The sequence below is a fragment of the Carcharhinus amblyrhynchos genome, chromosome 28 (genome assembly GCF_965287045.1).
Source record: "Carcharhinus amblyrhynchos chromosome 28, sCarAmb.v2.hapA, whole genome shotgun sequence".
NCBI classification, from domain to species: Eukaryota; Metazoa; Chordata; class Chondrichthyes; order Carcharhiniformes; family Carcharhinidae; genus Carcharhinus; species Carcharhinus amblyrhynchos.
Window position 1 is genome coordinate 31489868 of NC_137351.1, and position 111889 is coordinate 31601756.

The following is a 111889-nucleotide window of genomic DNA, read 5'->3' on the forward strand; positions in this document are numbered from 1 at the left end:
GGAGACAATGTCTATGGTAATTGCTGACCCTTTATGGGTCACCTGGCCTCTAAAATGACTTGAACAAGGTGGACCTGTTAGAATACGAGCTCCCTGATTGAGACAGTTAATGTTGACAATCCTGGAGCCCTGCAGAGGTATATAATGTGGAGTGTTGGGGTTACTGACACTCAGGGTGTATATTTCTGTACTGGTAAGTACTTGGCTGACTATGACTAGCTATTGTAAATAAATCTGGATTTGGTGAAGGGACACATGCATCAAAAAAGATCATCCATTTTAGTTGGATCTGAGTTCAATTCCGGCCTCAGGTCACTGTCTGTGTGGAGTTTGCTTGTTCTCCCCGTGTCTGAGTGGGTTTCCTCCGGGTGCTCCGGTTTCCTCCCACAGTCCGAAGATAAGCAGGTTAGGTTGTTTAGCCATGCTAAATTGACCCTTAGTGTCAGGAGGATTAGCAGGGTAAATAGGATTAGCAGGTTGTGAGATAGGACCTGGCAGGGAATGTGGTTGGTGCAGACTCGATGGCATGGTGGAACAATGGTTAGTACTCATGGCGCCAGGGACCCGGGTTTGATTCCTGGCTCGGGTCACTGTCTGTGTGGAGTTTGCACGTTCTCCCTGTGCCTGCGTGGGTTTCCTCCCACAGTCCAAAGATGTGTGAGTTAGGTGACCAGCCATGCTAAAGTGATCCTAGTATCAAGGGATTAGCAGAGTAAATACATGGGGTTCCTGAGTGGGATTGTGGTCGGTACAGAGTCGATGGGCCGAATGGCCTCCTTGTGCACTGTAGGGATTCTCTGTCTCAATGACCCCGGCCTCGTGGGAGTTATTTCAGTCACACCTTTTGATACATTCCGCCAAATAAATGAATACCCTACCTTGTGGAGCAAGTGCCTTTCTCCAGGATTAAGCATCATGATTTGTAGAACAGTATTCTGTGATTTGAACTGAGATTTTGTATTGGCCTGCTGAACCCATTCACTGCCCCTCGCAATATTTCTGATGTTCACTTGTCACTTGCAGAAGAGATACTCTCCCTATCCTTCTGGGAGTACAAGGTTGGCCATATTTCCATGCTGCTCTGTTCATTCAATCAAACTTTTGAAATGATGCAATTTGTACGATGTGTGGATGTAACTGAGTGCAGAGAAGTCAGTGTTGTTCCGTGTTTTCAGAGGCCCAGTGGGCTATCAGATTGCCAGGAGAACTGAGGCAAGAATAATTCCATTTCCGATTTTATTTCACTTCATTGAATTTTTGTTACCCCGCATTTCCGTTTTCAAATGGAATTATTTCTTGTTTATTATGTAACACGATACCTGATCTTCACAGTTGAGAAAACAAGCTAAGTGTACGTTACATTATGATCTGGCCTTGCACAGTCCAGTTCCGACCACACCAGTTTGAGGATATATTTTCACTCTGCCTTCGTTGGTTCTGTTTGCCAAACCTGTTTGAAATGACAGAAGTGGCATCAAAAAAGATCATCATTTGCAGTTGGACAATTCCATGATGCGGCATTCCCAATTGCATCCGCAAAGGATTCAACTTGGGAACTTTTGCCAAAGCTGCTCACTAATGGAGGACAATCAATTTACAGAAATCCGACAGTGCAGAAGAAGGCCACTCAGCCCACTCAGTCTGCACTGACCACTATCCCACCCAGGCCCCATTCCCCCAACCCCACACATTTACCCTGCTAATCCCCTGACACCAGGGCCAATTTAGCACAACCAATCAACCTATTTGATGAATCACCTAAGTGATTCATTTTGGTAGGACAAGCTTGAATGCGGATTACAGGGTCAAAGGCAGGGTTCTGAGGAATGGGAAGGAATAAAGAGATCTTGGGGTTTATACCTACAGATCTCTGAAGGTTGTCACTCAAGTAGACAGAGCCGTGAAGAAGCTTATAGTGCGTTAGTGTTTATTAACAGGGGGTTTGAGTTTAAGAGCCGTGGGGTTATGCAGGACTTATACAGGACCTTGGTGAGGCCACATTTGGAATATTGTGTACAATTCTGGTCACCTCACTATAAGAAGGATGTGGAAGCATTGGAGAGAGTGCAGAGGAGATTTACCAGGCTGCTGCCTGGTTTGGAGGGTAGGTCTTATCAGGAAAGATTGAGGGAGCTGGGGCTTTTTTCTTTAGAGCGGACGGGGATGACAGGTGACTTAATAGAAGTTTATAAGATGATGTGGAGGATAGATAGAGTGGACGTGCAGAGACTATTTCCTCGGGTGGATGTAGCTGTTACTAGGGGGCATAACTATAAGGTTCATGGTGGGAGATGTAGGAGGGATGTCCGAGGGAGATTCTTTACTCAGAGAGTGGTTGGGGTGTGGAATGCACTGCCTTCTGTGATAGTGGAGTCAGACACTTTAGGAACTTTCACGTGGTTATTGGATAGGCACATGGAGCACACCAGAATGATAGGGAGTGGGATAGCTTGATCTTGGGTTTGGACATAGCTCGGCACAACACTGAGGGCCGAAGGGCCTGTACTGTGCTGAACTGTTCTATGTTTCTATGTAACCAGCACTTCTTTGGACTGTGGGACGAAACCAGAGCACCGGAGAAAACCCACAGGGAGAACGTGCAGATTTCACACAGACAGTGACCCGAGGCCGGCATTGAACCCGGGTCCCTGGCATTGTGAGGCAGCAGTGCTAATCACTGTGCCATCGTGCCACCTGGGGTGGGATTTTCCAGCCACTCTCGCCCCAAGGCCGGAAAATCTCCCCCAGGTCAACAGACATTTGAATGGTCTGTGTTTTGCCCATGTCTTGCCTGCTACAATTCTTGTGGTGGACAGGATGGTAAAATTCTGCCCAAGGTGTCAGTTTCTGTTCAACGTTGACATCCTCATTCCTGACACAAAAGGCCGTGGGTTCAGCCCTGAGCACCATATTCAGATTGACACTCCAGCGTAGTACTGAGGGAGTGCTGCACTGTTGGAGGTGCCTTTTTTTTCAAATGAGGTGTTAAAAAAATAGTCCAGCTGGCCTTACAGATGGATTCATGGCACTATTTGAAGAAAAACAGGGAGTTCCTCCACAGTACCTTGAGCAATATTTATCCCTCGATCAACAGCTCAAAGCAGATTATCTGGCCATTGCTGGGCGCTAGCTGTGGGTAAGCTAATTGTGGTGTTTTCTCAGTTACAACAGAGGCCACACTTTGAAAGTGCTTAATTTGCTGTTTTGTGACAAGCTGAGGTCATGAAAGGGGTTATAAAACTGCAAATCTTTCTTTCTTTACACACAAAATGATTCTGTGACCCAGAATTCTCACCGAGATGCACTCACAGACCATCTTACTGACTGATGGAGGTCACACAACTTTGGCACAAAACCAGGCTGAATATCCACAGCAAAATAATCATTCCACAAACATCCTAGTCAAGGAGAAAAGATCTAGAAGATACCATAATGAATCATCAACAAGGGTAACCTCATTTAAGTTTAATTTAAATTAGACCTAAATGAGGTTGCTATTTAAATTTAAGAGAGGGGGGATAAAGCAATCTGTGTCCAAATGCAGCAAGACCTGGACAATATCCAGGGAGAGTAGTAGGAGAGATTAGAATCTGAGGGCACAGACTCAGAGTAAAGGACTGACCTTTTGGGACTGGGATGAGGAGGAATTTCTTCAGCCAGAGAGTGGTGAATCAGTGTGAATCATTGCCACAGAAGGCTGGGGAGATCAGTCGTTGAGTGTATTTAAGACAAAGATAATAAGGTTCTTGACTGGGGATCAGACGTCACAGGGAAAAGGCGAGAGAATGGAGTTGAGCAACATATCATCCGTGATTGAATGGTGGGGCAGACTCAATGGGCTGAATGGCCTAATTCTGCTCCTATATCTTATGGTCTTATAGCCTGACCAAACTTAGTGTTCTCCAAATTAATCACCAGATTTGCCCATTGAAACCTAACCAGTTGTTAGCACTGCTACCTCACAGCGCCAGGGACCTGGGTTCGATTCCTGACTTGGGTAACTGTGGAGTTTGTATGTTCTCCCCGTGTCTGTGTGGGTTTTCTCCAAGCACGCCAGTTTCCAACCACATTCCAAAGATGTAAGAACATAAGAAATAGGAGCAGGAATCGGCCATCTAGCCCTTCGCGCCTGCTCCGCCATTCAATAAGATCATGGCTGATCTGAAGTGGATCATTTCCACTTTCCCGCTTTCTCCCCATAACCCTTAATTCCCTTGTCTATCAAAAACCTATCTACCCGTGACTTAAATATATTTAGCGAGGTAGCCTCCACCACTTCATCGTGCAGAGAATTCCAGAGATTCACCACCCTTTGAGTGAAGAAGTTCCTCCTCAACTCTGATCTAAACTGCACCCCCCCCCCCTTATCTTGAGGCTGTGTCCTCTAGTCCTGCTATCCTTTCTAAGCGGGAAGAATCTCTCTACCTCTACCCTATCCATCCCCTTCATTATCTTATACGTCTCTATAAGGTCCCCCCTCATCCTTCTAAACTCCAACAAGTACAGACCTAGCCTATTTAGTCTCTCTTCATAGTCCAACCCCGTCATCTCCGGTATCAGCCTAGTGAACCTTCTCTGTACTCCCTCCAAGGCCAATATATCCTTCTGCAAGTGCAGCGACCAAAACTGCACACAGTACTCCAGCTGCGGCCTCACCAGTACCCTGTACAGTTGCAGCAAGACCTCCCTGCTTTTATATTCTATCCCCCTCGCTATAAAGCCCAACATTCATTTGCCTTCTTGATCACCTGCTGCACCTGCAGACTGGGTTTTTGCGACTCATGCACAAGGACCCCCAGGTCCCTCTGCACCGTAGCATGCTGCAGCTTTTCGCCTTTTAAATAATAATCCCTCCTACTATTATTTCTGCCAAAGTGGATAACCTCACACTTGCTAATATTATACTCCATTATGTGAAAGTTTTTGTCCCTAAGTGTCCCAAAAATGTTTAGGTTAGGGAAATTAGGAGGAGTAAATATGTTGTTTACAGAGATAAGATAAGATGCCCTGTTGGAGTTAGTGCAAACACAATGGGCCGAATGGTCTCATGTAGCGATTCTATAGTTCTATGAATAGGGTATCTAGGTGTTGTCTACAGGTGTTACTATAGATCAACAGATTATCAATATAGACCACACAATTATGTAATCTATCAATTACTCTATTGGTTCAGCCTTGAAGCATAGAGAGAGCACTTCTCATCCGAAATGGTGCGATTTTGCATTCATACAGGCCATCCCGTGTTACCAACTTAGGGATTTATTTTACCTGACTGGTTAACGGAACTTGTAAATACACTCTAAGCAGATCAATTGTGCTCACACAGCTTGAGCTTCCCACTTTATCAATGCAATCATCCAGTCAAGAAATTGGATATGAGTCAGCTTTCTTTCTCACATTAATCTTTCAATAGTCAATATAGAAGCTAAATGGCCCATTAGGTTTCAGCACCAAGGCAATTGGAGAGCTCCAATTGTCCTAAATGGGCTCAATCATGTCACTATCCAGCACAGGTCGAATTCCTTCTCTCACCTGAGACAATTGTTCAGTTCTGAGTCGATAAGGATCTCGTTTGATGGGAATAGTATTTCCCCAGCTCCACATCTAAACTATTGAACTAAAGGCCTTTGCCCTAGTTTATCACTACCCATCAACCTATACTTTGTGAACAGTTCGAATGTGTCACTTCAGACTTCTAAAGTTTATTTATTAGTCACAGATAAGGCTTACATTAACACTGCAATGAAGTTACTATGAAATTCCCCTAATCGCCACACTCTGGCGCCTGTTCGGGCTATTCCACCTAGCCAGCACATTGCTCGGACTGTTGGAGGAAACTGGAACACCCAGAGGAAATCTGCACAGGCACAGGGGAGAAAGTGCAAACGCCCCACAGTGACCCAAGTCGGGAATCGAACCTGCATCCCTGGCACTGTGAGGCAGCAGTGCTAACCACCGTGCCACCTTTCTGCCCTATAGTACTATAAGACTCTGTTATCGGACAACAAATTTTATGAAATTGGGCACACAAAATGGAAGCAAACTAAAGCTATCCTCAGAGCCTCTCCACTAAAATCACAAAGTAACAGACACTGATCAGTAGGCAAGAGCATGCTTTTAGAATGCAAATGAGGGCTCGCACATAAGGGAAATTGGACAGGATGGCACCTACAGCAACTAAATTAAAGAACACATCCCCACCCCATCCAAATCAGCACTTCTAAACCAGTCAAACAACCCATGGAGACACCTAAAATTAACACAGCTAAGGAAACATCTCTGGCCCTTCAAGCCTCTTGAGATCAATGATACACCTATGGTTCAATCCCCAGAGATTCTAGACCATTGATAACCAACCAGACAAAAACGATTAACGCACACTTAAAACAATTGCTCCAACACTCAAAAACATCGAAACAGGATGGCTGAAGTCAAATACTGTAAATAGAGGATTAGCATTTGAAACGCGAAGTTCGGGTATAACTGTAGCCCGTTGTGGGGGAGTCTTTAGAGCGCTTTCAGGACAGTCCAATTGTATGTCCTGACTGTGCTTCTCCGTCGACGTAAAGAAAATAAAGCTGTGCCGCTATTGAACTTCACCCTGAGTCCGTAGTGGTCGTTTCGCCCACTCGCGCTAACAACTCCACACAGACAGTGACCTAAACCGGGAATCGAATCCAGATCCCTAACACTGTGGGGCAGCAGTGCTAACCACGGTGCCACCGTGCTGCCCCACTTATGTTATGCTTAAGTTTTTCAAGACTTGATAGAATCTCTCTTGGGACTTGGTGTGAGCAGCAGCTGAATGAATCTATTTCACTCCCAGACTATGCATTGGCTCCTTGAATACAGACAACATGATGTTTGATCCTTGATCGTATTGAATTCCTTTGGGCAACCAATATCTGGTAAAGAAACCAATCAACTTATCAGTTATCCCCGTTGCAATTTTCCTTGAGGTTAAAGTTTCACAAGTAGGCTTACATTAACACTGCAATGAAGTTACTGAGAAAATCCCCTAATCGCCACACTCTGGCAACTGTTCAGGTACACTGAGGGAGAATTTAGAAAGTCTTTCACACTGTGGAAGGAAACCAGAGCACCCGGAGGATATCCACACAGACACAGAGCGAAGGTGCAGTGACCCAAGCCGGGATTCAAACTTTGGTCCCAGGTGCAGTGAGGCAGCAGTGCTAACCACTGTGTCATTGTACCACAGGAGATTATCTCCAGAAATCTGGTGAATAATCCACAAAATCTAAAAAGTATTGATGCCTGGTTTTAGTCTTGTGTAGAGGTCCCACACAATCCATTGGAATCCTACTAAATGGTTAATCACTAGCACAGAAAGAAGTCCCACAACGCCAGGTTAAAGTCCAACAGGTTTAAACCCATTGGACTTTAACCTGATGTTGTGAGACTTCCTACTGTGCTTACCCCAGTGCAACGCCAGCATCTCCACATCATAATCAGAAGCAGTCATGGGGATTAACGGATGCCCAAGACTTCTGAACTAACTGAAAGATGTGACAGGTCTCACATTTTTCCATGACATCTCCCTGCATTGCTGGCCAATAAAAATACTCATTATCTTAGCCCAAGGTTCTTCTATTCCGAGGTGGCCTGTTGCTGGAATCTCATGGGCAATTTTTCCTGCAGTGACCAGGAGGGACCACAATTTACTGGACCACTGCCCACTCATCAGCTGCAGGTCTCTGAGGAGGTCTACACTTCCTCACTCCCTTTCTGATAATAACATTGAGGAACTCTGTCATATTTCAGCTAAATAATTTTGCCTTAATAAGGTCTAAATTTTTATCCTTTCAACTTTGACAATGGGTCACCTGGACTCAAAACATCAGCTCTTCTCCCTCCTTACAGATGCTGCCAAACCTGTTGAGATTTTCCAGCATGTTCTCTTTTGGTAGGAATGGGATTTGATTCCTACTACTGGATTCTCCAAACTACAAGACTCACTTTTACTCCATACCCAGAGCTTTTCCCAAGCCAGTTTTCATTTCCAATTCTTTCTCCGTCTCAAATTACTTCATTTTTTTTTCCTTTTCAGTTCCAATCTGCTTTACCAGAATTCTGGCCAATTCAAGTGAGTTGCTATCTGGGTTGGCGTTTTCTTCTTCCAGTCCCAGATGCTGTGTTATTACATCTATTATTTTTATTTGCAATTCTAACTCTGCCCTTTCCTGCTGATGCCATTAACCCAGCCTTGGTTAACTCTGGCAAATCACTCGAGTGATAAATTTCCCCCCTCCAGATAAGTCTTAGCAAGTGATAAAAGTTTTCAATCGGCATTGTAAAATTCACCGGGGAAATCTGATGAAGCTTAACCTCAACAACTACCAACACTCGTACCTATCTGAGGATCTGAGATCCCACAAGAACCCCACAAGAAGGTCCAGTTAGGAACCAATAATGTTTTCTTTAAAGTAGATAATAGTTGAAAGTCAGAACATCTGCTGTTGGAATAAAGCCACAATATTTCATGGGTTTTAAATAAATGAAAAATAAAATTTACCCTGCAAATTCAGAATACTAAAACAATTTACAATATGTATCTTATATTCTAACATACAGGAGTTTTTTTTATTCATTCATTGGACATGGGTGTCACTGGCTGGCCAGCATTTATTGCCCATTCCCTTGAACTGAATGGCTTGCCCAGCCATTTCAGAGGGTACATGAGAGTCAATCATATTGCTGTGGTTCGGAGTCAGGTTTAGACCAGACCAGGTAAGGTTGGCAGATTTCCTTCCCTAAAGGACATTCGGGAACCAGATGGGTTTTCCGACAATTGACAACGGTTTCCTGGTCATCAGTAGACTCTTAATTCCAGGCAATGTTTGATTGAATTCCAATTCAATAAAAGTAAATATGAGATTAGTGTGAATGAACTGATGAATTATAGTTGCACGCGTCATGTAGTTCTCACTAAGTTTCTGTTCAATCGCACAGAAACATGACATGGACATATAGGGCCTGATTTTTACCATCGCGTTGCACCCATTTCCGGGCACGAAAACTTGATAAAGTTGGACGTGAGGTGGTTAGCACAAACCATAACTGCCTCCATGCTGGTTCCTTCTTTACCAAAAATAGCCACGATCAGGACTGTACCCGAAATGGGCGCGACGGCCGTTTAAATGCATTTGCATGTATTTAAATTGACTTAATGGGCTGCACACCCAACCTGATCAGCACTTCCCCCTTTACCACCACATTCGCCCATCTAGAAACGGACATGCTCCACAAAACTCTGACTCAGGCACTCCGGTTAGTGTTAAGTGCTGAGTGTCCGACAGCTCTCTGCTTGAGATTGGTGGGGGAGGAGGTGGGTCCACTGCCACTCTGCTTAAGATCGTGGTGGGGTGGCGGCGGGGGACTCCACTGCCACTCTGCCTGAGATCGGTGGGGGAGAAGAGTGGGGAGGGGCTCACGATTGGTCTGGGTGGCGGAGTGGGTGGGGGAATAAGGGGATCAGTAATGTTGTGGGGGGGGTTGGAGCAATATCTGTGGGGCCCAGGGAGGCATTTTTTGGCCCAGAAGCGAAGTGGCAGGGGAGGCGCATTACATTTTTTTTGCTGTGCGTGCACATTTGGAGACGCCAATCGGAGCTGTAGGGTTTCGGGTGCGTTAAGCCCCACCCACAGGCTTGTGCAACGCAATTCAGAATCGCTGATATTTTTTTCAGGTATGGGGATGCCTCAGGACAGGTCTGAAAGTCAGATCTGAAACAGTTTCAAGTCCACCCAGCACTCAGAATCAAAATGGTAAAATAGGGCCTATCCTTCATTGGCACTGGGTCAAGTTCCCAGAACACCCTGCCGCAAAGTATTGTGGGAGAAATTCCACCAGATTGACTGAATGGTTCAAGTAGGAGGTTCACCTTCTCCAGGGGAGCTAGAGATGAGCAATATATTTTGCCACCGACATCCACACTTGAAGAATTATTTTTAAAACTGGAGGTAATGCCAGAATGAGAGTGATCTCAAGAATAGGAGCGATGTTGGCAGTAGAAGTGATGACAGAACTCGGGGTAATGCCACGCATAGGAATGACATCAAAATGTAATACCACCAATGGAAATAAGGCCTGCAATGGATGTAACACCTGTAATGGCCCCCTATTGACCACCCTAAACATTCACTCCCTCCACCATCAACTCAACATATATGAAATGCACTGCAGCAACTTGCCAAGGCTCATTCAACAGCACCTTTCAAACCGGTGAGGGCAAGGGAAGCATGGGAACGCTGCCATTTTCCTTCCCGAGCCACACACCACCTGCCTTGGGAATATATCACCGCTCCTTCACTGGGTCAGGATCCTGTAACAGTCTTCCTAACAGCACGGTGGGTGTACCTATGCCACACGGCTCACCACCACCTTCCCAGGGGCAATTCGGAATGGATAATAAATACTGGCCCAGCCTGCAATGCTCATATCCTGTAAAAGAGTTTAAAAAATGGAGTAACACCCAAAACGGAAGCAATGCAAACAAAGACGCAATGGGAATGACTCTTGAAAGATGAGTAATGACAGTAATGGGAGTAACACAAGTATGGGAGTAACAGCAACAATACGAATAATGCTCACAATAGGAACAACGCCTGCAGTTGAAGTAATACCTACAATGGGAGCCTTATCTGTCTTGTTCAACACTCCTGGTATGTTCTTTATGTGATTCTTAAACAAGTAAAAGAGAAGGCCTGGGAGAATGCTCTTCTGGAGAGTCTGTGCAGACTCGATGGGCTGAATGGCCTCTTTGTGCCCTATAGGCATCCTACGTGGGGATTCTATCGAATGACAAGAGATACAGGGGAAAATTGTAAATCCAAAAAGAGTGGGGTTGTGTTAGATGGCGTGTAAAAATATTAAACACCTGAAAGCTGCCTCCCACCCATTAACATCCTGTTTTAATGGAGGTGGGACAATGTGACGGATTGTGGAAGGGGCAACCTTACTGTCAGGAAGCAGAACGGTCAATTGGATATTATAATGAGGCTGAATAACTCAGAATTAACCATCACTTTAAGTATTGCACTGCTGCACCGGGTTCCTTGAGCTTTGGAAACTTAGAAGTTAAAGTTTTTTGAAGTTTATTTATTAGTGTCAGAAGTAGGCTTACATTAATACTGCAACGAAGTTACTGTGAAAATCCCCTAGTCGCCGCATTCCGGTGCCTGTTCGGGTACACAGAGGGAGAGCTTAGCATGGCCGATGCACCCTAACCAGCACGTCCCTCAGACTGTGGGAGGAAACCGGAGTAACTGGAGGAAACCCACGTAGACACAAACTCCACACAGTGACCCAAGCCGGGAATCGAACCCAGGTCCCTGGCATTGTGAGGCCGCACTGCCAACTGAGATGAGGACTGCTGAGTCCAGGAGGCTAGCATCTTTCTACCCACCACCTGGATCCGGCTTAGATGCTTTATTCATTCCTCTCCCCCGGCTTCCTCCCACAGTCTGAAAGACGTGCTGGTTAGGGTGCATTGGCCATGCTAAATTCTCCCTCCGTGTAACTGAACAGGCACCAGAGTGACTAGGGAATTTTCACAGTTACTTCATTGCAGTGTTAATGCAAGCCTACCTGCGACACTAATAAATAAACTTAAAAAAGCTTAAAAACCTACCCAGACGCCCAGCCAACCCTACCAATCGATCCGTGTCCCTTCCGATCTGCTCTCTCAACCCTTGTGACTCCTGCCCCCCAACCCTCACAATTGCCCTCCCCTCCCAACCCTTCCAATCTCTCCTCTAGTCTGGGGTCTTCCCTCCGCCCTCTGATTGCTTCCTCCTCGGCACTGCAGGGCTGAAAGCCTGGCGATGAAGAGAATCCGCCCAGCGGTCAGTGAGCTTCTCAATCTCGTTGGCTGCAGCTCGGAAAGCAAGAGAGAGAAACAAAAGCAACAGCTTTGCCATGAAGTTTGGCAGCAGTTGCTGGAATCCCAGCCGCAGGTGCCGCCATCCCCACTCCCTGCCCATTCTGAGATAAGGCTCGGGCCGGGATATTGTTACAGTGCGTGAATGGAACACGCAGTTTGAGTTTATCTGATTCAGCAACCCCTGTACTGCAGCGCAGAGTGAAAAGATTACAGCTATTCCCATGCAGTGAGTGTGGTACACTCTTAGAGTAATCAGCAAATCCAAAGAGTGGGAAAGAGTTTTTATCTGGCGGATAATGATCTTGCGCTCCAGCTGCCACATTAACATATCTCAATTGGCCAAGGAAACCAACATAATAAACATTAATAGCATCGGTTACACCAAACAGCAAAAGATTTTAATTTACTGTAGTGCCTCTGACTATTAATCAGGCTATAGCTTTTACAGTGCAAAGCTTGAGTGTACATTTAAGCTAATGTGAAGTCATAAAGATCTTGTCATTATACTGAAATTTAGTTACAGAGATTCTATGCATATTTTTTGTTGGAGATTAGAACATAGAAAAACTACAGCACAATACAGGCCCTTCGGCCCACAAAGTTGCACCGAACATGTCCCTACCTTTAAGATTACTAGACTTACCTGTAACCCTCTATCTTACTAAGTTCCATGTACTTATCTAAAAGTCTCTTAAAAGACCCTATCGAATCCGCCTCCACCACCGACGGCAGCCCATTCCACTCACCCACCACCCTCTGAGTGAAAAACTTACCCCTGACATCTCCTCTGTACCTACTCCCCAGCACCTTAAACCTGTGTCCTGTTGTGGCAATCATTTCAGTCCTGGGAAAAAGCCTCTGAGAATCCACTCAATCAATACCTCTCATCATCTTGTACACCACTATCAGGTCACCCCCTCATCCTTCGTCTCTCTAAGGAGAAAAGGCCAAGCTCCCTCAACCTATCCTCATAAGGCATGCCACCCAATCCAGGCGACATCCTTGTAAATCTCCTCTGCACCCTTTCTATGGCTTCCACATCCCTCCTGTAATGAGGCGACCAGAACTGAGCACAGTACTTTGCCCAGAGGGTGGTTGGGGAATGGAATGCCCTGCCTGCTGCAGTTGTAGATGCGCCTAGTTTGGGAGCGTTTAAGAGGTCCATGGATAGGTTTATGGATGGAAAGGGATTGGTTTAGGTTAGAGGGTCATTGCTTTTACTCAATTGGTCGGCGCAACATTGTGGGCCGAAGGGCCTGTTCTGCGCTGTAATGTTCTATGTTCTATGTACTCCAAGTGGGGCCTGACCAGGGTCCTATATAGATGCAACGTTATCTCTCGACTCCTAAACTCAATTCCTTGATTGATGTAGGCCAGTACACCATACACCTTCTTAACCACAACTTCAGCCTGCGCAGCTCCTTTGAGCGTCCTATGAACTCATACCCCAAGATCCTTCTGATCTTCCACACTGCCAAGAGTCCTACCATTAATATTATATTCTGCCATCCTATTTGACCTGCCAAAATGAGTCACTTCACACTTATCTGGGTTGAAGTCCATCTGCCACCCAGCCTCGCACCCTATCACTGTCTCACTGCAACTTCTGACATCCCTCCACACTATCGACAACACCTCCAAGATTCACGTCATCAGATTGTATGGCTAATTAATAGAACTAGAAATATTATACGACAGAGACTATTCTCTAACCTGTACTTATGTAATGTGATGTGTAGCTAGCTGACCTGAGTTAAACTGCTATGTTGTACTTGGCATTCAGTTAAGCCACAAAATAATACTCTGTTCCCCCACTGCCTAAAGAAGAGGGAAGGCTGGAGATGGATTATATATTAAATAAGGAAGAGATTTTGGTGTACAGATCACTAAAACCATCAGCACAATAGGGTGGCATGGTGGCACAGTGGTTAACACTGCTGCCTCACAGCGCCAAGGACCCGGGTTCAATTCCAGCCTCGGGTCACTGTCTGTGTGGAGTTTGCACATTCTCCCTATGTCTGCGTGGGTTTCCTCCGAGCTCTCCAATTTCCTCTCACAGTCCAAAGATGCGCAGGTTAGATTAATTGGCCATGCTAAACTCTCCCTAGTATCAGGGGGATTAAAAAGATAAATATATGGGATTAGAGGGATAGGGCCTAGGTGGGACTGTAGTTGGTGCAGACTTGATGGGCCAAATGGCCTCCTTCTGCATTGTAGGGATTCTATGAATGTTTCCAGGGTGTTAGAGAAGCCAACAGAATTCTAGGGAGTATATCAAGATGCATTGGGAATTGGGATTAAACATTGAGCAAGGGTTGTTCCTTGATTGTGAAGTAGAAAGCAGAGATTAATGATAAAGGAAATATCCTCTGATTGGGGAATGTGACTTGTTAGGGCACTGGACCAGAACCCCAAATTCATTAGGAAGCCAGACTGCACCCCAACAATATTTCTGCTTTGGCTCCAATGTGAGGATGGAATGCTTCACTCCAAGAGTAATTCCACTTCGGGATCTTTTATAGAGAAACAAACTATTTAATAGCACAATTTAAGTGTAACTCCAACAAAATGAAGTGGCTTGAGGGAGAAAGACAATCCTTTCATGATGCTGAGGGACTAGAAACCATGGAGGAGCAAAAGAACTTGACAGCCCACATACACAAATCATCAAAAATGATCACATTGATACAAAAGGGCAATAAGAAAAATGCCCGTGAAATGTTGGCCTGTATTTGGGTTGGAGGACAAAGTGAAGGAAGTTCTGCTTCATTTGTAGGAAACTTTGGTCGAGTTCAGTTTTAGGCCTCAGGCCTAACATTATTGGCCTTGGGCCTTGGTTAATGGGAACAGCTCAGACTTATCAGAATTATACCAGGGCATAAAGAGTTAAATTATGGAGAGAGTTTCATGAAATTGAATTGCGTTCTGCTGTGCTCATAAGGCTAAAGGAGGGTCTAATTGAAATCTTTAAAATGATGAATGGATTCGATCAGGTTATTTTTAATGCATTGTATCACAGGATGTGGGAATTGCTGGTATGTAGCCATGAGAAGGTAGTGATAAGCTTCCTTCTTTAACTACTGCAGTCTTAGTGCTGAGGTATTCCCAAGCGCTATCAGAGTTCCAGAACTTTGAACCAAAGGTGGTGAAGGAATGTCAAGGTAGATTGTCAGAACAAGAGGGTATGTAACGTGGAAATTATGTTTTTTATTGATTCAGTCACAGATTATAGTCCTCACTGTTAAGACCAGCATTTATTGCCCATCCCTAACTGTGTTGGAGAAGGTGGTGATGAGAGATCTTTTGAATGACTGAATGGTTGGCTTGACCATTTCAGACGACAGCTAAGAGTCATTCTCATTGCTGTGAACCTGGAGTCACATATAGACCAGGCTGGATAAGCACAACAGATTGCCTTCCTGAAAGAACATCAGAGAACCAAATTAATATTTACAACAATCCATTAAGTTACATGGTCAGCGTTTGCAGCTTTTTTGATTAGCTGTTACATCAGAGCCATACTGTCCCATCAAAAGGAGGCCTGGCCCATCAACCATGTTTCCAGAACATTCTCCCAGGCTGAAAAGGAGGTAGAGGCACTGTCAGTAGCCATAAGCCACTGACAGGCTTGTTCAGTGAAGGCAGAGCTATCCCACCCATAGGTTCAGTGAGAATCCAGCATTGGGCCCTGATGGTCATGAGGACACATTCATGTCCTACTCTGATCACGTTTAACCAATACAGACCCACTTAGTCATCTTGTTGCTGGGCAGTCCCACACCCCCATTCCACACAAGTTAGTGTTGCTGTTGAATTCATCACCTGTATGAGCCAAACACAGTAAGAAGTCTCACAGCACCAGGTTACAGTCCATCCAGTTTATTTGATAGTAATCCCACAAGCTTTCGGAAAAGGTGTCCCTTCGTCAGGTGTGTGGAAGGTTCCGATCAGAGAAGGACATATAAAGACACCCAGTTTACAGAATACTGATTAGAATGCAAGTCTTTACAGAATCACAAGATTCCACACTTACTTGCTTGGTCAGTGGTTCATTGTAGAAACCGATCACAAGCCAGTGGAGATGATCTAAACCACCGACAAGTGCACCACTCGGGCTACAACTCCTCGTAAATGCACAGGGTACAACTTCCACTACAAACCTTGTACCAAAATGGTCACCAAAAGCACCCTGAGCCGTGTGCTGAATCTGAGCAAGAATGCAGATCTGGATCTACAAGTAGACAGTGTGGACTCTGAGATGGAAGAGGTCGGAACTGAACTACTACAGTCTGGTCAGCACAAGTGCAATCAACTCCAATCAGAGACAGCCAATGACCCACACTGAAGGCACGGAACAGTTATCACTGGAGGATGACCCGAGAAGATGAAAGAGGCGCCAGGTATCTGGCTGTACGGGAATTAACTCCATATTTCTAGAGCCATAATTTCAAAAGGAAACAAATACTTGTGCCCAAAATTCTCCGACAGAACGTATTGTCAGAACTACACCAAGGCATATGGGCATAGAGTAGAATGAAATGGCCGGCATGTGATAGGATCTATTGGCCAGGGATTACTGATGACATTGAGAAGTTAGTGAGAATGTGTTAGGCACAGCAACATGAAGAACATCTACACCCTCACAAGGCCCCGTCATTCCTTGGCCCAAAATCGCCACCTATCTATTTACCATAAATGGAGACGACTTTATGTTAGTCACCGATTACTTCTTCAAATTTCCAATCGTCAAACAGGTAAGGGGACTCCTTGTGCATCTGCAGCAGGCATCTTGGATACAATACTCAGTCTGTTTGGTGTGCCAGATGAAATCATTTTGGACAATGGGATGCAGTGCACAGGAAGGCCATGAGTGTCAAATGAGGTGTGAACCATGTGACATCCTCACCACGCTACCCCTGATCTATGGCCCTGCCAAGCAGATGGTCCATCAAATCATTTATCCTGTAGTGTAGGGGAACAAAGAAGATTTTTGCATCACCAATACTGCATCCCGACCTCTGGATATGGGTTTATCATCGCCAGCAGAGGTTGTGTTTGGAAGGCAAGTGAAAACAATCTTGACAAGACATCCCCTATCCAAATGCTCTGAGACACAGAACGCACTTCTCATAAAAAACAGGAGAGGATGGAGATGGTGCAGGCACAGAAATATCTCACCTACACATAGGGCTAAAGATCAGGGTCACACACCTCACAGTGTGAAGATGGTTTCCTGCAGATGTACCGAAGTCTCAACAAATGGCAACAGTCAATGGTGCAATGTTGGGGATAAACAGAAGCAAAACAATCGGTGCATTAGGTGGATTGCCGTGATAAATTGCCCCTTAGTGTCAGAGGGATTGATTAGGGTAAATGCACAGGGATACAGGAATAGGGCCTGGGTGGGATTGTGGTTGATGCAGACACGATGGGCCAAGTGACCTCCTTCTGCACTGTAGATTCTATAAATGGAAATTACGACACACCACACCAACTGTGCACAGCCAACAGGAAAGAACAATCCCAGACGATGACAATGAGACGAAACATCAGGGCCAACAAGCAACACATCACCAGCATATTTGTAAATTGAAACTATCCAAGGACAAAAGTGCGCCACTCCAACAGGTTCCACCGTCACAAGATCTGAAAGAGTTTCACACCATCAAAATGATAAGCTGATGTCTAGACTTCCAAACTTGTACACTTTACAATCACCATTTCTGATTGTAAAGTTTACGATCCTGATCGCTGTGTGACTCAGTTAGCTATAACTCACTGGGTCCAATTTTACCATTTTGATTCTAAGTGCTGAATCTGGGAGTGTTTCAGATCCGACTTTTAGACCCATTCTCCAGCACCCCCATACACATTCCGCCTGGGAAAATATCAACAAGTATCCGAATCGCTCTGCACAAGCCTGTGAGCGGGGCTTATCGCACCCGAAGCTTTGATTGAAGCCTTCAACTGCGCATGCGCAGTGACAAAATAGGCAAACGCTCCCCTGCCACGTCGCTCCCAGGCCGGATAATGCCTCCCCCCCCAGCCCCCACAGACATTGCTCCCCCCCGTACAACATTACTGTCCCCCTTATTCCAACCCCCACCCCAAAATTCTGCTAACCTGACCGATCATGGACCCCTGCTCCCCCTTGCCCCCCCCACTGATCGCACACCAGAGAGCAAAATGGCCTGCCTCCCCACCCACAGGCTTGTACAGAGCGATTTGGATACTCGCTGATATTTTTGCAGGCAGAGTGTGTATGGGGGTGCCGGAGAACGGGTCTAAAAGTCGGACCTGAAACACTCCCAGATTCAACACATTTATGGGCATCAAACAAAGAGCAGAGAGAACAAAGAAAATTACAGCACAGGAACAGGCTCCTAAACCCTCCAAGCTTGGAGGGCCAAAGAGCCTGTTCATAACCTATATAAACAAAGGTGGGAAAAAAGTTGGTGAGGGTTTGGGGGGTTGTGGGGTGTAGGGGGAGTACCTATCAGTGGGTGTTCCGCATGCATCAGTGTCCCACCACCTCCAAGTTGCCATCTCTCCTTCTCTGTGCCATATGTCCAACAGAACATGCCCCCCCCCCCCCCCCACCAACCCCATGCCCCTCTTCTGCCTGCCAGGGCTCTAGGATCTCTCCTCACCCTGATACCCTGAATTTACCTTCCCGGTAAGAAGCCTCACAACACCAGGTTAAAAGCAGCTTTGGCCTCCTCACTGCGGTGCCAGCAGTGCTCACTACTGAGCTCCTACACCGCTGCGAGTGATGGAGGTGCCAGCCTGTTAATCGAGACCCTTGCTGAGTTAGTTGATAGACACAATAAATTTATCTTCAAATCAAATCATGCCTTTATTAGGAAAATAAACCTTCAATATTTATGACAGCTACAAGACTGATTCTCTTACATTGTATCACAAGTAAATGCTCCTATTCCGCTGCAAATCTACTATAATAAGTTTATAAGCATAGATTTTAACTACTAATATAACGGACCTGTAAGGGTGTCTCTATTCTCTTGTGCTGGACAGGCGTGGAGAGAGGTCGGATTTCATGAAGCTTAGAGTTTGAAGTTTTCTTCTTCTTCCAGCCCTGCTTTCAAAACTTCAATATTTATCCTCTGAGCCTGGCTGAAAGACATACATTCCCACACGGAGGGGTATATTGTTCAAATTAGTTTATTGCAGCCTGCCTGACTTTAGCGCTGTCGTCCTCAGCCTTTCTGACTCCATTTTGTATCTGGTTCCTGTCCATTAAATCGATTGGAATGAATTTATTATCAGGAATATGTGTTGCTTTCAATCCTGCTGATTTGTCATGGCCAGACTCTCCCTTGGAAACAACCATTATCCAGTATCCTGCTGACTTTATTGCCATTAAGTAAACACAGGTCACTTCTTATTGTTAGAGGTCACAATCTGAAGTTAAGATCTGTTTCGTTCTGAAGTTAACCATATTTCCCACAGGCCACAGTATTGACCTTTCTTTGCTTAGCCATGTTGTATCAAACAACGTCGTCGCTACGAGAGGACACAGGTTTAAGGTGCTGGGGAGCAGGTACAGAGGAGATAGCAGGGGTAAGTTTTTCACTCAGAGGGTGGTGAGTGAGTGGAATCGGCTGCTGTCGGTGGTGGTGGAGGCGAACTCGTTGGGGTCTTTTAAGAGAATTCTGGATGAGTACATGGGATTTATTGGGATTGAGGGTTATAGATAGGCCTGGTAGGTAGGGATATGATCAGCACAACTTGTGGGCCGAAGGGCCTGTTTGTGCTGTAGTGTTCTATGTTAAACTGTAGCTCATCAGCGACAAGCCAATCAGATTGATCAGCAGATCCTGAGGATGGAACTTCTTCCTGAGTGAGGGGTGTTAAGTCCCAACATTTAACAAGTTAACTCACACTTAGCATGTTATGGTTACTGGCCAGACTTGCATGGAGTGCATTGGTTTCCAGCCAGCTTTACTTCTGGGGTGCGGGGGTGAGAGACAGAGGGCCCACTTTTACCATTTTGATTCTAAGTGCTGGGCAGACTTGAAACTGGGAGTGTTTCAGATCCGGGTTTTAGACCCGTTCTCAGGCACCCCCATACACACACTGCCTGAAAATATATCAGCGAATACAAACCGCGCTGCACCAGCCTGTGGGCCGGAGGTTAGCGCGCCCGAAATCCTGCAGCTCCAATCAACGCCTCCAAATCAGCGCGAGCAAAAAATGTTAGAACGCAGCTCCCCTGCCACATCCCTCCTGGGCGGAACGGTGCCTCCCCCTGGCTGCCACAGACATTACCCCACCCTCACAACATTGCTGACCCCCTTATCCCCCACCCCGCCGCCACCCAGACTGATCTTGGGCCCATTCCCTCCTTCTCCAGCAACCCCCCACCCTCCCCATCTCAGGCAGAGACACAGCAGACCCCCCCCTTGTCCCCCACCCCTCCTCCCACTGAGCTCAAGCAGAGAGCCACCAGACGCTCAGCACTTACCTCCTCACCAACCGGAGTGTCCGTATCGGACTTCTCTGGAGTATGTCTCCTTCGCAGCGATTCTGGATGGGTGGACATGGTGATAAGGGGGGAAGTGCCGGTAAAGTTGGATGTGCAGCTCATTAAGTCAGTTTAAACACATGCAAATACATTTAAATGACTGTCGCGCCCAATTCAGATGCGGTCCTGAGCGTGGCCATTTTTGGGCCTGGGTATCGGCACGGAGGCAGGAGCGGGTCACGCTACTCACCTCACACCCGACTTTACCAAGTTTTCACACCCGAAAACAGGCGCAACTTGATGGTAAAATCGGGCCCAGAGTGTAAAGAGAGACTGGAGAGAGAGAGAGGGGGGGAGAGGGATAGAGAGACAGAGAAAGAGAGAGAGATTGGAGAGAGAGGGAAAGAAAGAGAGAGGCAGAGAGAGAGACTGGAGAAAGACGGAGAGACTGGAGAAAGAGAGAGAGGAATAGACAGACAGAGAGAGAGAGAGAGATTGGAAAGAGAGAGAAGGAGAGAGAGACTGGAGAGAGAGAGAGAAAGAGAGACTGGATAGAGAAAGAGAGAGAGACAGGAGAGAGGAGGAAGTAAATCTGAGGTGAGAAACTGGAGTTTGGGGAGGGGGGAGAGACTGAAATGGGGAATGGGGAATGGGGAATGGGGAATGGGGAATGGGGAATGGGGGGGCAGGGGGGATCTCCATTGATAATAACGTGTAGCAATGGTTAACATGTTACACTTAGTGAGGTTGAATCACAGGTTGATTTACCGTGATTCTTGTTGCTATCAAAAAAATTGCCTGCAGAATCTAATTTAATGTCGCCCATTGAAATGATTAACTGCACTTCATTTCGTCTAGGAGTTCCATAATAAAGTGATTAAAACTCCTCCTCTGAATTGATAATTACATTTTTTGAATTAATTATCCGCTCAGTTCCATGATTTTGATATATGAGTGTGGAGATCCAGCCTCTGTTAATACAGCAGACAGGCTGAAAAGTCACTGCTGGAGAAATCGGCCGTGTGCGTTGTATGGTGATTTTTTTAAATGATCCGTACCAAATTAAATCATCCAAGTGATCTATATTTAAAAGCTTTCAAAAGTGGAAACAATTCCCCTGTTGGAAAGTACCTGGGTAATAGTGTGAGGTAATCCAGCAGAGTCGAGAGTCTGTGGTTCATAGCTGTATATTGTTGAGAGTTGGAACCAGTGCCAGCTGGAGAGTGGGGAATTCTGGTTTAAAAATAATTCTGATGGACCAAAACAAGCCTTTTCACAGTTCATATATTCTTATATTCCTCTGATGAATTTGTTAAGTAACTTACTCAGAGAAATGAACTTTAAATAGTTGCATTCGAAACATCTGTCTGATACAATAATACAGCATTGAAGAATCATAGAATCCGTGCAATGCAGAAGGAGGCCATTTGGCCCATTGAATCTGCACTGACTCTCTGACAGAGCATCTTATCTAGGCCCTAACCTCATAATCCCACATATTTGCCCCACTAATCCCCTAACCTACACACTTAGACCATCTACATCCCTTTGTAGATTTTCAGTGTCCTCTGTACAGTGTGCTCTGCCACCCATCGTAGTACCATCTGTGAATTTTGACACACTACACTTGGTCCCCAACTCCAAATCATCAATGTAAATTGTAAACAATTACAGTCCCAACTCTGATCCCTGAGGCACACCACTAATCACTGATTGCCAACCAGAAAAAACACCCATTTAACTCCACTCTTTGCTTTCTGTTCGTTAACCAATCCTCTATCCATGCTAATACATTACCCGTAACACCCTGCACCTTTATCTTATGTAGCAGTCTTTGGTGCGGCACTTTATCAAATGCCTTCTGGAAATCCAGATACAGCACCTCCACAGGTTCCCCAATGTCCATTGCACATGTAATGTTCTCAAAGAATTCCACCAAATTGATCAAACATGACCTTCTCTTCATGAATCCATGCTGCATCTTACGCAATGGGACAATTTATGTCCAGATGTCTCGCTATTTCTTCCTTGATGATGGATTCAACATTTCCTCTACTACAGAAGTTAAGCTAACCAGCCTATAGTTAGTTACTTGCCTTTTGTCCACCTCCTTTTTTAAACAGTGGCGTCACATCTGCTGTTTTCCAATCTGCAGGAACCACCCCAAAGTCCAGTAAATTTTGATAAATTACCACTAGTGCATTTGCTATTTCTCCTGCCATCTCTTTGACACCACCGCAGTGGCTTGGATCTCAAACAATGATGAAACAGAGTATGAGATAGAGAATCTGGTGAACTGGTGCAGTGACAATAATCTGTCTCTCAATGTTAACAAAATGAAGGAGACCTCAGGAAGCATAGTGGAGAACATGCACCTGTCTACATCAATGGAGACGAAGTAGAAATGGTTGAGAGCTTCAAGATTTTAGGCATCCAGACAACCAACATCCTGTCCTGGTCCCCTAATGCCTATAATTAAGAAAGTCCATCAATGCCTCTACTTTTTCAGAAGGCTACAAAAATCTGGCATATCAGCTACAATTCTCACCAACATTTATAGACGCATCATAGAAAGCATTCTTTCTGGTTGTATTACAGCTTGGTATGGCTCCTGCTCTGTCCAAGACTGCAAAAAAAGCTACAATTGGTAGTAAACTTCAAAAGCTTTTGGGAGATACACCTGGTACCTAACAGCGGTTCCCCAGGCTTTTCTCCAAACACAACTTAGGAGCGTATATTTCTACCCCACCCTGAGTCACGTACGCATCTTCTCAGCCTCAGCAGATCCCCAGGTTGTGGATTGTCCTCCATCGGGGGAACATGGCTGCCTCGGCGTTTCTTCATGGTTATCCCAAGGCCGCAATTGTCGTGTGTGATTAACCCTTAGCTAACACACAGGCCAACAAGACAAGTTAAAATTAACGGGGCCGGTGTAACAATTTATGTTCATAAGTTGTATAGCATATAATATGTATAATATGTTGGTACATGACACTTAAGCAGTACACAACGAACATACATGAATATATGTTTAGGGCATCCAAGCTTCACCATATTAGGCAAAAGTCCACAAAATTAAAGACACAAACATAGATACGAGCTGGGTCGTACATTGCTAAACAGACTATCATAAACTTGTGTGCAACAGCAAGGGCACTGCAGTCTCCTTGTCTGGGGCACACGAAAACAAATCTTGCATTTATCTGAGATACAGGAAAACAAGCCGGATACAAGTTGCACAATACTTTTTACCATTCTCCAAGTAATACAAAGTTCATTAACCCATTCCCTACTGCACTCTCAACTGGCCTTAGGCAACTAGGGGTGGGCATTAACTGTTGGCCAGTCCTTGCCCCACGAATGAAAATAAAGAAAAATGAATTAAAGGTGCTTTAGAAACTGTCAAAATAGTGGCAGATTCTATTGGTGCAGGCTCTTCACATCATTTTTTTAATTCATTCATGGGATGTGATCATCATTGGCTGCACCAACATTTATTGTGCCATCCCTGAGACAATTAAAAGTCAGCCATATTGCTGTGGGCCTGGAGTCACTTGTAGGCCAGACCAGGTAAGGACGGCAGATTTCCTTCCCTAAAGCACGGTAGTTAATATGAGAGGTTTTTTACAACAATGAATAATGCTTTCGTGCTCATTGTTAGACTTTATTGATTTTTTATTGAATTCAAATTTCACCATCTGCCATGGTGGGATTCGAACAGTTGTTCCCAGAACATTGCCCTGGATTCCTAATGTGGTGACAATACCACTACACCACTATCTCCACCTCCCCCTCCCACCCCACCATAATAAGCAGGTTATATTACATTATGTTGATATCATTTATGGGTTGTACCCCTTAGCAAGCGAACAGAAGAACTTAAGAAATAGGAACTGGAATAGACCATTCAGCCCCTTGAACCATTCTATAAAGTTATAGCTGATTTTCTACCTTAACTCAGACACTTCCTGCACCTTTATTCCCTTAATGCCCACGCGTCTATCAATCCACAACCCTCTGAGGTAGAGAATTCCGAAGATCCTGAGGGAAAATTCAGTCTTAAATAAATGATCCTGTCCAGGCGGTTCCTAGTTCTCTACCCACCAGCCAATGGACACAACTGCTTACTCTGTAAAACTTGAAGACATTTCAATGAAATCATCCCTTATTCTTCTACACTACAGCGAGAGCACGTTCTACTCAATAAAAGTGCAAAATTCCACCTGTCCAATGAATTTTAACAAGCAGTAATTTCAGTTTACCCCAGCCGTAGTGTAACCACAGTCCCTGCAAAGCCATTACTTCCAACATTATTCTTACAGAGTTTATTATTCAAATTGTGAGGGCAAACCCACAGCCAACTCATTAATGTTAAATATTCTGCTGACGCCCCAACGAGAATGAGTGGGATTGCTGTCCCTGTGTTTACACAGGGAAAAGAGCAGAACAAGCACAGTTTTGAACCGTTATTGCAGCCGAGACCATGTGTTTGTGAGCATAAATAATTTGCTGAGAGTCAGAGCTGATAAATACGAGTGTAGTAAACAGAAAGTGGTTTGGAGAAAAGCTCTTTTGGCAGCAGCACTGTGCTGTAAGAAAGCTTAGGTTTTCACGTGGCAATAGACCAAAACGTTTTTTAAAATGATCTGTCCCGTTGTATGTGTTGGCTGGGGTAATTGTTTGTACTGCAATGGTCTGACCCTAAATTCTTCAAAGGCTGGATACATACCTAGCATTGTCAGAGACCAAAACAGAAAGGTATGGTTAATATTTATTTTTCATCAGAAGCAGTTGTAATCTTGTGACAGGCATCAAAGGGCCTGTACTGTGCTGTACTGTTCTATGTTCTATTAGCTGAAGCATTGATCTGTTTTGATCTCAAGTAATTTTGTTATCCCTGTGCATGGTCATATTGCTGCCTTGAGTGCCTAAAGTTGTACCCATTTTTTTAAATTCATTTATTTTTTCATTTTTTTATTCATTCACGTGATGTGGGCATCGTTGGCCGGACCAGCATTGAGTGTCCATCCCTGGGGAGGCGACGGCATTATCGTTAGACTATTAATCTGCAAACTCAGCTGATTCCCTGGGGACACGAATTCGAATCCCGCCAAGGCAGATGGTGGAATTTGAATTCAATGCAAAAAAATCTGGAATTAAGAATCTACTGATGACCACGAATCCATTGTCGATTGTTGGTCTGCAGAAGGATCTAGATAGGCTGGGCGAATGGGCCAGGAAATGGCAAATGGAATTTAATGTTGGCAAGTGTGAGGTGGTCCACTTTGGTAGGAAGAATGGTAGGAAGGACTATTACTTGCGTGGCGAAAAACTGCAGCAGGCAACGGTGCAGAGGGACCTCGGGGTCCTTGTGCATGAGTCGCAAAAACCCAGCTTGCAGGTGCAGCAGGTGGTCAGGAAGGCGAATGGGATGCTGGCCTTCATAGCGAGGGGGATTGAATATAAAAGTAAGGAGGTCTTGCTGCAGCTGTATAGGGCATTGGTGAGGCCGCAGCTGGAGTACTGTGTGCAGTTTTGGGCGCCGCACCTGCGCAAGGATATATTGGCCCTGGAGGGAGTGCAGAGGAGGTTTACTAGGCTGATACCGGAGTTGAGGGGATTGAGCTATGAGGAGAGGCTGAATAAACTAGGCTTGTACTCGTTAGAGTTTAGAAGAATGAGGGGAGATCTCATTGAGACGTATAAGATGATGAATGGGATGGATAGGATAGAGGTGGAGAGACTCTTCCCGCTCAAAAAAGACAGTAGGACTAGGGGGCACAGCCTCAAGATAAGGGGGGGGCGGTTTAGAACGGAGTTGAGGAGGAACTTCTTCACTCAAAGGGTGGTGAATCTCTGGAATTCTCTGCCCGTTGAAGTGGTGGAGGCTGCCTCGCTAAATATTTTTAAGAAGCGGGTTGATAGGTTTTTGATAAGAGAGGGGATTAAGGGTTATGGGGAGAAAGCGGGAAAGTGGAACTGATCCACTTCAGATCAGCCATGATCTTATTGAATGGCGGGGCAGGCTCGAAGGGCTAGATGGCCTACTCCTGCTCCTATTTCTTATGTTCTTATGTTGGAAAAATCCGTTTCAACGCAAGTGAATTTTTTAAAAAACTGCCCTCCATTTCAGAGGGCTCTTTAAGAGCTGTGGGTCTGGAATCACATGTAGACCAGACTGGGAGATGACGGCAGATTTCCTTCCCCAAAGGACATTAATGAACTAGATGGGTTTTTACAATAATCAATTCAAATTTATTCAATTCAAATTTCACTATCTGTCTTGGTGGAATTTGAACCCAGATCTTGCCCTAGGTCTCTGGATTACTAGTACCAGTGACAATGCCACTCTGCCACTGCCTCCCATCATTCTGGGTTCAAGTCCCACTCCAGGTCAAGGAAGATGGGACCCAAATGAATTGAGTTTCAAGCTGCCAACCCTTCCAAAACACATTGGCGGGAAGAGTGGGAGAGATTTCTGACCAGCTGGAGAGAAATTTGGAGCCTCTACCATCACTATCCGTAGCTCCAGGCAGAAACACGCATGGAAAAGTGCATGATGCCACAGCAACTTGGATTCCCTGAGCGAGCGATGTCACGGGATTCACAATTTAACAATGAATTTTACGCTGATACTTCATCAAATTTGAAGTCAGTGCATTATGATCCCAACACGTACCCACCTAACCTCTTCTCTGTTTTTCAAAGTGGTTTATTAGAGCCCAAAGCCTGAAAATATCTCCTGCTGATCTGTGCAGGCAAAGATTTAGTACACATGTGCGACATTCCCAACTTTTCTAATTTAATACAAGAATTAATCCAGCTTAATAACTCTAAATTAACAGGAGACCCATCAGTTGGTTCCATCGAGTGTTGTCCGCCAATCTCGCCTGTATCAATTTATTAACTGGAATAAAGAGTCAGAATTTAATGCCAAAATATCATTTCACAGTTTGTTACATTAATACATCGGTGAATCGGACTGATGGAAGATTGCAAAGTGACCCTAGTGACCCTTCAGGCTGTTGCCAATCACCCACCCCCTTCCACCACCCCCTCCTCCCCTCCCAAACCTGTCTGATTCAAATGAACTTTCCAAGATGAATGCACCAGCATGAATAAAAATTCAGCATTTATATTTCCAGATTTCCCTCGCATGGAAAAGAATATTATGTTATTGATTACACATTCTCTTTGCTCTTTCTGCAGGATATGTATGACAGGAAATAGCGACATGATGTAATACCATGTGCTCCTGCAGTTGCTGCTCGAAGATTTCGCACAGAGTTTACACAATCAATAATCATTACGATAGAGTGTGCTAAATTAAATTACACTCTGTGGTATTATTCGCTGTTTGGTTGTTCTTGGAATAGTCACGTAGATGTACGAATTTGTCAAACTGTCGCATAAACAGTGGGAAATGTTAGGTGGAATTTTGGAAATATCTGCAATGGAAACCTATCTGAATGTCAGAACATGTGGATGTGTGCCAGTAGATTTAAACCTTTCATTTCCACTGCTGAAGCCTGCTTGTTCATTTACGTAGATTCATGTATAGTTAATTCAGTCTTTTTCCCTCCTGCCCCAAGTCTTCTGCTCTGGGTGATCATCTAGTTTATCTGGTTGGTTACAGCAGACCTGCAGTGAAGCAATTGTACCTGGCACGGGTACCGATTACTATCGTACAGATTCATCTATTTTTTATAGTATCTAAGCTAGAAATGCAATCCCCAACCCCACAGCCCCTGCCCCCTCCACTGAAGTGTACTAAAATCCAACAATTAGCTGGTAACAATTGTCCACAATGACTTTCTCAGAGATTGTAGAATTAAACTGCAGAGTCGTGAGCTTGTCAATTAATAGCCTTATTCTCCATTTGCAAAATATTGGACTATGAAGAGAGACCAAATAGACTGGGTCTGTACTTGTTGGAGTTTAGAAGGATGAGGGGGGATCTTATAGAGACGTATAAGATAATGAAGGGGATGGATAGGGTAGAGGTAGAGAGATTCTTCCCGCTTAGAAAGGACAGCAGGACTAGAGGGCACAGCCTCAAGGTAAGAGGAGGGGTGCAGTTTAGATCAGAGTTGAGGAGGAACTTCTTCACTCAAAAGGTGGAGAATCTCTGGAATTCTCTGCCCGTTGAACTGGTGGAGGCTACCTCGCTGAATATATTTAAGTCACGGGTAGATAGGTTTCTGATAGACAGGGGAATTAAGGGTTATGGGGAGAAAGCAGGAAAGTGGAACTGATCCACTTCAGATCAGCCATGATCTTATTGAATGGCGGGGCAGGCTCGAAGGGCTAGATGGCCTACTCCTGCTCCTATTTCTTATGCTCTTATGTTCTTATAAGAGTTAGGATAAACTACTGAAAATTGAATACGGCCTTACTTGGCCCACAACTTTTGATTTAACAAATAATAACACTTAGAAATAAATGCTGCCAAAGTTGTGGGGAAAATGGACCCACAGTTAAAGTTTATTTATTAGTGTCACAAGTCGGCTTACATTAACACTGCGATGAAGTTACTGTGAAAACCCCCTAGTCACCACACTCCAGCGCCTGTTCGGGGTACACTGAGGGAGAATTTAGCATGGCCAATGCACCCATTTCAGATTGTGGGAGGAAACTGGAACACCCAGAGGAAACCCACGCAGACACGGGGAGAACGTGCAAACTCCACACACAGTGACCCAAGCCAGGATGGAGCCCAGGTCCCTGGCACTGTGAGGCAGCAGTGCTAACCACTGTGCTACCGTGCCGCCCCAGTGTCAAACTGGGTTTATTGTGAAAAGGATTTTGACATCGGTGCCTTATTTTTTTTTAACCAGATTCTTAAAGGGGGAAGTTAATCTATGCTGTCTGTCTCTGTGGTTTGTTGGTCAGTGGCTGTGCCCACGTAGTTGTAAGTCAGTAGCAGTTGTGTTTATTTTTGATTGGGCCGGTGATATCTTCGATATTGGGGACTAGGGAATTGAATGAAACTTCTTGTCTTTAAATGCTTTATTTGTGTATGAAACAGTTTAACTGACTGATTAGTTGAATGCAGCAATACAAAGAGCCTCCTGAGACTCATACCTTACACTGGCTGCCTTCCTCCCAGTGACAGACTCTGCTTTACGTCCAGAAACTCACTGCCTCTTTCCAATTTTAATCCGACTTGCGGTCACGGTGCCGCACTGTTCAAAGATGGCCGTGCGATACGGTGGGGTAGTGCCCCCACCTCTGGGTTCAAACCCCAGTTCAAGATTTGGTGGCTGTGGAAGGTGTGTTTGAAATGTGGCTGAATCGGTTGACTGTCAGCATGTAAACCTGCCCAATAGGTCTGGCAGTAGGTGGTGAGAGTGGGAGGGTCTCCTGGTCAGTCACACTTCAGGAGGTAATGTCAAACCACCGCACTAGTTGCCCAGTGAAATCATGGACCAATCCAATGGAAGAAAGAGGCCCTTCAGCCCATCGTATCTGCACTGGTCATCAACCACCTATCTATTCTTATCCCATTTTCCAACACTTGTATGCAATGACATTTCAAGTGCTCATCTAAATGCTTCTTAAGTGTTGTCAGGGTTCTTGCCTCTACCAGTCTTTCAGGCAACGAGAAACCCACCACACTCAAATCCCCTCTAAATCTCTGATCATAGAATCCCTACAGTACGGAAGGAGGCCATTTGGCCCATTGAGCCTGCACTGACAACAAATCCCCCCCCTATCCCTGTAACCTCAAATATTTACCCTGCTAATCAGAAACTAGGAACAATTTGACATGGTCAATCAACCTAACCTGCACATCTTTGGACTGCGGGAGGAAACCGGAGCACCCGGAGGAAACCCACGCAGACACAGGAAGAATGTGTTTATAGTGAAAAGGATTTTAACATTTAACATTCTTGCCAGATTCTGAAACAGGGAAGTTAAGCCATGCCATCTGTCTCTCTCTGGTTTGTTGGTCAGTGGCTGTATCCAAGTAGTTGTAAATCAGTGGCAGTTTTTAACTCTTTGTGTTTATTTTTGATTAGGTCAGTGCTATCCTTACACGTCCCTTACCTTAATTCAGTGCCCTCTGGTTATTGACTCCTCTGCTAAGCAGAAATGCTTCTTCCTATCTACCCTAACTATGTCCTTTATCATTCTGTACCCCTCAATCAGGTTCCCCCTCAGCCCTCTCTGCTCTAAGGAAAACAGCTCCAGCCTAACCAGCCTCCCTCTATAGCTGAAATGCTCCAGCCCAGGTAACAACCCGGCAAATCTCCGTTGCACCCTCTCGAGTGCAATCACATTTTTGTCTAAGTGCTTTGAAATGAATATTAAAAAGAAGGCCATAAAAAGAAGAGAACTCCTGAGAATGACATCTTGATTTACTTTCTGAGGTTTATTTTTTGTGTTTTATTTTAGGTACAGTACCCCAGCAGGGGGGCTGGCACCCCTGTGTGTTTTATTCAATTTACTGATTGTTGTTTTCTTTACGAGGAGAGTATGACGAAGAGAAGAAAAGTAGAAAGTCTTGATAGAACAGACCTGAAATGTGAACTCTGCTTCTCTCTCCACACGTGACTACGACTCGCATCAATTTTTGCAGATGCAGCATAGAAAGCATTCTTTCTGGATGTATCACAGCTTGGTATGGGCTCCTGCTCTGCCCAAGACTAAAAGAACAAAGCCCAGTCCATCGCTCAAACCAGCCTCCCATCCATTGACTCGGTCTACACTTCCTGCTGTTTTGGGAAAGCAGCCAGCATAATTAAGGAACCCACACATCTTGGACATTCTCTCTTCCACCATCTTCTGTCAGGGAAAAGATGTAAAATTCTAAGGTCACGTACCAGTTGACTCAAGAGCAGTTTCTTCCCTGCTGCCATCAGACTTTTGAATGGACCTATCACATATTAAGCTAATCTTTTTCTACACCCTAATTACAACTGTAACATTACGTTCTGCACCCTTTCCTTGCCTTCTGTCTATATACTCTATGTACAGTATGCTTTGTATAGCCGGCAAGAAACAATACTTTTCACTGTATGCTAATAGATGTGACAATAATAAATCAAATCAAAAAACTCAACTCTGTCTACACTTCCCACTGTGGGAAAGCAGCCAGCATAATTAAGGACCCCCTCACCCCAGACATACTCTCTTCCACCTTCTTCCATTGAGAAAAAGATATAAAAGCCTGAGGTCACGTACTAACTGATTCAAGAACAGCTTCTTCCCTGCCACTGTCAGACTTTTGAATGTCTCACATTGAAGTGATCTTTCTCAACACCCAGCAGGGTAGCACAGTGGTTAGCACTGCTGCCTCACATCTCCAGGGACCTGGGTTCAATTCCTGGCTTGGGTCACTGTCTGTGTGGAGTTTGCACGTTCCCCTCGTGTCTGTGTGGGTTTGCTCCCACAGTCCAAAGATGTGTGGGTTAGGTTGATTGGTCATGTTAAAATTGCCCTGAGGTGCATGGGATTAGTGGGTAAATAGATGGGGATAGGGCTTGGTTGGGATTGTGATTGGTGCAGACTTGATGGGCTGAATGGCCTCTTTCTGTACGGTTTCTCTGATTCTACTTCTACCCTAGCTCTGACTGTAAAACTACATTCTGCACTGTCCCCCTTCCTTCTCTATGTATGGCATAGAGCGCAGGAAACAATACATGTGACAATAATAAATCAAATCAGTTCAGTCCAATTACTTGCTGAGTATTTGCACCACTTTGTGTTTCAATTTCACCAGTGTTTTGCTCTGGATTGGATCAGAGATATCCTCCATGTGTGTGTCATCTGGGGGGGAGCTGAATGAATGGAAGGGGGTGTCCAGCTGTAGGGGACATCCCCTTTAAGGGGCGGTCGCTGAGGTTTCTCTCTCCTTTGCTGTTTCACCCGATGGGGGGGGGAGGTGTTTGAGGGATTTCTCGAAGCAGCGGCTGGTGCGAGTGGTTTTACGGAGCGCTGCGCCAGCAGGTTTTGGGTGTTCCCTGTCTGAAGACTGGGACAGCGAGTGCACAGACACACACCACACACACACACACACACAGGCAGCATCAATGAGTGAGACAGCCAACAGCAAACCCTCAAAAGCCTCGCAACGGATGAAGAACATCCGCAAGAACTCCATCAACCGCAGGATTTATTCTGCAGTTTATGAAGAACATGAGAACAGGTGAAATTGAGCCCAGGAGCTTGTGTTCTGCGCGGGTTGGAGGCGAAAAGTCTTATTGTTTTAATAAAAAAAGTGGTCTCTGTGGCTTTATTGGGTTTAATTCCAATTTCAGTATTTTGGGAGTTTCTCATTTTTCATCTTAACAGCGGATAAGGTTTTGTTCCAAATGCACTGCTAATTTAATGGGTATTTCACTCCAGTTGTGTCAAAAATATGCTAGTGATTAAATATATGGGTAAATAATTATTTCAATGTGTTTCACATCGGGATTTTGTGATGGGGAATGATTATCGCGTGTTTACTTCTGTACAAAGTCCAGCTCTGCAGTTTTGTTTCAGTCCCCTTCTGAAGTGTGCTTGTGGCCAGTTGTTGCTTCCTGAACTGAGAGCTCCTTGTCTGCTCCACTCGCAGTAACTCAGAGGACGATGGACGGGAAGGCGACAAGGCAGATTACAAAGATCCAGAAGAAATCTTTCAGAACATTCAGATCCAGAAGGAGATGATATCCAGCATTCGCTGCAGAGCGTGGCCAATGGGGCAAAAGCTGAAAGTGCTCAGGTACAGTGGCACACTGATGGTTAAGGGGGAGAAGGAAGGATGGGGGAGAAAAGAGGGGGGAAGGGGGGATTGGACTTCTGTTGCTATCTCCCTTCAAAGATCCCTCAGGGGGTCATTCCATCCAAGGATGGCACGGTGGTTGGCGCTGCTGCCTCAGGGCACCCGGGTTCGACTGTCTGTGGGGCAAATTTCCCCCCTTCTGCCTGCCACAGGAATCGTAGCGGGTCAATGGAAAGGTCCATTGACTTTGGTGGGATTTTCCAGTTCCCGGGGCGAGCACAGACGGAATATCCCACCCCACCCCCGTAGAATTTGCACGTTCTCCCCGTGTCTCTGTGGGTTTCCTCCGGTTTTCTCCAAAGATGTGTGGGCCAGGTGGATTGGCCATGCCCCATTGACCCCTAGTGTTAGGTGGAATAACAGAGGAAACATGTGGGAAGACCTGGGCGGGATTATTGGCAGCACAGGCTTAATGGGACAAGTGGCCTCCTTCTGCACTGTAGGGATTCTACGCAACTGTTATCTGAAAGGGAAGAATTTGCACGGTTAGGGAGAGAAGGTGGAGGAATGAGAACAGGCAAATTGCTCATTTGGACAGTCAGTCCAGACAGGATGGGCTGAGTGGCCTTCTTCTGCATTGTAGGGATTCTATCGCTGCTGATGAAATTTACTACAAGGTTAACTGGACCCATTGTGTCTCAATATCTTGATGGACACCAGTTGGATACAATTCTTCTCCTTTTAGTTGTTCATTTTTGGGTCAGTTTCATCTGGTCTGTAGATGCCCCAAACAAACACTGAGAGGGATGTCTGAAAAGAGACAGGATCAGTTCATCTCTATCTGGAACCCTACAGATCCTGCATCCAGATGTATACTTTCCCAGCTTGCTGCTGTTTAACTCTGTGTCTAAAATCGGGTATGTAACAAACTGATAATGTTGGCAATATTCCTGCAGTTTGTGTCTCTCCCAGGGGATTATATGACTGATGATGGGAGGGAGGATGGATGTAGGTATCCAGTTGTGATATTCCAATCATTGAGGGTATGTGGAATAGTTTTATGGATCAGTTAGTCTCCCCATATTTTGATATGTTCCGATGATTTTCATTCTCTCGGTCACTGTTACATTGCAGATAGCACTGTGATGCCATTTGTTAAACAGTACAAGTGTCCAGCTGTAGGTGATCAATGGTCACTCAACGCAGGCACATTTTAAAAAATCATTTGAAAACTGCAGTGCTGGGAATCTGAAACTAAAACATGTTGGAAACAGTCAACAGGTCAGTAAACATCCATCAAGATATAATACAATCCCGACAAGTGCAGAAGGAGGCCATTCAGCCCATTGAGACTGCATCAACTTCAACCCCACCCAGACCCTATCCCCTTGGCCAATCAACCTAATCCACACATCTTTGAACTGTGGGAGGAAATCAGAGCAAAAGATGATAGAACCTCTACAGTAGAGAAGGAGGCCATTTGACCAGTCGAGTCTGCACCAGTCACAATCCCACCCAGGCCCTATCCCCGTAATCCCACATATTAACCCTGCTAATCCCCCTGACGCTAAGCGGCAATTTAGCATGGCCAATCCACTTAACCGGCACATCTTTGGAGTGTGGGAGGAGACTGGAGTACCCGGAGGAAACCCACACAGTGACCTGACGCCAGAATTGAACCCGGGTCCCTGGCGTTGGGAGGCAGCAGTGCTGATCACTGTGCCACGCAATATCAATATATAAATGTGAAATAAGTAAGTATAAAAGTTGGCAAGTCATGCTGCAGCTGTATAGGACTTTAATTAAGCCACATTTGGAACATTGTGTACAGTTCTGGTTGCCGTACTACCAAAAAGATGTGGAGACTTTGGAGAGGGTACAGAAAAGATTTAGCAGAATGTTGCCTGGTTTGGAGGGTATTAGGTAGGAGGAGAGATTGGACAAATTTTTGGTTTGTTTTCACTTGAAAACCAGATGCTGAGGAGTGACCTGATAGAAGTCTACAAAATTATGAAAGGTGTGGATAGAATGGACAGTCAGTCTTTTCTCCCAGGGTAAAAATGTCAGTTACTAAGGGACACGGGGAAAGTTTAAAGGAGATGTGAGAGGCAGTTTTTTTATACAGAGGGTGCTAAGTGCCTGGAAAATGCTGCCAGAGGAGGTGGTAGAAGCAGATACAATAACAATGTTTAAGAGGCATCTTGACAGATGCATGAATAGGCAGCGGATAGAGGGATACAGATCACGTAGAGGCAAAAGATCTTTAGAAAGGCGTCATGTGTTGGCACAAGCTTGAAGGGTCTGTTCCTATGATGTACTTTTCTTTGAGATGTCAGTGAGTGAAAGGCATCAATGGCATTTACCGCCATTAAAAAATGCCACAGAAGGATAAGGGCGAATGTTATTGAAACTTACAGGATCCTGCGAGGCTTGGATAGAGTGAACGTGCAGAGGGTGTTTCCACGAGTAGGAAAAACTAGTGCCAGAGGGCAAAACCTCCGGCTGAAAGGAATTTCCTTTAAAACAGAGATGAGAAGGAATTTCTCCGGCCAGAGAATGGTGAATCTGTGGAACTCTTTGCCGCAGAGGGCTACGGAAGTGTCATTGAGTGTCTTTAAGACAGAGATAGATCGGTTCTTGATTAATAAGGGGATCAGGGGTTATGGGGAAAAGGCAGGAGAATGGGGATGAGAAAAATTGACGGAGCACACTCAAAGGGCTGAGAGGTCTAATTCTGCTCCTATATCTTATAAATCTTATGGTCTCAATGACAATGCTTTCAATGCATTGTCAGTTTAGATCGGAGTTGAGGAGGAACTTCTTCACTCAAAGGGTGGTGAATCTCTGGAATTCTCTGCCCGTTGAAGTGGTGGAGGCTACCTCGTTAAATATATTTAAGTCACGGGTAGATGGGTTTCTGATAGACAGGGGAATTAAGGGTTATGGGGAGAAAGCGGGAAAGTGGAACTGATCCACTTCAGATCAGCCATGATCTTATTGAATGGCGGGGCAGGCTCGAAGGGCTAGATGGCCTACTCCTGCTCCTATTTCTTATGTTCTTAATGCAAGTGAGATCTGGCAAGGTGTAAAATGGGAAGCCCACACACCACCTCTGGCACGATAGGCAAAAACTGATCTCTGTCCGACAGCTCTTTGGGATCCAGATTTTTCCCAGACAGGAAGGGTAAGATGAGCAAGCATTTCTATAAAATCGGACCAATGGGGAGTGGATGGGAGAAGTTGAGAGACGTGGAGAAACAAATCTGTGCAGTGACCCTCTGAGAGGCTGAAAAGAAAGGGGAAATTTTCAGATGATTAGTTTGATATTTAATTCAGAAATGAATGATTGAAGAAAATGAAAGTATTAGGTCACCAAATGATTAGTTTGTGCTGGCGCAGGGTACGTAGAGATGGGAGGAGGCTATTCTGTCCCTCAGATGTATTTTGCCATTCAAAGAGGTGGGAGCAATTCTCCCAAAAAAAAAACGAAGTTCCCCCTGTCCCCATTGCTGCCCTCCTGATTGCCAGCCTCCGGATATCTTCCCAGGCCCCTCCACTGATCGCTGGCCTCCTCGACCCACCCTGGGCATGGACACCCTGGCAGTGCCAGCCTATGCCCGTCTGTGCCCCCGGCACTGCCCAAGGAGCAAACTGCCCCATTGGGCATTGGACAGTGTCAAGGGGGTGGGATCTGTTGTGGGCGGGACCTAGTGGGGCCATCAGTGGGAATGGGGGGGGGTCCCGCTACACTCTGCATAGGGATCAGTCTGAGCTGGAGGGAGGCCAGTGATTGGGGCGGGCTGGGGTTTGGCGGGGGTGGGGGGGGGTGCTGGGTAAATGGCCTGCGGGGGTCTGGGGGGGCCAGTAAACGCGAAGACTGACAGATTGGGACCGTAGCGCGTGCACAGAGTTCCAGAACTGGGAGACTTCAGCGTGAATCCATTATTCACTCCCCGCTCCGAGTTTATAATGAGATTCACGATTGGGACCTCTGCATTGCGTAGAGTGCGGAGATTCAGGTCTGAAGGTGCATTGAAAAAATCTGTCATGATCTCAACCAGTTTTCTCGCCAACTCAGCACTGTTGGGAGAATCACCCGTTGTTTGTAAAATTTTTTCCTGGTTTCACTCAAATAGCCTCGTTCTAATTTTTAAGATTATTAAAGCTTAATAACCTCATCTTCTCCCATCCACTCCCCATTGGTCCGATTTTATAGAAATGCTTGCTCGTCTTACCTTTCCTGTCTGGGAAAAACCTGGATCCCAAAGAGCTGTCGGACAGAGATCGGTTTTTGCCTATGGTGCCAGAGGTGGTGTGTGGGCTTCCCATTTTACACCTTGCCAGATCTCACTTGCATTGAAAGCATTGTCATTAAGACCATAAGATCATAAGATACAGGAGCAGAATTAGACCACTCGGCCCATCGAGTCTGCTCCGTCATTCAATCATGGCTGATATTCTTCTCATCCCCATAGGCAGAAACAGAGAAATGATTGGATTCTTTGACAGTCCTCGATTTACAATCTGATAGTTGCCAATCAGGTCATGCTGGTTCTTTGCGTTTTGGCACTGCACCCAAATGGATAAAGTTTATTAAACTGTCATTAATCCCAGTAAAGCAACTGGTTTCTCAACCAGTGTGCTGAAGAAATAGGGATTTGGATCCCAATTATTGCCAGTAAAAATGGGAAAGACTTTTATTTCTAGCCCACATCAGATTTTAGAATATCCCAGAGCGTATTTCAGCTAATGGAGTGCTTTCCAAGTATGATTGTTCTTGTAATGTATCAATCCCAGCAGCCAGTTTGTGTGGATCAAGGGGAACATGTAGATGTGGTGTATTTGGAGTTCCAATAGGCATTTGATAAGATGTCATATCAAAGATAAGATAAGATTACATGGTGTAGGGGATAACATATTGGCATAGATAATGAATTAGTTAGCTAACAAGAAGCAGCGATTCAGGATAAAAGGGTCTTTTCCAGGATAGCAAGCAGTAACTAGTGAAGTGAAACGATGAACAGTGCTGGGTCAAGTTTTACAATCTACGTTATTGACTTGGATGAAGGGACTAAACGTACAGAGGCTACGTTTGCTGATGACACCAAGATAGTCGAAAAGTCGTCAAGAAGAGGTAGTGAGTTAGCAAGGAACATTGACAGGTTAAGGGAGTGGGAAAACATTTGGCAGCTGGAGTGTAATGTGGGAAAATGTGAACTTATCCACTTTGACAGGAGGAATAGAAAAGCAGTCTGATATTTAAATGAAAAGGGATTTCAGAGCTTACTGGTACAGAGGAATCTGGGTGCCCTGGTAAATGAATCACAAAGTATTAGTACGCAGGTACAGACAGGGAAGAGGAGTTGAGAGTACAACCAAATGGCCATGTTCTTAATGAATGGCGGAGTAGGCTCGAAGGGCTGAATGGCCTACTCCTGCCCCTAAATCCTATGTTCTCTTCCTCCCTGGCATTCTGAAGCCCACTGGCCTGAATAATTACTTCACGATGGAGGTAATGCCTGCCAATGTGAAGAAAATCTTCTGATATCTTGAGACAATTCGTGCAGAGACTCCCCCATCCTCTTCTGAATTTGCTACTGGTATATTTGTATTTTGCTTTCATTTCATTACTTCCTCAAAAAACTCTAATCAATGAGTTAATCATGATTTCCCTTTCACGAAGCCATGTTGACTCTGCCTAACCGCATTATAATTTTCTAAGTATCCTGCTACTTAATAATGGATTCTAACAATTTCCCTATCACAGATGTTAACTGGCCTATGGTTTCCTGCTTTCTGTCTCCCTCCTTTCTTGAATATAGGCATTACATTTGCTATTTTCCAATCCATTAGAATCCTTCCAGAATCCCGGGTATCCTTTCAGAACGGAAGGAATTTTGGAAGATTATAACCTATGCATCCACTATCCGAGCGACCATCTCTATTGAGACTCTAGGTTGCAGGCCATCTAGTCCAGGAGACGTGTCAGCCTTTAGGTCTACTAGCTTTCACAGCACCTTTTTCCCTAGTGATCGTGATGATTTTAAATTCCTCCTTCCCATTCGCCTCTTGATTTCCCAGTATTGTTGGGAAGTTTTCTAGCTCTTTCACAATGGAGACAAATGCAAAATGCTTCTGCCATTCCCTTGTTTCCATCAACTGCCCCGACTCATTCTCTTGGGAATGAACACCAGCTTTAGTTACTCCATTTCTATATAAATACTTGTAGAAACTTTTGCTATTTCTTTTTTCTATTATTAACCAACTTTTGTATCCGACTTTCCCCCCCTTTTATTTTAGTCATTCTTTGTTGGTTTTTAAAATTTGTCCAACATCCTGACCTACACTAATATCTGCAGATTTGAACAATCGATACAATCCTTAACTTCTTCATCCAGCCCTGGATGGTGCATCCTTCCCAGAGTCTTTCCTACCAAGATAGATCTTTGCTGAGAGTTACCAAACATCTCCCTAAAAGTCTGCCACGGCATTTCCGTTGTCCTATCTCTTTAGCTAGTTTCCCAGTTACTGTTAGCTAGCTCAGCTTTAATTCTCTTATACTTACCTTTATTCATGTTTAAAACACTAGCTTCTCCCTTTCAAACTCAAGTTGAAATTCTATTATGTTATGATCGCTGTCACCTAAAGGCTCCTTTACCCTGAGATTATTGAGCAATCCTGTCTCATTGTTCAATACCACTTCTAGAATACTTTAGGAGCTTTTTAAAGTCTTCCATAGTGAACAGAGTTTGAAGTTTCACGACACCAGGTTAAAGCCCAATAAGTTTATTTGGAACCACAAGCTTTTGGAGCCAGGTTCCGTTCCAGCCTCACTCGTTTGCACATTCTCCCCGTGTCTGCATGGGTTTCCTCCAGGTGCTCTGGTTTCCTCCAAAGATGTGTAGGTTAGGTTGATTGGCCATGATAAATTGCCCCATCGCGTCAGGGGATTAGCAGGGTAAATGACTGGGGTTGCGGGAATTGGGCCTGGGTGGGTTTGTGGTCGGTACAGACTCGATGGGCCGAATGACCTCCTTCTGTACTGTAGAGATTCTATCATTCCATGATAAAGAACAGCTCAAAGAGATGTTGTGTTCATGAGGGTGTGACTAAATTCTTATTAATTGGGAACAACTTTGTTTTTTTTAATGGAAGCATTTTTAAAAGTTGGCTGTTTCACTTTACAAAGTGGAATTTGAAAAGATACTCATTAACTGGTTAAGTGCCCCTATGTGAATATTAGTACAGAATGGGTTATTTGAGGTTGGAGTTATTTATTAGTAACAGGAGTCACATTTAACAATTCCAATTTGTAGCCATCTGCTTGTAGTCAGCCGAGTTATATTGGCTCTTGGTTTAGGGAACGTCTATAGTTGTATCATGCTTTATCTAGGTATTAAAAATTCTTGTCCGAACCACACTAGCTTGTCCTAAAACCTTGCATCCAGTTGTCAGAATGTTTGGATGGTATCTTTTCCATCAACATTTGTAATTCAAACTTGTCCCACGAATGTTTGACACCACTGGCAATTTTCCTATGTCAACACGGACCTGTCACAATGTGGCATAAAGAAGAGATTGATCAGGCAATAGGGACCAGATTCATTCTCGCCCATGCCGCACTGTGACAAAGAACAATTTCACCACCTCCTGCCTCCCCCAGCACATCCTTCCAAATGAGCCTGCTGAAAAGGTGAAATATTAAAACATTATTGGAGAGCGAGCAGAATAAAATGAGGCATGCTGGCTCACACAGAGGGAAACATTGAGCAGTGTCGATAGCCTAAACGGGTCTGCCTCTGTGTTATAATATTCTCTAATACGGCAGCAGGGAAGTGACTTTGGAACTATAACGAGATATTGATCAAAGCAAGCAGGGAAAAGCTGCTTCCTTTGGTGAGTGGATCAATGACAAGCGGTTATTAATTTTAACATAATTGGCAAAAGGAAACGGAAGGGGAATGAGGTGATATTTCCCCACGTAGGATTGTTAAGATCTGGAATGTACTACCTGAAAGTGTGGTGATGATTCAGTTGTAGCCTTCAGAAGGGATTTGGATAAACGTTTGGAAAATGGAAGTAAAACTGAGATGTGGGATTAAATTGGACATCTCTTTCCAATAGGTATAGCGGACAAAGTGGCTGCCTTCTGTGTTGCACTGTTCTATCATCCTTGCCTATTTGACTCATGCCATCTTTGCCCAGTGATACATCGACAGAATAAATATCAACACCAGTGCATCAGGCATTAATTTGAGGGAGGGGTGGGAGGGGAATTGAGAGTTTCCAAACTCAGGAGGTTTAATGATATTAAAATAATATTATTTAGTAATATTAAAACTAGCATTTTAATTTTTAAAATACTAAAATATTAAAACAATAAAATTAAAAGCTCTTTATCTCAATGACCAAAGGATTACAGTGATTAGCACTGTTGCCTCACAGCACCAGGGACCTGGATTCAATTCTAGCCTCTGTTGTGGAGTTTGCACATTCTCCCCATACCTGCATGGGTTTCCTCCGGGTGCTCCAGTTTCCTTCCGCAGATGTGAGGGTTAGGTTGGTTGGCTATGCTAAAATTGACCCCAGTGTCAGGGGGATTGGCAGGATAAATATGTGGGGTTACAGGAACAGGGCCGGAGTGGGATTGTGGTCGGTACAGACTCAATGGGCTGAATGGCCTCCTTCTGCACTGTCAGGATTCTATGAATTCAGGTAAACGGTCCAAATCTTCTCCACTAGCCAACTGATGGGCAAGTAGCCCACAAACTGCTTCAGCAACAATAAAGCCACAGGCAAAATACTGCGGATGCTGGAAATCTGAAAGGAATACAGAAAATGCTGGAAAAAACTCAGCAGGTATGCCGCACAGCATCTTTGGAGAAACATAATTAATGTTTCATCGGATGAAGGTCACAATCTAAAACTGTGTTTCTCTCTCCACAGGTGCTGATGGACCCGCTGAGTATTTCCAGCATTCTCTGGATGTGCAAAGGTCCATTGACCTCGAGTGGAATTTTCCACCTTTTGTTAGTTTTTTGGGAAGATCGAGGCCCTTGACTCTGTGACAGTATGAGTGCTGCAATATTACACAGTGTGCAATGGTGCTGACTCTTGGCTCCTTTTGTTACAGACAGGCCAAAGAGATTGTGTTGAAGTACGAAGGCAGATTAACAAGGACAAGAGGCTACCAGGCTGCAGGGGCAGAGGTAAGTTAGTTCCAGCACTGGGTAATCCAGAGCTTAATGGGAAGGAACATCCTATGAACAACCTTTAAGATATGCCCATAGGAGTTTACGGTAATTAAGCTTCTCCTGTCCTTTGAATATTTATAGCAAGGTTTAATTAAGATGTTTCAGGATTGTATCATAAAGCTGTCTCTTATCAGAAGTGTAAATTATATTTTTTCTCGCTGTAATAAGTCCACGGAAGTGGACTTCATCAGAATTCCTTTATTTACAAGATCCTGCTATACTATACAAAGTTCTCTCAAGATGCAGTTTCCATCCAGAGTTATGATGTGGAGATGCCGGCATTGGACTGGGGCAAAACAGAAAGAAATCTCTCAACACCAGCTTAAAGTCCAACAGGTTTATTTGTAGCAAATGCCCCAAGCTTTCGGAACAGGCTGCCCCTTCGTCAGGCGGGTGGGAGTTCTGATCACAAACAGGGCACAAAGATACAAACTCAATTTATGTGCATAGTGATTGGAATGTTAGTCTTTACATCATCAATTCTTAAAGATACAGACAATGTGAGTGGAGAGAGCTTTAAGCACAGGTTAAAAGGGTGTGTATTGGTGATGAGTGGAGTGCCGCAGGGATCGGTGCTGGGAACTCAGCTGTTTACCATTTACATAGATGATCTGGAGGAGGGGGGCTGAGTGTAGGGTAACGAAATTTGCGGATGACATGAAGATGAGTGGAAAAGCAAATTGTGCGGAGGGTGTGGAAAGTCTGCAGAGAGATCTGGATAGGCTGAGCAAGTGGGCGAGGACCTGGCAGATGGAGTATAATGTTAGCAAATGTGAGGTTATCCACTTTGGTAGAAATAATAGTAGGAGGGATTATTATTTAAAGGGTGAAAAGCTGCAGCATGCTACGGTGCAGAGGGACCTGGGGGTCCTTGTGCACGAATCGCAAAAACCCAGTCTGCAGGTGCAGCAGGTGATCAAGAAGGCAAATGGGATGCTGGCCTTTATAGTGAGGGGGATAGAATATAAAAGTAGGGAGGTCTTGCTGCAACTGTACAGGGTACTGGTGAGGCCGCAGCTGGAGTACTGTGTGCAGTTTTGGTCGCCGCACTTGCGGAAGGATATATTGGCCTTGGAGGGAGTGCAGAGAAGGTTCACCAGGCTGATACCAGAGTTGAGGGGGTTGGACTATGAAGAGAGACTAAATAGACTGGGTCTGTACTCATTGGAGTTTAGAAGGCTGAGGGGGGATCTTATAGAGACGTATAAGATAATGAAAGGGATAGATAGGGTAGAGGTAGAGAGATTCTTCCCGCTTAGAAAGGATAGCAGGACCAGAGGGCACAGCCTCAAGATAAGAGGGGGGCAGTTTAGATCGGAGTTGAGGAGAAACTTCTTCACTCAAAGGGTGGTGAGTCTCTGGAATTCTCTGCCCGTTGAAGTGGTGGAGGCTACCTCGCTAAATATATTTAAGTCACAGGTAGATAGGTTTCTGATAAACAAGGGAATTAAGGGTTATGGGGAGAAAGCGGGAAAGTGGAACTGATCCACTTCAGATCAGCCATGATCTTATTGAATGGCGGGGCAGGCTCGAAGGGCTAGATGGCCTACTCCTGCTCCTATTTCTTATGTTCTTATGTGCATTGTTTCCAGACAGGAAAGTTTCCAGGCAACCTGTTGGACTTTAAGCTGGTGTTGCGAGATTTCTTTCTGTTCCATCCGGAGCGCCAGAGGGACTGACACTCCTGTTTAAATACAGTGTATGGGGCTTCCTGATCGGACCACCAATTAGGCCCCTAATCAGGGAGTTCATGTTCAAGCAAACCTACCTCAGTTGCCCGATTGAAGTCATTACAGTCACCGACCTTGGTTAAATAACTCTTTTGCAGATGAAATATAGAATCCTTTGCTTGAACTCTGTCATAGTAAATATTTAGCGTGGGCTGTTTAGAACGTAGAACAAAGAACGTAGAACATAGAACAGTACAGCACAGTCCAGGCCCTTCAGCCCTCAATGCTGTGCCGAGCTATGTCCAAACCCAAGATCAACCTATCCCACTCCCTATCATTCTGGTGTGCTCCATGTGCCTATCCGATAACCGTTTGAAAGTTCCTAAAGTTTCATGTGCCGAGTGATTTGATGGGCTTTCTGCTCCTGCTGTTTGTTTCCATCTTCCTCTCTGCTTTGAGTTCACTTTTAGAACATTTTGCTCGATAGTTTGCTGCTGTGTGGTAAATTACTCTCTCTCACATTTTAGATGTGGAAGAAATTTGGGAGGCTGGTGTACAATATCACCGTGCTTTTCATCCCCTGGGAAATGAGGATAAAGAAGATAGAAAGTAAGTGATTGAAGCAAAAAGTTAGATTGTTGTGTGATTCATCCCCCTCCTGTGTTAGTGCCAGGCGTGGCACTGCAGCTCTCTCTCACTGTGGCACGGACTGAAAAATGAGACTAAAGTCTTACAGTAGTGATAAATCTCGGGCACGATCTTACCACCCGTTCATTGCCACGTTCCCGCAGCAGTGAGCTCGGAGAGTCTGGTGGCCAGTTCCGTTCACTGTGGTAGGATGTTTGGAAAGATTCCAGCCCTAATCTTTGCAGCATCGTTCAAACCTCATGTTCACAGCGAGCAGGGACAGGATAATGTATGAATCACATTTTCATGTTTCATGAATTCAAAGATCGTATCATAAAATCCCTATGGTACAAAGGAGGCCATTCAGCCCATTGAGTCTGTACCGACCATAATTCCACCCATGCCCCATTCCTGTAACCCTCCTAACCCCATGACACTAGGGTCAATTTAGCATGGCCAATCCACTTAACCCACACATTTTTGGACTGTGGGAGGAAACCGGAGCACCTGGGGGAAACCCACGCAGATACATGGAGAATGTGCAAACTCCACAGGGACAGTGACCCGAGGCTGGAATTGAACCTGGGCCCCTGGCGTTGTGAGACTGCAGTGCCACTGTGCCATCCTGGATAAATTCTCTCTCAATGCTATACTTTACCTCATCATGTCATGCAAACTTGCGTGAGTGCTGCTGGTGAGGCGAAGTGAGCTTTGTGTGGGCTCCAGCATTTGTAATGGAGACATAGGTGGTGCTGTGAGGTACACTTACAACCAGCCCGGTTGAAGATATGAAAGTCCTTGTCACCTGAATGATCTTAAGCAAAATGAGTTTGCACATCTTAATCTCTTGTGGGCATAGTTTTCTCTGTCTTCCTAAAAGAAGTCACGAGATGGGAAGATGGCATGGGGGTTGGATTGTAATGATATATTGGTGTAAAGGGAATATGATTTTGTTTGGATTGAGGCACATAGTTTTGATGGAATCGAAGAAGGTTTGCCCTATAGTTTGCTTACTGAGCTAGAAAGCCTGACGCTGGTCCTACCCACTTAAAGTGGGAAACATTCTATTCTCCTGAGATAATCCAGTGTTCATCATTAATTTGGATTTGAGTCATGATCTTATTGAATGGTAAAGCTGGCTCAAAGGACCAATCTCTTACTTTAACTGTCTCGGTCTTTGAAATTTGGTATTCTTGCATCTGATGAATACAAGATAAAAAAACTTTGACAGCTTATATCTTTTTTCAGTAATATTTCTTGATGAGACTCTGCACCATTGAGATTGTGTTACTGTTGACTGTATGGGTGAAATATTTTCTCATTGTTAGGTCACTTTGGTTCTGGAGTTGCTTCGTATTTTATCTTTTTGAGATGGATGTTTGGCATCAACATAGTGTTGACTGTGATGACTGGAGCATTCGTGATATTACCAGAGGTAAGTGGTGCTACATGGAATAGATAAACGTCTTGAGTTTGAAGCTAAATTTGTCCAAAATCCCCTGCTCACACCTTGTCCCCCATCCAGCCCATTTTACCAGCAGTAATATCTCATCCCCCAATGTGTAAGAAGTCTCTGTCTCCTGTTATATACACGGAATAGGTCTACCCTTTCGAGAAGAGCCTAATACCATTTGTGGTGGATCAACTACCTGCTTGCAGTCTGTGTTGTTTCCTTTTCGTAAAACTGGGTCAGTTTTCACCCTGGCAACAGTGAAATTTAATCTGAATTAGACCGTAAGACGTAGGAGCAGAATTAAGCCACTCGGCCCATCGGGTGTCCTCTGCCCTTCAATCATGGCTGATATTTTTCTCATCCCCATTCTCCTGCCATAACCCCTGATCCCCTTATTAATCAAGAACCTACCTGTCTTAAAAACCTGGCCTCCACAGCCTTCTGCAGCAAAGTGTTCCACAGATTCACCACTCTCTGGCTGAAGAAATTCCTCCTCATCTCTGTTTTAAAGGATTATCCCTTTAGCCTGAGGTTGTACCCTCTGGATTTAGTTTTTTTCCAACTAGTGGAAACACCCTCTCCACGTCCACTCTATCCAGGCCTTGCAGTATCCTGTAAGTTTCAGTAAGATCCCCCTCATTCTTCTAAACTCCAATAAGTATAGACTCAAAGTTCTCATCCTTTCCTCATATGATAAGCTCTTCATTCCAGGGATCATTCTTCTGAACCTCCTCTGGACCCTTTCCAAGGCCAGCACATCCTACTTTAAGTACAGGGTCCAAAACTGCTCACAATATTCCAAATAGGGTCTAACCAGGACCTTTGTTCCTGCTCTACCTATGTCATTGGTACTTAGGTGGACCAAGACAACTGGGTCTTTACCTTCCCGCTCCAAGTTCCTCTGCAGCCCAGATAATGTATCCCGAATCCGAGCACCAGGCAGGCAACACAACCTTTGGGACTCTTGATCTTGGTCACAGAAAGCAGTGTCGATACCCCAAACTGTATTATCCCCAATTACGACTACATTTCTTTTCTCTGACCCCACTCGAACGGCTCCCTATAATACAGTGCTGTGGTCAGTTTGCTCATTCTCCCTTCCCATCACACAGGGAGCAAGAATTTTGAGCCTGTTGGACATATTCAGGGACTGAGGGTTCTGCAATCCTACCTCCTGGATCTCTCTACCCTGCCTCACTCGCAGCCATACCATCCTGTCCTTGTCCACTGGCTGAATTCAAGGTATTTACTCTAAGGGGGTGAATGCCACTGGAACAGTGTCTGGGATCTCTCCCCCTCCCTGATGTGTCACAGCGTCCGAAGCTCAGAATCCAGCTCATCCACTTAGAGCCAGAGTTCCTCGAGCAACCAACGCTTACTGCAGACGTGTTCACTGGGAGCCACAATGGGGTCCACCAGCTCCCACATCCTGCAGGAACATCATATCACCTGACCCTCCACCTCTATTTTATTTGATTAGTTTTCTTAATTTGTTTTTTTCTAATTTATATCTACTTATTACCTCGGTCTCAACACAATGTCTAACCAGTAATTTAAATGGATTTTCAAATTTAGTACAGCTCCCTGTTAACCAATCAAATCACAGCTCTCCTGTGTTGTCACTTCCAAGATTTTTTTAGTCTGAACTCACTCAGTTTCAGAGGATGAAGAGTAGCCCTTACTGACCAATCGGCACTCTCCCCCGCGGGGCCTGCTGACCAATCGGCACTCTCCCCCGCGGGGCCTGCTGACCAATCGGCACTCTCCCCCGCGGGGCCTGCTGACCAATCGGCACTCTCCCCCGCGGGGCCTGCTGACCAATCGGCACTCTCCCCCGTGGGGCCCGCTGACCAATCGGCGCTCTCCCCCGTGGGGCCCGCTGACCAATCGGCGCTCTCCCCCGTAGGGCCCGCTGACCAATCGGCACTCTCCCCCGCGGGGCCTACTGACCAATCGGCGCTCTCCCCCGTAGGGCCTGCTGACCAATCGGCACTCTCCCCCATGGGGCCTGCTGACCAATTGGTACTCTCCCCCGCGGGGCCCACTGACCAATCAGCGCTCTCCCCCGTAGGGCCTACTGACCAATTGGCACTCTCCCCCGCGGGGCCTACTGACCAATTGGCACTCTCCCCTGCGGGGCCTGCTGACCAATCGGCACTCTCCCCCGCGGGGCCTACTGACCAATTGGCACTCTCCCCTGCGGGGCCTGCTGACCAATCAGCACGCTCCCCCGCGGGGCCTGCTGACCAATCGGCACTCTCCCCCCGCGGGGCCTGCTGACCAATCGGCACTCTCCCCCCGCGGGGCCTGCTGACCAATCGGCACTCTCCCCCGCGGGGCCCGCTGACCAATCGGCACTCTCCCCCCGCGGGGCCTGCTGACCAATCGGCACTCTCCCCCGCGGGGCCCGCTGTCCAATCGGCACTCTCCCCCGCGGGGCCCGCTGTCCAATCGGCACTCTCCCCCTGCGGGGCCTGCTGACCAATCGGCACTCTCCCCCGCGGGGCCCGCTGACCAATCGGCACTCTCCCCCGCGGGGCCTACTGACCAATCGGCACTCTCCCCCGCGGGGCCCGCTGTCCAATCGGCACTCTCCCCCGCGGGGCCCGCTGACCAATCGGCACTCTCCCCCGCGGGGCCCGCTGACCAATCGGCACGCTCCCCCGCGGGGCCCGCTGACCAATCGGCACTCTCCCCCCGCGGGGCCTGCTGACCAATCGGCACTCTCCCCCCGCGGGGCCTGCTGACCAATCGGCACTCTCCCCCCGCGGGGCCTGCTGACCAATCGGCACTCTCCCCCCGCGGGGCCTGCTGACCAATCGGCACTCTCCCCCCGCGGGGCCTGCTGACCAAAGGAGCAGGGCTCAGAAAGCTAGTAGTTTTTGCCACCCAATAAACCTGTTGGATTTAACCTGGCGTTGTGAGACTTCTTACTGTGTCTACCCCAGTCCAACACCAGCATCTCCATTCCATATTTCCACCCAACTCTATAAGTCCTCCTGACAGCCAGCAGCACTGCCTGGCCTCTGTTTTTATAGGTTTTTACCTACACTGCCCTGGAACTGATTTGAGTCAGTTGCACAATTAGACAGAGTTTCAGCTGAGAACTGACTCCTGTTTCAAGAATGCACCAACTAAAGTGCAGCTTTTAACTTCCCCATTAATTTAGCTCGCCCTGAAAGCAAGTTTAATGACTACTTACCTTTTTATAACTTACCACTTGAACTCCAAAAGCATTCTCTCACAGCCAGGTAACACTCACAGTGCAGACACAGCAGCACTTACTGGCCTCTGTTTCGAATTGAATTTAAAGGGCTTGTCCTTCTCCACAATATCCCCTCTGGCCACAGTCGTCAACCGGAAGGATTGCCCGTTACACACACGGAAAAGCCATCCATGACCTTAGGACGGTGGTGCTGGGCCCTGAAAGTGCACGCGAGCTCAAGGCGGCTCAGGCGTGCGGTGGGACCCCGTCCGAGCGTTCCCCTGTTCGGACGGAATACCACATTGGCCCGAAGCCTGGACCACCCTCCCCGGGCCAGGTACCCCACAGCGCGAGCCGCCTCGCGGGAATGTCCTCCGTGCCTTTTTCCAGCGCGCGGAGGTGTTTCCTGTACGGGCTGCTGCTGCACACCTTCCACTACCACGTCCTCGCCCGTCGCCCGGACACACCATGGCGGGCCTTGTTACCGCCGGGCGGCGGAGGTCCCTGATGGAGGTCGCTCTACGGAGGGATCTCCCCCAATTACCCCGGGGACCTGGGGTGGAGGGTGCTGCACGCAGCAGTTCCGCACAACCGTAGGACTCACTGGTTCACGGGCTCGCGAGACTGCTCTTTCTGTGGCCTCGAGGAATCCGTGGGCCACGTCTACGTTTCGTGTTATAGATTGCACTTCCCTTTTTGATCTTCTGAAGAACCTTTTATTGGTGTTTTGTTTGTACTTCAGCTCCTGATCTACGGACGCCCGGTGCGGAGAGGGGAGCGTTGGGATGCCAGTCTCCTCGTGAACCTGCTCCTGGGCCTGGCGAGACGCGCCATCGACAGGTCCAGGCAGGGGGCGATCGGGGGTGGGGGCGGGGGCTGTCTGTCCCGACTGTCTGCCCCTGTACCACGGCTACATTCGGGGCCGGGTGTCCCTGGAAAGGGAGAACGTGGTGTCCGCGGGCACAGTCGACGCCTTCCGCACCCGTTGGGCACCGCAGGGGCTGACCCCGACAATCACATTTTGATTTGACGTGTCTTAAGTTTCCTTTGGACTTTTTGTTTCTGTTCCCCCTCCTTTTGGGGAGCTGCCCCCTTTTTCTTCGTCCGAATGTAATTTAAGTTTGTTTACTTGGTTTGACCCGAAAGACCCGCACCCCCCCCCCATTACACACACGGATGTCACTCAATTGGAGTGGGAGTGTAGTACTGCAAATGATTCGTCCAATATAACAAAACAAGGCACATCCTTAAATTCGAGCTACTTTTTAACGTCATGTTTTACCAGCAAAGATGAACATAATCAATTTCCTTTTCAGTAACGTGAGCTGACATCGGTTCAGTAAAGTTGGTAATGGGATGGCATCTGTTTTGTGTTTTTTTTTACAAGCTCCTAGCAGGCGCTCCATTTGGAAGTGTTCCCAGCAAAACCATTCCCGCGGGATACGTCGCATCCGCACAAGACCTGGACACCATCTGGTCACTCGGGGCAAGCCTATTAACATCCTTTATTACTTGACCAATATTGCTGCCCGCTGAATTGCCTAGTTGTTTAATTAAGCCCCGTGCCCCTGTTCTGACTTCCGTTCTGTCCACCACGCAGGGCTACCTCCAATACTCTGTCATGTTTTACGGTTACTATGGCAACGAGAGGAAGATTGGGAGGGCTGGCTATCGCTTGCCGCTGGCCTACTTTATGGTTGGAATGGCCGTGTTTGCCTACAGCTTCGTCATCCTCCTGAGAAAGTAATTATCCTAAACTGCGTTTCCACCTCGAGTACTAACCTGGAATGCTTGGAGTATTTCCTGCTGGTTTTTACAATGTTTCCTTGATTTTTCAGTTGTCATGTTAACAGGGAGGTTTGGCAGAGCGGGGGGTGCAACAACTGGGAGGGGGCAGGAGAGGAAATTCTGATAATCAATGGCTGGGGACGTGTGGGCTGGAATTTTCCGATCATTCGCGCCCCCCCCCCCCTCTTGCTGCAAGCAAGGAGAATTTGCCTTTCCTGCTTGTATTTCTAATTTCACCCCCACCCGTTTTATTCCATACTGGACTTTAGTAAAACCGCGTTTGAACATAGAACACTGCAGCACAAACAGGCCCTTCGGCCCACAAGTTACGCCGATCATATCCCTACCTGCCAGGCCTATCTATAGCCCTCAATCCCATTAAATCCCATATACTCATCCAGAAGTCTCTTAAAAGACCCCAGCGAGTTCGCCTCCACCACCACCGACGGCAGCCGATTCCACTCACTCACCACCCTCTGAGTGAAAAACTTACCCCTGACATCTCCTCTGTACCTGCTCCCCAGCACCTTAAACCTGTGTCCTCTCGTAGACACCATTTCAGCCCTGGGAAATAGCCTCCGAGAATCCACCCTATCTATACCTCTTACAAACCTCTATCAGGCCGCCTCTCATCCTTCATCTCTCCCAGGAGAAAAGATTGAGCTCTCTCAACCTATCCTCATAAGGCACGCCTCCCAATCCAGGCAACATCCTGGATATTTGGAATATTGTGTGCAGTTCTGGTCACCTCACTATAAGAAGGATGTGGAAGTATTGGAGAGAGTGCAGAGGAGATTTACCAGGATGCTGCCTGCTTTGGAGGGTAGGTCTTAAGAGGAAAGGTTGAGGGAGATGGGGCTTTTCTCTTTAGAGTGGAGGAGGATGAGAGGCGACTTAGTAGAGGTTTATAAGAGTGGGATTGATAGAATAGATGTGCAGAGACTATTTCCTCGGGTGGATGTAGCTGTTACTAGGGGGCATAACTATAAGGTTCATGGTGGGAGATATAGGAGGGATATCCAAGGTAGATTCTTTACTCAGAGTGGTTGGGGTGTGGGATGCACTGTCTGCTGTGATAGTGGAGTCGGACACTTTAGGAACTTTCAAGCGGTTATTGGATAGGCACATGGAGCACACTGGAATGATAGGGAGTGGGATAGCTTGATCTTGGGATTGGACATAGCTCGGCACAACATCGAGGGCCGAAGGGCCTGTACTGTGCTGTACTGTTCTATGTTCTATATTCTATGTTCTTATGTTTTATTCATGTGTTTGTTTTTTGTTAACATGATTATTACTAATGTTTACAAAATGTGACTTGAGTTTTTATCCCCGTTGGTGTGAATGTCCTTTCCCGATTTTAAGCTGCGTTGCCAAATGTGAAACCAGTTGGCAACTGGAGGAACCCAACTCCTACCCTCGCTACCAGTCCCTGCCTCCAATCTGGCAAAGAGGAAGTTCCTGTTCTTTATGAGCTGGGGGGGGGGGGGTGGGGGTACAGAGGGGGAGGTGGTACCCATCATGTTCGGCCATTAGATGATTGCACAGTGTCTGGGCCTGAAGCAAAGAAAACAGGCTTGATGGGCCGAATGACCTCCTAGAATACTACCATTGGCTGGCAGGTGAAGGCAAGTACCAACAGCGGGGCTAATACCAGTCCGAGTGAGATCCCCTGGTCCCGGTTGGTTTGGCCTGAGCCACTCCCTAAAACCAGACCTTAAAGGGGCCTGCCGTATCCTATGGCCAACAAGGTGGGGGTTATTATGGATGTAATTACCCAGGTAAGGTGCAGAAGAATCACAAAGCAGGCCTCGTCATTTATACACTGGGGAACATTTTATTATAGACGTGCGTTATTCCACCGTCAGGATCTAGACTGCGCAACTTGGGATCCCACACTGGGAGGAGTTAATCCCCAGGGGTCACCTGACCCCCACTCTTAAAGGAGCAGTACACACCCCAGACCCCAACATACATCATATACGTAGGTCATAAACCTTTATGAGATACTTACCTCAATGAGGAGCAGGAAGCCGCATCCCAACCCACACTGCCCGTAACTCCATATCGGATGCTCCCCTGGGTGGCAGTGGTTAGCACTGCCGCCTCGCAGCGCCAGGGACCCAGGTTCAATTCCGGCCTCAGGCGACTGTGTGGCGTTTGTGTGGGTTTCCTCCTCCGGGTGCTCCAGTTTCATCCCACTGTCCAAAAGTGTACAGGTTAGTTTGACTGGCCATGCTAAATTACCCCTTAGCATCAGGGGCACCTGCAGGGAAAATATGTGGGATTAGTAGGGACAGGGCTATGGGTGGGATTGTTGTCAGTGCAGGCTTGATGGGCTGAATGGCCTCCTTCTGCACTGTAGGGTTTCTATGACTCTTCCTCACTGACCTGTGGATGAACGGCCTAATCTCCCATTGCATCTGTCTGTTCCACCACTCACCTACTTTATGGAAATGAAGCCCCAAATCCCAGTAGCAGCAACATCTCAGTATCCAAGTGTGTGTGTCACGTCCGAATTTCCCACCCCGTCAGTGCGTCTGTTCAAAGGCAGAGTAACTCCCTGATTGTTTTGATGGTTAGAATGGCGAAGAATTCCCGGCTGAGCATGGCCAGTGCCTCCGATGAGAACTACACCTTCTGCTGGAAGATCTTCTGTGCCTGGGATTATCTGATCGGCAACCCGGAGGCGGCGGAGAGCAAAACGGCCGCAGTGATCAACAGCATCCGGGTAAGAGGCGGCCAGCGGCCCATCCCCAGCTGCTAGGATGGTGATCATACAGCCCAGGCAGAGACCGTTCGGCCCATTGTTCCTGACCCGGCTCTTTGAAAGAGCTTTGCAATTAATGCCACTCTCCCTGCTCTTTCCGCATGGCTGTATCATAGAACATAGAACACCACAGCACAAACAGGCCCTTCGGCCCACAAGTTGCACTGATCATATCCCTACCTACCAGGCCTATCTGTAACCCTCAATCCCATTAAATCCCATGTACTCATCATATCAATGTCTCCTCTTCAATTACTCGTCCAAGATCCACTTTTGAAAGTTATTCCTGAACCTGTGTTCAGCACTGTGATCACAATGATGTGGAGATGCCGGCGTTGGACTAGGGTAAACACAGTAAGAAGTCTGACAACACCAGGTTTAAGTCCAACCCATTTATTTGATAGTAAACTCACAAGCTTTCGAGGTTTCCCTCTGCGTCAGGAGAGTTCTGGCCTCAGACAGAGCATATAAAGCACAGACAGTTTACAGATTACTGATTAGAATGCGAATCTTTACACCTAACCTGCTATTCAAGCCTTAAAGTGGCCGACAATGTGAGTGCAAGCATTCTCCAAGGCGGCCTTCACGACACACGACAGCGCAGAGTCGCTGAGCAGAGACTGATAGCCAAGTTCCGCACACATGAGGACGGTCTCAACTTGGGTTCATGTCGCACTATCTGTAACCCCCGTGACTTGCCTGGGTTTGCAAAACCTCACTCACTGTGCTGTCTGGAGACAATACACATCTCTTTAACCTGTGATCAGTGCTCCTTCCACACACATTGTCGGCCACTTTAAGACTCAAACAGCAGGTTAGGTGTAAAGATTTGCATTCTAATCAGTAATCTGTAAATTGTCTGTGCTGTTATACGCTCTGTCTGAGGCCAGAACTCTCCATTCACCTGACGAAGAGGGAAACCTCGAAAGCTTGTGGGTTTACTATCAAATAAATCAGTTGGAATTAAATCTGGTGTTGTCAGACTTCTTACTGTATCACAATGAGGCGCAGTGTTAAACATTCCCTTCATCTCACCTCCGCTATTTTGCCATTATTGTAAATCTGATGATGAACTGTCCAACCATTGCGTTATTTACTCAATCAAAATCCCCCCGTGTCATTGTAATCTTTGTACATTAATGCCAGTGTTTGTTTCATCTGCTGTTGCGAAGTTTTCACACGAGTCTCGGTTACTGGTTGGCTAATACCAAATGTCCTTTCTGTTTCTCGAAGGAAGCAATTCTGGAGGAACAAGTGAAGAAGAAAGACAGAAGCTTGTAGGTATCGGCCAGAGGGAAAGGACAAAAATACAACTTTAACAATCATCTCCCGTAGCAATAATAGGAAGGCAGATTATTATCTGAGTGGGTGTAAATTGAGAGAGGTGGATACCCAGCGAGATTTTAGTGTCCTCATTTGATTTGGCTTGATTTGTTATTGTCACATGTATTAGTATACAGTGAAAAGTATTGTTTCTTGCACGCTGTACAGAGCATACCGTTCGTAGAGAAGGAAACGGGAGAGGACAGAATGTAGTGTTACAGTCATAGCTAGGGTGTAGAGAAAGATCAACTTAATGTGAGGTAGGCCCATTCAAAAGTCTGATGGCAGCAGGGAAGAAGCTGTTCTTGAGTCAGTTGGTACGTGACCTCAGACTTTTGTATCTTTTTCCTGATGGAAGGTGGAAGAGAGAATGTCCGGGGTGTGTGTGGGATCCTTGATTATGCTGGCTGCTTTGCCGAGGCAGCGGGAAGTGTAGTCAGAGTCAATGGATGGGAGACTGGTTTACACGATGGATTGGGCTATATTTTGTAGTTTCTTGCAACCTTGGGTAGAGCAGGAGCCATGCCACGCTGTGCATCAGTCACTGAAAGTAAGAGCACAGGTACAGCTTGTTGTCTAACGAGGGGTATGCACACGGTGGGTCGTGCGTGGGCTGCTCTTGGATGTTTCGAGAGTGGCCTAGTACTTCGCGTCATTTTGTGTATGCTTACTGGACCAGCAGATGGGCACCACGACAGCTCAGTGACTATCACTGTTTGCTGTGCAGATACATGGATTGGGGTCGGTGTCTGTGGGAGTTTGCACATTCTCCCTGTGGTTGTGTGGGTTTCCTCCGGGTGCCCCGGTTTCCTCCCACACCCCCAAAGATGTGCTCTTAGGCTGATTGGTGTAACAAATTGTCCCTAAATTATTCTCCCCTGAATCTGGTTTCCAATGGGGGTACCATAAGCATAGACACGGGTCAAGGGAGGTGTAGGAAAAATACATTGTTAAGATGGCGGCGCGGGCTCGTTGGGCCGAAGGGCCTGTTTCCCGTGCTGTGTTGTTCTTTGTTCTTTGTACAGCAGGCAGTAAAGGCGGCAAAGGGCATATCGTCCTTCATAATGAGAGGATTTGAGTACAGGAACAGAGATGTTTTATGCAGTTGTATAGGGTGTTGGTGAGGCCACACCTGGAGTATTGTGTGCCGTTTCGGTCTCCTTATCTGAGGAAGGATGTCCTTGCTATAGAGAGAGTACAATGAAAATTTACCAGGCTGATTCCTGGGATGGCAGGTCTGTCATATGAGTGGTTTAGGATTATATTCACTGGGTTTAGAAGAGTGAGAGGGGATCAGATAGAAACTTATAAAATTCTAACAGGGTTAGACAGGCTAGATTCAGAAAGAATGTTCCCGATGGTGGGGGAGTCCAGAAATAGGGGTCACAGTTTGAGAATAAGGGCTAAACATTTTAGACCTGAGGTGAGGAGAAATTCCTTCAGCCAGAGGGTGGTGAATGTGTGGATTCATGACTGCAGAAAGTAGTTGAGGCCAAAACGTTGTCTGATTTCTAGAAGAAATGAGATATAGCTCTTGGGGCTAAAGGGATTGAGGGATATGGGGGGAAGGAGGGATCAGGGTAGCGGATGGTATTTTACCATTTTCTTGTCTAAGTGCTGGGTGGACTTGCAACTGGGAGAGTCTCAGATCCATTTTTTGGGCTTGATTTTGGGCCCCCCACCCTCTCAGTACACACACTGGCTGCAAAATTTTGAACGATTCCGATTCTTGCTGCAGACGCCCATGGGCAGGGCTTAACACACCCAAAATTCTACAACTCCGCACGGAGCCTCCAACTGCACACGGGCAAAATAAACACGATGCGCCCCTCCCAGATTCCTCCTGGGCCGGATAATACTCCCCCACCCTCCCACCCCGGTCCCCACAGACATTTACCACTCACCCCCCCCCCCCCCCGCAATATTACTGCCCCTCTATCCCTCCAACCCCTCCCACCACACAGACCGATCGTAGCCCCCTCCTCCCCACCGGTTGCAGGCAGAGTGGCAGCGGGCCCCCTCCACCCCGGACCCACATGGCCCCCATCTCCCAGTGGCTGTGTGATAACCTCCCTCTCTCTCTCCCCTGCCCCCCCCCCCCGCCCCCAATCCTCACTGAGGCACTGATTCCCTCTCCCACACCTACGAGTGCTCTCTTGCCTGTCGCCTCAATGCTAACAAGCAAACTGCATGGAACTTTCTGGAATGCTCTCCCAGACTGCCTCTAGCTGATCTGCCCTAATGAGGGGCAGCTCACCCCATGCCCGACTTTACCAATTTTTTGCGCCCAGAAAGAGTCACAGTGCGATGGTAAAATACCCGCCACTGAATTCGATAATCAGCCACGATCAAAGTGAATGGCAGAACAGGCTCAAAGGGTCTATTCCTGCTTCTGTTTCCTACGTTTCTACACCTATATATAGGTAACTCAATCGAAAATAATCCATCTCGTCTTTTTTCCAGGGCGGTGATCGTAAGTTTAAGGATTCTCGCCAATATCCTGGTGCTCCTGTCGCTGGCCGGTAGTATCTACATCATTTACTTTGTAGTCGATCGCTCGCAGGAGCTCGAGCGGACCAAGGTTGAGTTGACGCTGTGGGAAAAGAATGAGGTACGGGCCTGTCCTCGTGACTGTTTGATCTCCCTGTCCTATCGTTGAGCTCACGCCCGGACTGCTTTCTGTTCAGGTGAGCGTGGTCGTTTCACTCATCACCATGATTGCCCCCTCCGTGTTCGAACTCGTGGCTCAACTTGAGATGTTGCACCCCAGAACCACTCTCCGCTTCCAACTGGCCAGGTAACTCACCTCTTTTTCCACCCTCAGCCTTAGTACTCCAGAGAAAGGCTAAATCAGTTTGCTTGCTGGCACTAATTTAGTCATTCATTTATGCCGAGTCTATCAAAACGTGAACTCTCTTTCGCGTTAATGTCAAGTGAAGTTGAGACTTGGTTAACTGTTTAGGGTAGGATCTCTCCTCTCAGAGCCAAGCCTCAGAACTTTGAGACAGTTGTGTGTAACCCCTCCTGTGAAACTCTGCTGAATGCAGAGATGGAGCTGAATTGTTAAATATCGGAAACGTTTGGCCACATCTTCCCATCTCCGGATGATCGGAGACCGGACATATCCCGGAAGATACATTATGGGATCTCACGGAAGCCCCAAAGCAAAGTCTCCGTGGGGAATTGCCTGAACTTCCAGCAGGAGTTCCTAATCCCGAAATTTCCGACAATTCCAATTTATTCATCAGGATAGTTACCCAGAAAATTATAGACGGAAAAGATCTAATCAAACTGCTGAGTAACTACACCGCTGACCACCACCCCCACTCCCCCCTTATCATCCCAACTACCCCTCGACACCCCTGACTCCCCCTAGTTCGATCGATCCAACTCTGCCTTGACCCCCGCCCCCCCCCCCACAGCCCCCTGAACCCCGTCAATCTGATCTAACTAGCCCCCCACACTTGACTCCCCACAATACTCCAGTTGCTGCCTGACCTGACTTCAAATCCCAGGGGAAACCCATGCGGACACGGAGTGAATGTGCAAACTCCACACAGACAATGACCCAAGGTCAGGATTGAACCCGGGTCCCCTTGGCGCTGTGAAGCAGCAGTGCTAACCCACTGTGCCACCCCTGCCCCCTTACGCACACCAACTTAGATGATGAATGGGATGGATAGGATAGAGGTGGAGAGACTCTTCCCGCTCAAAAAAGACAGTAGGACTAGGGGGCACAGCCTCAAGATAAAAGGGGGGCGGTTTAGAACGGAGTTGAGGAGGAACTTCTTCACTCAAAGGGTGGTGAATCTCTGGAATTCTCTGCCCGTTGAAGTGGTGGAGGCTGCCTCGCTAAATATTTTTAAGACGCAGGTTGATGGGTTTTTGACAAGAGAGGGGATTAAGGGTTATGGGGAGAAAGCGGGAAAGTGGAACTGAGCAGCGACAGATCAGCCATGATCTTATTGAATGGCGGGGCAGGTTCGAAGGGCTGGATGGCCTACTCCTGCTCCTATTTCTTATGTTCTTATGTTTTTTTTTATGTTCTTAACTTCTCTCTATAGCTTTCCAAAGAAATTTTAGCACATTTAAACTTTTTACTTACCAGAGCAGAGCAGCTAGTGCTGTCCAAGTGTTTTCTGCCTGGATTCACTCCACTGCTCTCTGAGAGGGTCATTGTTCCAGTTTAAGTTTATTTATTATTGTCACAAGTTGGCTTACATTAACACTGCAATGAAGTTCCTGCAAAAATCCCCGAGTCGCCACACTCTGGCACCTGTTCGGGTACACTGAGGGAGAATTTAGCATGGCCAATGCACCCTAACCAGCACATCTTTCGGGAGGAAACCGGAGCACCCGGAGGAAATCCATTCAGGGAGAATGTGCAGACTCCACACAGTCAGTGACCCGAGGCTGGAACTGAACCCGGATCCTTGGCACTGCGAGGCGGCAGTGCTAACCATTGTGCCACCGTGCCGTTAGGTTGGTCCTGCAGAACCTAGCGTCAGAAGATGGTCCAGGAAAATCAGAGGAAGATAAATTTGTAGTCGGAATAGGGGGTTCCAATCCTAATCAGAAGATCCCGGCTGTTATTTAAAATAAAACAGCAAACACACAGGGCTGTAACTTCAGACATGTCAAACGATCTCAGATCCCATGTTGAGATTTGATTGTTTTTGCTAAAGAATAGAATTTCTTCACCTCTTGTAACAGCTGAAGATTTCACCCAATTCCAATTTAGTTTAGCAGTTGGTGCTAGACAGTAAGAGGTTGAATTTTCTAGATGATTTGATGGGGACATATTCACTGCAACCTTGCAAAGATCTGTTGATCCTGGGTGTGATTTTCGGGTTTTGGGCCAAGCGCGATGGGAAACGGGAACCACTGTATTCCTGTTATTTTCTCTTTGTTGAATGTTTTCTCTCTCTCTGTGATGCAGGGTGTTAGTCCTGTACTTGGGCAATCTCTACAGTTTGATCATTGCTCTGCTCGATAAAGTGAACAGTATGAGCATGGCGGTAAGCATTTAAACTAAAGATTATTTGTAAAGCATTTAAACTAAAGCCTTTGTGATTCCAGTGGAGGAGGCTAACCACGGGAGCAGTGACTTAACCTTTTGACAATCGCCGTGTCAGAGTGAATTCTCCTCACTCGTTTCTTCGTCCCAGCTTTGCGTGGGGTTAGGATATATCGGGGCACGATTTCAGAAACAACGCCCAGATCGCTAGAGCCTGTTCACGATTTATCATGGGGCAATATGCTGGTGCCACTGGGGAAGGTTTAATTATCTCAGCGGGGGACCAGGAGAGGTGATATCAGAAAGGAATACCAAGATGCACACAAAACTGGGAGAAGCAGATAGTGCTGGATTTGAAATAGTAAGTTATTAGGTGGGTTCAGAGTGAACCTAAAGAAATAGGAGCAGGAGTAGGCCATCTAGCCCCTCAAGCCTGCTTTGCCATTCAATAAGATCATGGCTGATCTGATAATGGGTTCAGTTCCACTTACCCGCCTCTCCCCATTACCCCTAATCCCCTATTTGGTTAAAAATCTATCCACCTGTGACTTAAACATATTTAACAATGTAGTCTCTACTGCTCCATTGGGCAGAGAATTCCAAAGATTCACTACCCTCTGGGAGAAGAAGTTCCTCCTCAACTCTGTTCTAAATTGACTCCCCCCTATTTTGAGGCTGTGCCCCCTAGTTCTTGTTTCCATTCTAAGTGGAAGTAAACTCGCTGCTGTCTAACCCTTTTGTTATCTCATGTTTTTCTATAAGATGTCCCCTCAACCTTCTAAACTTCAATGAGTACGGGCCAGGTCTACTCAATCTCTCCTCATAAGCTAACCCCCTCATCTCCAGTTTTAGTAATAGATACTGGGAATTGCAGAAAGCAGGTACAGAATCGAGGGAGCGATGGCTCATTGCTAGCCTGGGTTAAAATGCATTTCTGGTCTGGATTAAATACCAGGAATCAGGGGCTCACCAACTCCACCCCACCACCTCCACACCCACCCCTCCCTCCATCTCGTCCCCCCCAATCGCTCTAACCCCCACAGCCACAACAGCTCAGGGTGGGTGGGTGAGTTAGGGGTAAGAGGGACTGGCATTCTGATCTGTTGGCATCATGCCAGAGGCTTGAGTGAGCCAAGGAGAAGCAAGACCATTCCCTGGGAGGCCTCTGGCAGCCCCAGGTTAGGCCGTTCGATGCCAGGGGCACAGACGGCACATTTTCACTGATTTGGGATTGTGATTTTTCACAGCGAGGAAGAGTCATATCGACACCAAAAACTGTCATCTGGCAAAGATTTACTTCCGATGTAAAATTCGGCAATCCTACACTGATCTTACACTGGGAAAATGGGAGGCTAGGAGATGAATTCTGCCCCAAGAATATCTCCAATCCAAATGAAAAATCTAACTTAGAGTAAATTCCAGTAACCTTCTAATGTCCTGACTAAAACTGAATCAAAAAGGAAAGTATATTAAAGAAATTGCACCCTTTAATAAAACACAACAATCCGAGATGATTGGGAGCATTAAACCTCCCAGCTCCGAAACATTCCCAATGGTTTTGTAGCAGGACACCCCCTCCCCACAGTTTTTGTTTAAATTTGTTCACGGGATATGGGCCTGGCTGGCGACATTTATTGCCCTTCTCTAATTGCCCCGTGTTCAGAGGGCATTGGTCTGAGGTCACATGGAGGCCAGACTGGGTAGATTTCCTTCCCGAAAGGGTATTAGGGAACCAGATGGGTTTTTACAACAACTGACAATGGTTTCATGCTTAGATTTGAGATTCCAGGGGAAGGTGGGGTGGGGAGGGGGTTGTGGGGGGTGGAGGTGGGGGGGGGTGGGAGGGTGGGGGTTGGGGGGTGGGGGGGATGGGAGGGTGGGGCTTGGGGGGGTGGGGGTGGCGGTGGGGACGATTCTCCCACCCCGCTGCATTGCTTTTCTAGCGCAGGAGGCCAGGAGGCTCCAGTGGAGACCGTTTCTCAGGCTCTACGCTAGGCCCCAGGCTGTCCACGTGTCTCCCAGTGCTAGATTTCCAGCGCCATCAGCTTTGTGTCAGCATTCGGCACGAAGCTGCCTAACGTATTCGAACTCCGATTTAAATATACGTTAAATAGCATCAGCAGGCCCGAGACGGAAATCTCCAGGCCCGCTAGCCTCCCCTCTCCCCCCTCCACAGCCAGCCTCAGCACTTTACTGTCGTGGGATTAGTAAAGCTCCCCAGTTGTGGGGGGGGAGTTGGTGGCCCAATACCCAAAGTGTAGACAGAGTCAGTGGATGGGAGGATGGTTTGTGCGATGGACTGGGCTTCATTCACAGCCTTTTGTAGTTTCTTGCGGATCTTGGGCAGGGCAGGAGCCCATACCAAGCTGTGATACAACCAGAAAGAATGGCGCATCTGTAAAAGCTGGTGAGAGTCGTAGCGGACACGCCAAATTTCCTTAGTCTTCTGAGAAAGTAGAGGCATTGGTGGGGCTTTCTTAACTAGAGTGTCAACATGGGAGGAAGGTACTATCAGCACATTTAGTGATTGTAACCTTGACTATGTACTGAACCTGTAAAGTGTTTGGAAACTATCCGAGGATGTGAAAGAGGAAAGTCTTTTCTTTTAAAACCTTGATTAAAGTGGTTAAAATCTAAATTGAAATCAGCACAGATGAAGTATTTGCTGAACTATAACAAATTGTTAATCGAGTTTCATATCGCACAGAAGAAATGGAACATTGTTTATCTCGAGACCAGTAAATGGTTGTGTTGCGTCTGAATCATTTTCTGCAGGATAATTCCACCGATCCGGGGACATCTTTCCTGGCAACCAGAGCTCTCCCGGAGGAGGAAAGTCTCTCCACCATCGTACCAGAGATTAGGCTGAGACGCAACAGCTCGTTCAGTCCAGAGGAGAATAAGACAAAACCTTTAACCAAGTTTAATCGGACGGCGTTGTTTGACTATAACATCCTGTCTCAGCAAGACCAATGTTGGGAAACGTATGTTGGGCAGGTTTGTGAGTGTATGTTCGATGAAGGCAGTTCTTTCGAGTTTGATGTATATTTGTTTAGAATAGTGAGGAGTCCCTGCAAAAAGTGGGGACAGGGATTGCCTCTGCGTCTCAAAGTGGCCAACTCTGGTTGGACATATTCCTGGAGGCTTCATCATTGTGACTTGCTGCTTTAAGTTGCCCCTCTTCCACTCGCCAGTCATTGGTTCCCTCCTCCAGGTTCACACCCTTCCCAATTCAAGTGGGCAGCAATCAGACTGGGCAGGATTTTCTGGGATCTTCCCCTCCCGCTGCTATCATTCTTTGCACCTTCAGCTACCCAGGAACCCATGATGGGGGGAGAGGCTGTGGGGGTGTCACTACTGACAGCTCCAGAAGATCCTGCTGGTAGGAACAGTCAGAAAATCCCTCCCACTCTTTGGTTACCCAATTCAATTAACCTTGATTGGCCGCATTCGTCACCAATGCCACGTATGCGCAGTTGCCCTGTTTTACTCCGGGATCCCATTACGAATAGGCTGTGTCCAGGAACAGGGATCCTCGTCAAGCTGTTATTGAAGGCAGTGATTTTAAAAAGCCTCTGCTTTTCCAAGCCGAAGGGGACAAGGGGAGGAATGGAGCCAGAAATCGGGATGGATCCACCCCCTGACGGATCCCGGCAGTCGGACAGGGTGCGACCCCTCCCCACAGTTTTAGAATTTCCTGCTCCGAAGCCATTTCTCCTTAACCCTGGCCTATCACCGGGAACAAGACTCAGAGCCACATCAGGACTGATCTGTTACTCCAACACCACCTTCCTGCACTATCTTCCTATCCCTTGGTGTTTTAACATGTAGAAATCTATCAATCTCAGTCTCGACTATAGTCAACGATTGAATCTGGGGTAGAGAATTCCAAAGATTCACCACCCTCTAGGTGAAGAAATCCCTCCTCATCTCAGTCCTAAGTTGCCCCTTATTCTGAGACTGTGTCCCTTTGTTCTAGATGCTCTCCCCCGAGCCAGGGGGAACATCCTTCCTGCATCTACCCTCCCGAGCTCTAAGAATTTTGTACGTTTGAAGGAGATCACCTCTCATCCTTTCAACCACCAGAGAGTAAAGGGCCAGTCTACTTACTCTTTCCTCACAGGACAATCCCTCCACCCCAGGAATTAACGTAGTGAATCTTTGTTGTGCTCCCTCTATGACAATTATGGCTGGAATTTTACTGGCATGCCCGCCCCGATTCCAGGGATGGGCGAGGCTCGGAGAACGGCATTCTTCATTGGCCTCGGGAAGGATCGTACAAACCTCGGGTGGACATGCCAGTAAAATTCTGCCCTATATCTTTCCTTGGGTAAGGAGACTAAAACCGTACACAACACCTCAGGTGAGGTGTCACCAAGACTCTATTCAATTGTAGTGAGATATCTCTGCTCCTGTACTCAAATTCCCTTGTAATAAAGGCCAGTTTAACATTTGCTTTTCTCATTACCTGCTCTAGCTTCAGGTTAACGTTCATAAGAACATAGGAACATAAGAACATAAGAAATAGGAGCAGGAGTAGGCCATCTAGCCCTTCGAGCCTGCCCCGCCATTCAATAAGATCATGGCTGATCTGAAGTGGATCAGTTCCACTCTCCCGCTTTCTCCCCATAACCCTTAATTCCCCTTGCCTACCAAAAACCTATCTACCCGCGTCTTAAATATATTTAGCGAGGTAGCCTCAACCACTTCAATGGGCAGAGAATTCCAGAGATTCACCACCCTTTGAGTGAAGAAGTTCCTCCTCAACTCCGTTCTAAACTGCCCCCCCCCCCCGCTTATCTTGAGGCTGTGCCCTCTAGTCCTGCTGTCCTTTCTGAGCTCTCCTTTCATGAGTTTAGTGACTCATGAGCAAAGACACACAAATTCCTTTGAAGTTCAACACTCTCACCATTTAGAAAATCTGGATTTCTGTTTTTCCTTCCTAAGTGTATTCCTCCCATTGTATTCCACCTGCCACATTTTTGCCCACTCACTCAATCTCTCCAAGTCTCTTTGAAGCATCTTTGCATCAAAGGACAAAAACAGCCTGGGAAACAGGCCCTTCGGCCCAACGAGCCCGCGCCGCCATCTCAACACCACCAGTCCCCCCCTCCACCCATGATCCTTATCTATTGTTTTATGGCCATCCACATTGAGGGAAAACTAATTTAGGGACAATTTATTACCTCCAATCAGCCTAACAGCACATCTTTGGGGTGTGGGAGGAAACCAGAGCACCCGGAGAAAACCCACGCAAGCACGGGGAGAATGCGCAAACTCCCACAGACACCGACCCAAATCCATGTGTCTGCACAGCAATCAGTCATAGTCACTGAGCTGTCGTCTTGCCCAGCATCTGGTCCAGTTTAAGCGTACACTAACGACATGAAGTACTAGGTTATTCTCGAACATCCAAGAGCAGCCCTTGTACGACCCATCGCGTGTATGCCCCTCGTTGGACAACAAGGCGGACCGACTTAAAACCTCCCCACAATTCACCCTCCCACCCAGTCCAGTGTCATCCTCAAACTGCAAATATTCCATTTAACCCCCACACCCAAATCATTGATAACAGATTGTGACTAGCTGGAGCCCCAGCACTAATCCTTGTGGTGCCCTACTCGTTAAAGCCTGCCATCCTGAAATGACCCATTTATTCCTGCTCTCTGCCTTCTATCCATTAACCAGTTCTCAATCCATATCAATATATTCCTCCCAATCCCATATGTTCCAATGTGGTTCTCATGTGGGGCCTTGGTAAAAGCTTTCTCAAGATCAAAATATATCATATCCACTAGTTTCCCCTTATCTATTCTGCATGTTATGGCCTCAAAAAACTCTTAATGGGTTTATTAAGTATGATTTCCCTTTCACAAATCCATGTTGACTCTGCCCAATCCTATCATTATTTCTTAACTGCCCAGTTAACACATTCTTTAAAATAGATGCTGTGATTTTTCCCTACTCGGCTAATAAATCTGCAGCTCCCCATTTTCTCTCTCCCTCTTATCTTAAATACTGGGGTTGCATTTGTCACCTTCTAATCCGCAGGAACCATTCCAGAGTCTATAGAATCTTGAAAGATAATCACCAATGCATCTACTTTATCTACAGCTACCTCCTTCAGCACTCTGCAATGGAATTCATTAGGTCCAGGGATTCACCAACTTTTTAAGTTCCATTAATTTCTCTAGTACTATTTTTTTTACCAATATTAATGCCTTGCAGTTCTCCTGATATCCCTTGGTTCTCCATTATTTCTGAAAGGTTTTTAATATTTAACTCCACAAAGACAGGCATAAGGTATGTGTTTAGTTTCTCTGCCTTTTCCTTATTTAATATTCATTGTAAATCTGCCTGTAATGGGCCCACATTTGTTTTTGCTAACCTTTTTCTTTTTACATACTATTGAAGCTTTTACAGTCCATTTTTAAGTTTCTCATGACTTTATTCTTATATTTTATTTTCCCTTTCTTTATCTTTTTCTTGGTCCTCCTTTGCAGAATTCTAAAATACACCCAGTCCCCATTATTTTGGCTATTTTATACAACTCCCCCTTTGATCTAAGGCAACCCTTAATTTCTTTCATCAGCCACAGTTGGAACTCTTTGCTGTGTTTTTATGCATTAAATGAATGTATTTTTGTTGTAAATGGTGTATTAGTGCTTTAAATGATGGCTGTTACCTATCTACCATCACACCTCTCAGCGTAGCTTCCCAATCCACCATATCTAACTTTCCCCTCGTACCCTCAGAGTTTCCGTTGTTTAGTTTAAGATCCTGGGGGTGATCTTATCAGCTTTTCCTGCCAGTCGATTGGTGAGAATCACGTCTGGTCCCCCATTGGTGGCCTTGCCGGGAGGATTGGAAGCCACAGAAGCTCCTGAGTGGTCAGGGACGGGGGCAGGCAGTGCCACCTTGGGCACTGCCAGCCTGAAACCCTGGCAGTGCCCACCTTGGCACCCTGGCCAGCAGGGGGTGGTGCTTGAGGGGGGGGAGCAATGGGGCCTGAGAGACGGAGCCATGGGAGAAGGGGAAAGCTGGGGGGGTGGGGGGGGGGAGTTCCATAGAGGGGAAGGGATGGAGGGGACTCTGCAGGGAATGGGGGGGGGTGAGTTGATCGGCTGGGAGAGCAATTGGGGGTTGATGGGGGAGGGCGCGATGTCCGGGGAGGTGATCAGCAGGGGGTAGGGTGATATCCGGGGGTGGTGATTGGTGCTGTCTGATGTGGGGGTGGCGGGGGAGGTGGGGGTAAAATCTGGGAGTGGGTTGGGGGGCAATATCCAGGGGTATGATTGGTTAGAAAGACCACAGTAAAGTGTCACCAGCTAAACATTGTGGAAGCCAGTCTCTGTAACCAAACAGCAACGAAGATCACCACACAGCCCACTGTGGCAAGCCAGGTGCGCAAACCGTTGTTCTTGTGTCCAGCACGCAGTGGAATAAAGAACCATTTCTATCTTCAGGAGATGCTGAAGCTGTCAATCATTGACATGCTGTTCACTGTGGGCAGTATCCTCCTCATCGATTTCATCCGGGGATTATTCGTGCGATTCCTGAGCGACTGCTGGTGCTGGGATCTGGAGACTAAATTTGTGAGTGTTGCCCAGATTGAGTTGTTGCACCATTCTCACTATCGGCTCACAGCAGCTCCTCACCTTTTCATTTCAAATCTCTTGCAGCCCGAGTACGGAGAATTCAAGATTGCTGAGAATGTCTTGCATCTGATCTACAATCAGGGAATGATATGGTACGCGGCAGAACTCATCCAAGACATCCTCACCAGTGATTAGAACAAATCAAGGTGTATTAAGACCAAAACCTTGGGCCATTCAGCCCATCAAACCTGTTCTATCATTCAAACTGTATCCAAAATGGCGATAATTCATCTCTCTCAATGTACATAGCAACTAATTATAATTAATTTTAGATATTTTGAGGGTTAAGGGCTTACAATATCAGAGTTTAGTGTAATTATTAGTGTTATCATAGCATGATTACAACACAAAAGGAAGCCATCGCATTAGTGCTGCCTCTATGAAGGAACAATTCACCTCGCGCCACTCCCTTGTCCTTTCAACATTTTGTTTTCCTTTACAGATAATGCTCTAGTTCAGTTTTGAAAGCCTCAATTGACCCTACCTCCACCACACTCTCAGGTCATGTACCGCAGACCTAACCACTCACTGCGTGGAAAAGGTTTTCCCTCATGTCGCCATAGCTCCTTGGGCCGATGTATGTTGGGGGAACAGTTTCTCTCCCCATCGAGCCTGTCCAAATTTCGAACACATTTATCAAATCTCCCCTCAAATCATCTTTTCTCCAAGGAGAACAATCCCAACTTCTCCCATCTTTTTACGTGACTGGATTTCCTCATCCCTGGAACCATTCTCGTGAATCTTTTCTGTACTCTTTCCAATGCCTTCACATCTTTCCTAAAGTGTGCTGCCCAGAATGGGACACAATTCTCCAGCTGAGGCCAAAGCAGTGTTTCACACAGATTTAATATCCTCGCTTTTGTACGCTCAATCAGGTGAATATGAACTTTGTGCCGTTAGCAACTCAGCAGAGAAGGATTTGGGGTCCTCGTTCACCAGTCACACCAAGCTAGCATCCAACTTCAGCAGGCAACAGGGAAGGCAAATGGAATGTTGGCCTTTATTTCAATGGGAATGAAGTATAAATATAGAGAAATGTTGCCAGAACTATACAAGGCACTAGTTAGGCTACACCTGGAGTACTGTCAACAGTTTTGGTCCCTTTATCTAAGGAAAGATGTACTGGAACTGGAGGCAGTCTGGAGAAGGTTCACAAGGTCAATCCCGGCTATGGAAGGATTTACAAATGAGGAAAGGTTGAGTAGGTTGGGTCTTCACTCATTGGAGTTTAGAAGAATGAGAGGTGACCTTATTGAGATTTATACTGTCAGTTGGGCAAAGTAAATGCTGAGAGATTGTTTTCCCTAGTGGGAGACTCTAGGTCCAGAGAGCAAAGTCTCACAATAAGAGGTCACCCATTTAAGACAGAGATGAGGAGGATTTTCACTCTCTCAGAGGGTTGTGAATCTGTGGAGTACCTTACCACAGAGGGCTGTAGGGGCTGGGGCATTAAGTATGTTCAAGGCTGAGATAAACAGATTTTTTATCGGTGAAGGAACCCAGGGATATGGGGATGAGGCAGGAAAGTGGAGTTAAGGGCTATCACATCAGGTCAATCATGATCTCATTGAATGGAGTAGAATTGATGGGCCGAACTTCTGCTCCTAGTCTTATGGGTCTAATTTAATACACATTATCTCTTTAGATTAGATTGCACACCCTAGGTTTGGTCCAATCCAGCTCCATCTGAGCCACTCATGTGCCATCTCATAGCCTCATTCCTAGGACAGTAAGTGACAAATGTACCTCGTGCAAGTAACAGATTAATTCCAATATTCCTCCCAGACAAAAGCTCAAGCTGCAGCAGGTTTACTGAGGTGTTTAGAAGCGTTATCATGGCACACTTTAATAAGAAATAATGGTGTGAAATCTGAGCACAAATGATGTCATTGTCTGAGTTGCCATTTTTGCCATAGAATCCCTACAGTGCAGAAAGAGGCCTTTTGGCCCATCGAGCTTGCATCAACAGTAAATCCCATCCAGCCCTTATCCTCGTAACCCCAGACATTTACCCTGCAAATCCCACCGACACTAAGGGCCAATCAGCCTAACCTGCACATCTTTGGACTGTGGGAGGAAACCCATGCAGACACGGGGAGAATGTGCAAACTCCACACAGACAGTGATCCAAGGCCGCAATTGAGCCCGGGTTCCTGACGCTGTGAGACAGCAGTTCTAATCACTGTGCTGCCCTTTTCTATTATACCAATACCTTAAAATTCTGGAAGTCTTGGAGCCACGTCGATAGAAGGAGGTTGTTTCAGTAGCTGAGGGTCCCCTGAACTGAGACTAAACAGCAGAGGTTTAAAACAGAGAATCAATGGCCCAGGCTTGTCCACGCTGACCAAAATGCCCATCTAAACTAACCCCATTTGCCTGCATTTGGCCCATATCCCTCCAAACCTTTCCTATCCATGTATCTGTCCAAATATCTTTCAAATGTTGTCAGTGTTCCTGCCTCAACCACTTCCTCCAGCAGCTTATTCCACACACGCACTACCGTCTGTGTAAAAAGATTGCTCCTCCAGTTCCCATTAGCTCTTTCCCCTTTTAACCCCTCTAGTTCTCGATTCCCCAACCCTGGGGAAAAGACTGAGTGAATCCATCCTATCCATTGCCTCTCGTGATCTTATACACCTCTTATAAGACCACCCCTCAGTCTCCTACACTCCAAATAAAATAGCCCTAGCCTGTCCAATCTCTCCCTATAACTCAGTCCCTCGAGTCCTGGCAACATCCTTGTAAATCTCTCCTGCACTCTCTCCAGATTGATAATATCTTTCCCAGAGCAAGGTGACCAATACTGAACACAGTACTCCAGGTGGTGAGCACTGCTGCCTCACAGTGCCAGAGGACCCGAGTTCGATTCTCGGTTTGGGTCACAGTCTGCCGGAGTCTGCATGTTCTCCTTGTGTCTGCATGGGTTTCCTCTGGGAGCTCTGGTTTCCTCCCACAGTCCAAAAGACAAACTGGTTAGGTTCACTGGCCATGCTAAATTTTCCCTCAGTGTACCCAAACAGGCACCAGAGTGTGGCAACTAGGGGATTTCACAGTAACTTCATTGCAGTGTTAATGTAAGCCTATTTGTGACACTGATAAATAAACTAAACAAAAAAGATGCGGCCTCATCAACATCTGGTATGACTGCAACATAACTTCCCAACTTCTATACTCAGTGCCCTGACTGATGAAGGCCATACATCTTGTTCGCTGCCCTATCTACCTGTGACTCCACCTTTAGAGAACCGTGCACCTGAACTCCAAGTTCCCACTGTTCTACAATACTCCCTAAGGTCCTATTCCTAAGAGGGAAGAAGCAACACCTTCAAAACAGAGAGTGTGTGAGACTGTGAGGTTTATTTTCAGGGTTATTGGTGGAGGTAGAAACTAGTGGTGGGACTTTCTGGCCATTCTCACTAACAGGGATAGTCTGGCCCTGCCAGTGGAAACACACCCCCTGAAATGGGTTCCCCGGCGGCAGAAGGGTATGAATGACAGAAAACTCCGTTGATAGTAGCGGGATGTGAAGATGCCAGTGCTGGACTGGGGTAAACACAGTAAGACACATGGTAGCACAGTGGTTAGCACTGCTGCTTCACAGCTCCAGGGTCCTGGGTTCGATTCCCAGCTCAGGTCACTGTCTGTGTGGAGTTTGCACATTCTCCTCGTGTCTGCGTGGGTTTCCTCCGGGTGCTCCGGTTTCCTCCCACAGTCCAAAGATGTGCGGGTTAGGTTGATTGGCCATGCTAAGAAATTGCCCCTTAATGTCCTGAGATGTGTAGGTTAGAGGGATTAGTGGGTATAATATGTAGGGATATGGGGGTAGGGCCTGGGTGGGATTGTGTTTGGTGCAGACTCGATGGGCTGAAGGGCCTCTTTCTGCACTGTAGGGTTCTATGGCCTATGGGCTAATACCAGGTTAAATTCCAACAGGTTTATTTTGTACTAAACGCCACTAGCTTTCGGAACGCTGTTCCTTCGTCAAGTGACCAGACATTCCTGCAGCTGACTAATGGCAAGCCGCTTCCAATAGAGCATGCTTTGGGGGGGAGTGGAAAATCCCACCTGAAATCAGTATTCAAGATCAGATTCAACAAATACACAAAGGAAAAAAGGCTGAAGGGATATAGGAACAGGTCAGATAAATATTATGATTGATGGGAATAGCCAGTTTCTGCCTTGTAATTTTTATGGAATAGATATCATGATTGCCACATTAAAAATCTTTGAATAAAAAGAGAAGCAATTAGAAATATGCAGCAGCTCAGTCAGAGAAGAGGCCAGTTAATATTTTGAGTGTGGTCACGTCCTAATGATGAAGGGTCTAAACCCAGTACAACAACCCATCCTTCTCAGCAACTGCTAACTGACTTGCTGCACATTTCCAGCACATTGTTACTTCAGATTCCCAGCTTTTCCCATTTCTTTTTCTTTGTGGCTTCAAATTTTAGGATGGGCGCTTTCTTCTCACCCTGCCTCCCAGCATTCAACGTTCTCAAACTGATTGGCCTCATGTACTTAAGGAGTTGGGCAGTCTTAACTTGCAATGTTCCACATCAGCAAGTATTCCGAGCTTCAAGGTCAGTACACCATATCCACAGCTCCATCTTTAATAGTACTGTGCTATTAACATACGTCATGTTTGAGGAGGATTGCTTTAAGGTGCAATGTTTTGTAACCAGCAGTCAGGTTGTCTGAGAGAACAGCACGATAACTGATTTTAGCTGGGAATGCGTTACGTTGTGGAGTTAATGGACCTTTTGTTTATTTAAGTTCTGCTGGAATTTCCAGCTAGGTTAATAGGGTCATACGGGGCTGTCCTGGAGTTAGTGCAGAAGTGAAACAGGCTTTTGAAAAGGGTTGGTGTTTGGCTGTCCTGGTTGAATTTAGGAGAATTGTGCAGCCTTCTCGAAGCTCTCTAACTCTCTGGAAGCTCCAAGCCTGTAAACCTAGGAAAAGCAAGTATGCCTGGATTTGCTAACTAGTTTAGGAGTGGAGTTCCTGGCTGGGAATTGTTTGAAGTCAGAGATCTTCTGCAAACTGCTGAAACTCATTCTCTCTCTCTGAAAACTCCAAAGCTGTTAAAGCAAGTATGCTGTGTTTTGCTAACTATGTTTAAAGAGTGTCTATAAGAGAAATATTGCTTGATTGGAACGGTGTAGTGATAAGTTAGAATTTAAAATTGTTTCTTTTCAATTTAAGGGTGGCACAGTGGCACAGTGATTAACACTGTTGCCTCACAGTGCCAGGGACCCAGGTTTGATTCCAGCTTTGGGTAACTGCCTGTATGAAGTTTGCACATTCTCTCCATGTCTATGTGGGTTTCCTCTTGGTGCTCCAGTTTCCTCTCATTGTTCAAAGATGTGCAGATTAGGTGGATTGACCTTGCTAAATTGCTCCTCAGTGTCCAAAGATGTATAACTTAGGGCAATTAGCAGGGTAAATATGTTGGGTTAGGGCTCTAGGGCCTGGGTGAGATGCTGTGTTGCAGAGTTGGTGCAGATTTGATGGGCTGAATGGCCTCCTTCTGCACTGTAGCTTTTCTATAATTATATGGAACGTTGTTCAACTGTTAACTTTTTAAAAATTTTGTTCATGGGGTGTGAGCATCGCTGACTGGGCCAACATTTTTCACTCATTCCTCAGAGCATTTGAGAGACAACTGCATTGCAGTGGATCTAGTGTCATATGTAGGCCAGACCAGGTCAGAATGGCAGATTTCCTTCCCTCAAGGACATTAGTGAACCAGGTGGGTTTTTACAACAATTGACCATGGTTTCATGGTCTTCAGTAGACTTTTTTTTTAAATTTACATTTTTATTGAATTCATATTTCACCATCTGCCACGGTGGGATTATCCTGGGTCTCTGGATTACTAGCCCAGTGACAATACCACTACATCACTGCCTTCCCATGATTAAGCTATTTCATTTGTTATAATTAAACTGTGTTAGTAAATAAATTATGTTTTGATAAAACCTCCCTAATCTGTGAGTAGAATCACATCTGGAGTGAAACGTCTTATCCTCACACTGGTGCTAAAATAGAAAAGTGTTGGGGTCTAGTCTGGCTTCATAATATACAAAGAACAAAGAAAATTACAGCACAGGAACAGGCCCTTCGGCCCTCCAAGCCTGCACCGACCATGTTGCCCGTCTGAACTAAAACCCCCTACACTTCCAGGGACCATATCCCTCTATTCCCATCTCAGTCATGTACTTGTCAAGACGCCCCTTAAAAGTCACTACCGTATCCGCTTCCACTACCTCCCCCGGCAACGAGTTCCAGGCTCCCACCACACTCTGTGTGTAAAAACTCTGCCTTGTGCACCTCTGTTAAACCTTGCCCCTCGCACCTTAAACTTATGCCCCCTATTAATTGACTCTTCCACCCTGGGAGAAAGCTTCTGACTATCCACTCTGTCCATGCCCCTCATAATCTCGTAGACTTCTATCAGGTCGCCCCTCAACCTCTAGTTGAAACCTTGGGTTTCTGATCTGGCACCCTAACAACAGTGAATGAATTGTATAGAATAGAATTATTGAATCCCTACGGTGCAGAAGGAGGCCATCAGGTGTGCACCAACCACAATCCCACGCAGGCCCGATCCCCATAACCCTACTTGTTTACCCTACTAACCTCCTGACTTTAAGGAGCAATTTAGCACGGCCAATCAACCTAACCTGCACACCTTTGGAGTGTGGGAGGAAACCGGAGCACCTGAAGGAAACCCATGCAGACACTGGGAGAATGTGCAAACTCCACTCAGTGACCCAAGCCGGGAATTGAACCCACGCTCCTGGCGCTGTGAGGCAGTAGTGCTAACCACTGTGCAACTGTGCCACCCCACAATTATGTTGGGCGTGGTAACTTAGTGCAATACTGAACCTAATTAGAAGATATTAAAAAAATCACTGGATTAAACAGAATAATAAAATGCTTGTAGCAGTTTGTGTCAATCATGCTCTGACTAACACATGCTTACTAGCTTAAACACCCTCATTAAAATAATAACCTAATTACACCACTCCCTTGTCTCTGTCTAATTAGTGTAGATGTTTCTCAACTGCACTTCTTTGGTCAGAAGACCACTTGAATCACTTGGATTTTTAAGATCTCAGAGTTGATGATGTGTCATGGGCGATTCATAGCTTTCTGGGGAGCTTACATCAATGGTGGAGTTACATTCCCAAAGTCCCAATTCCCTGGAGTTGGAGTCAAAGTGAGGGAACTCCAGAACATGGATTCACTTCCAAAGCTTTTGCAGTGTTACTGGCAAGACTTGGGAATTTCCGCGAAACCTCCGTGTAGCAATTTTTATCCCATAGACTGAAATCACTCTTTCAACATAGTTAGGAAATCCAGACATACTTGCCTTGACTTGGGTTAAAAGCTTGGAGCTTTCAGAGAGAGGGAGTTTTGACAGGAATCCTGATCGTGTGGCAGCTATCCCGAGGAAATTCCCAGAAAATGTATTTTCTGGATGAGCGACCTGCTACTGTTAAATTCTCCATCGATTAACGTGCAGTTATCAGGAACTAAATTAGAAACTCTTAACAAATGGGCAGAAATAATTGGAATACAACACTGAGTGCTGATGGGGAGTGAAATCATTTCTGTCTCTTAGAATCATGGACGCGAATTTTACTGGCATTCCCGTTCCGATTCAGGGCAGGGCGAGGTTCGGAGAATGGTATTTTCCGTTGGCCTCCCGCAGGACCGTACAAACCTCACACAGACGTGCTGGTAAAATTCTGCCCATAGAGTCCCTGCAGTGACAGAAGTATGATTCTACATTATGTTTCATTCATCATCATGTTTATAGCTGGCATGAACAGCGCATGATTATAATTTTAAATATGCAGAGGTAACACAAGGTCCTCGGAGTGAAATTTGCAGAATCAGACTCGAAGAGAAGTGGCGGTGAGATGTAAGAATGAGCGAGGTCCTGCAGGGAGGCACCTGAGGAGGGGATAGTCTCCGGCCCTTTGTATGTAGCAAGTGATGAGAATCAAAGCAAGTTAGTGATGGTAAATGAGCATCTTAGAGTACTTTCCCCGAAATGATTCACTGCAGCCTGGACTTGGAACGCATCTTCAATGTAATAAATGTCTCAAGGCCCTTCACAGGAGCTACACAAAGAGATTTCAAAGCAGGTGACCAAGCTGGCCTCAGTGGTATTTTTACGAGTGTCTTAAAGGAGGAATGAGAGGCAGAGAGGTCGGTGTGGTGAGGGTAGGGTGGGGGGTGTAGATTCTGGAGCAAGAGGCCCATGCAGCTGAAGGTACAACACCAATGCTGGAGCAATTAAAACTCAGAAAGGTCTGGAGATCAAGTTAGAGGAGTGTGAATTTCTCAGAGGGTTGTGAGGCTGAAGAGAGGCCATGAGGGGATTTGGAAATAAGGATGATCAGAGGGTAGTGAATCTCTGGAATTCTCTGCCCGTTGAAGTGGTGGAGGCTACCTCGCTGAATATGTTTAAGTCACGGGTAGATAGGTTTCTGGTCGATGAGGGAATTAAGGGTTATGGGGAGCAGGTGGGTAAGTGGAACTGATCCACTTCAGATCAACTATGATCTTATTGAATGGCAGGGCAGGCTCGAAGGGCTAGATGGCCTATTCCTGCTCCTATTTCTTATGTTCTTATGATGGTTTTAAATTTGCGATATTGTCAAACTGAGAGCCAATGGAGGTCAGTGAAACCAGGGTGTTGGTGCAAGTTAGGTATGGGGAGTGGAGTTCTGGGTGAGCATAAGTGTAAAGAGAGTCGAAAGTGATCAGCGGTGGATGGTAAAAGTCAAATCTGGAATGAAGAAAGGTGAGATTCTCAGCAACACCCTTTAATTTAAGGTGTAGATTGTATTTATGCTTCCTCCATCCAGATTTAAACCAAGAGTTAATCAGCGAAATACCTATTGCTTTTGGTAAGAGTTTATTTGCTTGCCAAGTGAAGGGCTAGCAACTAGAGGAAACAGGTTAAAGAAATTTGGCAAAAAAGAGCAAGGGAGACATATGGGGAAATTATTTTGACTCGTGAGTTGTTAAGATCTGGAATGCATCACCTTAATGGATGGTAGAAGCAGATTCCAAGATAATATTCAAAAGGGAATTGGATATATACTGGAAAAGAGAAGAATGATTAAGAAAGAATAGGGGAGCAGGTCTAACAGGATAGCACTTTCAAAAATCAAGCACAGATACAATGGGCTGAATGGCCTCCTTCTGTGCTCCCAGCCGCCTGTTTCCTGCCAGCAGGAGGTGGCACGCTGTTTGCTAGCTGTGGGATTCTCTGGTCCGACCACCGTCAGTGAGAATTCTCATTGACGCCATCTCACGCTGAAGGGAAACCCGCGATTGGGGATGCAGTGCCGGTGGAACCGGAGAATCCCACCGGTGTGAACGGCCGGAGAATCCCACCGGTGTGAACGGCCGGAGAATCCCACCGGTGTGAACGGCCGGAGAATCCCACCGGTGTGAACGGCCGGAGAATCCCACCATTGTCTTCTGTGCAGAACCGGGTGTAATTTCTTTGAACCCCTGACCTCACCTGAAGGTTTTTAACCGTGCGTCTCCTTTCTCCATCTCTGTGTTCACAGTCCAAATTAACCAGGCCAATTCTACCCACAGTGAGGGTTAACATTTACCCAGAATTGTTACTGGGGACAGAGCTGGGAAGGCTGCTGGCCGCCAAATTGGATTAAACAAGTATACACTGAGTAATGATTCAAGAGGATGGATTCATCCAGATAACACTTTGACCATCTAGACTCAGCCCTGTGTTGTGGAGAATTGGATATAGGGGTGAAAGATTTTTGATCTGGTGAAAGATCGTTAAGACAAAACTTCAACTTGCTCCCTCCTCAGATTCTGCCAGAATATTACCCGCAATTGTTCTTTCAGCATTTGAGGTACATTGCTTTCATATCTGAGGTTTTAGTTGCCTGAATATCACAAGCAATGTGAACCCGAGGCAATGGCTTTCCCACACAATCCTTTCTGTTCATTGAGTTACAACCTACAAGAGTGGAGTCTCCACAGAATTACTCTGTCCCTGCAGTCGCTGGTGATAACGAATGATTTGATCATATTGTGTTTTGTTTCCCTCCCAGGTCGAATAATTTCTATCTGGCCATGACCCTGTTCATGCTTTTCCTGTGTATGCTGCCAACTGTCTTCGCTATAGCAAGATACAGGCCCTCGCCAACATGTGGGCCATTTAGGTAATAGCTCTCTAATATCAAGTCTTCATAAAAAGATCCTTACTTTTCAATGCTAAAACAGAACCCCTGTTTATTGAAGTGACATCATAGTAATTTATAGATAGAACCCTACAGTGCAGAAAGAGGCCCTTCGGCCCATCGAGTCTGCACTGAACACAATCCCACCCAGGCCCTACCCCCCATATCCCTACATATTATACCCACTAATCCCTCTAACCTACACATCCCTGGACACTAAGGGGCAATTTTAACATGGCCAATCAACCTAACCCGCACATCTTTGGACTGTGGGAGGAAACCGGAGCACTAGGAGGAAACCCCATTTAAGACAGAGATGAGGAGGAATTTCTTCTCGCAGAGGGTAATGAATCCATGGAGTTCTTTAAAGTTTATTTATTAGTGTCACAAGAATCTGACATTAACATTGCAATGAAGTTACCGTGAAATTCCCCTGGTCACCTCGCTCCTGTTCGGGTACACTGAGGGAGAATTTAACATGGTCAATGCACCTAACCCAACACATCTTTCGGACTGTGGGAGGAAACCGGAGTGCCCAGAGGAAACCCACGCAGACACGGGGTGAATGTGCGGACTCCGTGCAGATAGTGACCCAAGCCGGGAATCACACCCGGGTCCCTGGCACTGTGAGGCAGCAATGCTCAGCACTGTGCCAGCCATACTGCAGAGAGCTGTAGAGATTGGGTCATTAATTATGTTGAAGGATGAGGTAGACAGATTTTTGGTCAGTAAAGGAATCCAAGGAATAATACAGGGAGGTGATGGTTATATCAGATTAGTCATGGGTTATATCAGATTGGTCATGATCTCATTGGATGGAGCAGACTTAATGGGCCAAATGGCCTACTTCTGCTCCTACATCTTAGTCTTCTAGCAAATGCTAATGCAGATTTTATTGTTCTTCTTAAACAGCGGTCAAGATAAAATTTATGACATTGTGTCTGAGACGATAGTCAATGATTTCCCTGTCTGGTTCAACACTGTGATGGGTTACGTCACCAGCCCTGTGGTGGCTCTTCCCGCTCTGCTATTACTGTTGTAAGTACGAGTACAGCCGAGTTTGGCTGGATTTATGGCATTTAGAAGTCATAATCTTCACTGTATTGTCTTTGTGCATGAAATAACTCCTCAGAGGCCAGTGTCCCATAGAACCATAGAAAATTACAGCTCAGAAACAGGCCTTTTGGCCCTTCTTGTCTGCGCCAAACCATTCTTTGCCTAGTCCCACTGACCTGCACTTGGACCATATCCCTCCACACCCCCTCTCATCCATGGATCCGTCCAAGTTTTTCTTAAAAGTGACCCCGCATTTACCACTTTATCCGGCAGCTCATTCCACACCCCCACCACTCTCTGCGTGAAGAATCCCCGCCTAATATTCCCTTTAAACTTTTCTCCTTTCACCAGATTCCCTTTATTTACAAACTCAATTCCACTCCTGAGACTGCTTTCTTTTATTCACCCCAATGGACATGGGCATTGGGGGCTGGCGATATTTATTGCCCGTCGCTACTTGCCTTTGGGGAGCACTTGAGAGTCAGCCACATTGCGGTGGCTCTGGAGTCACATGTAGGCCAGACAGGGTAAGGACGGCAGATTCCCTTTCCTAAAGGACATTCGTGAACCAGACGGGTTTTCCCAACAATCGATAAGGGTTTCGTGGTCATCAGTAGATTCTTAATTCCTGATATTTTTTCTTGAATTCAAATTCCACCATCTGCCGTGGTGGGATTCGAACCCAGAACATTAGCCGAGTTCCTGGATTAATAGTCAAACAATAAACCACTAGGCCATCGTGTCCCCACTGATGCTTCAAGTGCAAAGCCAAAATCCAGAGTGTCAGTAGCCCTGACAGTCCTCAGTGTGTTTATGTTGCGACTCGCTGTTTGGGCAGGCAACCAATGCCTCAATCAGGGAGCTCATACTCCAAGAGGCCAACCTCATGGGTGGCGTTGAGGTCATTAAACTGCACACATGCAACAGGAGTGAATTGAAATTTAAAGGCCACGGAATTAGTCATATCTTGGAGAACTCTTTGGAACTCATATCCTTGGAACACGCGTGTAGTCATGTTTATAACACAGGAAATGCAGCTGCCAATTTGCACATAGAAAGCTCCCACACAAAACAATGAAATACTTTTATTTTAATGATCATGGAGGGATAAATATTGGTCAGAACATCAAGGTGAATGTTCCTGCTCTCGGACTGAATTGTTCTGTGGGAATTTTTACAACTGAGAGAGCAGACAGAGCCCCCCCTGTCTTATCTAAAGTTGATACTTCCAATGATGTCGCACTCCCTGAGCTGGAGTCTGGATGAGAGCTCAAGTAGCTGGAAAGGCACTTGAGAAGGCTCCTAACTTTTTAAATGTGTTTTGTGGGGATTTTTGTTCAGGTTGAAGTTCAAATACAATTGTTACTGTCAGTGGCGGTTGGGTGATATTTTGTAGCAGTGCCTGTAAGCTTCCCTTTGGGCTGTTCCTTCTCCACCACTAACCTCATTAAAAACGCAGTGGAAATCCCTGTCTACATGGGTGAACAACCATCGTTTGACCTGAAGGATCCCATTACAGTAATTTGAAGAAGAGTAGAGGAGTTGTCCCTTCACCCAATCTAACTAAAGAGGAAATAAAAGCAGAAAATGCTGGATGAATTCAGCAGGATTGGCCGCATCTGTGGCAAGAGAAACAAGGTTAATGTTCTGAGTCTGTGTGACTGAAGAGGGACAGAATTATATAGTTTGCAGGTGAGGGAGGTGGTCGGAGCAGAACAGAAGGTCGGAGCTAAAGTTGACAAAGATGTCACGGACACAAGACAAAGGGAGTGTTAATGGTAGCATTAAGGATATGAAGAATGTGGGGCAGCGCAATGGTTAACACTGCTGCCTCACAGTGCCAGGGACCCGGGGTTCAATTCCAGCACACTGTCTGTGTGGAGTTTGCACATTCTCCTCGTGTCTGCGTGGGTTTCCTTTGGGTGCTCCAATTTCCTCCCACACTCCATAGATGCGCTGGTTAGGTTGATTGGCCATGGTAAATTACCCCTGGTGTCAGGGAGATTCACAGTGAAAAGTCTGACAACACCAGGTTTTAGTCCAACCTATTTATTTGATAATATACTCACAAGCTTTCGGGGTTAGCCCCTTCGTCAGGTGAATGGAGAGTTCTGGCCTCAGACAGAGCATATAAAGCACAGACAGTTTAGAGATTACTGATTAGAATGCGAATCCTTACACCTAACCTGCTGTTCAAGACCTGAAGTGGCTGATAATGTGAGTGGAAGGAGCACTGATCACAGTTTAAAGAGATGTGTATTGTCTCCAGACAGTACAGTAAGTGAGGTTTTGCAAACCCAGGCAAGTCACGGGGGTTACAGATAGTGCGACAATCCCTGTTGTGCCACGTCAGGGAGATTAGCAGGGTAAATGTGTGGGGTACAGGAATAGGGTCTGGGTGGGATTGTGGTCAGTACAGACATGATGGGCTGAATTGCCTCCTTCTGTACTACAGGAATCCTATGACTGAAGAAGGTGCTGATAGTAATATAAAGGTAAAATAGCTCGATGTGTTAATAAGAGAACAAAGATCATTTACATGATTATAAAGTAGATTATCTGGTCATTATCACATTTCTGATTGTGGGAGCTTACTGTGTCAAAATTGGCTTGCAATGTTTCCAACATGACAAGAGTGACTATGCTTCAAAATGTACTACTTTGGGTGTACTGGGGTCGTAAAACACAATGTATAAACACAGGTCTCTCTGCCTTTTTCTCTATAATAATTGTGTGACTTTAGTTGCCTGGGAGATCAATGCTTGGTGTGACCAGAAAAATGCAATGAAATTACATTGCAACCTAACAAAGAGCTAATTCTTAGCCTTAATGTAAATTTATTCAACCCAGAGAAAGAATCTGTATATACGTATGTGTATACACTGCATATTATGAAGATACAATGTGTGTGTTGCCGTTAATGAATGGGTTCTCTCTCTCCTAGTATGCTGATATATTACCTCCAGTCAATTGCACGCTCGCTGAAATTTACCAATAATCAGCTGAGGATGCAGTTACAAGTTGTACGTATTATGTTTAATCTTCTGAAATCTTTGGCATTCTGCCGCACAGTGCAATCTCATTAGAACGGAGCAGTGATGTAAATATTTGTGTCCATTCTGCCTACAGGAAAGAACGGAAGATAAAAAGAAAGTATTCCAGATGGCAGTGGGTAGGAAAGTTTCTCACCTCCGATCTAACAAATGTCGCAGATCATTTCACATCATTACATTCAACACAGGGGATATTACATTGCGTGGGAAGTTCCGTTCACAGTTTCTGTTGTCAGTGTTGACCATTGGGTGAGGCGTATTGATAAGATTGCGTGAGAGCCGAGAAACCAGGTCCATGCCGATTTCTTGCCTCTCACAATCTTACTGCCACCGGATACCAGACAAGGTAAACCTCATGTCCATCTCCATTGTGACACTATTTAAATATATTTAAAACAGAATTTACATGGATTTAACAAGCCAGGACATTATCATCTGGGCTCACTTGCCTGTGTGGCCTTACTGGGAGGGCTTATCTCTGGTGAGAATCACAGCTGGTCCCCAGCAACGGGGACCAGACCTGATGGCCTCACTGATAGAACCAGAAGCCATTGAGGCTCTCCGGGGAGGTCAGGAAGGAAGCAGGGGGTGCCCCGCCTACCTGGCACTCTGGCACTGCCAGCCTTGCACCGTGGCACTGCCTACCGAGCACCAGGTAGTGCCAAGGGAGTGAGGTCTGAGGGGCGCAGGACCTAATGGGGGTGGGGCAGCAGTCAGTGAGGGGGGGCAGGGGTGCGGCGCACTCTGCAGTTGTGATCAGTATGGGGGGGAAGGGAGGGAGAGGGGACTTGCTGCCACTCTGCATTGGGATGAGGGGGGCAGGGATGGGGACAATCAGGTCTGGCCATGGGTTGGGGGGGAGGGGTTCGGGCCATTGAACACGGGGAGAGTTGACTGCCAATTGTGAGGGGGGGGTGAGGAAGGTGAAGGTGATTGGTCTGAGTGGGTGAGGAGTTCACGATAGGCTACAGACTCCGTTGCAGTAGCTGGGAGGGAGTTGCTATGTTTGAGAGGCTGGGTGCTTTTTGGAGGCAGTGGAGGCTGGCTAAGTAACATTGCACATGCGCAATGACGCCTTCTGCTGTTCACAGCCGGCATTAAGGCGAATTAAACCCTGCCCCCCTTGCTCTACTGGTATCTGCTGGTTTTTAATGCATAATGTGGATAAGAAAGCAAATTTGATCTTGCCTAAAAAAAAAACAAATGTGAAACCTGTCCTGGAATTCAAATATTTTTGGTAAGATCTTCCCACAGTCTCAGACACATTCTTATTTTCAGAAGCCTGGGAACTGCCCAATCAGAAATAGGAGTAAAATGAGCAACTTCTCCCCCATTCCTTGGGGAATGCGCTGACCCCTGTTGGAGCATCAGCACCCTGCCAACATTTCAGGCCAAACCTTCATAGACCATAAGGTACAAGAGCAGAATTAGCCCATTCGGCCCATCAAGCCTTACTGGGCTGCACGGCCAACTTTACTGGCACTTACCCTTTACCATCGCGTTTGCCCATCTGGAATTGGCCCGAAACAGACATGCTCCACAGACATCTAATTCGGGCACGCCAGTTAGTTGGGGGATAAGTGGTGAGCATCTGACGGCTCTCGGTGGGGTGGAGGGGAGGGTGGGGGTCCGCTGTCACTCTGTCTGAGATCAGTGAGGGGGGAAGGGGGGGGTCCGCTGTCACTCTGCCTGAGATCAGTGAGGGGGGAGGGGGGGGGATCCGCTGCCACTCTGCCTGAGATCAGTGAGGGGGGAGGGGGGGGGATCCGCTGCCACTCTGCCTGAGATCAGTGAAGGGGGGGAGTCGGCTGCCACTCTGTCTGAGATCAGTGAGGGGGGAGGGGGGGTCTGCTGTCACTCTGCCTGAGGTCAGTGAGGGGGGAGGGTGGGGGTCCGCTGTCTCTCTGCCTGAGATCAGTGAGGGGGGAGGGTGGGGGTCCGCTGTCTCTCTGCCTGAGATCAGTGAGGGGGAAAGAGGGGAAGGGGCCAGTGTTTGGTCTGGGTGGTGGAAGGGTTAGAGGGATAAGGGGGGCAGTAATGTTGTGGGGGTGGGCAATGTCCATGGGGACCAGTGGGGGCGGGGGGTGCATTTTCTGGCCCAGGAGCAACGTAGCAGGGGAGCTGCATTCTATCATTTTGTTTTGTTCTGCGCGTGCGCAGTTGGAAGCACTGATTGCTGCTGCAGGATTTCGGGAGTGCTACGTCCTGCCCACAGGCTTGTGCAGCACGATTCGGAATCGCTGATATTTCTTCAGACAGAGTGCGTATGGGGGTGCCTGAGAACGGGTTTAAAAGATGGATCTGAAACACTTGAAGGTTCAAATCTGCCCAACACTTAGAATAAAAATGGTAAAATAGTCCTCATTGACTCGTTTAAATGCAGACAGACTTCTTTCAGAAAACAGTAATTTGGATTTGAGTAACATGGGACATGGTGAGTAGTGGGTATGGCGTGTTTGGGAGCAACTTTGGACGAATGATTCCCAAAGCTTTCTACATAGATATTTTGTCCGGTGTGTGTTCCACATCAATTGTTTGAGATAGATTAGTCAACAACTCCATCATTGCTCTACCATGCCACTATTTCGATGGCCAGTGATGAACAAGGTGAATCTTGGCCGTATTTTGTCCAGCAGTCTCGGTGGGAAAGTATTTTAATTTGCTGAATGGAAAGAAAAGCAGAGTTGGACTGAGATGGGATTGCAGGAAACCTGCTTCAATTATTCCACTTATCAAATTTGGGGCGGTATGATGACACTGCTCCCTCACAGCGTCAGGGACCTGGGTTCAATTCCAGCCTCAGGTTACTGTAAGTGTGGAGTTTGCGCATTCTCCCCATGTCTGTGTGGGTTTCTTCCAGGTGCTCCAGTTTTCCAGTAGGACTAGGGGGCACAGCCTCAAGATAAAGGGGGGGGCGGTTTAGAACGGAGTTGAGGAGGAACTTCTTCACTCAAAGGGTGGTGAATCTCTGGAATTCTCTGCCCGTTGAAGTGGTGGAGGCTGCCTCGCTAAATATTTTTAAGACGCGGGTTGATGGGTTTTTGATAAGAGAGGGGATTAAAGGTTATGGGGAGAGGGCGGGAATGTGGAACTGAGCCACGACAGATCAGCTATGATCTCATTGAATGGCGGGGCAGGCTCGAAGGGCTAGATGGCCTACTCCTGCTCCTATTTCTTATGTTCTTGTGTTCCTCTCACAGTCCAAAGATGTGCAGGTCATGTTGATTGGCCATGCTAAATTATAGAATCATAGATTCCTACAATGTAGAAAGAGGCCATTCGGCCCATCGAGTCTGCACTGACCACAACCCAACCCAAGCCCTTACCCCATAACCCCATGCATTTACCCTAGCTAGTCCCTCTGACACTAAGGGGCAATTTACCATGGTCAATTCATCTAACCTGCACAAAGATGTGGGAGGAAACCGGAGCACCCGGAGGAAACCCACACAGACCTGGGGAGAATGTGCAAACTCCACACAGACAGTGACCCAAGCCGGGAATCGAACCTGGGTCCCTGCCACTGTGAGACAATAGTGCTAACCAGTGTGCCACCATGCCGCCCCTAGTGTTGGGGGATTAGCAGGGTAAATATGTGGGATTATGGGTGGAATTGTGGTCAGTGCAGACTCAATGGGCTGAATGGCCTCCTTCTGCACTGTAGAGATTCTATGAATTTCCCAAAGTTTAATTGCATGGACAGAAAGTTATGTGGAGCTAACGTCTAGATTTTGGATATAGGTTTCTGGGGGTGAGGAGGGCTTCATAACTTAATCTACTCCATCAAATCAGCCCAGAGCGCTGCCAATTGGGGCAATCACATTGAAATAAATGAGTAACAGGCAGGAACGGTAACTTCTGAAAGTTTCTCTGCCTCTGCAGCACGATTCCAACATCTGGAGGATGGGGACAAGAAGATTGAAAGTGATGCAACCAGCCAGGAGTCCTCACTCCAGTCCTCACCGCGGAGGAACGGAAGCGTTACCAACTTTGATTCCCCACTGAGTGCAGGGAGTCACATCCAGAGCATCTCACAACAGGTGGCACACGCTGCCGATGTCACTCGGAACGCCAATCTACCTCAAAACCCAACCGCGGCTCCTACACAGAAACACAGGCGTGAACACATCTTCCAGAGGTCAGCGCTGTCTTTGATCCTCTGTCTATAACTGGCTAATTATTCTAAATTACTTCACGGTGAGAAATTCAGAAATGTCTTTCACGGAGATTCATGATCAAATGGACATAGGTTTTGTCACAGCTCCTTCATCCCAATCCCAATCTCACGTTCACGAAGGGTGGGATTTTCCGGCTCTTCCCACCTGCAGAAACTTCCGGTCCCATTGAAAGCAACCCCCCCCCCCCCCACCCCCCTGTCTGCGGCGGGCTCCCGAGAGGAGTGCCCAGCCGCAATGCAAATGGCCAATGATTTCAACGGGAGCAGAAGATTCAGCCAAGGGTGAGCCAATTCCACCGCCAGGAAAGCTGCCATGGTGAGGTCGGAAAATCCCGACCTGAGAGTCAGGAATTGTCTGCCTCTGACGCATGTTCCCTTTTCCATGGTTTCCCCACTGAAAGCGCAGGATTAAAGTCCCAAGGAGCAATTATCAAACAAAACCTAACACTGAGCTCCAAAGGAAGATATGTCGGATTGAAAGCTTCGGCACAAGAGGTGGATTTTAGGGAATATCGTAAAGAAGAAGAGATTTTCATTTGATTTGGTTTGATTTATTATTGTCACATGTATTAACATACAGTGAAAAATTGTTTCTTGCGCTCTATACAGACAGAGCATACCATTCATAGAGAAGGAAAGGAGAGAGTGCAGAATGTAGTGTTACAGTCATAGCTAGGGTGGAGAGAAAGATCAACTTAATGCGCGATAGGTCCATTGAAAGGCCTGATAGCAGCAAGGAAGAAGCCGTTCTTGAGTCGGTTGGTGCATGTCTTCAGTCTTTGTACCTTTTTCCTGATGGAAGAAGGTGGAAGAGAGAATGTCCGGGGTGCGTGGGGTCCTTAATTATGCTGGCTGCTTTGCCGACGCAGCGGGAAGTGTAGACAGAGTCAATGGATGGGAGGCTGGTTTGTGTGATGGATTGGGCTTTGTTCACGACCCTTTGTAGTTCCTTGCGATCTTGGGCAGAGCAGGAGCCCATACCAAGCTGTGATACAACCAGAAAGAATGCTTTCTATGGTGCATCTGTAAAAGTTGGTGAGAGTCTGAGTGGACACACCAAATTCCCTTAGTCTGAGAAAGTAGAGGCATTGGTGGGCTTTCCTAACTGTAGCGTTGGCATGGAGGGACGAGGACAGGTTGTTGGTGATCTGGACACCTAAAAACTTGAAGCTCTTGACCCTTTCTACTTCATCCCCATTGAGGTAGACAGGGGTATGTTCTCCTTTACGCTTCCTGAAGTTGATGAAGGGTAAAGAAGTGAAGAGGTATCGGGAGGTAATTCCAGAACTTAGGATCTACACAGCTGCATGATAGAGCAGTGAAAATTAGAGTTACACCTGAGGGCTGAATTGGAAAAGTGCGGAGATCTCAGAGAGCTGTAGGGCTGGAATGGTTACAGGGATAAGGAGGAATAAGACTGTGGAAAAATCTGGATGTAGAGATGCCCACGTTGGACTGAGCAAACAAAGTAAGAAGTTTCACAACACCAGCTTAAAGTCCAACAGATTTATTTGGTAGCTTTCGGAACGCTGTTACTTCATCAGGAGACCTACCTAGTGGATTTTGCTACCAAATAAACCTGTTGGACTTTAACCTGGTGTTGTGAGACTTCTTACTGAGAAATCTGGTGGTCTTACCCACCAGAAGGTCTGCGTTAACATTGTTCCTTTGACACATCCTTGCGTGTGTGAAACTTCACGTCCTTCAAAACAGCTGGCAGTACTTTTCCTTTATGTAAACACGAACCGAGTTGATTTAAACGTGCCCTGTCGTTGTTGTTTGCAGCATTTTTCAAATTAAAATAGGGGCCAGGATTGCTGTTCTGTGTCTTTCCCTGTGATACATGTGGTGAAATCTCCACTCAGTTTGTCAGGACCATCTTATCCCTCTGAGCCAGAGGGACCGTTAAGACCCTGGCCAGGAGGCTTTCGCCACAACAGACACAAACTTTCTGTTCCCCAGCGGGAGGGGGGTATTGAGGTGGGATGCACCAGAGGGACCCCCTGGAAATCTCCAAGCAAGGACTGCACAAAACCTCCACTGGGCAATCCCTCTGCTATTGGAACGCTGCGATATTCTGTTTAAATTGGAGACTTTGGATGGTTCCAATTTGCTTTGCAGCATAGTTACACAGGAAGAGTTCAAAGGATTAAAACCAGTTTTAATTCCTGGGTAGCAAGAGCACTGACTTCCCGATCCCGCCCCCACCCCAAAACACCTCCAACCACACCCTAACTGACTTCACAAGCCCCTGACTACACCCAGATTACCCTCCTGCCTCCATGTTTTACGTCCATTATCCCGTCCCCACCTCCCGACTCCCAACCCTGAACTCGCCCACCCCACCAGCTACACTCTTGGCCACCCCTTGACCACGCAAACCAACACCCCCCCACTCACGACCACCTATCTATCCTGTACACCTTTCCCCGGCTTCTCAAAATGACTGAGACTCTGTAAAGTTAGTCGTGCAAGTTCCAATTCTGATGAAGTGCAACAGATGGACGGCACAGTAGCACAGTGGTTAGCACTGCTGCTTCACAGCGCCAGAGACTGTGTTCAATCCCCGGCTTAGGTCACTATCTATGCGGAGTCTGCACATTCTCCCCATGTCCACATGGGCCTCTTCCGGGTGCTCTGGTTTCCCCCCACAGTCCAAAAGACATGCTGATTAGGTGCACTGACCACGCTAAATTCTCCCTCAGTGTTACTGAAAAGTTGGCGGAGTGTGGCGACTAAGGGATTTTCACAGTAACTTCATTGCAGTGTTAATATAAGCCTACTTGTGATACTAATCAAAAAAAGTGTGTCTCTCTGACTGTGATTGTCTCCCTTCCCACTGGCAATTCTGGGCCACAGACTTAAGAATCAAACTGAATGTCCAAAGATGTGCGGGTTAGGTTGATTGGCCAGACGAAAAGATTGCCCCTAAGTGTCCTGAGATGCTTAAGTTAGAGGGATTAATGGGTAAAATATGTAGGGATATGGGGGTAGGGCCTGGGTGGGATTGTGGTCGGTACAGACTCAATGGGCTGCAGGGCCTCTTTCTGCACTGTAGAGTTCTATGATTCTATGATGATGGAAATGTTTTGGATTTTATTGTGGATATGGCTGTGAGATCTGATACAGACAGTCAGCCTGTTTGTGCGTGGGGAAATGATCTGTAATTTTGAAAAGTACTTTTCATTTTAAATCAGAGGTCAATTTTTTTTTTAATGAGTTAGTAATGTGGGTGTGAGCTGGTTCTGTCCAGGTCTGGGCAGCCACCATTCAGGGACAGTGAGATGAGTAACGTTAATAATCAAACAGTAGTTCATAGTTAGTCAGGCTCACATCAGACTCAAACACACAGTTCCCCGTTCCAGAAAATCATCTTGTTGTGGATTTTTCTTTCCTGTTTTCAGTGTGAGGTGGGCTCTCGACGTTCCAACTGACTATCAATCCTTCACTTCTGAGTAGTGACTGAAGTTACCCAAACACTGCGGATGCTGGAATCTAAAACAAGAACAGAGAATGCTGGAAAAACTCAACAGATATGGCAGCATCTGTAGGGAGAGAGAAAGAGAGTGAACATTTCGAGTCTGTTTGACTCTTCATCAGAATTAAAGAGAGGGAAAGTGTGTTGGATGTTAAACTGTAGCTGGGGGAGATTGCAACAAGGTGTAGCAAGCTTCAAAACAAGTCACAGATGGCCCAGTGTAGGAGGGGGGTTTTCATTGAGACAAAGAATAAAAGTATATTTGTGACTCATAAGTAGGCATTCACAACTGCAATGAAGTTACTGTGGAAATCCCCCAGTCGCCACACTCCGGTATGGATACGTTGAGGGAGAATTTAGCACGGCCAATGTACCAGCTCGTCTTTGGACTGTGGGAGGAAACCGGAGCACCCAGAGGAAGCCCACGCAGACACAAAGAGAATGTGCAAACTCCACTCAGACAGTGACCCAAGCCTGGAATCGAACCTGGGCCCCTGGCGCTGTGAGGCAGCAACGCTAACCACTGTGTCACCCCATCGGATATCTTATGGGATATATCATAGAATCCCCACAGTGCAGAAACAGGCCATTCGGTCCGCCACGTCTACACCCACCACAGTCCCACCCAGGCCCCATCCCCGCAACCCCATGCACCCACCCCAGCTACGCCTGCCCGACACCAAGGGTCAACCCAGCGTGGCCAATGTACCTAATCTGCACATCCTTGGACATTAAGGGGCAATTTAGCATGGCAAATCCCCCGAACCAGCACATCTCTGGGCACTAAAGGGCAATCCAGCATGGCCAACCCACTTAACCTGCACATCTTCGGACACTAAGGGGCAATTTAGCATGGACAACACACCTAACCTGCACATCTTTGGACATTAGGGGGCAATTGAGTATGGCCAATCCACCTTCCCGCACATCTTTGGACTGTATTAGTCCTTATTTTTAAAAAGGGGTTAAAATGGAGAAGAAAGAGCACAGTCTAAACTCACTGTTGGGTCCTGAGGGCTGCAATGTGCCCAGTCGAAAACTGAGACACTGCACCTCCAGTTTGCATTGAGCTTCACTGGAACATTACTGTGAGCCAAGATGGACATGTGGCGCAAGGGCAAGATGCTGAGTTAAAGTGGCAGCAACAGGAAGGATGGGGGTCATGCATGTGGACTGAGTGAAGGTGTTCACCCAGTCTGCATTTAGTCTCCCCAGTGCTATTTAATGTTGTGCGTTCCAAGGTTTAACTTTCCCAACATTGACTGGGACAGCCATAGTATTAGAGGGTTGGATGGAGAGAAATTTGTTGAGTGTATTCAGGAGGAATTTCTATTCAGTATGTGGATGGTCCGATTAGAGAGCGGGGGGAAACTTGACCTCCTCTTGGGAAATAAGGAAGAGCAGGTGACAGACGTGTTATTGAGGGATCACTTCAGGATCAGTGACCATTAGTCTTAAGCAAGCGATGGAGAATAATAGGTCTGGCCCAAAAGTTAAAATTCTAAATTGGGGCAAGGCCAATTTTGATGATATTAGAAAGGAAAGTTGATTGGGGAAGTCTGTTGGTAGCAAAATAATGGCTGGCAGGTGGGAGGCTTTCAAAAGTGTGTTAACCAGGCTCCAGGGTAAATACATTCCTCTTAAAGTGAAGGGCGAGGCTGGTAGAAGTAGGGAACCCTGGATGACTCGGGATATTGAGGCCCTGGTCAAGAAGAAGGAGGCACATGGCATGCAGAGGCAACTGGGATAAAGTGGACCCCTTGAAGAGTGTAGTGGGTGTAGAAGAAGAGTTAAGAGAGAAGTCAGGAGGGCAAAAAGGGGATTACTTTGGCAGATAAGGCAAAGGAGAATCCAAAGAGCTCCTATAAATACATAAAAGGTAACTAGGGAGAGAGTAGGGCCTCTTAAGGATCAACAAGGTCATCTGTGTGTGGATCCACAAGAGATAGGTGAGATCCTAAATGAATATTTCTTGCCGGTATTTACTATTGAGAAAGATATGGATGTTAGGGAATTTAAGGGAAATTAAATAGTGATGTCTAGTGACCCGAATCCACTTCCCACCCTCAGCCCACAATCCACCCCCCAATCCAACCCTCACCCTGCATTCCCCACCCTCACCCAAATCCATCCCCCATTATCACCCCTAATCCACCCCTCCCACCCTCACCCCATTCCATACCTCACCCTCACACCCCCAATCCAAATCTCACCCTCCAACCCTCACCCTGCAGCCCCCACTCTCACCCCCCAATCCGCCCCCCCCACCCTCACTCCCAATCCACCCTTCACCCTCCACTCCTTGACCTGCACCCCTCAATCTCCACCCCTCACTCTCACCCTCACTCCTCACCGTCCACCTCTCACCCCCACCGCTATCCCCACATCCCCCTACCCTCATCGCCCCTCCCCACCCAAATCCACCCCTCATCCTCCAGCCCTCACCATATTTCTCACCATATCATACTTCCCCATGAAAGAATAAAGGTGATTCCCCCCTTGGGTGAATCACTTTGGGTGAATTTTCTTGGTTGGTGGATAAATCATGGGTCCGATTTTACCTTCAAATTGTGCCTGTTTTTGGGTGCGAAAACTTGGTAAATTCAGGCATGAGACGGGTAGTGCGATTTGCAACACCCCCCCGTGGCCATTCCCCCTTTACCAATGGCTGAAAATGGCCGTGATTGGGACCAAAACAGGCACGACGGCAATTTAAATATATTTGAATTGAATTAATGGGCTAGACGCCCAGCTTTACCGGCACTTCCCCCTTTACCACTGCATTCACCCACCCAGATTCGGTACGAAACAGATATCATAGATTTATCATAGAAACCCTACAGTGCAGAAAGAGGCCCTTCGGCCCATCGAGTCTGCACCGAACACAATCCCACCCAGGCCCTACCCCCATATCCCTACATATTATACCCACTAATCCCTCTAACCTACACATCCCTGGACACTAAGGGGCAATTTCTTAGCATGGCCAATTGACCTAACCCGCACATCTTTGGACTGTGGGAGGAAACCGGAGTACCCGGAGGGAACCCACGCAGACACGAGGAGAATGTGCAAACTCGCAAAGGTCTGTTTCGGGCACTCCAGCTTCTGAGGGGGGGTAAGTTCAGAGTTTCTGGCAGCTCTCTGACTCAGATCGGTGATGGAGACGGGGAGGCGGGGAGGGAGGCGGGTCAGATAGCTCTCTGGTGGGGGGGGGGCGGGTAGGTAGGGGGGTTCACTGCCACCCTGTGTGCAATCAGATGGGGGGGGGGGGTGCGTGGAGGGGGGGAGCGGGGAAAGAGGGGTAGGGGGCCACAATTGGTCTGGATAGCGGGGTGGTGGGAGGATAAGGGGGACGGTTATGTTGTAGTGGGGGGGAGGGCAATGTCTGTGGGAGCCAGGGAGGAGGCATTATCCGGCCTGGGAGCGATGTGGCAGGGGAGTGTTTTTCTGTTTTATTTTGCAGCGCAGTGCTACGGGATTTCGGGCACATTAAACCCCGCACACTGGCTTCTGCGGAATTGCTGATATTTTTTCAGGCAGAGTGTGTCTGAGAAAAATCGGATCTGAAACACTCCCAGATTCAGCACTGAGAGTCAGAATGGTAAAACAGGGCCCTCTGTATGAAGTGCGGAGCTGCAGTGTGATTTACTTGGGAAAATAAATATTTACTATCACTATAAACAACAGCGCCAAAATTTTCCTTCCGTTTCACATGGGGTCCGTATCACTGAATTAATTCTGTGTAACTGCGGTGCCATTGATACTTTATACCATGATAGAATTTACTGGGCAACTATTTTATTCTCCAACCCAGGATTTTGGTGAGTAACGCACAATGCTGAATGGTGTCTGTGTGTCCAGATTTTAACATTTCACTGTCCCCACCATGAAGAATATTCAAGGTAAAGTTCACCTTGGGTGTTAGCACAGAGCAGTGGAGAGTGAAAACCAGCTGGCTGGTTCACATGTGGTCCCTGGTCTTCTCATTAATGGGATTTAAAACCAGCAGTTGGCTGATCGATGCTGTTTCGGGCCCCCTGGAGTTGATTCTCAGCGTTATTGCCTGGACACTAATCTGGAAGGGAGGTTGAGCCACTCATTGTGGAACACAAGCAACCGTCAAACTCCTGATCACGAGGGCAGGGTTGAGGAGTGGGGAATGCAATCGCTTCCACAGGCCGGGTTGTAAGGGTGAAAGTGACAACGAACCCCACTGCTAACTCAGAAGGACAACAAAGAATGGATCTCCCTGTGTGTGCTGGTCAGTAAGTATGTGGCAAGTGGAACATTATGGCCAGAATTTTACAGGCGCCACTGTAGGGGGAGGGGCGAGACTCGGAGAACAACATTCTCCATTGGCCTCAGGCGGGATGTACATGAGAACATAAGAAATAGGAGCACGAGTAGGCCATCTAGCCCCTCAAGCCTGCCCCGCCATTCAATAAGATCATGGCTGATCTGAAGTGGCTCAGTTCCACTTTCCCGCTTTCTCCCCATTACCCTTAATTCCCTTGCCTACCAATGGTACAAACCTCAGGTGGATATGCCGGTAAAATTCCACCCTATGACTCCCATATTACTCTGGTTGTTAACAAGCAGACTGTACTGAGTTATGACAGATTTTGGTGACCTAAGAACATAGTTGGGCATCTTTACAATCACAACCGGCAATGAGAATTCTTCCCAACGTCTCCAGGACATTCATGTTTCTCTTGGAGTCTGTTTCCAATCCAATGACGTACCCCCTTACCTTGCTGAGAATGTCTTTAAGTTTAGAAGTAGCTTTGTGTTAACATTAGTTTGGAGGGAGCTTTGTTTCATTCATTTTTGGTGCAGGTAATGAGAAAAGATACCAGGGTGAGCAGCTACTGCTGAACTGGCAAAGGCTGCAGACAATTCCATTTGGCACATCACAGCCTGTATCAGATCCTCAAATCACCCTCGTTCAGTCAACATCACTTTCTAGTTCCAGGTTAAACACTCACCTCCTTCAAGATAAATTCCCTCTGAATCAAGAAACGCAATTTGCAATAAAAATGATTTCTGAAACTGCGGCAATTTTCCGATAGAGTGAATCGTAGAATCATAGAATCCTATCGTCCTTACACTGTCTACAAAACTGGTGACATTCCAGCCAGGGGCATAATTGAGAAATTCCTCTCCAACCCATTTAAGCTTCAGAATTTGTCTGGAAGACATCTATCCCTGATTAATGGTATAACAGGTCCACTTCCCCTTTCCCACTCAGTGTCCCAGAAACCTCAGATGTCCCTTCCCTTCCATGACCTGTTTCCACTTCTGTCCACTAGCGTCCATTATAAGTCCACTGATTCCCACAGCTACCTAGACTACAGCTTCTCACAGCCCATTCCCCATAAGGACTCCATCCATTCCTTCACCTCCATTGCATCTGTTGCGATTATATTATTCTCTAAAATGCTGCTGCTATGTCTGCCTTCTTGTTTAATCGTGGTTTCTCACCCACTGTGGTTGACAAGGCTCTCAATCTGAGAGTCTCCTGCTCTCACCCCTTCCCCTCCCTCCTAGAACCAGGATAGGGCTCCCCCCCCAATCCTCATTTTTCACCCCACCAGCTTCCGCATTCAAAGGATCATCCTCTGCCATTCTAGCACACTGCCACCAACCATCACATCTTCCCCTCACTCCCCTTTCAGCATTCCGCAGGGACCATTCCCTCCGGGACACCCTGGCCCACTCTTCCCAACACCTCAGCCCCTTCCCACAGCACCTTCCAACGCAATTACAGAAGGTGCAAAACCTGTCCCTTTACCTCCTCCCTGCTCACCATCCAAGGGATCTTTTCAGGTAAGTTAATGCTTCACATGCATTTTGTTCAACCTAGTCTATTGCACTCGCTGCGCCCAATGCTTCTATTCTATATCGAAGAGACCCAACGCAGACACTTTACAGAACACCTTTGTTCCATCTGCCGACCCCAGCCTTCCTTTTGCTGCCAATAAACTCCCCATCCTGCTTTCCTGTCCACACGTCCATCCTTGGCCTGCTGCAGTGTTCCCAACGCAAACTGGAGGAACAGTGTCTCATCTTCCAATTACAGCAATCTGGACTTAACATTTGAGTTCAACAACTACAGACCGTGAACGTTCTCCTCCACCTTCCCCGCCATTTTTTTAAATTTCTATCGATTTATTTTCATTTCTTCCATTGATTCATTTTTCCATCCGTTTTTTACCCTGTTTTCCATCTTGTTTTCCTGTCTCCCCCACCCCAGTCCACTGGGGTCAATTGTCACCATTGCAGGTTGTTCTTTATTGGACTGCTTAACTTTGTTCTGCATTAACCCGCTCTGATCTGTTAGTATTATTGCGATCACCATCCTTCTGAGCCACGATCACCCCCGTTTCCATTCCCTTTCTCATTTTGTCCATGACATCGTTACCATTCTCTCCCTTAGCCTCCACCTATCGCTGGCCCCCTATCCAGCCCCTACAGCTCCATCCCCCACCTCCTCCGCCTTCCACCCCCTCCAGCCACCAACCACCCCAACAACAGAATAAATCTCACCCTATTTCCAGTTCCCTTTAGCTCTGATGAAGAGTCATCCAGACTGTGAAACATTAGCTCTGTTCTCTCCCCACAAATGCTGTCAGTCATGCTGAGATTTTCTAGTATTATCTGTGCTGTAAAATAGACTCTGTTTATTGTTTGGTGTAAAATAGATTCTGGTGTGAATTTCCCTGCTCCGCGTGTCAAGGGAATTGTAGGTGAGGGGCAGACCATGGAAAGGCCTATTGATCTCAGGCTGGATTTTATGGTTTTGGGATAAGCACAGCCAGAAAACTCACCCCATGTTTACTGTTTGAGGCACTATAGACTCTGTTTACTGTTTGAGGCAATATAGACTCTGTTTACTGTTTGGGGCAATATAGACTCTGTTTACTGTTTGGGGCAATATAGACTCTGTTTACTGTTTGGGACAATATAGACTCTGTTTACTGTTTGAGGCAATATAGACCCTGTTTACTGTTTGAGGCAATATAGACCCTGTTTACTGTTTGAGGCAATATAGACCCTGTTTACTGTAAATTAGACTCTGTTTGGTATAAAGCCACCAAAGAATTGGCTGATACTGTGCTGCCAATACGCTGTAATTTTAGTTTTAAAATTGCCAACTTCTTCCCCTATTGGGTATAGAATTTTACTCCAAAGTCTTGCCAGGGAGAACAAACAGGATTTAATAACACGCTTTTTCAAAAAGCCACAGATGTGGAACGTATTTATTTCCATGATCTCTTGCTGGCTTTGGGTTTATTACTGATGGAATCTTTATTGTTAATCTCTCACTAGGAATCCAGGGGGATTACAGGGAGCCACAAGTGGGCATTTTAGAGGAAAACTGCCCTCCAGCCGAGGTACCAGATTACCCGAAGATATTCATCCCGATGCCCCATTTCGGAAATGTGTCCGCCCGCTGCACTACTCGCCCCCTGGAGGGGTCCCACAGATGATCCTGGGCCGCAGGGTGCACACGGCACGTTACATTCTAGTCAACGAGCGAGAACCAAGGAAGAGGTTAATGCGCCCGGCCACTCGCGTGCCAAGGCATTACCAGGTGGATGAGTCCAGGGGGGTGGTGGAAATGTTGCCTAGAAATCTGAAAAGGTACGCAGTCCACGGCGCGCACAGAACGAATCCCCAGCTACACTTCAGCGAAGAGGAGGAGGAGGATGAGGAGGAGTTAGAGCAAGGTACATTCAGCAGGTCACCCCGCCCGCACTCGCTGTCTGATCTCCACCAGCCAACTCGCTTTTACATCGGGGACAGCAAGGACAACCGGATATTGATCGGGAAGGACCTGGCCCAGATACGGTATGAGGACGAAGACTCTGAACCCCTGCAGGATCACGAGGGCGCTGGCTCATCACACGCTCAGCGGAACAGCAAAGGGCCACTACCTGCCACCCAAAGCGGAGGAGCCCACATCAAATGGAAGACAAAGCACAAAACAGACCAGTCGCTGACCGAATCGGACTCTGTATCAATAGCATCCAGCAGTGATCAACAGAACAGCAGCACTGATCAGTACATCCAGGTCATCCATAGTAAGGACAAGTATTTGAAATCTTCCAACGAGAAAATAAGTCGAACCAAGTCGAGAGCAAGCATTGAACTCAATGTGGCAGGGGCAAATGACCTGATATGTTCAAATGTCTAGACCATTCCCTTCCCACGCATAGCAGGACAAACATTATCGAATGAGCCATCACATAGAGTAGTTGAGGTGAAGAGCACAGAGCATTTTAGGGGTAGTTAGATGTGTACGTGAGGGAGAAAGGATTAGAAGGATATGCTAATGGGGTTACAGATGGGAGGAGACTTGTATGGAGCGCAAAAACTAACATAGAGCTGATAGACTGAATGGCCCATTGCTGCCAATTCCAGGTAAATCTGTGGGAAGTCAGGTGTTCCTCTCATGAGGGGTCATGATAGATAGGTTCCTGATTCATAAGGGGATCAGGGGAAAAGGCAGGAGAAGGGGGATGAGAAAAATATCAGCCATGATTGAATGGCAGAGCAGACTCGATGGGCCGAGTGGCCTAATTCTGCTCCGATGTCTTATGGTTTTATGGGCGCAGACTCAATGTGCCGGTGGGCCTCTCCTGCATGGTGTGATTCTATGATTAGGTTCATACCCTGTTATTTTTTTTAATTGGTCTTAATCAATCATTTCTAATTCAAGGGCTATTTTCAAAACTGAGATTTTTTTTTTGTCAGGCTCAGGTATGAAAGGATTATTGACCCAAGGACTCAAAACATTGGCTCTGTTCTCTCCACAGATGCTGTCAGACTTGCTGAGGTTTTCCAGCATTTTCTGTTTTTGATGCAGCAATGACTCAGTACTTGAATGATGGAGAAAGCTCAAAGGGCGGGATAGCCTCCTCCTGCTCCTAATTTTTATGTTGCCATCATAGGAAGGTATGTGACCACAGGAGGTAGGATTTGAGGCAGGAAGCAGAGGGAGACGATTTTGGGCAGGGAATTCCAGATCCAGCTCCCATTTAGTGGTGAAAGGAGCTGAATTGCAAATTCATTTTTATTTTATGCTTTTTAAATTCAAACATGAACTAGGCCACGTATCAGGAACTGGTTTTACAGCATATCGGTGGTAAAGTGAATGGAAAAGTCCGGTGAAACTGCTCAATCTTTCTCCCTTCAAATCAAATGTTTCTGTAACTCACACGGTGCGCGTTCACGGATCATCTACTTCACTGCATGTCTGCAGCCTTCAGTCCGAATGTAAGACTCATATTTTGTGTTGCTAAGACCCTGAAATACTGATAAACATTCATTAAAAAGGGCACCTTAAAAATTGGATGTGTCATCTCCTGTTGCTTGCACATTACCAGAGTGATATGATGGGTCTCTCTGCCTCCATCCCATAAGGTGAGATCAATTAATTTAGATATCTATATATTTACATATTTAGACAGATATATTAGATATTTACATAGTGCGTGACACATTGAGAGAGTGCGGGGAGCTGGGATACAGGGAAACAGCTGCTGTCACTCAGAGAATGGGCAGCTCAACACACAGAGTATCAGACACCAACCAGGAGGAGGTGTTACCACGAAGAACAGTCTTGTTTTTAACACATCTGCCTCAGCGCCAGATGGTTGTTCCTTCAACTCCCAATAGGGAGCAGTGGTGCAGTGGTAATGTCACTGGGCTGGTAATATAACGTTAGGGGCGGCACAGTGCCGCAGTGGTTAGCGCTGCTGCCTCACAGCACCAGGCACCTGGTTTAATTCCAGCCTTAGGTCATTGTCTGTGTGGAGTTTGCACGTTCTCCCCATGTCTATGTGGGTTGCCTCCAGGTGCTCCTGTTCCCTCCCCCATTCCAAAGATGTGAGGTAGATGAGGCAGGTTAGGTAGATTAGTCATACTAAATTGCCCCTTAGTGACCAAGGATGGCAAATGTGTGGGGTTACGGGCATAGTTCAGGGGAGAGTCATAGAAGTTTACAGCATGGAAACAGGCTGTTTGGCCCAACTTGTCCATTCTACCCAGTTTTTAACCACTAAACTATTCCCAATTGCCCACATTTGGCCAATATCCATCTATGCCCATCTTACACATGTAAATATTTAAATGCTTTTTAAAAGACAACATTTCCTCTACTATTACCTCTGGCAGCTTGTCCCAGACACTCACCACTCTCTGTGTGAAAAAGATGCCCTTCAGGGCACTTTTGTATCTCTCCCCTCTCACCTTAAGCCTATGCCCTCTAGTTTTAGTCTCCCCTACTTTTGGGAAAAGATATTGACTAGCTATGCCCCTTATTATTTTATGGATCTCTATAAGATCATCCTTAAGTCTCGTACACTCCAGGGAAAAGAGTTCCAGTCTACCCAGCCTCAGAGGGCCTGGGTAAGGTACTCTGTCAGGGAGTCAGTGCAGATTTGATGGGCCGAATGGCCTCTTCTGTACTGTAGGGATTCAACAAATCTCCTACGAATCTGCTCGAGACTTGAGCAGAAAGGCTAGGCTGACACTACACCTTGGATAGGAGGAATGTGCAGTTTATCTCGCCCCACAGTTTGCATTGGGGGCTGCACTATTAGTTTAAAAGTTTAACTCACTCATTCCAATGGTTGATTATTTACCTTTGATGCTCTTAGACCTGGAATAAAAGTATTTTAACCAGGCTTCTTTTAATAAACTCAGAATGACTGATTTATTATAAAACGAAATTTCCTTTTTTAAAACAAGTTGCAAGAACTGGTGCGCACACCATAAGTATAATTATCTACTCATTTTTAAAAAATACCCCAGCACACACACACAGACAAAGGACAAACAGATAGGGTCTCTACAGAGGTGGCCTTTGGAGGACAGGCTTTATAAAATAAAGTTTGCAGGATTTTGATGCTGCGAACCTGGACCTCCCTTGTGTGAAGACAGTAGATATTCAAACCAGTGGAGCTTCAGTGTGTAAGAGATTACAGAGCGCGAGGGAAGACTTCCTTCTCAGTTAATTCTGTAGCCTTTACCAGTTATACTCCCATTAATTAAATTGATTGCAGTTCAGAACAAATTGCCATCGAGTACAATGCTGGTCAGGTGACTTCTTGGGACAAGGTCAGCTTGTTCCCAGTTCAAAGGTGAACCTATGACCCTTCTTTAAAAAAATCCCCCAGGTCAGCATCCACGTGTCCAGATAATCCCCAGATAAATCCCCAGGACCGGACAGGGTATTCCCACGGACCTTGAGGGAGGCTAATGTTGAACTTGCAGGGGCTCTAGCAGACATATTTAGAATGTCAGTATTCACGGGGGAGGTGTCAGATGATTGGAGGGCAGCTCATGTTGTTCCGTTGTTTAAAAAAGATTCCAAAAGAAATCTGGGAAATTATAGGCCAGTAAGTTTGACGTCGGTGGTGGGCAAGTTAGGGAGAGTCAACATGGCTTTGGGCGTGATAGGTCATGTTTGACCAATCTATTAGAGTTTTTCGAGGAGGTTACCAGGAAAGTGGATGAAGGGAAGGCAGTGGATGTTGTCTACCTGGATTTCAGCAAGGCCTTTGACAAGGTCCCTCATGGGAGTTTAGTTAGGAAGGTTCAGTCGCTAGGTATACATGGGGAGGTAGTAAATTGGATTAGACACTGGCTCAGTGGAAGAAGCCAGAGAGTGGTTGTGGAAGATTGCTTCTCTGAGTGGAGGCCTGTGACTAGTGGTGTGCCACAGGGATCGGTGTTGGGTCCATTGTCATCTATATCAATGACCTGGATGATGATCTGGTAAATTGGATCATCAAATTTGCTGACGATACAAAGATTGGAGGTGTTATGGACAGTGAAGAAGGTTTTCAAAGCTTGCAGAGGGATTTGGACCAACTAGAAAAATGGGCTGAAAAATGGCAAATGGAATTTAACGCAGACAAGTGTGAAGTATCGCACTTTGGAAGGACAAACCAAAGTAGAACGTACAGGGTAAATGGTAGGACTCTGAAGAGTGCAGTTGAACAGAGGGATCTGGGAATACAGGTACAGAATTCCCTAAAAGTGACGTCACAGATGGATAGGGTCGTAAAGAGTGTTTTTGGTACATTGGCCTTTATAAATCAGAGTATCGAGTATAAAAGTTGGAGTGTTATGGAAAGGTTATATAAGGCATTGGTGAGGCCGAATTTAGAGTATTGTGTACAGTTTTGGTCACCTAGTTACAGGAAGGATGTAAATAAGGTAGAAAGAGTGCAGAGAAGGTTCACAAGGATGTTGCCGGGACTTGAGAGGCTGAGTTAGAGAGAGAGATTGAATAGGTTAGGACTTTATTTCCTGGAGCGTAGAAGAATGAGGGGAGATTTGATAGAGGTGTATAAGATGAGATGGGTATAGATAGAGTGAATGCAAGCAGGCTTTTTCCACTGAGACTAGGAGAGACAAAAACCAGAGGGCATGGGTTAAGGGTGAAAGGAGAAAAGTTTAAGGGGAATATTAGGCGGGGATTCTTCACGCAGAGAGTGGTGGGAGTGTGGAATGAGCTGCCGGATAAAGTGGTAAATGCGGGGTCACTTTTAACATTTAAGAGAAACTTGGACAGGTTCATGGATGAGAGGGGTGTGGAGGGATATGGTCCAAGTGCAGGTCAGTGGGACTAGGCAAAAAAATGGTTTGGCACAGACAAGAAGGGCCAAAAGGCCTGTTTCTGAGCTGTAATTTTCTATGGTTCTAATGTAATGTCTGTTCATATTTTCATAGAAAGATATAGGCCAGAATTCTCCAATGTCGCTCATGCTGTGTCACCGCTTCCAGCTAGAATGGAGAATTTGGCAGTCAACCAAATCTCCATTCACAGCAACGGGAGAATCCTAACCGCGGGCGAGGTCGGAGAATCCTGGCTATAGTTTTGAAAGATGATCTTCTCAATACCGCAGGACTGAGGGAGTGCTGTACTGCTAGAGATGCCATGTGTCGTAATCCTGTGGGGGAACCACAAACCAAAATAGGGACATAAGCTGCATGTCCTTCCCTACAACGGGCCAGAATATAAGCTAAAATTTATTTATTAGTGTCACAAGTAGGCTGACATTAACACTGCAATGAAGTTGCTGTGAAACTCCCCACAAGTTGGCACACTCCTTCGCCTACCCGATTACACTGAGGGAGAATTTAGCATGGCTAATGCACCTAACCAGCTCACCTTTCGGACTGTGGGAGGAAAACATCAGCACCTGGAGGAAACCCACGCAGACACGGGGAGAATGTGCAAACCCCCTGGGAATCGAACCCAGGTCCCTTGCACTGTGAGACAGCAGCGCTAACCACTGTGCCAATATACTGCCTCTAATTTCTGCCAATTAATTAGGCCCTAAACTCGCAAATTACTCAACCATTGCAACAAATTTGTTCAACAGACCATTGCTTTAAAATTGGCTTTTACTTTCCATCTTAAGAAAGATTAACGTTACAACTAATGGCAACAATTTAATAATGATATCGTATTACATTGTCAGAGATTCCATAGACTAGCTGCTCCTGTTCTGCCCATTATCTTTCATAAGTTCAGTGGAAGCAGGGAAAATCCTTTGGTCTGGTGGTAGCATTCACACATTGGGAGGCAGGAGGGGGTGGTAAAGTCATGGGGAGCAGCATCGGGTCAGTTCACCAGTGAAGCCTTGTTTCTGAGGGCACTTTCCCAGCCGTACAACTCAATGTAAGTTGCCTGCCAATCTTTTAGGCAAATCAAATAAACGAAATCAAACAAACTGAGGGACAAAGTAAAAGGGGCAACCCCTTAAAGGGGAAGACCGCCCAAAACAAGAAACAAAGTGTAAAGGACACTTAAAACATCAAATAAAAATGCAACGAAAGGGGTCAATCGTAGAACCCAAACAGTGCAGAATGGAGGCTATTTGGCCCATCGAGTCTGCACCGACCACAATCCAGCCCAGATCTTATTCCCATAACCCCACATATTTACCCTGCTAGTACCCCTGACATTAGGGGAGAATTTAGCACAGCCAATCCACCTAACCCACAATCTTTGGACTGTGGGAGGAAACTGGCGGAAATCCATGCAGACACGGGGAGAGTGTGCAAACGCCACACAGACAGTGACCTGAGATTGGAATTGAACCTGGGTCCCTGGCATTGTGAGATAGCAGTACTAATCATTGTGCTATCATGCTGCCTTGGTCCCAATAAGGCCTAGCAAACACAGAAGGCCTCATTGAGACTCGGGGACACCACATGTTCCTCTCCAGGGACACCCAGCCGTGAATGTATCTGCGGTAGAGGGGCAGACGGTCGGGTCAGACACCCCGCCCTTCCCTGCATTTGTTTTCCCACTGACTTGGTCCAGCTCTCCTGCCTACCTCAGCAGCAACTGCCTCTGCTGATGGGACTGGTGGGGTTTCAGTGTGGCTGGCCCTCTGAATAAACACAGTAAGAACACCAGGTTAGAGTCCAACCAGTTTATTTGATCGTAAACCCACAAGCTTTCGGAGACGGTGTGCCTTCATCAGGTGTGTGGAAGGTTCTGATCAGAGAAGGACATATAAAGACACACACAGTTTACAGAATACTGATTAGAATACAAGTCTTTACAGCTGACCTGCTATTCAAGTCTTAAAGGTGCAGACAATGTGAGTGGAGATAGCATTAAGCGCAGGTTAAAGAGATGCGTATTGTCTCCAGACAGGACAGTAAGTGAGATTTTACAAGCCCAGGCAAGTCATGGGGGTTAAAGATCTCCACTCACATTGTCTGCATCTTTAAGACTTGAATAGCAGATTAACTGTAAAGACTTGCATTCTAATCAGTATTCTGTAAACTGTGTGTGACTTTATATGCCCTAATCTGATCAGAACTTTCCACACACCTGACAAAGGAACACCGTCTCCGAAAGCTTGTAGGTTTACTATCAAATAACCTGGTTGGACTCTAACCTGGTGTTGTGAGACTTCTTACTGTGTTTACCCCAGTCCAACACCAGCATCTCCACATCATGACTACCTCTGAATAAATGGCAGGGCAGACATTCAAGCCACTCAAAGTCATTCATCTTTGGTAAAATTGCCCAGCAGGTCTCGTTGGCAGCAAATGCGAGCTTGAGACCCGGCTTTTCACCCTGATCTCAGGGTGCCAATTCTCACGATAAAATTCACCTCTAGATGCTGGTCTGACATCCAGTGAGACCCTCATGTCCAAACAGGATGACCAGTGGCTCAGGGCTAGCGTACCTATTTCGGAGGGTAAAAGGTTATACCTCGTATCAGAAATACCCGCAAACTGAGACCAGACACTGGATCTGAATACTGAGGTACTTGTGTCTGGTAGAAGTGGTTAGGCAAGTGCCACTCCCCCCGCTCTGCCCTCCCCCAACACCACCACTCCACACACATTTAGCATGGTATCCCCTAACAACAAGAAACTTGCCAAATGTGAAGGTAATGGCCAACTAACTTGTCTATTCTTTGGTGAATCGAACGTTCGTACAGCTCGTTCTGCTAACTCATTGGAAGCTGGGTGGTAAAGTGGTGATCTAACATGGCGAATACCTTCAAGTGCTAGATCACCCTGTGATTTTACCTTGGTTTAATTACCAAGTGGAGGCCTTGTGGTGCAGTGGGTAGTATCCCTACCTCTGAGCCAGAAGTTCCAGGTTCATGTCCCACCCCAGGATTTGACACTCAAGGAAGGTGCATTCATAACGCGGTCAAACAGGTTGAGTGTCACTCTGCAAAATCCTTCCAAACATTCACTGGGTGGCGGTGAGAGCGGGAGAGACTTCTGGTCAGCCACGCTTCACGTAGAGCGATGCCCCTCAAGATATGAGCCCTAGCAACAGATAAGCGACCTGTCCTGGGAATTACTCGCAATGGAAAAGTCTGCCTTAGTGCACAACTAGGGGTGGGAAGACAATTGGAATCAATTACCAAATGCCAAAATATTAATTGCATTCTCGAGTGAGGGGATAACTGTATAATTTGAATCATATTGTTCCCTCCCACAGGCCCAATAACAAACACAGTCATTACAATATATAGCGAACATGACCCAAATACTCATTTGTAATGAGCACTACACAAATAGGCACACTTTCCAGCACTCAGCACCGCAAGGAGAATTAATACAAAAATACTCCACATAAAAAGTCTATCAGGTTCTGTTATTGCAGTCGTTCTAAAAATTCATAATATGGTAAATATCTTCAGCATAAAACTATAACCATTCAGAATCACAGCAGAGACAGCAGAATTCCAATTTACCTCAATTTATATTTAATTTTCTGGACCAGCATTTATTGCCCATTCCTAATTGCCCTTGAGTAGCTGGTGGTGAGCTCCCTTCTTGAACCGCTGCAGTCCATGTGGTGTAGGTACACCCACCATGCTGTTAGGCAGGAAGTTCCAGGATTTTGACCCAGCGTCAGTGAAAGAACAGAGATATGTTTCCAAGTCAGGATGGCGAGTGATTTGGAGGGGCACTTGCAGATGATGGTGTTCCCAGGGATCTGCTGCTCTTGTCTTAGATCATGGTAGTTGTGGGTTTGGAAGGTGCTGTCCAAGGAGCCTTGGTGAGTTCCTGCAGTGCATCTTGAAGATGGTACACACTGCTGGCACTGTTTGTCAGTGGGGTGCCAATCAAGTGGGCTGCTTTATTGTGAATGGCATCAAGCTTCTTGAGTGTTGTTGGAGCTGCAATCATCCAGACAAGAGGAGAGTGTTCCATCACAGATTTGTGCCTTGTAGATGGCGGACAGGCTTTGGGGGGGGTCAGGAGGCGAGTTACTTGCTGCAAAATTCCTAGACTTTGACCTGTTCCGGTAGCCACAGTATTTCTATGGCCAATCCAGTTTAGTTTCTGGTCAATAGCAACCACCAGGATGTTGATACAACTATCTTCCCCAGGTATTAGTTCCCGTTGCCTTGGAAAAGCAGCCAGCATAATCAAGGACCCCATGCACTCCGGACATTCTCTCTTCCACCTTCCCCTGTCAGGAAAAAGATACAAAAGCCTGAGGTCACGTACCAACCGACTCAAGAACAGCTTCTTCCTTGCTGCTGTCAGACTTTTGAATGGACCTACCTCGCATTAAGTTCATCTTTCTCTCCCCCCCCCTCCCCCAGCTATGACCGTAACACTACATTCTGCACCCTCTCCTTTCCTTCTCTATGTCTGATTTGATTTGATTTTATTGTTGTCACATGTATCAGTATATAGTGAAAAGTATTGTTTCTTGCGTGTTATACAGACAAAGCATACCGTTCATAAAGAAGGAAGGGAGAGGGTGCAGAATGTAGTGTTACAGTCATAGCTAGGGTGTAGAGAAAGGTCAACTTAATGGGAGGAAGATCCATTCAAAAGTCTGACAGCAGCAGGGAAGAAGCTGTTCTTGAGTTGGTTGGTACGTGACCTCAAATTTTTGTATCTTTTTCTCGGTGAAAGAAAGTGGAAGAGAGAATGTCCGGGGTGCGTGGGGTCCTTAATTATACTGGCTGCTTTGCCAAGGCAGCGTGAAGTGTAGACAGAGTCAATGGATGGGAGGCTGGTTTGCGTGATAGATTGGGCTACATTCACCGCCTTTAGTAGTTTCTTTGGTCTTGGGCAAAGCAGGAGCCAAACCGAGCTGTGATACAACCAGAAAGAATGCTTTCTATGATGCAAGTGTAAAAGTTGGTGAGAGTTGTAGCTGACAAGCAAAATTTCTTTAGTTTTCTGAGAAGGTTGGTGGGCTTTCTTAACTATGGTGTCTGCATGGGTTGGGCGGGAACGCTTTGTCTGCATAGCACACAAGAAACAAAACTTTTCACTATGTACTAATACATGTGACAATAATAAATCAGATCACATCACTAGGGTACATGTCCACAAGCTGGTTCAGTGATCTTCTGTCCAGCCCAAGTCACCGCTCACACATTAGCCTGTGTTACACCTCCAGGTGAAGGATGGCCTCTCGCTAGAATTTCTTGGGGTCCTTTTCGAGGGACGGTTTGTCTCCCTGTCACTGACAGAGAATTAGACAAAAATCACATCTGAAGAAAGGAAATTTGAAGAAAATTAAATGAATGAAGGGGATTTGAATCTCAAATCGCACAATGCAAACAGTTATCCAGCCCAAAAGCGAAATGCAGCAATTGCTGGAGTGCAAACATCTGAGGTGGAAGCAGAAAATTCTGGAAATACCCAGCAGGTCAGGCCAGGCAGTATCTGAGGAGAATGGGAGAAAGTTAACGGGCCAGATTTTCCCCTCTGCTTGGGGGAACGAGAGTCAGGACACTCTCCTGACTTTGTGATCCCGAAACGCTCATCTTCTTCCACTCCCCTAGAACTTACAGCTCTGTGGGACATGTGTCAGCAAGCTTTGGGTCTGCCACCTCCTTCAGAATACCGCCAACCAGTGATGGAGTGCACAGGCACTGAGGAGGGCTATTTAGTAGATATAACCTAATACCCTCACCTCCCCATCACACTCAATGCTCCCAACATCTCCATGCTCCCTCCATGCCCCCCATCCCACCTTGATAACCCCTGTAACCTAGTTGATAGTGTTTTATATTAAAAGGATTAATTAGTTTAAAGGGGTAAGACATGGCAGGAGAACTCTAAGCCACAGTCTGCTCTTCCTCCTCCATGTGGGAGACCAGGGCTGTTTCCAGTTCTCAGGATGTGGAGATGCCGGTGTTGGACTGGGGTAAACACTGTAAGAAGTCTCACAACACCAGGTTAAAGTCCCACAGGTTTATTCGGTAGCAAAAGCCACTAGCTTTCGGAGTGCTGCTCCTTTGCCAGATGAGTGGTAAATCTGTTCACAAACAGGGCATATAAAGACACAAACTCAATTTACAGAATAATAATTGGAATGCGAGTCTTTACAGCTAATCAAGTCTTGATTAGCTAGTAGCGTTTGCTACCACATAAACCTGTTGGACGTTAACCTGGTGTTGTGAGATTTCTCAGGACCAGCATTTGTAGAGGAAGTGTCTCCAGCTGCAGCCCCTGGACACGTTTCGGAGCTGGTGCAGCATCTGGGGATACTGTGGAACATCCACAATGTGGTGAGTATCGTTCACACCACAGGCTCAGACTCCACAGGCAGGAAGGGAATGGGTTACCACCAGGTAAAATAAGAGGAGTAAGCAGCCAGAGCAGCAATTCCTGTGGCCATTCCATGCAAAACAGATATACTGGCCAGAAACTTCCCATCCCACCTGCCATGGGAATCGTAGTGAGCGGGACAGAAAATGCGGTGGACCATTCAAAGGTCCATTAAGCTCGGGTGGGAATTTCTGGTCTTGGGGCACATACAGCTGGAAAATCTCATCCCCAATTTGGATATATTGTAGAGGAGCATGCATGCAGGGTCAGGATCTGACACATTTCCCGCTTGGGGAAGATGTTGTGGATTGGGAATGGAGTGGGAATTTTGAAATTGTGACCCTACCAACCTCATTTCACCAAACCTGAGCCATTTCTGGACATATGGAGATTGGGAAAATACAGGCCAACATTTCAGGCTGATGACTTTTAATCATCGTTTTCCTCATTTTATCAAGTTTGTTTCCTGCATGTTTCCTGAGGACCTCATTGCAGCTTCCCGGTCACATCCACTGGGGTGGTACAGTGGTTAGCACTGCTGCCTCACAGTGCCAGGGACCTGAGTTCGAATCCCGGCTTGGGTCACTGCCTGTGCAGAGTTTGCACATTCTCCCCGTGTTTGCGTGGGTTTCCTCCGGGTGCTCCGGTTTCCTCCCTCAGACCAAAAGATGTGCTGGTTGGATTGATTGGCTGTGCTAAATTCTCCCTTGGTGTACCTGAACAGGTGCCGGAGTGTGGCAGCTAGGGGATTTTCACAGTAACTTCATTGCAGTGCTAATGTAAGCTTACTTGTGACACTAATAAATAAACTAAACTAAAAAAACTAAGAAGTGTTAAGATACCCTGTCCCAGGGAAATAACCCAAAGGATTAAAAATCATAACACAGGCAATGAGGAAGGAAAGAAGGCTAAAGAGAAAACAATACTGTAGTGATAATGACACTGGCCTTGTAAACCAGGGATCCAGGTTATTGCTCTCAAAACATGGGTTCAAATCCAGACACGACCGCTGGTGAAATTTGAATTCAATTCACAATCTGGGATTGAAAGCTAACTTCAATAATGGTGATTATTAAACTCCTATTGATTGTCGGAAAAACTCATCTTGTTCACTGTTGCTCTTTAGGGAAGGAAATCTGCTGTCCTTACCTGGTCTGGCCTACATATGACTCCAGGTCCACAGTAATGGAGCTGACTCTCAACTGTCCTTTCAAATGACCTGGCAAATTACTCACTTCAAGGGCAATTAGGGATGGGTAATAAAGTCTGCCTTTACCAGTAACATTCACATTCTCAGAAAGAGCAAATTAAGAAAACACCCTCTGCCAAAGCTTGGTGTCCGATGGATGCTATCTTATGCAAATGGTATTTGAGACCATTCAGTGTAAGTATGACACATGCATTCTGTCTGTAACAAGGCGTGAATCTTGTGACTGTGTGACTTTTCAGTGTTGAGGTGTGATGGCCACACAGCCAATGATTCATGTGCATTGTAACAAGCTGTGAAAAGATTCTTTTTTGCACCTTTACTGTCAATTTAAAATCTTACATAAAATAAATTACTCATTGCAGATGTTGGAAACCTGAAATAAAATTGGAAAATGCTGGAAAAGCTCGGCAGGTTTGACAACATCTGTGGAGAAACAGAGTTATGTTTTGAGTCTATTTTTTAAAGGTCATTTACAGGATGGGGGTGTCCTGGCTTTTATTGCCTAACTGCTTTTGAGAAGTTGGTGGTGAGCTGTCTTCTTGAACCACTTTCATTTCTTTCTGTAGGTTACAGGATTCTGCCCCAGCGACGCTGATGTGTTTCCAAATTAGGATGGTGAGTGGCTTGGAGGGGAACTTCCACGTGGTGGTGGTGGTGTTCCCAGGTATCTGCTGCTCTTGTCCTTCTAGATGGTAGGGGTCATGGGTTAGAGTTAAAGTTAAACTAGATTTTAAAAAGTTAAAGTTAAATCAGTTAAAGTAAGTGTTGCAACGAGTGTGAGTTTGTGTAAAGTATTGGTACCCGAAATATTGAATGAAGAACAAAGAAAAGAATAAAGATCAATACAGAACAGGAACAGGCCCTTCGGCCCTCCAAGCCTGTGCCGATCATGACGTCTGCCTAAACTTAAACCATGTGCATTTACGGAGTCCGTATCCTTCCATTCCCATCCTATTCATGTATTCGTCTAGTTGCCCCTTAAGTGCCACTATCATACCCGCTCCCAGCGCCTCCCCAGTCAGCATGTTCCAGATATTCACCACCCTCTGTGTAAAAAACTTGCCTCGCACATCTCCTCTAAACATTTCCCCTTAGACCTATGTCCCCTTAATACTTGACTTTTCTACCCTAAGAAACAGCATCTGACTATCGCATCTGTCCACGCCATGCATAATCTTGTAAATCTGTATCAGGTCACCCCACCACCACCCCTCCTCTCCACACCCCCCCTACCCCAACCTCCATCATCCCAGAACAAACTGAGTTTATTCAACCTCTTGTCATAGTTAATATCCTCCACACCAGGCAACATCCTGGTAAATCTCTTCTGTACCCTCTCCAAAGCGTCCACATCCTTCCGATAGTGTGACAACCAGAAGTGTACACAATATTCTAAATGAGGCCTGACTAAGGTTCTGTGCAGCTGCAGCATGACCTGCCAATTTTTACACTCAATGTCCCAACCGATGCTTTCTTGACCACCTTCTCCACCTGCGTTGCCACTTTCAGTGATCGATGAACATGTACACCCAGATCCCTCTGCCTGTCAATACTCCTAAGGGTTCTATCATTTACTGTATAATTCCTACGTGCTTTGAATCTTGCAAAATTCATTATCTCACACTTGTCCAGATTAAACTCCATCTGCCATTTCTCTGCCCAAGTCTCTAACCGGTCTGTATCTTGCTGCATCCTCTGACAATCCTCTTCACTGTCCGCAACTCCGC

General features: G+C 46.4%; 1 protein-coding gene across 1 annotated transcript; it reads left to right on the forward strand.

The window, feature by feature from the left end:
- The first annotated feature begins 32422 nt into the window (after positions 1–32422).
- Positions 32423–98063, forward strand: tmc3 (transmembrane channel like 3). Its single transcript, XM_080214091.1, has 22 exons — positions 32423–32538; positions 32950–33096; positions 42230–42305; positions 44548–44629; positions 45976–46082; positions 50693–50791; positions 50906–51048; positions 53677–53824; positions 55097–55140; positions 57650–57797; positions 57874–57983; positions 60126–60204; positions 62979–63200; positions 67670–67798; positions 67886–67953; positions 72313–72441; positions 77971–78081; positions 79012–79137; positions 82100–82178; positions 82285–82327; positions 86091–86346; positions 97196–98063. The coding sequence occupies exons 1-22, from the start codon at positions 32423–32425 to the stop codon at positions 98061–98063; spliced, it is 3330 nt and encodes a 1109-aa protein (XP_080070217.1).
- The last annotated feature ends 13826 nt before the right edge of the window (positions 98064–111889 follow it).

Bases quoted from the DNA above. Each gene is read 5' to 3' on its own strand.
- tmc3 (XM_080214091.1), top strand. From the start codon at position 32,423: ATGAGTGAGACAGCCAACAGCAAACCCTCAAAAGCCTCGCAACGGATG. The intron at 79,138-82,099 runs GTAAGTACGAGT...TCTCTCTCCTAG, and splicing joins CCCGCTCTGCTATTACTGTT to TATGCTGATATATTACCTCC. The intron at 82,179-82,284 runs GTACGTATTATG...TTCTGCCTACAG, and splicing joins TGAGGATGCAGTTACAAGTT to GAAAGAACGGAAGATAAAAA.